The sequence below is a fragment of the Delphinus delphis genome, chromosome 9 (genome assembly GCF_949987515.2).
Source record: "Delphinus delphis chromosome 9, mDelDel1.2, whole genome shotgun sequence".
Classification (NCBI taxonomy): domain Eukaryota; kingdom Metazoa; phylum Chordata; class Mammalia; order Artiodactyla; family Delphinidae; genus Delphinus; species Delphinus delphis.
The window spans coordinates 88,922,707-89,066,885 of NC_082691.1; the positions used below are offsets into that span (position 1 = coordinate 88,922,707).

Here is a 144,179-nt window from a genome sequence, read left to right on the forward strand (position 1 = left end):
CCCTTGCCTGACAGACTTTCTCAGGGGATTGTCTACCATTTGGGCTGTCTTCCTCCTTGAGAAGAAAGCGTGTCTTTACCTGGATAAAGATGGAGTTTGCAGGCACAACGTGGTGAATGCACAGGGCGGAGCACCGTGTGGAGTATGTGGACTAAATGTGCATAACACAGCACTGTTTATATAAACTCCAAACACAGGCACACTTCATACCAATAAGCGTTATGAGAGCATTGACCAAATATGTTAGCATGATGTCCTGCATGAGCAATAGAAATAAACAGGATAAATATGTAAATCCAACACACAAAGAGGACTTTGTATGAAACAATGATGTTCATATTCCATGAGGTCAGTTCATGCACCTGACCCCCCAGAAACACACGAATGAGAAAACATAAACTGATATTTAGAAATGTGTATTTTTTATGGAAACAAAGACAAAAGCTCAGGAATCCAATACAGTTGGTTTCCTCCTACACTATTGGGAACCCCATGCCTGAGGACCCCTTCTCATGAGAACATGGTTTTCTGGGAAGCAGAAATGAAGAGAGCCTTCTCCTGTTCTGGCAATCTTTTCCCCAAATATGTTTTCTCTTATGCTCTCGATGACTCATTTTTCCTTAATTACAAAGTTGAATACGTGCTTGATCAGTTTGGACGTCTGGGTTGCTGGTCATGGATCATTGTAAGTCATCAACCCGCACAAACTATGAGAAAATAGATGTTTGTTGGTTTAAACCATTAGGTTTGGGGATAAGTTATCATGCAGCAGAGAATGCCCTTCTCGTCATCTGCCGTCTGCCAGGAACCACCACTCCGTCCAATGAGTGTGTAAAGCCTGCAGGCGTTGGCACCATTTCTGGGCGTGTCAGCCACCTCCACTAGTTATCAGTGTCCCCGAGAATTCCCAGTGCCATCCCCCACCAGATGCTACAGTCTCTCTCCTTCTTTGGTATTTGTTTACAGGGGTAGCAATAAGTGGAATACAGGGGTTGGGGTGTGAGGGTAGCAGAATAGCACAAGAGTTAGTAGTGGAGCCTCTGGACTCTGAAGGCCCGTTTGCATCTTGGCTTTTCCAGTTGACCTTGTACCTCTTTAATTCTGTTTTCTCCTCGGTATAAAATGGGATTAATAATCACATCTACATTATAGCACGGTGACAATTGAATTGGAGAATGTGTGTGGCACTTAGCACAGCGCCTAACTATAAACAAACAAATAAATGGCTCTAGAGCCCAATAATCTGTATTCAAATCCCAGCTCCACCATTCACCTTGAACAAATTACTTAACATCTCGATGTGTCAGTTCCTCATCTATGAAATGGAGATAAGAAACGTATCTACCTCATGAGGCTACTGGAAGAATAAATGAGCAAATACATGTAATATTATGTAGCACAGGCCTGTTAACAGTAATAACAATAATAGCAAACCATAATCAGAATCACCTCTCTCCTCACCTGACAATGAAGGCTTTTTTTTTGCTTGTTTGTTTTAAACTAGGTAAGACTTGTGCCTGGGTCATTCTTCCTGTGAGATCAATTCTGAAGCAGATATTCCTCGGTTCGTCACGGAACTAAAACTTACTTTTTCTTTATAAATGAGTTTGAAATTAATTTTTGAGGGCATGAGCTAAAAAATGGGCTGCAAGCAACTGCTTCTGGATGATTATATCCACGTCTGAAAATTTTCTGTGTCACACCTCCAGCTTACACTGGCTTTCTCCTTTAGGTCAAGGTCTTTACTTTGATTTCCTTGTATTTCAGGATTAAAATCTACTACATTTAGGATTCCTTCCCTGTAGGTATCAGCAGGGTTTAGGGGAGACTTGCAAAATCCCACAGAGTGGGAACGGTACCTGGTGTGGATCACCATCTATACACTGGCCTCCCCTGAGATGCGACTCATCTCTCTGGTGCTTAGGTGTGACCATCCATCCCTTTGTGCAGTCATCCAAGATGTCCTCATCTCCATCAAGCCCTAGCCATACAGCCCACTCTATAACCTCCATCCAGCTCCCCTGAATATAATGTGCGGGATGAACTTGTACACGTCACAACTTTCACAGTCTCAGCCTTGAGATGTTCAGGGGCTCACGCTCCTTCAGAAACCTTACCCTGTAACTTACACACCCAAGGCCTGTAAGGTAGCAACAAAATAATTAACAGAGACCCCCAAGCTTGTCTTGCAGAGTACCAGGGAAACCAGGTATGGAAACACTAACAGCCCCTGCCACTGAGCATCACACAGGCACACTGAGGGACTAGAATGATTGATCACGAACTTTGGACATCATATGCCGAAAATCTACCAAGCGTAACGTATGGAACCCTTCCGATATTGCACATGCCACTCATGAAGACACATGGAGGACATTCACACCTGCACAGAGGACTCCTGAAACTTCCTCTTAACTTTCCACCAATCGTTTCCGAGCCCCCTCCCTGTCTTACTCCCTACTTCCACGATAAATACCCCACTCAAAAGCCCACTGGGGAGACAGAGCTGAGCTATGCCTTCTGTCTCCTCACTGGGCTGCCCTGCAATAAAGCCTTTCTCCTTCTGCAAAAGACCTTTGCCTCTTTTGGTCTTGCTGTCACACAGGGCAACAGCCCCACTTGCTCGGTTACACTTCCTTTCAGCCAACTTTGCCAGTGGACGTCAGTAACCCGGCTGTTCTCCCAATGGGACACCCTGAGACTACCTCAGGCCCACTCACCTGGACACCTCCTGTGGTCGTGGCGATGCAACAGCTTTGGGAACCAGGAGATTCCATCCTAGGCTTGGTGTCTTCCCCACAGCCTCACCCCGGGAAACGAGGCACAGTTCTCCTCTGCTTTAGGATGTCCCAACTCAATAGGGTATCCACAGATGCCTGAAGATATTAACAATAATCACCTCTAAATGTGGGACTATGGATGGGTTTTATTTTCTTACTTAATCTATTCTTCATTCTCCACTGATTTTTCTTTTTATATTTTACAAAGAACATAATATTAAAAAATGAAAGTTGTAAATAATTACTGAAACATCACGAACAGTAAGGTGTGTTATTCTATAAATGGTAATACAAAAAAAAACCTCTCAATTTTGAACCACATTTCACATGATAAACTAAAACAAATTTCCCTTGACCACATAATCCTGCTTCTGGAGAACAAGCCTAAAATTAATCAAAATGTGTCCAATGCTTTACTCACAATGCTATTCCTTGAAATATTATTTATAATAGAAACAAACTAGAAATAAACTAAATGTCTAAGAATAGGGAGAATGATTGAGTACCTTATAACCATAAAACAGAATTTTTTACAACAACTAAAAATGGTTGATGTAAAAACAATTTTAAGAAGAGCATTTATGAATGTATAGAAAAGTGTATTTTGTGGTCCTAAGTTTAAAACTATATGTGTAACTGAGCAGGACTCTATGGGGCCTTCTTGGAACTGACCTCCCCACAAGTCCTCTGCCTGTCCCTTGTCAGTAGAAGAACTTAGGCAAAGAATAAATTTAATCAGAGAAGTGAGAAAATGCAGAAAGGAAAATAGTCAAGCAAGAAAAAGTAATAATAGTTTAACCATTTAACAAAGTCAAGGACCTTTAGTTCCTCCGCAAGGGCTATAGATAATGTTCTGAGCCATGTCCTTCAAGCTCTATTCCAGATATTGAAACCCCCATCAAGTATAAGAAGTTAACTGTATGCTGCTCACAAGCATGGAGACCCCAGACCAGTTGGAACCAATAAGGTTGATGATGTTGACTCCCAACTTCCTCACCACCAACCTATCAGAAGAATGTCCACGAGCTGACCACACATCCCACAAGCCTCAGCACGTAGCCCCTTCCCCTTTTCCCTGTATATATATGCACAGAAACAGCACTCTTGTAATGGTATCATGAGTGGTGAGAATATAGATGATTAATATTTCCTTGCTTATAATCTACATTTTCTAGTTTTACTATAATGAGCATATATCATTTTATTATCACAAAGCTTTTTTTCTTTAAGGAAGTGACAAGAATCACTAAATAAATACACGAAGAGTGTTAGCATCCTGTCCAGGTGGTTAACAGATAAACATATTCTTACACTTCTGTAACTTCCATGTTCTGAGGGAAAAAATTTGCAACTGTTGAGCAATTAGATAGGAACAGATTAAAATACATGCACCTTTTTTATTTTCCATTTATTAAACTAGCAAAAGAAAAGAAAAATGGATAAAATCTCTAAGTGTCACTCTCATAAAATAATCCATGCATTTTGAATCAGGGAGAACTGGACACAAGGTTGCAATATGTGAAGTTCATTCACATGAATCAATATTACAAAAGGCTGAAAGGGCTTTCCTGTTCTTTCCAGGGTTGGAAATGTCTGTCCACCCCCAGCCTCTAGCTCCTCCCTCTGCAGCCAGAGTCAGCACCATTAAGCGGGGCAGAAGACAACGAATCTGCTCACTCACGACCATTTTGCACTCACCGTGGCCACCCTTGTGGAGCTCAGTACTAAGGCCAACTTGGGCCTGGGCACCTGGAAGGTATGTATGCAAGGATTTGGACACCTACTTCCCTCGAGGGGCTTTGGACATTTTCTCCTGTCAGTAGGGAAAGCTCAGAGGCAAGGGTTTGGAGAGGTAAATGTTGGGCCCTGGAGGCAGGACCGAGGTTGCTTTGCTTTCTCAGGGCTGATTCAGGCTGCAAAGCTCCAAGACTGGCTTTTTCCAGCAGTGGTGAGAGCTTTGCTAGCAAGTATCAAGTTTTAAGCAGTTTGGGGACTCAAAAACACACTTGCTTTCCTGGGCACTTTCTCTCTCAGCAGCCGTTCCCTCTCAACTCCCCCTGGCTCTGGGACACTTAGAGGGCCCTGGGTTGGCTGCTGTGGCCTGGGGGGTTGGGAGGAGGGGCTGGGAGGGCTCAGGAGGCTGCCCAGGCAGCATCAGCAGTCCCTGGGAGAGTGTTGAGAATCAGAAGCTGAGACCCCACCCCAGCCTACTGAGTTGGAACCTGCTCTTTAACGATCTCCAGAGCATGGTAGAGTCTGAGAAGGCTGTGACCACAGGGAGGGTGGTCCCAGAGAGAGAGGCGCCTGGGCTGGGAGTCGGGGAGCTCGGGTTCCCCAGGTGTTGCTAGAGTGAGCTGGCAGAACCCAGAAAGGCACTCCGAGTGCTCAGGGAAGCAGACTGCGGAGCCTCTCTTAGGATAGGCTTAAAATGTCTTCCCATCACTTTCTAACTGCCTTCGCTCTCACTTCCGTCCTTGATGGCGCCATCCTAACTGGTTCCAGTTCTCTACTTACCTTCTTCCCTCTTGTCCCTCTGTTGAGTCTTTCTCCTCTGACTCCGTCCTTCTCTGCACCTGGTTTTCTCATCTTCTCTCCTGGGTTAGAAGGTAGGCTCCCTCCTCGTCCCAGGACTGCGTCATTCTCAGGAAGCTCTCTCGGATAATCTGGGCGAGCAAGATTAATTCCAGCTTGATTCATCCCAGCTTCTCTTGCTTGAACAGGGCTGCTTTTCTCCAAATCAGAGCTTTGACTTTGACACAGATGTGACAAATAATTACTTCCACATCTCCAGTGAATCTGCTCACCTCGTCTAAATTTACCCAAAAAGGGGACTTCCCTGGTGACGCAGTGGTTAAGAACCCGCCTGCCAATACAGGGGGCATGGGTTTGAGCCCTGGTCCCACATGCCACAGAGTAATTAAGCCCGTGCGCCACAACTACTGAGCCTGCGCTCTAGAGCCCGTGAGCCACAACTACGGAAGCCCGCGCGCCTAGAGCCCGTAAATCACCGCAGTGAGAAGCCCACGCACCGCAATCAAGAGTAGCTTCAGCTCGCGGCAACTAGAGAAAGCCAGCGCACAGCGAGGAAGACCCAACACGGCCAAAAATAGAAGAATAAATAAATAAATTTATTTAAAAACCCCCACTAATCTGAAAAAATATAAAGCTAGATAAACTGGGAGATTGGGATTGACATATATACACTAATATGTATAAAATGGATAACTAATAAGAAACTGCTGTATAAAAAAATAAAATTGGAAAAAAAAAGAATATAGCACTCAAAGCAGTATTGTATAAAGATATAATCAATGTGATGCCAAGTATTTGATACTAAGTATTCATCAAAGATACCATATACTTTTGGTCTTTATTTTTGTACAATAATTACTTTTTAAAAGACAAAAGTTGGATTACTAGGTTCAACTATGCTTCGTCAATATTGCTTCTTCTAGCCCTACAAAGCAATACTGGATCTACTCTAATAAATGATTTTTCATTGGAATAAATAAATAAAAAGTTTACCCAAAAAATTATGTTCAGAATTTCAGAATTAGATGTAAGGATTATGAAGTGAAACATTTTCAAGGTGTAGGGATGATGTAATTTTTAAGGCTTATGTGTTTACCAGTGAAGGTCAAGTAGGGTGTAGTGATTGGGAGGGGCATCCAGGGATGCTTCTTTCTTTTATTTTTATGTATTAATCTGGCTGCTTTGGGTCTTAGTTGGAGCGTGCAGGTCGTGGTGCGTGGGCTCTTGGTTCTGGAGCGTGGGCTCTAGAGTGCTTGGGCTTACCTGCCCCACAGCATGTGGGATCTTAATTCCCCAACCAGGGACGGAACTCACATCCCCTGCATTGGTAGGTGGATTCTTAACCACTGGACCACCAGGGAAGTGCCCAGGGATGCTTCTGAATGCGTTTATTATTTCATGATGAAAGAAGAGGTTTGAAAAAGATTTTGTGAAAGATCAGTATGAAGTGTTTTTCAGTTTGCCTTTGCTAGATTAGACAGAATGTGGTATTTTTAATGCCCTTCCTCCCTCCCTTCCTTCCTCCCCTCCCTCCTTTCTCTTTCTTTCTTTTCTTCCTTCCTTCCTTTCTTTCTTTTTCTTCCTTCCTTTCTTCCTTTCTCTCTTTCTTCCTCTCTTCCTCTCTTTCTTTCTTGCCTTGCGGGGGTCGGGGGGAGGAATAAACCCCATTCTTACAAGGATTTCTATTTCTCCTTTTTCTGAAACAACAGCTATATAATGCCTTGCATCCATTGACTCTTAGGTGTGTGCCCAGTGCTGTGCTGCAAACTTGACATTCATTGTGGCCCTTAACACAGTGACCTCATGAGGCAGGTGCTATTGTTATTATTCCCATTTTGTAGACTAGGTTTAGAGAAGTTAAGTAATCTGCTCAGGCCACACACCTAGTATGCGATGAGCCTGGATTTATGCAGTAATGACCATTTTCTCTCTCTGAAGATTCCTTTGAGTTACTTCAAAATCCAGTCTTCAGCCTGGTCATTAGAAAGAGGTTGCAGTCTCTTCCACACACCTGGAGACAGCTCCCGGCTGGAGGGTGAACCTGGATTAGAAGGGAGTGGGCTTGAGCTAGGATACGACATGAGGCTATAATCATAAAGTTAATTCACTTTCCTTCCTTCTCTTTTGAAAAGTTTTCCAAAGCACGTTTTCTTCCCAGGTGTCCCCTGGAAAAGGGGACCCCAGGTAAACCTTGGTTTGGAGAAGCTGGGCTGTATAGGAGAGCCTGTTGAAGGTGGTCTGGGGATAAGAGTCTATGATGGTCTTTTCTTTTTCCTTCCAGTCTACCCCAGGCAAAGTCAGAGAGGCTGTGAAAGTGGCCACTGACATAGGATGTCGCCACTTGGACTGTGCTTATGCCTACGAGAATGAGCATGAGGTGGGGGGAAGCCATCCAAGAGAAGATCTGAGAGAAGGTTGTGAAGCAGGAGGTGGGAGGACTGCACTTCAAGGCAGGCAGAGTATTGGATTTGGTCAGCACCCGGAACTCTGCCAGGCTTTGCTCTAAGTACTCTGGTCATTTCCCCCGCTGCCTTTATAACATCCCTGGATACAAACATCCACACTCTAGCTCAGTATTGGTGTGCAGAGACGCTCCTCCTACCTTACCCATCTCTACTGGGTTTTCCCTTTGTGGGGATGGCTCCATTGAGCCATGGCAGTGCCCTTAGCATCCCCGTTCCCCATCAGTGGGCTCCATCTGCCCCGTGGCAGTTAAAAGCTAAGGCTGCAGTCAGAAATGGATCCTGAAGCTCCACCTTTTTTTTTTTTTTTTTTTTTTTTGCGGTGCGCGGGCCTCTCACTGTTGTGGCCTCTGCCATTGCGGAGAACAGGCTCTGGACGTGCAGCCTCAGTGGCCATGGCTCACGGGCCCAGCCGCTCCGCGGTATGTGGGATCTTCCCAGACTGGGGCACGAACCCGTGTCCCCTGCATCGGCAGGTGGACTCTCTACCACTGTGCCACCAGGGAAGCCCTAAAGCTCCACCTTTCAGCACTGTGGTCTCAATGGTTGTGGCCCAGACGTTCTCAGCCAGCAGGTATTTTGGAAAATGGTGGGAGCGTTTTTTATTGTCATATATGAATTTCATTTTAGTTCAGTCTAGTAAAAGGCAAGTTACAAAATGTTATTGAAAAGGCTTTCCTCCTGCTTTCCTCTCTCTCCGTGGGCTGAATGGAAAATTCCTCTTCACGCTTTGGTTAATCCTTACGACAGTGGATCCTGTACCAGGTACTCCTGTCCCAGAGAGGACTAAGCCAAGCCAGGATCCCTGGGGTCCCTCTAGCACTGCCCAAAGGTGTCCCTTTCTATGACAGGCCATGGAGGAATTGGTGGACAAGGGGCTGGTGAAAAACATTGGGATCTCCAACTTCAACCACTTCCAGATCGAAAGGCTCTTGAACAAACCCAGACTGAAATACAAACCAGTGCTTACCAGGTAAATTCTGTTTAGTAAAGGGTAAGGGTCCTGCGCTATTACTTCTTAAACATTTGGAGGCAAGGTCAGTGCTTTGCACTGAGTCTCATTTGAAGGTCAGTCATCAGGTACTTCGCTGGTCATGTGAGACGGCTCTTGGAGTCTGGTTTAGCCAGGCTAGCAGTGGGCAGTGTTTGGCTTCTGCTTGACAGTCTTTTATTGTGTGTAGAACTCCCTATGAGCAGCTCAAAAAGCAGGTGCACTTTCCTAGTGATTGTTCCCCTTTACAGATTGAGTGTCACCTATACCTCAGGCAGGAGAAACTGATCCAGTACTGCCAGTCTAAGGGCATCACTGTCATGGCTTACAGCCCTCTGGGCTCTCCAGATAGACCTGGGCGAGGCATTTGATCTTTCTCTTGACATTCTTTAAGAAAAGCCATCAGATGGCTAGTGGGAAGCTGTTGCTTAGCACAGGGAGATCAGCTCAATGTTTTGTGATGACCTAGAGGGGTGGGATAGGGAGGGTGGGAGGGAGGCTCAAGAGGGAGGGGATATGGGGACATATGTATACATATAGCTGATTCACTTTGTTGTACAGCAGAAACTAACACAACACTATACACCAATAAAGAGTATAAAATTATACTCCAATAAAGATTATTGGAAAAAATAATACTCCAAAAAATTATACTCCAATAAAGATATATATATTTTTAAAAAGCCATCAGAAAGAAAAATACATGTAATGCAATGTGCCTGGCATACTCAAACAGTGGGGAAAATATGGTAACTTTACAAAAAACAGCAACATGCCTGACCCTCTGGAATTACTCCAGTTCAGCCACCCAGCACTGGATCAACCTTTGCAAAATTACTGACACTTCAAAGCCCATGGGTAAGACATGAAGCTTTCAAATCCTGCTGCCTTGTCTCCCACATGGAGAAGACTGATGATCAGCCTTGGGACCATCGCTGGAGTAATATTTATTTACATATGGTAGCCATGGTGATTATTCACACCAGCCATCTTTCTCCCTCTAGGGCCAAGGGTCCTTAATCTAGGACTCGTCCCTACTGGAGGATCCCAAGATTAAGGAGATTGCTGCAAAGCACAAAAAATCCACAGCCCAGGTACAAGGTATATAGTTTCTTTTCCGTCCAGCAGATCAGTCTTGTGTTTTATTCCTTGTGCTGTCTTCATTTAACTCCTTGAAGGCGAAAAAAACAGGAAAGGAAGCCCACTGAGGCCCTTCCTTGAAAGCCTGTTTGTTTGGAACTCCAGGAAATCCCATGGTTATCACTGAAACAAGGATGGCATCTAACGGCTTCTGTTGAGTCCTGTTGTCCAGGAAGAAGAGCATGGCTATACAGCCAAAAGATCTGGGTTCAGATCCCAGTTCCACTACTTATCAGCCTCATGACCCCAAACACTGTCCCAAGCCACTTTCCTTACTTTTAAAAAAGGAAGGTTATGAGGGCCTCCCTGGTGGTGCAGTGGTTGAGAGTCCACTTGCCGATGCAGGGGACACAGGTTTGTGCCCCGGTCTGGGAAGATCCCACATGCTGCAGAGCGGCTGGGCCCGTGAGCCATGGCCGCTGAGCCTGCGCGTCCGGAGCCTGTGCTCCGCAACGGGAGAGGCCACAACAGTGAGAGGCCCGCGTACCGCAAAATAATAATAATAATAATAAATAAATAAAATAAAAAAGGAAGGTTATGGAGTTGTTGTGAGGATTAAGGGAGATACTGGCAGAGGACTGACAAGCTTCTGATAGTTATATAAAGTGCTCAGTCAATACTAGCTGTTGTACTAAAGATACAGTGAGTGGCAGAGATGTTTTATTTTTCTGAAAAAAAGTAGAGGGAGCAGTCCTTGTAGATAAGTGGAAACACCACGTCCCCTTCTGCACGGGTTCTGGTCCGGTTCCATATCCGGAGGAACGTGGTCGTAATTCCCAAGTCTGTGATGCCAGCACGCATCGCTGAGAACTTTCAGGTAAGGTTCCAGCTGGTTGGCCCTGGTTTTCTCAGTGGAGGAGGCGACGGGAGAGATTCCCTCACCAGGCCTCTCATGCTGTCCCTGAGTTTTCTGTGGGCTTTTCCCCCTTCCCAGCACCTTGCAATCTCTCAGGCCAGGGAGCTGACCTCAGAGCTGAGATGAATGACTAAGGATGGGCTGGGGGAGCAGCCGGTGAGGTCCTGTCAGGTCTGAGCACAGCTGTACCTCTGATCTGATCACGGGGACTCTGCTATCTTGAGGATATGAAGATTTAAAAGGATAAAGAGGGCTTCCCTGGTGGCGCAGTGGTTGCGAGTCCACTTGCCGATGCAGGGGACACGGGTTCGTGCCCCGGTCCGGGAGGATCCCACATGCCGCGGGGCGGCTGGGCCCGTGAGCCATGGTCGCTGATCCTGTGCGTCCGGAGCCTGTGCTCCACAACGGGAGAGGCCTGCGTACCGCAAAAAAAAAAAAAAAAAAAAAAAAGGATAAAGAATAATAATAACCAACATGCATGGAGAATTTACCCCGTGCCAGCACTATTCGGAATGCTTTTTGTATGTGTTACTCACTGAATCCTGCAAGCACCCCTTGGAGGTAGATACTCTTACTCACATTTTACGGAAGATGAAATGCAGGAATGGGGAGGCCAAGGAACTTGCTCAAGGCCACCCAGGTTGTAAGTGGCTGAACCAAGTTTCAAAGGCTCTTGGGAGATCTTTGGTTTCGCTGGCAATCAAAACGTCATCTGCATACTGAAGTAAGGTTCCTTCGTATAACTGTAGGTCCATTAGCTCTTTGGCTAGGGCTTTCCTGAAAATGGTGGGGGCGTTCTTGAATCCCGGGGGGAAGCACGATCCAGCAAAACTGCTGTTTCAATTTGGTCTCTGGGTCATCCCATTCAAAAGCAAAAAATCCTGAGATTTGGGACTTAAGGGTGTGCAATAAAAGGTGCCTTGTAGGTCCCAAACCGTAGGGCCAGCAGAAATCCCAGGATAAAGTTGTAAGTAAGGTATAGGGGTTGGCTACCACCAGATGAATGTCCTCAGCTATCTGATTTATTGCTCTCAGGTCCTGTACAAAGTGGTATTCGTGGGTCCCCGGCTTCTGGACTGGTAGGATGGGAGTGTTGTATGGTGACTGGCAGAGGCAGATGAGGTTATGTTCAAGGAAGGCAGATATCACTGGCTGGATTCCCTTTCTGGCATGTTCCCTTGAGGGCTATTGTTTTAAGTTCGGGATCTTAGACCCTGGATGGAGTTTCACCTGTACAGGTGTTACCATCTTTGCTCTTCTTGGCCTCCTATCTGCCCAAACATCCTATCTTACCTTCTGCAGGATCTCTTCAGGAAATTCCAGGCACTCAGTCTTTCCTAGCTATAGTAATGTTGCTGGAAGCGAGCAAGTTTGTTCTGGTGGCACCTTAATGTCCATCCTTTCTTAGGAGAAAGCGACTCTTGCATTTAGTTTACTCAAGAGGTCTCGTCCCAGCAGAGGTATTGGATACTCAGGCATGTACAGGGAAACTGCTTCAAATAAGTCTCTCCTATCTGACACTCCAGTGGCTTCCAAAAGGGCTTTTGGGGAGGTTTTGGAGACAGTCACTATCTCTGAGGAGGCTTTGGCCAGTTTAGAGTTTAGCACAGAGAAAGTAGGTCCGGTATCAATCAAAAAATCAACAAGCTTATTTCCCACAGTCATTTTTACCCAGGGCTCCTTGTGGGAAATATCAGTGGAGCCAGTAGTTCCTAGGAGAGACCCTGGGCCCTGTCATTCTTGGTCACTATCAATCATCTGGGGCATCAGCAGAAGGGGCTGTGAGCAAATTATTTCCATATCTGCGGTTTCCCTGGCACTCTGAAAGGCAAGCTTGGGGGTCTCAGTTCATCATTTTGTTTCTACCTCATGGGCCTTGTAAATGACAGAGTATGGTGTCACACTTCCCATCCACATTTTTATATTTTTGCTATTTATTTATATACCCATAAATAATCTATGAGATTGTTTTGGGTGTTTTTTAAAATTAAAGAAAAATTTTCCTTCATGTGATTATGATTATGATTTCCTTAATTAAAAAGCTTAGGTATAGGATAAAAAGATTAGGTTCCTATTAATAAGTTATATGACGTTTTTTGTTTCACTTGAATTTAACCAAACAGAGGTGAATTAAAATGCTGATACAGAGAAATATTTTAAAAAACAACTTCCTAGTTTTTCCTGACTTCACTTTTCACGTTTACATCTCGAGTAATGAGAACTTTGCAGGCCTCAGACCCTTCAATCTCACAATTCTAACCAAGATAATGAATCCATCCTAAAATTTGTTCACTGATTTTGGATTGCTGGGAATAAAGCCACACTAGTCATCAGCTAAACCTGAATCCAGTCTAAGGTATACACTACAGGTGTGTGTCAAATTAACTCTTTCTATTCTATGATTACGTGATTATGTAGTGAACTTGCCTTTTCTTACGGGGAGAGAGGTTGGGGAGTGATGGGGAGGGGAGGATGGTGAGGCGGGGTGTGGAAAAGGAAGGCAGCTTGTCATGGGAAGTAGGGGACCAGGGAGTGGGTCCTCATGTGTTCCAGGTATGTCTCTCCCCCGGTATTTTTGGATTGAGCTGGAAAGATGGGTACCAGCTAACTGGAAATCTGAGAATCACTGCTGCTGTCCTACAAGTCCCAGGGAGTCTCAGGACTAGACTGGACCCATTAGTATTTAAGTCAGATCTGGTAAATGCCAGCCAGATGGTAGCAAACTCCAACTGGGACCTGGAGGGATTTGACTTTCTCAATAAGACCCCATAATGCCCAACCTCTCAGGCCTGCTTTAGTCATTCATTAACTTGCAATAATTGCATTTTACATGACTAGAATTTTGTACCCTACTTATTGCATTATCATGAGATTTTGCTATACATTATAGAGTTAAAAGGGGTACAGATTAGAGAGAGGCTCCTGTAGAAAATAATTTCCAGTAAAACTTGAAAGGACCCTCATCAGTGAACATTGTTGGAAATAAGCATTTTTTTTGCTTTAATATTGAGTACACATGAGTATAAGAGTGAAACATAAAACTGAACGTAAAAACCATGCAAAAATAATAGGCTGTAAAGAATCTTGGAAAAAACCATTTGCCATGAATGTGACAGAAAATAGATGAGTAATTTTCTTACAATCAAACAAGCTTATTCAAATCAGTAAGAAAAATCTAAGATGTCAAAAGAAAAGTTGGTGAATGAAAATTGGCCAATAAACAACATGAAAAGTTATTCATACTAGTAACCAAAAATGCAAATTATAACAAGCTATCTACATTATCAAATCAATAAAGCCTAAAATAAAAGAAAAATCTATATAGCAAAATAAACATGTAAGCAGGTTTTTTTTCTATGTGGTAACCAGTGAATTTCATGTTTGTTATTCTCTTACATAATTTTCGTATTTTCTAAAATAGGAAATTCATGTTTACAGTCAGAGATTTAAACATTAAACATTTTTTAAGCATTAAAAAAAAATAACAAGGATCCAACTCAATCAGTTATTTCACACACCTATGGGGAAAGTCAAATTAAAGAAACATTTTTACTTGAAGTCATTTTCATTCAGTTGGTCTTTCAACTTTAGAAAACAAACACCCTGAGTGTACTACAGGGTAGAATGTGATTACATTGTATTTAAAATTCTATCCAGTTTGTTTTTTTCTCATTTGTTGTCAGTAGGGTAAATGTTTTCCCAGCAACTCCAGGGAAGTGCTGCCTTTCAGCACTTTTGTTGGTTCAAAATGGTCAGGCCCCACGTCAGTTAGGGAGAGATGGAAAGACCAAGGAGAAGACTATGACCATTGTTTAAAAGTTATGCACTGATAGGTGGTTGGAGGTTACCACTGTGTTTGTGGCCTAGGGCCTTTGCCCGGGTTATTCTCAATGCTTGGGATGCTTTATCTACCCTCAGATAGTGTGAGTGATTCTCTGCCTCATAGTCTTCAGGTCTTTGCTCATTTATCATCTTCTCAGGAAGCCCTTCTTTCCCCACCCTATTTAAGATTAATCCATCTTCTCTGGGGCTCCCTCTTTCTCCTCTCTGTTTTCCTTTTTTCCATAGCATGTATTTACCTAACATATTATGTGTTTTATTTATTTGTTGTTTGCTTGCTTGCTTGTTCTGTTTCTACCTAATAGAATGTAAGCTCTATGAGAGCAGGAATTTTTGTCTGTTTATTTTTATTTTTATTCTGATGTTTCAGATGAGAAAACTGAAACCAGGTCTCTTAACTGTTACAACCCATGGTGCCTACCTACCTACCTATGCTGAAGTGATTCTATGAAGGACTCTACAACTAATCATAAATTATATTAATTACTGTTATGGATTAAATGTTTGTTACGGAATTCACAGGTTGAAATTCTAACTCCTAATGTGATGGTATTAGGAGGTACGATTTTGGGGAGGGGATTAGGTCATGAGGGTAGAACCCTCATGAATGGGATTAGTGCCCTTATAAGAAGACACAGGAGATCTCCCTCCCCCCGGCCTCTCTCTCTCTCTCTCTCTCTCTCTCTGCTCGCTGCCATATGAAGATACAATGAGAAGATGGCCATCTGCAAATCAGGAAGTACCAGATCTGCTGGCACCTTGATCTTGGCCTTTGCAGCCTCCAGAACTGTGAGAAATACATTCCTGTTGTTTAAGCTACCTCTAGCCCATGGTAACTTGTTATAGCAGCCCAAGCTGTCTAAAACAGTTACTAAGGGGAAAGAGTTTGTTTACGGTGGAGAAAGGTGGCAGATACCTCTGGTATTAGTTTTCTACTGCTGTGTAACAAATCATCACAAATGGCTTGAAACAACATCCACTTACGATTTCACAGCTCTGTAAGTCAGATCCAACTAGGTTCTGCACTCAGGGTCTCCCAAGACTGAAATCAAGGTGTTGGCCAGGCTGGAATTTCATCAGGAGGCTTTGGGGAAGAATTTTCCTTCAAACTCATTCAGGTTGTTGGCAGAGTTCTGTTCCTTGTTGCTGTAGGACTGAGGTCCCCATTTCCCTGTGGCTGTCAGCTGGGGGCTGCTCTCAGATCCTGGAGGCCAATCACAGTTATTTGCCACAGGTTTTCTCCAACTCAACAAGGTAGACCTCCCTGGAGTTGAATCCCAGTCACACCTTGCATTTCTCTGACTTCCCCTTTTGCTACCAGCCAGAGAAAACTCTGCTTTGTAAGGGCTGATGTGATTAGACTAGGCCCACAGATAATCTTCCTTTTGCCATATAACTAAGCAAAATCATGGCAGCAACACCATGGGCCAAGGTCATAGGGCCATCCTAAAATTCTGCCTACCACCCCACCTTAATCAAGTGATCAGTTTAACATTATCAGTAATAGGACAAATTGAAATTATGTATCACCTGCTAGGAGGCAATAAGAAGAAGCTAGCATCACATCTCTGATATCCCTGCCAAAGTTGTATAACTTGAATATAAACATGAGGAAACATCAAACCATCCCATCAGGAGAGCTGTTCGACAAAATCAGTGGTCATGTGTCAAAATGGCAAAGCTGAAGCTCAAAGGGATGGAAAAATAGAGTATTCCTTTCTACAGCATATTAAGAATGTAATTAATGTTTTTCAAAGTACACAGAAATGCCAAGGGTTTTGTCAAGGTCCCAGGCCACTCCTTTATATAGCAATATGCAGGGTTTTAAATAGTTTTTTTTTAATTTTAAAAGGAATTAATATTTACTGATTTTTTTTTTACATATTTCTCCTAGAATTCAGCACGCAATAAATACATAGGACTACTTTTTAGTTTCTGTTTTTTAAAAAAAATCAGCCTTTTCTTTTTTATTGTCTTGGTGACCTTAGTCTCTAGACATGACCAGAAACAAGGTCGTGAGGTTCCACTTTTTGAGCAGCCCCACTGCCTTCTATGTGTATTGTTTCTCTGCACTTTGCACTACCACGTCCAAACATCAATACAATCTTATCAATTGTTACATGGTTGGCCAAGTTCCCCACACCATGACTTTGCATATGCATCCTCCTCACCCTGTCTTTGGATCTGGGGCTTTGGCCTTCTGATCCAAGGCTGTCGCTCTCTCTCCCAGCAAGGCAAGGGCAGCGGAGTCAGAGGTGGCAGGCCTCTGAAAATCAAATTATCCACAAGCCCCAGCTCATTCTTTCTTTTCACAACCTCTTTTTCCTGATGTTAGTTATTGTAATAAAGCAACACACACATCACCCAAATATACTCTTCAGAGTAAATCAGATACCGAGTATTTTCTTATAAGTCCAGAAACAGGTTAGTAGATTGAAGTTAGAACCTACAACTCTTCCAAAAGTATTAATAATTGCACATGTGCCAAAATAAAGCTCCCTGTCTTCTGCCTGCCTCTCAGATGACGTAGCTCTTCTTGGACCCCACACTTCCCACTTCCTGGCAAAAATGTGAAACCAGCTAGTCCTAAGGGCCCTTGAACTCCTGAACTAATTCCTTAATTTCTGCTTGGGATTTCAGAGGAAAAAGAATGATCTCAGGAAAATACATCCCTCTGCTTCTTTCTTCTCTGATTTCAGAACTTCAGATGTGCAGCTTCTTTCAGATTTGCTTGGTTTATTTCTAAACCAACAGGTGATATTCAAAAGCAGAAAATACTGCTGTAACTGTTGTGTACTAATGTTCCGTAACTTATTTCATTTCTACCTGTAAGCTGGAAGCCAAGCACCCAGACAAGGATTTAAATATTTGCTTCATCCTAACTATCAACCGTGTAACATCATCCAGTATGAATCTGTGAACTGAAAAAAAACCCGCACAATGTGAGGGTTGTGAGTTAAGTTATATTCATGTTCTTACTGAGGACAATAGCCCAGGAGACTATGGCCTCTTGGTAGCTCTGAGAAAGTACTCCAAAGAGGTAGGGGGGAAGGCTAGCTCATATATGATTTTTTTTGGGGGGGGTGCTGGGGAATATGCGCAGTCAAGTATGCATCTTGGTAAAAGATTGCTGCTAGTCATGAAGAACAGGTAACTCAAGTCAATGATTTTAGTGCTTTACAATGTATGGGAAAATGCAAGAAGCTGGATTCATTAAAGTTCTTCCTGAGATATAATACATCTAACTATCTAAGGGGCCTGCTCGTCAGAAGCACAGAGCATCCTGTTATCATCTTCATTTCCTATGTCTGGAGCACAGAGTTCTTCACCCTGTTATCGCCTTAGTCTCTTCTGTCTGAAGTAAGGGATGCACTGTTGGTCAGCCACTGCAGGGGGTTCATATTCGTAGAACTGGATGGTGAGCAAAACACTCTTTGCTCTTCTTCTGCTTGCAAATCTACCAGTGGATAAGTGGCACATTCACAGCTGCATGCTCTACAAGCTCTGCTGAACAAATAGGTTTGTCTCCCTGGAGTTATGCCCTGCTTCTGTGTATGAGGTAGGCCAGAGCCAGCAGCTGAGGGAGCTCCAAGGCTAAAGGGCAGCTGTGCATTTTGGGCTGTGGCAGAAATGATAGGGCTGATTTAAGAGATTCACCTGGTACCAGCCAGGCTAGACTCACAGGCTATCAATGCTGGTGGGGCCTTAGAGGCACTGAAGGTCTTCCAGGTCTTCAAACATCACAGTCTGGCTAACGCCCAGCCTTCTCTAGTGGCCGGGAATTCACTTCTGCCAACTAGTATTCAGAAAAATCTTGTGTTGAGACAGGTCTTTCTTATGCTGAGGTAAAATGTGCCTTCCTATATCTTCCACCTATAGATCTCAATTCTGTATGCTGTGACCACACAGCATCCTGATCCTTGTGTAATAAGCAAGAACAAATCTGACTCCATATTGGATCTGTTTCTTTTACTTTAACCTTTGTATTCTATTGCTTTTGCTACAAGTTAATCACTAAAGGATGTTGCCTATAGCCTAAAATATGCATAATGGCCTATCTCTGGGAACCCTGCCTCCCATGCAATGAGCATTAAGTTAAAATACCTTCGTTTAGGGCTTCCCTGGTGGCGCAGTGGTTGGGAGTCCGCCTGCCGATGCAGGGGGCGCGGGTTCGTGACCCAGTCCGGGAAGATCCCACGTGCCACAGAGCGGCTGGGCCCGTGAGCCATGGCCGCTGGGCCTGCGCGTCCAGAGCCTGTGCTCCGGGGCGGGAGAGGCCACAACAGTGAGAGGTCTGCGTACCACAAAAACAAAAACCAAAAAAAACCCACCTTTGTTTAGCTCACAGGAAACATCCTGACCAGGCCCACCTGTGAATCGCTGCAGGAAAGAAGAAATTAACATAACCCCTCTGGAGTCTGGCCAGAACCAGGAAATATCTGCAACAACTTATTGCCTTTTTTACTTTACCTCTTCACCTCCCCCTCTTTGTTCTATAAAAGAAACTAGCATCCAAACCTGGGTAAGACAGTTCTTTGGGACATTAATCCACCATCTTCTCAGTCTACTGGCATTCCAAATAAAGTCGCTATTTCTTGCTCCAGAAATTTGTCTCTCAATTTATTGGCTCGTCATGCAGCGAGCAGTACGAGTTTGGACTTGGTAATGCTGTGAAAGCCCTCCAAATATTTGATATAGCTGTTATAGTCCTATGTTATACCCAGTTGTTTTGGGTAAATATCACCAATTAATTGATACAGATGAATTGATAAAGAAGATTGACAAAAAAACCCACACACACAAAAAACACACACACACACACACACAAAAAGAAGATTGACAGACGAATGGATAAAGAAGATGTGGTACATATATACAATGGAATATACTCAGCCATAAAAAGGAATGAAACTGGGTCATTTGTAGAGACATAGATGGATCTAGAGACTGTCATACAGAGTGAAGTAAGTCAGAAAGAGAAAAACAAATATCGTATATTAACGCATATATGTGGAACCTAGAAGAATGGTACAGATGAACTGGCTTGCAGCGCAGAAATTGAGACAGAGATGTAGAGAACAAACGTATGGACACCAAGGGGGGAAAGTGGCAGGGTGGTGGTGGTGGTGGGATGAACTGGGAGATTAGGATTGACATATATACACTAATATGTATAAAATGGATAACTAATAAGAACCTGCTGTATAAAAATAAATAAAATAAAATTCAAAAATTCAAAAAATAAATTAAACAAATGAATTAATTTTAATAATTTAATTTCTTAATACATTTATTATCTCATAAATTAATTTTTAATATTAAATCAAAAGAGTAAATTAATTAATTAAATTCAATTAATACAGTTTAAATTGGACGTGTCTTTAATTTAGTACTGATAGCTTTAAGAGACAAGAAGGATCAAGCTGAACCTTCGAGGATGCCAGCCAGCGCATTGGTGAGGTCATTTTGAAGCCAAGGTCTAGTCTACAGTGTTGCAAATTTAAAAGTTCATCTTTGTCAGTTTACTCAGGAGTGACCTGAGTTGGGATAATCCATAATAATCTAGTTCATAACAAACAGATAAATGGGGCAGGATTCTAAGTGACTGTTCTGAGAGAGGTACCCATCATGCAGTCTAGAACATACATATATATGCTAGTCACACATTATCTTTTCATTAAATAGAAAGCCTTTGAAAACTACTTGAATAGCGGGAGAGATTATAATAAAAACTTTATCCTGAGGCACTTAGCTCTTGACTGAGCACCCAGCTGAGCACACTGGCCTATGCCTGCGGGCCAGTGAGTGGATTCTCTTTCCACAGTGCTGAAGGGGGAGTCTGACAAATTCTGGATGAATGATTCTTCTTGTTAAATATTCTTTATCTGCCACAAATGTGCTTCATCATCACATGTCTGTATTTGGCAGTACGTAGTAGTTAGGAGTCTTGGCTCAAGTCAGTTAAGTATTTACTAATTGAATGACTGAATAAATGAATCAGAAATCATTGCACAGGAAGAACAAGGTCAATTAAAATTTGACAGAATAGATTTTATGTTAGTTTGTGAATTTTTCAATGAAAAGTTTGAAAGCACTATCTTTGCAGATGAGATTTTTAAGAGCTGTCACCCCAGTCCTAAGTTAGGAAACACTCCAGCCATCAACATTTGTAACTGTTCTGGACTAAATATTTGTGTACCCCAAATTCATATGCTGAGACCCTAATCCCCAGTGTGATGGTATTTGTAGATGAGGCCACAGGAGTTAGATTAGATCATGAAGGTGAAGCACTCATGATGGGATTGGTGGCCTTATAAGAAGAGAAGAGAGAGAGAGAGATCTCTTTCTCGCTCTGTATGCACCCAAGGAAAAACCACGTAAGAACGTAAGGAGAAGGTGGCTGTCTACAAACCAGGAAGATGTTCACCAGGAACCGAATTGTCTGGCATCTTGACCTTGGACTTCCCAGCCTCCAGAACTGTGAGGATAAATGTCTATTGATTAAGCCACCGAGGCTGTGTTATTTTGTCAGCCCGAGCTGACTAAGAGAGTAACATATCATTCAGAGTAGTAAGTTGATTCTGAGATGAGATGTAGGCTAGCTGTTTTCTTACTTTGCCTTGAAAAGGATGAAATTTCTGATGTCTTTCCCATTCAGCTCAAGAAATGTACCATGGAGGACTCTGTAGGTCCTGTGCTCTGTCTACAGTGGAGAGGGCCTGCAGAGGAGGACTGGATGGATGGTCCCAGTCCTCCAGACAAAGGAGGATGTGAGGTCATCTGCTGTGGTCGAGGAGCTGAAATGCAGAAAGGGACTTCAGCGAGTGGAGAAGGCTTAGAATTGCTTCTATGAGCAATGCCCCAAGGAATTAACTAAGGATGAAAAGAGGAAACTTCAGCAGCCTTGAGGTTACATATTATGGATTCAGAGTTGATCCAATGTGTAGACTTTTGTAACTTTCTGCAGGAGCACCTGGCCGCCTGGAAGGAGAGAGACAAGAGGGTCGACTCCATCTAGCACTGGGGATTGGCAAGGCAGTTAAGAGCAAAGGATTCCAGGAGGCTTGTTGACACTAAGTAACTAACCCTTAACTAGAAAGAGCTTCAGAGCAGTTGGGCAAGGGATGTTTCAAAGCAGGAGGAGACTACCCAGGTGTATAGGTATGAAATGGTTACAGACAATGAACCTGGGAGAACCCTGCCATCTCCCCCATTGCTTGGGTCTAGCCACTTCTCTGGTTTATACTTACATGAGGATCAAGATCTTCTTGTCCCACTGCTGCCTGATCTCCCTGTATGCTCTATCCTTTGTTTAATTCCACTTCCCCTTCAAACTTGAGGCTCCCATTATAAATAACAATGACCATACCTGACTTGGTGCCCAAGTTGGTGGACACTTTAGTTGAGACTCTGCTGCCACCTGGTGGTCCTTGGTCACTTCAGATGTCCATGGTATCCTAGCTAGGAAGAGGCAAGTGAAACCAAGACAGAGCTGAATACTCATACCTGAATACTCGGGTATGAGCATTCAAGGGGTCTGGAGTTCATGATGAGGGTAAAGAAAAACTTAGTAGGTATGAGAAAGACAGAAAAATAAGAGTTTGTGGCCTAACAGAATTTCAGAGTTTGAAATCTTGATGACAGAGGAGTATTAAGTATCAATACCAAAGGAGTAGCCGTGATTGTGTGCTTCTAAAAATGTCCTGAAGACAATAAAGTTGAAGGTCAAAGAATCCAGGGCCAGGCTCTTGCAAGCACCATTCACATTCTCCACTTGGAGATGAACGTCCCTGTGTTAGAGTCCATGTTTCAATAATATTTTTCATCTCCCACACTTCCCAACACATTATCTACAAAATGTTGGTTGAAGGTTGAAAAATCACTAATGGTGATTGCAGGGGGTGGAGTGGAGATGACAGCTGGGATCTGGCCGAGCTAGTTTCAAATACTTGGCTTTCTCAAGTTAAGTAGCTGCTTTCAACATTTCAGTGACTGCTCCAACACATGGCCATTGGGAAAAATCTCCCCTTAACGTGGTACTTTACAGTTTCACGTATATCCTCCTAGGGCAAGAAAGCTTCCATGATGCTGCTATGCGCTCATTGCCTGAAATGGGCAAACCACACTCAGAATTGCCCTTCTTACCTTCCCTGCCATTTATTTTCCACCGTGAACTTTCTGTAAGGAAGATTTTCATCCAGGAGTTCTTAACATAGTGCTCATGGATCCCAGGCTTTGGGGAGGCTCTGAAATCAAATGCAAAATTCTATGCTTGTGAATACTTGTATTTCTCTCATTAAAAAAATAATAATAATTCTTAAAGGAATGTGTGGCCTATGAAAGAAGAGCCCTGGCTTTAGGCAATTTGACTTCCTTTGATCTCAGGCAAGTTTCTGTACCCTTCAAACTCCATCACCTCTTTCTTCCTTTCTGAGTTTGTAAAAGTTTTTGGAAGTTAATTACTCTACTTTCCCATCCTTCTCCTGGGAAGTTTGGAATTCCTGTACCTCTGCTTCCTGGGTAGCTCTGCTCTTGACCACACTGTTCTCAGTTGGGTCGTTGGCCGAACCAGAAGGGTTCCCTTCTCTACTCCCTGAAGGGTAGAGGATTTCTAGAGAATTTTTCATTCCTTACGTAGTGGATTCTACATTTCTTTTCTTTTTTTTTTTTTTTTTTTTTGCGGTGCACAGGCCTCTCACTGCTGTGGCCTCTCCCGCTGTGGGGCACAGGCTCTGGACGTGCAGGCTCAGCGGCCATGGCTCAGGGCCCAGCCGCTCCACGGCATGTGGGATCCTCCCAGACCAGGGCTCGAACCCGTGTCCCCTGCATGAGGAGGCAGATTCTCAACCACTGCACCACCAGGGAAGCCCCTGATAAGAATTCTTAATACCACTTCCCACCTAAAAATTAGCAAAAAATTCCCAGAGTCATTCAGGGTTAAATAGCGGATGAGGGTAGTTTTTCTTGTTCAGAAAAATTTCAAGCTGAAAAAAAAAACAACATAGTCAAACTTTACCATTGCTAAGCTATCAAACTGCTGTTTAGTTGAGCAAGTCAGGATAGTCAGCCTCTATTGCTGACAAAAATTAATAGAACTGAAGTTGTGTAAGTATACAAGAGTGAATAAAGTTAATTTTTTTTACAGTATTGGTTCAATAACTCATGATAGATTCAAATATTGCCTTTGAAGTATCTGCTGATGAATCACACAAAGAATAATCACAGTCTTTAATATCCTGCTTTTCCACAAGCTTTGTAAATTTGTCCAACTAAGCCTTTTCCTGCTCCACACCAATTTTTATCACCAGGAGTTGTATACATCTTAGCAGATTCCACTTCAGGTTGTACTAAATTCGAAAATTTCTCAATTTCTTTGAAAATATTCTTGCTTGTAGCTCAACACAGACTATTCATAGAAGCCAGTTGTTCAGTCACTTCAAACTTGGCATTGACACATCCAAGTAAACAACAGCTGACCAGCATCAGTACCATCTTGTCAATTCATGAAGATACAAGGAAGAATACTCAGAACCATTAACATTTTTTTTTTTAAACTAACTATTGATGTTGCTACCAAGGTCCTCAACTCCGAACAACTGTTCATACCAAAAGGCTGATCATCTTAAACAGGTTTATTTTCTCTGGACACATTTATTCAGCTTCTATGATCAAACACAATTTAATTAACTTGCCATCGGTAAATGGCTTTCCTTGCTTGCTAACAAGTGAGCCACTCAGAAACTCACTTTCTTTGCAGCCTCATTTACATTTTTAATTCTTGTGAAGAAATTCTGCTATAATGAGGTATTCTATTTTAAATTTCCTAATTTTTCCGACTGTTGCTTTCCTGTGAGTTTGGGATATTGTGATGAGTGCTTAACCTGGAAATGTTGACATATCTTGTGTTATTTTAGCACAGTTATAGTGTCATTGCCTAATAAATATAATTCAATAACAAACAAACCACCCTTCACCAGTGATTTAAAAGTGCAACATTTGAAGTCCACTTTTCTTGTTTAGACATGAAAACATGTCTGGTAACGTAAAATAGAACAAAATAAAATAAAATGGTATAACAAAATGCTTAGCATTTGTAACACTGTTTTGAGTGAGTTATGACTCATTGAGTGATAAGCATGAAGTGATGAGAGTTCCACACATGGTCTCTGTTGCAACTTTTCAACTCTGCTGTTGAAACTCAAATGTATCCATAGATAATACATAAGTGAAAGAGTGTGACTGTGTTACAATAGAACTTCACTGACATATACTAACCCTTAATTTCAAATATTTTTCACATCACAAAATATTCTTCTTTTGATTTTTAAAAACCACTTAAAAATGTAAAACCATTCTTAGCTTGTGGACCATACAAAATAGACAGATTTGGCCCACAGGCCATAGTTTGCCAACCACTGGTCTAGACCATTGTACCTCTAAAAGTTCCACAGATCTGTCAGGTTCCTGAATCTTTGTAGGGTTTATTTCCTATCACCTGAGGTGCACATTTCTTAATTAGGCATTCAAAGCTCTTGCCACTTTTTGTTACCAGGCCCAACTGGCATGGTGTCATCAATATAGTGGACCAGTGACCAGAATGTCCAGGCAATCAAGGTCCATCATTATCATCCATGATCTATATACTTTAAGTGATGATCAAACTGGTGCACTGAATGGGGTACTATGGAGAGCATCACTCCTGCATCCTTGAAGTGGTTGAGGGTGACATGCATCACTGCAGGATGTCCTTTCAATTTACTATCTTTGCCCAGGGATGGGGATCAGGGAGGACTTTTAGGGGTTTCCACTTAGCCTTTCCTACTATAAAGATTCACTCCACGGAGAACTAATGTGAGGGTTCTTCCAGTTGCTAAATACACCACAGCCCCCTGACTTGGGGTAGGACTCCATATATCAATTGTTCTCTAATCATCCCCACTCTAATAAGGAGGCCGATGCTATTTTGGGTTGCTTGGTATTCATGTTGACTTATCCACAGCCTTCAAAATACCTGAATATTCACTTTCCCCAGTGTGTAGTTAATCTGGTAAATGTCTGCAGGCCCTTTTGAGGAAGGATTGCGCATAGCTATGATAACTACTTGCTATGGTGTTTCAGGGACTTTCTCCAAGGGGACATGGCTCTTCAATCAATGGATTCTGAGTCTGAAAACTGCCTCAACTCTTGAAACTAGACAAGAGACCATGATTTTCCATTGTGGTACTGACTGACTCAAGATCTTTCTTGGATATATAAATGAAGCAATTGCCTGCCTTTATAGCTGTTCCTAGGATACCATGGTTTGTTAGTCTTTGGCACAGATTCCTGTGGTTCAAGTCCCCTTGCTCATCACTCTGACCTTGTTATCCATTAGGATAATCGCACCAACCTGTCTTCCTTTAGACTTATTGTATCAATTAACACAGCAAATTAATTCCACCAATCCTACCTTCGCTCTGACAATTATATGCTCTCAACTTGCTTCTTCTACTCCAGAGTTCTATCAACCCCCCTGACACAAGGGAGCCCAGTTTTCCCAGCAGTATTTCCTACTTGGCCTACAACCATGGCCTACAGAGGACAGAAAACACTGAGTTTGTCAAGATTCTAGTGTCTCCCTCATGAAGCATCACTTCTTTAGTGAAGAGAGTGTTCACTCACCTTCCTGAGAAACATAGTCATCTGGTGATTCTCTGGTGTTGCACAAATAAGTCAGTTCTAATAGGCCCGCCTTTCTGTGCCTTTGACCCCTTCCTCTGCCAAGGAATTTCCATCATCTCCACCTCATTTACTGTAGGCATCCTTTTTTCCCAAACTTTGAGGAGATATTCCAGGAGTTTATTAGGAGTGGCTCCAGGTGCCCTTGCCAGGACAAGCTGGGAGAGGAGAAAGCAAAGAGCAAGGGGAGTGAAAGAACAGACCACATATCTTTTCCCACTGGTAAATCCTCAAACCCAGAATCAGTTCTAAGCTGAGGGAGGGGAAACACTTTGAAATGGATGACAATTTGAATTTTCTGGCTGGAGCGTACCTTTTAATACCTGAAAAATCAGACTATTTAATACCCAACAGTGAATAGAAAGTGAACGGGGAGCCATTGGATCTGCCCATGGTATCTCCAAGGAAGAGCGAAGGGAGAGCCAACAGTGTTTTTGAAGGCAAAGGTAAAAGAAAAATAGAGCGGTTCCCTCATTGTACATTATCAATTATAAATGGTTCAAACGACCAGTTGCAAAAGTGTTGAAGTGCAAAATTGTGTTGCTACCTTCTAGTTCTTTGAGTTGTTTTTTCCATTTAGGACATGGGCTACAATGAGCCATTATGCAAGTGAAACTGCTAAGCATTCTGTTTTTATAAACACAGGTAACAAAATATATTAAATCTGCATACCATAATATGTGAACCGGTCTTAGAAGTTGAGAAGTAGTGACATAAGGGCCATACAAAGGTATTAGCCATGAAGTCTGGAGCTCAATGAAGGGAAAACCTCACCCATGATATGGGGGGTGCTGGTCAAAGAAGCCTTCATGAAGCAGATGATATTTAAAAGGACTCGAAATGCTGAGTATGATTTTGAAAGATATATAAAAAGAAGTCTTTCCAAGTAGAAAGACAGGAAAAGGCACAGTAGTGTGCTACTAGGGATGAGAAATTCAATTTAGATGAAACAAGGACTGTAACGGCAAACAGTACATTACATCCACGTAGGGATGTCATGGAAAACTAAGCCTGAAAAATACATGTTTGACTTGTACCTGGAGAGTCCTGGACAGCATGGAGCAGGATTTATACTTCATATGGAGGCACAGGAGTGATTGATTGAAATTCAAATACTTTCCCTAGTATTTTTCAAAGAATTTCCTGAATATGATTTTCAAGTTGTTTTTAAACCGAGTCTCAAGACAGAGCAAGTGGGAGTAAGAATCTGCTAAGGAGCCAGTGGGCAGGTAATTGCCGAAGCAGAGCAGTGAAGGGGGGGTGGGGTGGGGGGTGACTGGCTGTACCATACCACTCGGATGGGAACGACCTGGCAAACAGAGAGAGCCCTAAAGATCGGTCTCTGTCCACCAGCCAGCAACAGCTGAGGTGGAAGGAGGCGGGTGCCTCTTACTCAGGCACTGCTTCTGGATTTGGCATTCTCCAATAAATCCCTCTTTCCTTGAAGTCCATCTCCAGCCCTGCCCCAGTCTGCTCCTGGTCTGAGTACAGCAAGTGAATGGTACACCACTGTGTCAGATCCTGGGAGCAAAGGGACTTCTTCTGAAGTTGATTGCTTAACCTTCATGTTGAATACTGGAGCCCAATATCAAAAGACTATGCTTATATTAGCAAGCATATACTTGATCTTCAAATGGAAGAGAGTTATTAGAATGCTGCTAAGGTGTTGAAAACATATCGATAATTGTCTTAGAGAGTTGGTGCAGGGAAGTAATGTGACAGCACATGTAAAGTGGTTATCACTTCCTGGCACAGAGTAGACACTCAATATTAAGTTCCCTTTCTATCATTTTTCTATAGAAGGGAGTGGCACAGAGTAAGTAATTTATCTCTTACACACTCCTTCCTTGAACCTCCCTGCCCAGCACAGATATACCCATCACTATATTCGGCATTCCTGCGGACACGCTTCAGGTGGATGGTCTGAGCCTTGTACCTTCCCATCCCCTTCTTCTGGACCCCTGTGGCTTGATGCTGTTCCTCTATGATGCAATGCCTGAAGCAGTACTCAGTTCCCCAGGTATGGGCTGATTAGTGAAGGAGAAACAGAAACGTTTCTTCACCTTGGCCTAGATACTACAATTCTGTTTTTCCAAGCTAAGATTTCTTTAGGGTTTTGTTTTGCTATGTTTTGTTAAGAAGCCACAACTTGCCATTGACTCATTTTCAGCTTCTAGCCAACAGAAACCCCTGAGCCTTTTTTTTTTCCATGTGATACTGTTAAATCATCTCTCCCCCACCCAGATCTTGGACAGCTGTTTGTTGTTCTAGATCTGAGTAAAGGATGTCTGTTAAATTCCATCTTGTTAGATTAATTTTCTCCATTCTAGCCTATCACAATATAAAAATTCTTGTTAAGTGAAAAATTAAATGCATACATTGCATATTGGCATACATAAATTGGCATACAGATGTCAGACTAAGGCCCAAAACATCAAATCATGGAAACCCCTCTAGCAGCAGAGTATAGCAACAACAAAACACCATAGAAAAGACATATGCTGTAGTTTTCTTAACAAAAATGACCCACGAGCCATATAACTCACCAGTGTTAGTCTCTGTTAACTTCCCAACATGCTAGACTCAAAACTTTTTTTCAGAATATATTAATTAAATCTCCAGAACATATGATTTCTTATTACAGTCCAGTATTTATATATTTGTATTTATTTACTTTTTTTGAATGAAAGATTTTTACAATTCTATAGTGCTTCATAATTTTCTTTTTAAAAATATTTATTTATTTATTTGGCTGCGTCGGGTCTTGTTACAGCACACGGGATCTTTAGTTGTGGCATGTGGGATCTAATTCCTGACCAGGGATCGAACGCGGGCCCCCTGCATTGCGAGTGTGGAGTCCCAGCCAGTGGACCACCAGGGAAGTCCCTACAGTGCTTCATACTTTTCAAAAGCTTCACACAGATGATTTCATATAATCCCATAATGACCCTTTTTTCTCCTACCCCATATTGTCCCCCCCTTCCCTCTTCCCACCTATGTAAATAGTCTCACCTATGTAAATAGTCCTTTTTATTAAACTCTCCTCAAATTACAAATTTCCTTTGGGGACTGAAACTGATACAAGCTGTCAATCAGGATTCAATGGATAAAATAGAAATAGTTCTGAGTATTTTAAAAGAGAGAAATTTAATACAAAGAATTGGTTACATGGATATTGGAAGACCTGAGAGGCCAAATAAGTAAGAGTAAAGGAACCCAGAAATCAGCAACAGATGGAAGCCACTACCATTCCTATGACGGAGGGACAAAAAATACTGTGCTATCAGATCCTGGAGGCTGGAGTGCCCTGGAAGAAGTTAGAAGCTAGTTCAAAGGGAACTGGAGTCATAGGAGAGACACGCTGCTGCCTGGAGATGCAGGCTGAGACAGGAGAAAATATCCCTCCCTCTTCCCTCCTCCAACTCTCCAAGCTTGTGAGTTGACTGAATCTGACCAGAAGCCAGCTAACATAGGAGTCTGAGAAAAGCAGCATGCAGGAGAAAACAGAGCTGAGCAAGGTCGTGATCAGAGAACATGCACCTCATACCACACAGAGAAGACCCTTCTAAATAAGGTGATATTTCAGTAGAGACTTTAAAGAAGTAAAGAAGCAAACCATGCAGATATTTGGAATAAAAATGTTCCAGGTTGCAGGAGAAAAAGTGCAAAGGCCCTAGGAAGAGCATGTTTAGGGGCACAGGCAACGAATGATCCTACAACAGAAACAGCACGGGAGTGGTAGGAGATGAGGTCAGAGGGAAAGACAGGCAGCTGACCATATAGGGCTTTATATGCCATACAATGGGCTTTGGCTTTTGCTCTGAGATGAAGTCATTGGCAAGTTTTGAGCAGAGGAGTGACATGATCTGACTGTGGTTTAAGAGGATCCTTGTGGCTGCTGTGAGGAAAAGAAACTTTAATGGGGCAAGAGACCAAGAGAAAAAACAGTTTAGAAATTATCTCAATAATTGAGGCAAGTGGCTGGAGGGAGATGTGGGGCTCAAAAGAGAGGGGTGTAAAAGAGAGAGAGAGAGAGAGAGAGAGAGAGAGAGAGAGAGAGAGTGTGTGTGTGTGTGTGTGTGTGTGCGCGCGCGTGTGTGTGTGTGTAAAATGGGAAATGTTGCAGCACATTTGCATGTTGATGGGACTGATCCAGTCAAGAGGGAAAAACTGATGAGGCAGGAAAAAGTGGGAAAAGTACAGATATCCTTAGTAAATGAGAGGGAACATGGGATCAGTGCACAACTGGAGGGGCTTCCTTAAGAGCACACGTTCATCAAGGGTAAAAGAGAGAAGGCAGAAGCTGTGGCCATGTAGAGAGTGGGGGAGTGTGTAGAAATTCTCTTCTGAATTGCAATATTTTTCACAGGAGTAAGGTAGTTAGCTGATATTTGAGAATTGAGGAGGAAGAGTTGTTGGAGGATTGAGAAGAGAGAAGTTATGGAACAGTCATTCAGGATTGGGAATAGATGAGAGAAATGGAGAGAGATGGCCAAGTAGCACCAAAGGCCCACTTGAGCTTAGTGATCATAATTTAAAGTGAGAGCAGTCAGCAAGGTTGGGTCTTTCTCCAGCCATGTTCAGCTGTTGAATGCAGGCATGGAGTAGGGGAAATTAGATTTGACCAAGGTTGAGCAGGCTTTATTTATGACCCCCAACCTGTAATTTTACTCCAGGAAGACATTATATAGTAATTAGTTAAGAAATAAAATTTTCTTGGCAAAGTCATCCTGAATTCCAAGATTCTTGGGAATATGCTATAAGCAAAGAGAGAAAAGTGATTTGTGGGAAAGTAAGGTAGAAGTAGCTTTACTCAATCCATTTTGAAAGTTTGAAATTTTGTTGCTCTACAAAAACTGATCTGGGATTTTTCAGGAAGCAATTGGCTAACGCTTCTACCCTCAGTAAATGTTGTGAACTAGTCCTCCTCGCTGAGCCTCTTGGCTCTGGTGGACCCTGCAGCTACCTATTAGCTAAGGGATCAGAACCCAACATTCCATGTAACTGTTAGTGTTGTAAATAATCTGTTCCCATTCACAAAAGGATGAACATATGACAACCACAGACTGTAAAAAGCAAAAAAGGTGTGTTTTAAGTAGCCCCACCTTTCTCTAGAAGAAATTTTTACTCTGGACCTTTTTGCAGGTAGAGCTCACATCTTTGATGTGCCTCTGGTCAAAGATTCTAGTAAGAAAATTCTGGATAATCTGGACCTTTGTTTTACTCCTCGCCAATGGGAGCTACGGTACTGTGTCTTTCCATCCCAGTATCCAGTTTCTGGACAAGGTCTAACGACCCAGCTACAAGCGCTCAGAAGCCACCGGATGTGGGCAACGAAAGGGGGGACACAGTGAGTTGAATACTGCTCCCCCAAAAGGTATGTCCAAGTTCTAATTCCTGGAACCTGTGAATATGACCTTGCTTGAAAATAGGATCTTTGCAGATGTAATTAAGAATCTTGGGATGAGATCATCCAGGATTTAGGATGGGCCCCAAAACTAATGACTAATATCCATATAAAGAGAGGGGAGAGGGAGCTTTAAGACACACAGAGACACAGGGAAGGAGGCATTTTGAAGATGGAGGCAGAGGCTGGAGTGCTGCATCTATAAGGGCCAAGGATTGCTGGTAAAATTACCAGAAGCTAGGGGAGAGGCATGGAACAGATTCTCCCTCAGTGTCTTCAGAAAGAACCAATCCTGCTGACACCTTGATTTTCAGACCTCTGGCGTCCTGAACTGTGAGAGAATAAATTTCTGTTGTTTTCAGCCACGCCTGTGGTAACTTGTTATGGTAGCCCTAGGAAAACAATACAGGGAGTGAACTCATAGCTTAGTAAAGTGAAGAATACATGGTCAGGAAAACCACAAGGAAGCATTCCTGGGACCATGGAAGGAGGCTGGGACCACCTGAGGTTCTTAAAACCTTGTGGCATTTCCCTTAGATTCCTTCTAGAAGAGTATGGCTCCTCCTCCAGAAAACATGTTTCTGGACAGTCTGGAAAACCTGCAGTAATTTTGAGTCCATTGTCCCATTTCCATGAAAGTGTTTGCAAATATTTTGCTCCCCAGGAAGTCCTACCCTTATGATTTAACCAGCCTGATTCTGCAGCCGTGAAATTTCTGCTTGCAGCAGGGCTGAGCTGAGAAGACCATCCTTGAGGAGGGCAGCCTCCCAGACACTTGTCTCTCCCTGGATTCCTGACTTGTGTCATCTGGAATGAAAAGAAATAACAGCCAGCACTGCAGTTTGATGTACTGGTGCTTTTATTCATTCTCTTCTCTGCCTGAAGTGCTCTTACTCCACTTAGGGAGGCCCTGCTCACCCTTTGAGACTTGCCCAAATGCCTTCTGCTCTGTGAAGGCCACCCTGGAACCACGGAATTGTTCTCTTCAGCATTCCCACAGAACTTGTGCACTTCTGTTGAAGGACTTACTAAATTTAATTATAGCTTATTATGTATTCATCTTACCTGAAACACTCCAGAGGAAGTGTTATTCATGTCTGAATCACCAGCACTTAGTCTAGAAGCTAGCTCAATAGATGTTTTTGGTATAAACTAAGGAAAGAAATATCTTAGAAAACGTCCAGTAACCAAACTCAAGAATTTCTTGAAAACATACAACTGCTCTTATTTAACTTCATCTATTTTGGATTTCAAGCCATTGGAATTTGGCAAGGAACAAAGTAACATAGAAATTAGTGTGTCCTCTATGAGTAAAGAGTTCAGTGAGTGTTTGCTGATTTGCTGTTATGGTCAGAGGAGAACTTCTCTCCAGGAGATGAAAAGGGCAATGTCACCCCCAGCACTGCAAGCTTCTTGAACACGAGGGAGGGAGAGTCTTCCTATTTTGGATTAAAATTTAGCAAAGGCTTTCCAGAATTAGCCACCGAAGAAGCACTCTGAGCCACCTTTCCTTTATCTGGTCACTGAAGAAAGCTAAAATGTTTACCACAGATGGTGTTCAAAGTGATGTTATCACTCCATGGTCTATCCAAATGCCTCCTCCCATCATATTTGGTTTGGAGTTTTACCTGGAGTTTTTTTTTTTTTTTTTTTTTTTTTGCGGTACGCGGGCCTCCCACTGCTGTGGCCTCTCCCGCCGCTCCGGACGCGCAGGCTCAGCGGCCATGGCTCACGGGCCCAGCCGCTCCGCAGCACGTGGGATCTTCCCGGACCGGGGCACGAACCCGCATCCCCCGCATCGGCAGGCGAACCCCCAACCACTGTGCCACCAGGGAAGCCCTACCTGGAGTTTTATACATTTGAAAATATTCAGAATGAATCCTCAGTTGCAAAAGAAAAATGGGCTGTGCTCTATGCTTATATGTGAATATGCTCCATAGAAAAGATGAAAACATCCAAGTGAACAGAAGCCGAAGGCATAAATAAGAGGAAGGTTTGGATAGGTAAGTATGTGTGTTCCCATGGGAACATACAGCTGCTGCCAACAAAAACCATGGGAAAAGGCTAGAGACTCTTCCTATGATTCAGGCTAAAACAAATTTGTAAAGAAGTTAAAATACATGTGAATCATTTCCTTTTTCATCCACCACAATCATTACTATCAAGTCAAAATCTGTCCTAGCATCATAAGGAAAACCAGCCTGTTGTGACAACTGGAGATGTTTGCACTAAATAATCTCCCCACCAAGAAATCCAACAGCTTCTGATATCCACCACATAACATCGAAATGCCTTCACCTATTAAGACCCTCACGATCTGGCAGTACAATCTCTAACCCACTTAATTCATGACTGCTTCCCCATTTTGATCAAGATGGTCTCCTCACTACCCCCTACAGACTACCCCATGTATCATGTTTATTCATAACTCCAAACTTTACTCATACTGTCTCCCAGTGCATTTTCCTTTTTCTTTATTCAAACCAGCTTATTCAAGTCCAGTCCCAGTATCATCTGATCTACATGGTTTGTCATGACTGCAAACTATATTGGTATCTCTCTACTCTGAATTTCTATACTGTCCTTCGACAGCTAGAATCCCAAGCTAATGTTTCTTTTGAAATTAACTTATCATTCATAAACACTCATTGGCTTCACACACTGTGCTGGGAGCATAATGGAGATTTCTTGAAGATCTTCTAGCTGTTTTCTTTGCTGGGCTCACCATTTTAAACAATTCTTTCCTTCCCTAAGATGACCAAGATAACTAAGGACTTTTTGCTCCTTTTCAATCCTATGCAAGGGAAGCACTTTTCCCCCTCTCCTTGGGCTAAGAAAGATTAGTAGATACTAAACTGGTGAGAGCTGTTAGAATCTTCAAATTTAACCCCTTCCAAATTGAATAAACCTCAGTTAAAGTGCAAATTAGTCACTAATTAAGGAAAGCCTGTGTAGATAAGAAAGTGTTCATTTTGGATCCTTTTACCTCTTTTTGGCTATCCAGATTGTGGAATCACAAACGGATATTCAGTGAGATGTGCTGATTCTCAGCCCAGGATTCAGAATGAGAGTAATTCTTTTGGGATCTGAACGTTGCAAGAAAAAAAAAAAGGACAAGGCTAGATTCAGGTCTCAAGTCTGGCAATCCCAGTTTAGTCATGAACAGATAATGAAACCTCCATAACAATAACATTTGCTTAATATCTGAAACCTCCAAATGCCTCTGTTTCTAGGGCAATATCATCTCTGTTAATAAGAAACTTTCTAGATGCCAAGAAATTTAGCCTATTTTAAAAAGTCACTCTAGTTCACCTGTGATGAATGAGAGGAAAACTGAAACCAAAATTCTCCTCCCTTTAACTGAACAAATTGTAGCCTGCCTTTGAGTGACTTTCCTGTAGTTTACCTGCTGTGGTAGATTATTGTCAAAAATATTTACACCTTCTCCCTTTCACCCCTTGACCTTGGGCTTGGCCATGTGACTTGCTTTGGCAGATGTGACATAAACAGGGACTTGAAATGTGCTTGAGTGGTTGGGCTTGCCTCTTGTACCTCTGTCTTCACCATAAGAAGAGCACGTCTTAATTAGTCATCCATCTAAGGAGGGTGAAGAGCCACTGCCCAGCTGACCTGCAGCTTTGTGAGATTAAATGATTATTATTCTAAGGTACTGAGCTTTGGGGTGGTTTGTCACACAGAATTTGGGGGGCCATAGCTAATTGATATATATACCAATAGCTACACAAATGACCAGATTTTCCCCAATTCTGTTTCAGTTCCCAGAAAATACCATTCTTGACCCTAAAAGATCCAAGTATATTTTTCTGTGAGCTTCTAGATCAAATGGCACAGTGTGCTTCAGACAAACATGTCTACTTTTCTTCTTTTTTTTTTCTAAATTTCTGACATCGTTTCCCTCTGAGCATTGGGAGTGCTCAGAGGGAAATGTGATGTCTCTGTTTGCACAGGTACTTACTTGATTCCAGGCTCAGAGAAATGATTGTGATCCCTAAATCTGTCACTGTGTCATGGACTGCTGAAAACTTGAAGGTCGGAGGCTATGTTAGCCAGGGGCTCAGCAAGAAATAGAGAGCATACCCAACTTTATTGTGTAGAGGCTTTTCAATAAAGGAACTATTTATAGAGATATAGGCAGAGTTAGAGGAGCCAGCGAGGGATGTTGAGACTCCCCCAGGAACTAGGGACAGAGGGGGCTGTTGTAATCCCCAGCCTGAACAGCAGGGGAAGTCAACCCTATTTCCAGAGCCTGGTTGACAGCTGGAGTCAAGAGGGGACTGCCCAACCCAACCACAGCTGTAGTTCTGGTGATGAGGCCACTGATAGAACCACACTGAGGCAGTGAGTGACTGGGAGGGAATAAACACCCTGGCATCTCTCTCCTCCCACAATCTGGTCTACTGCTGGTGCCTCCCACTGGTCAGAGGGTGACACAGTTCACAGAGGCCAACGTCCCAGTACAAAGAACAGAGCAGAGGAGAACAGAGAATGGATCTGGAGAGGATCAAAGAATAACCAGAATAGATGTTTATTAACGCCTGCCCCAGTTTCCTCTGGAAAGAAAACATGGGTGGGGAAGGGAGGATGAGAAAGGTGTTATGTTTACAAGGATACCGGTTACAGAAAGCGTACAAAGTCTTTCATTGTGAATTGATGAGCAAAGAGATGGGGAATTAGAAAATCTGGGACTGGACTAGTAGGTATCTTTGCACTGCACTATGTTGACTCAAGGATTTCTTTGAAAGTATCATGACACAAACCTGTGGCACTAGGAGTTTTTTTCTTCTTCTTCTTCATATAAACCATAGAGTATATTTAATTCAATTAAACATGAAATTAGAATAAGGTTCAGTCCTTATCAGGTAGCAATTACACTGTTAAAAAAAAAACCAGTGAAATTAATATTAAATTACCTGGAAGACAATTATTTGAAGCGGGCTACGGAACTAAGCTTCAGGCCTGAATCTCTGGATTTGGGATTGGGATTGAAGAAGAAATATTTTAATGGCTGGAAAGTAAAATTTATCTTGGTGCTAGCATCTTGGGCCATGGGACCCTGATGTTGTTTCAATTTTGTGATACTCTTACGATTCTTGACCTATAAAAATATTAAGTGGAGCTGTTTACCAAACTTAACTCATGGCACATCCATAAACCTAAACTTGCCAGAATATTTTAGCTGTCATTGTGTTCATGTTTTTGAAGGAAGAATGTGTGGAGGGCAAAGAATGATGAGGACTCCTGGGTCCACACATACACACATGCCTGTACATACACCAGCGTCAGCCATCTCTCTTCCTTCAGCAAAGCTATCCTCACTTTCCATTTTTGTTTCCAAAAATGGGCAAAGGTGAGTAAAACCAAAACATCAATACTTTAAGAATGTCTTTTATTATACACAGAAGTATCTTAATATGCTGAGTATCTTAATATGCTGAGAAATAATATACATTATACGAATTTGCTTTGAAAAAGCAAGTAGCTAACTATCCATCTGAACTCAAATATGTGGGACAGACTTCCTTAGTTTGGGGATTATTCTTTAAACTCGATCTTTACCTGAGAAGAATTCTCTAACAATAATACTTCAGGGATAACACCAGGTAAACTCGAAGCGAATTCTAGGTCTTTAGGATTGCTGGATGTGAAGTGAAGCATTTAAACTGTTAGAAGATTTATTAACAGTATGTTCATTATTTATTTATTTGGCTGTGTTGGGTCTTCGTTGCTGCGCGTGGGCTTTCGCTAGTTGCGGCAAGCGGGGGCTACTCTTTCATTGCGGTGCGTGGGCTTCTCATTGCGTTGGCTTCTCTTGCTGCAGAGCACGGGCTCTAGGGCACGTGGGCTTCAGTAGTTATGGCTCACGGGCTGTAGAGTGCAGGCTCAGTAGTTGTGGCGCACGGGCTTAGTTGCTACGTGGCATGTGGAGTCTTCCCAGGCCAGGGCTCGAATCCGTGTCTCCTGAATTGGCAGGCAGATTCCTTTTTTTTTTTTTTTTTTTTTGCGGTACGCGGGCCTCTCACTGCTGTGGCCTCTCCCGTTGCGGAGCACAGGCTCCAGACACGCAGGCTCAGCGGCCATGGCTCATGGGCCCAGCCGCTCCGTGGCATGTGGGATCTTCCTGGACCGGGGCACGAACCCGTGTCCCCTGCATCAGCAGGCGGACTCTCAACCACTGCGCCACCAGGGAAGCCCGGCAGGCAGATTTTAATCACTGCATCACCAGGGAAGTCCCAATATGTTCATTCTAATATTATTTTATTAGTTTGCTTGATATTAAACTAGCCTAGAATAGGTTTCTCCAGAACAGACCCTGAGACTAGGATTGAGGCTAGTTTATTTGGAAGATGATCTCCAGAAGCATTGGTAGGGGAGGGGACAGTGAGCCAGGGAAGGGAAGGTAGCCTGAGGAGGATGCATTCACAAGTATGTTACTACCATGGGGAACTGGGGCTCATTTCCATTGTGCAACCCTGGGAGGTGGTGGAGAGCACACCTGAGAATTGTCCCACCCCAAGGATAAGAAAGATGGAGAATTTAGCTACTAACTCCCATCTGTCATGGGAGCTGTTCCCAAGGATGTTAACTCCCTGGCACTTCCAGTCAGCCTGGCACCCAGCATGCTCCTGTGGTCAGAGAAGCTCTCAGGCTAAGGGATGCAGGTACTGGCAATAGAAAGCTATCAGTGTACAGGAATCAGTATCCTGTACAGTACAGGAATACTGAGTGCCACGGGGATACGAGTGGTGCCAAAAGTATCTACTTCAGAGGCATAACTGATTATAAACACATTATTTAAGCTTCCTGTTAATGGGAGGAAACCAGAAGGCCAGAGCAACCAAGGGTGGCAAGATAAGGAAAGCATAAACTGTAATCTTTGTGATAGCAGCCCTACTTTCTTCCCACACAGATCCTTGCATGCCTCTCCTCAACCCCCAGGCAGTCACTGAAGGTCAGGCTAAGAGAGGCTTGAGAAAATTTCTGCTTGTCTTCATAGAAGACATTGGAAACAGGTCAGAGGAGGAGCTTTACAGAGCACAGCCAGCAAGACAATGCAGTCCCTTTCTCGTCAATGGGAACTTGGTGCCTATATTCCAAGAAAATAATATTTCTTTCTCATGCTGTAAATTTTTTTATACATCTTTACTGGAGTATAATTGCTCTACTATGTTGTGTTAGTTTTTGCTGTACAACAAAGTGAATCAGCTATATGCATACATATATCCCCATATCCCCTCTCTCTTGAGCCTCCCTCCCACCCTCCCTATCCCAAAGGATATATTGGGGTATATATCCCACCCCTCTAGGTCATCACAAAGCACCAAGCTGGAGGAATCAGGCTCCCTGACTTCAGACGATACTACAAAGCTCCAGTAATCAAGACAGTATGGTACTGGCACAAAAACAGAAATATAGATGAATGGAACAGCATAGAAAGCCCAGAGATAAACTCATGCACATATGGTCACCTTATCTTTGATAAAGGAGGCAGGACTGTACAGGGGAGAAAGGACAGCCTCTTCAATAAGTGGTGCTGGGAAAACTGGACAGGTACATGCAAAGTATGAGATTAGAACACTCCCTAACACCATACACAAAAATAAGCTCAAAATGGATTAAAGACCTAAATGTAAGGCCAGAAACTATCAAACTCTTAGAGGAAAACATAGGGAGGACACTCTATGACGTAAATCACAGCAAAATCCTTTTTGACCCACCTCCTAGAGAAATGGAAATAAAAACAAAAATAAACAAATGGGACCCAATGAAACTTAAAAGCTTTTGCACAGCAAAAGAAAACATAAGAGGAAAAGACAACCATCAGAATGGGAGAAAATATATGCAAATGAAGCAACTGACATAGGATTAATCTCCAAATTTACAAGCAGCTCATGCAGCTCAATGTCAAAAAACCGAACAACCCAATCCAAAAATGGGCAGAAGACCTAAACAGACATTTCTCCAAAGAAGATACACAGATTGCCAACAAACACATGAAGGAATGCTCAACATCACTAACCGTTAGAGAAATGCAAATCAAAACTACAATGAGGTATCACCTCACACCAGTCAGAATGGCCATCATCAAAAAATCTACAAACTATAAATGCTGGAGAGGGTGTGGAGAAAAGGGAGCCCTCTTGCACTGTTGGTGGGAATGTAAATTGATACAGCCACTATGGAGAACAGTATGGAGCTTCCTTAAAAAACTAAAAATAGAACTACCATATGATCCAGCAATCCCACTTCTGGGCATATACCCTGAGTAAACCATTATTCAAAAAGAATCATGTACCACAATGTTCACTGCACCTCTATTTACAATAGCCAGGACGTGGAAGCAACCTAAGTGTCCATCGACAGATAAATGGATAAAGAAGATGTGGCACATATATACAATGGAATATTACTCAGCCATAAAAAGAAACGAAATTGAGTTATTTGTAGTGAGGTGGATGGACCTAGAGTCTGTCATACAGAGTGAAGCAAGTCAGAAAGAGAAAAACAAATACCGTATGCTAATGCATATATATGGAATCTAAAAAAAAAAATGGTTATGGAAGGGTAAGCTGTGACAAAGTGAGAGAGTGGCATGGATATATATACACTACCAAACATAAAATAGATAGCTAGTGGGAAGCAGCCGCATAGCACAGGGAGATCAGATCGGTGCTTTGTGACCACCTAGAGGGGTGGGATAGGGAGGGTGGGTGGGAGGGAGGGAGATGCAACAGGGAAGAGATATGGGAACATATGTATATATATAACTGATTCACTTTGTTATAAAGCAGAAACTAACCATTGTAAGGCAATTATACTCCAATAAAGATGTAAAAAAAAATGGTTATGAAGAACTTAGGGGCAGGACAGGAATAAAGATGCAGATGTAGAGAATGGACTTGAGGACACAGGGAGGGGGAAGGGTAAGCTGGGACGAAGTGAGAGAGTAGCATTGACATATATACACTACCAAATGTAAAATAGATAGCTAGTGGGAAGCAGCCGCATAGCACAGGGAGATCAGCTCGGTGCTTTGTGGCCACCTAGAGGGGTGGGATAGGGAGGGTGGGAGGAAGATGCAAGAGGGAGGAGATATGGGGATATGTGTATATGTATAGCTGATTCACTTTGTTATAAAGCAGAAACTAGCATACCATTGTAAAGCAATTATACTCCAATAAAGATGTTTAAAAAATATGCTTAATATATCATCATTTTCTATTTTAAAACAGATTACTGCCAATGCCATGGGTGGTTCCTAAGAGTTTACATTAAATTTCCTTCATCTCAATGCAATGCATTTGTGTGTATATGTGTAAGTGTGTGAAGTCAGGGGTTTCCGTAGACTTAGAGTGAGTTACAGATTTCTGTTTTAGGAAAAAGTTTACAGATAAGGGAGCTGAAACCAGGAGAAATGAAGTGACTTGTCCAAGGTAACAAGGTGTAAGACCACCACTCAGGGGCTTCCCTGGTGGCGCAGTGGTTGAGAATCTGCCTGCCAATGCAGGGGACACGGGTTCGAGCCTTGGTCTGGGAGGATCCCACATGCCGCGGAGCAACTGGGCCCGTGAGCCACAACTACTGAGCCTACGCGTCTGGAGCCTGTGCTCCGCAACAAGAGAGGCTGCGACAGTGAGAGGTCCACGCACCACGATGAAGAGTGGCCTCCGCTTGCCACAACTAGAGAAAGCCCTTGCACAGAAACGAAGACCCAACACAGCAAAAATTAATTAATTAATAAACTCCTACCCCCAACATCTTCTTAAAAAAAAAAAAAAAAAGGCCACCACTCAGACCTGATTTCCTCAAATTGAAGTAGACTATTTGGCAATGTGCATGGATATGAAATGCTTTCCATTAGCTACATCCATACTGAATAACTCAAGATAACTTTATCTTGGCAATTCACTGAATACTACACAAATACACAACTGTTCAAAAGGTTCCCAGTGCACTAGTAGAAATATTTTGCCCCATGGAGATTCCAATACTTTAACAGGGTGATATCTTCAAAAGATTTTGAAAAATACTGCCAATTCACCGCTTGCAGATGCTTGTGGATACAGTTATTAGAGTCCATATTGAACTGCTCAAGACCCTTTCTTATCTTTATTTTCTCTTCTTACCCATATCTTTACTTGGGTGTCACCACATGCTCTTTACACTAGTTTTTTCAAGTGGTGGGTTATAATCCGTTTAGTGGGTCATGAAATCAACTTAAATGGGACACAATCAGCATTTTAAAAAATGAAATTAATTAGATTAGAAAATATCAGCATATAACACAGCAAGCATTATTTTATGAAATTTTTGTTTCAGTCATATACGTATGTGTGTGCACTGGGTGGCAATTTTCTAACTGTGGATTACAGTCAAAAGCACTTGAAAGTCAATGGCTCTCAGAGGGTCTCATAAGGACTTTAAAATGCTTTAACTCTGATTACCCCTTTCTCAACTCACATGTTGTGTTGGGTACTATTTTTATAGTAACACAAATAATCATTTATCACAATATACAATGCCTGGATTTACCCACGTTTGCTAATTACATCTGTGAACTTTTTTTATTACAGTAAAACTCACATAAAATTCACAGTTTTAACCATTTCACAGTGTACAATTCAGTGGCATTTAGTACATTCACAATGATGTGCAACCATCATCACTATCTGGTTCCAGAACATTTTCACTACCCCAAAAGGAAAATCCACGCCAGTTAAGCAGTTACTCTCCATTCCTTCCTCTCCCCAGCCTCTGGCAACCAGTAACCTGCTGTCTATGATTTGCCTACTCTGGACATCTCAAATGGAATCATACAATATGTGACCTTTTGTGTCTGCCTTCTTTCACTTAGCATGTGTTTGATTCATCCATATTGCAGCAAGCATCAGTACTTAATTCATTTTTTGTGAATAATATTTTATTGTATGGATACACCAGATCTATTTATCCATCATCCATTGATGGACATTTGGGTTGTTTTTACCTTTTGACTATTATGAATAATGTTGCTATGAACATTTGTGTCCAATTATCTGTTTGAATAGCTGTCTTCAGTTTTGGGGGTTATATACCTAGGAGTGGAATTGCTGGGTCATATGGTAATTCTTCGTTTAACTTTTTGAAGAACTACCAAACATTTTTCCACAGTGGCTGCACCATTTAAAATTTCCACCAGTAATGTACAAGGGTTCCAATGTATCCACATCCTCACCAATACTTGTTTTTTTTTTAAATTTTTATTGGAGTCTAGTTGATTTACAACGTTGTGTTAGTTTCAGGTGTACAACAAAGTGAATCAGTTATATATATACATATATCCACCCTTTTTAAGATTCTTTTCCCATATAGGTCATTACAGAGTATTAAGTAGAGTTTCCTGTGATATACAGTAGGTCCTCATTAGTTATCTATTTTATATATAGTAGTGTGTGTATGTCAATCCCAATCTCCCAATTTAACCCTCCCCGCTTTCCCCCTGATAACCATAAGTTTGTTTTCTATATCTGTGATGTTTATTTATTTATTTTTGGCTGCTTTGGGTCTTTGTTGCTGCACGCGGGCTTCTTCTAGTTGCAGCTAGCAGGGGCTACTCTTCATTGTGGTGCACGGGCTTCTAATCGCGGTGCCTTCTCCTGTTGCAGAGCACAGACTCTAGGCGTGCAGACTTCAGCAGTTGCAGCACGCGGGCTCAGTAGTTGTGGCATGTGGGTCCTAGAGTGTGCGGGCTTCAGTAGTTGCAGTGCATGGGCTCAGTAGTTGCAGCACACGGGCTCACTAGTTGCAGCACACGGGCTCGAGGGCTCAGTAGCTGTGGCGCATGGGCTTAGTTGCTCCACAGCATGTAGGATCTTCCTGGACCAGGGATCACACCTGTGCCTCCTGCATTGGCAGGTGGATTCTTAACCACTGTGCCACCAGGGGAGTCCCTGTGATATTTATTTTTATTTAAAAAATAATCATAGCCATTCTACTGGGCATGAAGTGGTATCTCATTGCAGTTTTGATTTGCATTTCCCTAATGACCAATGATGCTGAATATCTTTTCATGTGCTTGTAGGCCATTTGTACATCCTCTTTAGAAAAATATCTATTCAACTCATTTGCTCACTTTTTGATTGTCTTTTTGTTGTTGAGTTGTACAAGTTCTTTATAAATTCTGGATACTAGACACATCATTTATATAATTTGCAAATAATAGCTCCCACTCTGTGGTTGCCTTTTCACTTTCTTGATAATGTCCTTTGATGCACAAAAATTTTTAATTTTGATGAAGTCCAGTATATTTTCTCTTTTGTTGGTTGTGCGCTTGGTGTCATATCTAAGAAACCATTGCCAACTCCAAGATTATGAAGATTTACCCCTATGTTTTCTTCCAAAGGTGTTATGGTTTTAACTCTCACATTTAGGTCTTTGATCCATTTTGAGTTAATTTTTGTATGTGGTGTAAGATAAGGGTCCAACTTCATTCTTTTGCATGTGGGTATCCTGAACTTGATTTTAGAATCATTTTTCTTCTTTCTAAAGTGCATTCTTTTAAAAGTTCCTTTAGGGAAGGTTTCTTGGAGGTAAATTCAATCTATGTCAGTCTATGTCTTTGTTTCCCTTGTCCTTGAAAAAAGGTTTTGCTAAGCCTACAAATCTAGGTTGATGGTTATTTTCTCTTCAGAACTTTGAAGCTATCATTCTCCTGTGTTGTGGATTCCATAGCTGCTATTGAGAAACCTGATATCTACTTGTTGTCCTTTGTAAATTATCTACCTTTCTCCTCTGCCTGTTTTTAAGATCTTCTCTGTCTTTGATATTCTTTGGTTTTACTAAAATATATCTGGGTATGACTTTCTTTTTATGTATCTATTCTATCTTGGACTCTATCTGTGGATTCATGTCCTTTCATCAGTTTTGGGAAATTCTCAGCCTTTGTGTCTACAAATATTGCCTTTTTTTTTTCTGTTTTCTCCTTCTGGAACTCCAATTAGATGTGTTATATTTTCTCATTATATCTTCCATGTAGCTGACCTCTCTTTCAAATTTACTGCCTTGTCTCTATGCATTATAGTCTGAGCATTTCCTTCAGACTTAATTCTCTCTTCACCTGCATATATTCTGCTGTTTACTTCATCCACTGAGTTATTAATTTCAATAATTATATTTTATTTATAAAGGTTCTAATTTATTTTTTTGAAATATGCCTTTTTTTGAATTTTATTTTATTTATTTTTTTATACAGCAGGTTATTAGTTATCCATTTTATACATATTAGTGTACGTGTGTCAATCCCAATCTCCCAATTCAACCCACCACCATCCCCCCCGCCCCCCGCCACTTTCCCCCATTGGTGTCCATACATTTGTTCTCTATATCTGTGTCTCTATTTCTCCACTTTGCAGAAATCCCAAGGCTTAATTTTCTAATCCCAGTGCTGGTATTGACATTTTTCCCTCAAGGCAATCCTAGCCTTTCCATTTGTTTAAACTGCTCATCATTCCAAATTTAGTTGTTTTCATTTTCCATTTTTGGCACATGGGGATACCACTTATTTCTTGTATGTCAGTGATGTATTAAAACTATGTTTGAAATTTATCCAGGTTCTAGTCATCTCGTAGTGGGAGAGTCATTCTGTCTAGTCCATCATAATCTTAGCTGTGAAAAGCATTAGAAAAATTTTAATCTATATCAGTTGAAGGTTGTAACTTTGGAAGAAAAAAGAAGTGAGAAACAAATAATAAGCCATGTAGATGTGCTGAATAACAGGATTTGGTTTCTTGGACCATGACTGTATCATGTGTCTTTTTCTAGAAAGAGAGACAGCAGAACAGATGAAGAAAAGTTAGTTATAAATGGGGCTAAAATGGCTTGAACCATATTCACCCTAAAGAGCAAAAAAGAAAAATGTCATCTTATAACTGACTACTTAAAATAAGTCACATTTTCATGAGATGATATGCTTCTTGAGAATAAAGACTATGTTTCTCCCATACTACTCAGGGCCCCAACATAGGATACGTACTTATGTACTCTGTGGGATCCAAGACTGCTATATTAAAAAGATCTTTAAAGGTTATGTAGTTTAACATCTTAAATTTACAGACAAATAACTTGGATAACAGTTTTAAGCAATTTATCCTGAGGTCACACAGCTAGTATAGCAGATCGTGGGAGTAGACCCCAAATCTCCTGACTCCAGGCCACGCGTGTGTATTACACCACACTATATCATTGAATTGAGTCAGTATGAATTGTTCAAGTGTGTGGCACTGCATACCAAAAAGAAGGGGGAAAATCCTCTCTTTGAACTAGTTGTTTTTCTTCTTTTCCTTTTACAGAACTGATGACTTCATACATAACCTTGTTTGCTGAAAGAAGCACATATTTTCTATGAATATAAACACTCTATTGTATATTTTTAAAAAACAGTTTGCACCGTAAGCGCAAATTTTTAAAAAATTTTTTTGGTAATAGTTCAACTCCTAATCTCAGTGGTTAAGGATACTGCCCAGGAGTAAGCAAGAAATAGAACTTCAGTTAGAGATCAGGAAAGAGCTGATTTGTGCATAAGAATCAAGGTGTCTCAGACAGAGACATAAATAGCAAAGAGGTGAAGAGGGAAAGAAAGAGCTGTACATGTGTGAGGCAGTCAGGCTGGGACCTAAAATTCTAAAAGATGGATATGCTTAGCAGATTTGGGGGAAGTTCTGAAGAGGTGAAGACTCAGTGTACACTGTCTTTGTCTATTTTCTACCTCCCTTCATGGTGAGGCTGAGTAGAACTGAACTGGAGTTTCCTTAGTGATTCTTTAGTAAAAGGCTGCCACATGGTCGAGGGTTTGCTTGTAGCACTATGAACTCTCATTTGACCATTAGGTACTCACTTGTTTTACACAATACTAGGAATCCAAGAGAACATGTACAGGGCATCTTAATTTCCTTCCCCAGTAACAGAAATGAGCTATGGAGGCAGGGTAGGGAGGATGTATAGGATAGATGCAGCTGGGCTGAGTAGAGCAAGGACCCATGAAGGACAGGTGTATGTATATATAGGTGAGGAGAGCTAGAGATGTAAGTAACATAATGACAACTCTGGAAGTCCAAGAATAGACATAAGACTTTCCCACAGCTCACAGCCAGGATTAGTAACAGATCATCTAGAAAGAAACTACCCCTGTTTTACTACTTAAATAGTCCCATTGGGCCACTGATGGACATAGCAGGGAATGATAAAAGATGGGGCAGATACACATAGAGAGGGTGTGGTCAGAGTGGATATGGGGGGACTAGTCAGGAGGTAACTGCAGCCAAAGTGAAATGATACCATCTTGAATAACAAAAGGGTTGTAAGTACAGTCAAAAGGATATCTGAATGTTCTAAGAGAACACTACATAAAATTTTGGTGCCGTAAACTTGAAAGAAATGTCTGATTACATAGGAAACACAAATTACAAAAACTGACTTAAGAAGAAAAAGGAAACCTTAGTAGACTGGGTTGCACCAGGGGTGAGAGGTGGGATTGAAAGGGTAAAAAGTATGTAAAAATGTCTACCCTCTAAAAAGTTCCAAGCTAGAATGATTAATCAAAAGAATGCTATCAAACACTCAGGGGACTTCCCTAGTGGTCCAGTGGCTAAGACTCTGCACTCCCAATGCAGGGGGCCCGGGTTCTATCCCTGGTCGGGGAACTAGATCCCACATGCCTTAACTAAAAGATCCCATATTCCGCAACTAAGACCCGACACAGCCAAATAAATTAATTTTTTTTAAAAAAAGAAAAAACATTCAGAGTGCAGGTAATATCTATGATATTCACATTATTCCAAAGCATCAGAAAAGAAGGCATTTTCCCAATTCATCTTACAAGGTTAGAATAACCTCAGGACCAAAATCTTCCCAAGAATCATTCAAAACTGTAGAACAGCCTCTTAAAAATTATAAACTAAAAATTATAAATAAAATATATAACAACTGATCCTAATGGCATATTTGTAAACCACAGTGCGCCCAAATATGTTTTACTTCAGAAATTAAAAGATAAATACTAGAATATCTATAAAGTGATCAACCAATGAATTTTATTAATAGAATAGAAGATTAAAAAGAGCAGAAGGTCAGGAGCCAGTCATTATAGCAGAAATCAGAGGCTGAAGAAGCAGCCAGGGGGTCCAGTCAAAACAGGTGAAAAGGGTTATTCCACGCAAACAACAGGGACAGTGAGAAAACTAAAGTATACGGGTTGAGTCGGTAAATTAGACATTTGGTGATCTTTCCTGTTGTTTTTTCTTTTTCCCTTAGGGGTCCTTCAACTACAACAGGAAGATCCTTCCTAGCACAAATAATTCAAGCTGTTTAGTATTCCCCATGAGGTTCCCATTGGTGTGCTACCAGTACAGCTGGAATTAAAAAAAAAATAGTAATATCTAATAAAATCACAGATTTCTTTGTGAAGTTGGCTGGTGATGAGAAGTCACATTAGCCCAGAGATTATACCCATGAGATGTTAAGATCTCTAAGGAGAACTCAGTAGATCAACAGACATTTGGGTTAGATGTCGAGAGTGGGCTTTGGCTACAGGTGGCCCCGAGGAGGAAATCTGCCCTCGTCACTCACTCGGTGACCTTGAGTCATTTACTTCAACTCTCGAGTCTATATTCCCATCTGTAAAATGGAGATAATGTGACATATCTCTCAGGGTTGTTATGAGAATTAAATGAGATAATGAAAATGAAGAAGTTAGAACAAAGTCTGGCCCGTAGTAAGGCATAGTAGCCCTTATCTTACATTGATTATTATTGTATTTGTTGAAACTGAGGCCAATCGCCAACCCCTTCATTACACATGCTTTCTCCTCTGACCACCGGAGAGCACATCAACATTGCCCTTCCCAAGTGAGAAATGCCCTTAAGTTCTGCAGCCTGAGACCTCAGGAATGCTCTGGTTAAGCCACTCTTCGTGAATTTTGTCAGAAGAGCAAACCAACCTTCTTGAAAGGCATAAGCAAAGTGCCTGCTTTCCTTCTGATATGTTAGTTCAGCAAGGAGTGGGCAGGATATAAGTTAGTGATTGAATATAAAATTATATATAAATATCGAGATACACTAGGTTTCTGGCATTAGGAAGCAAGGTAATTTGAGGTATTAACTTTCTTTTCCTTTTATATTTTAGAATAGTACTTCTTTGAAGTACTATTCTATACATATTTTCATTTTTTTCCTGAAAATAACACTGTGAAGTACACAGGACAAAGTACATTTTACCTGTTTAACTGGTGTGAAAATTGAGGCTCTGGAAAGTTTAGTGACTCATTCAAAGCCAAAGAGATATTTGGTGTCAGAATTTGAACTGCCACCCAGATCTTAAGACATCATGTACAGGAATGCTCTTTTGTTTCTTTCTTTCCCTCCCTCCATCCTTCCCTTTTTATTTCCTTCCCTCCCTTCTTTTCTTCCTTTCTTCTTTTCTCTTCTTTCCCTTCCCCCAGCTCCTCCCCCTTTTTCTTCATCATGCAATATTTCACATATATATATGTCTGATCTAAATAAAATGAATGCCCATTAACCCACCATTCAGCTTAAAAAATATACTACCAACACTTCTGAAGCCCCATGCATTCCACCCCCTACTGTAATCACTATCCTGGATTTTGTAGTTATCGTTACCTTTTCTTTCCAGTTTTATCATGTTATCACTTATGTTTCCCTACAAATATCGATATTGCTTTATTCTGCATATTGATGAACTTTCTGTAAATGGAATCATACTGTCTGTATTCTTTTTGGCTAATATGCATCTGAGATTCAATCCTGTTGATGTGTATAACTGTAGCTCGTTTTCACTGCTTTAGAATATTCCATTGTATGAATATACTGCACTTTATTCATCTGTTCTCCTACTGATGGGCGTTTGGGTTGTTTTCAGTTATGTGTTATTCTAAACAAAACTGCATACAACTCCAGTTGCACATGTGCAAGAGTTCTTCCAGTGAAATTACTGACTCATGGAATGTACCTACCTACGTTTTAGTGGCTAATGCCAAATTGTTTTCCAAACTGATTGTACCAATTCCCATAAGCATATGAATTCCAATTAGTCCCCATTTTCATCAACCTGGAATTGTGAGAAATCTTAGCCCATTTCACACCTTGTGCTCAGATCTTGGATTCTAAACACCACTCTCTAATAAAAGGAACCAGAGTTCCTTGGGGAAATAGTTGATTACAGGGCCAAGGCAGGTAATATATAAGATGAGACTAGAACATCTTTTGCCAGAAAGTAAGAACATGCTCCAAAAACAAAACAAAACACAGGGGCAAAGTAACTCCTAAGTGCCAGAGCTGGAACAATTTGAGCAGCAAAACATATAATTATAGTATTAGATTATAATCCATAAATAAATGAGTCCACACTGATAAAAATAATAAATGAAATAAATAAATGGTAGAGATGGGACAACTCTTCCTTACGGTAGAACTTGAATTAATAAATGTAAAAGGAAAGAGAAAAATATAAAATCACCATGAAATACCACAATAATAACTGTTGTAGCCAAATTGCATCAATAGATGATAAAACTAGTGGGTAAAAGTTTGAGGAGAAATAAAGTTTCATGACTTCAAAAGATCTCCCCCAACATACTTATTAATTACAAAGGGAAAGATGTAATTTTATGGTGGAGAAACTTGGCAGAAACCATGTTAACCAAGTGATCAGGGTTAATACCACCAATAATAAAATATATCAACATCATGAACCCTGTGATATGATGCAGTGAAGAGAACACAATATTTCATGGTATTCTCACCTAAACTGCAGAACTGAGTTCAATCATGAAAAAACATTAGGCAAACTCAAATTGAGAGACATTTGGCAAAATCATCTACACTCTTCAAGAATATCAAGGTCATGAAGGACAAGGAAAGACTGAGGAGCTATTGCAGACCTCAGGGCACCAAGGATAACTAACAACTAAATGCAATGTGAGATCCTAGATAAGATGCTGGAATAGAAAAGGGACATTAGTGGGAAATTAGTGGCAAAATTTGTATAAGGTCTTCAGTTTAGCTAGTAGTACTGTACCAATGTTAATTTCCTGATTCTGACGATTGTAGTATGCTTATGTCAGATGTTAACATTAGGGGAAGCTGGGTGAAGGATACATGAAACTCTGTACTATTCCAGCAACTTTTCTATCAGTCTAAATTTAGTTCGACATAAATTTTTCACCAGTCCAAAGTTGTAAAATTGGTAACTAAGTATGGAAAGAAATAGGTGTCATAAAGGTAGGAAGTAGAATATCAGCTGTATGCCTGATAAAGTTGTTGGATAATGTGGCTCAAGTATGAGGCAACAATAAGCTTCTTAATACCATCCCCAGACCTAGACAGACTATCCACCCAGACAGGCGGCACTAGACCCTGAGGTCTATCGGGCAAAGGCAGTGGCTTTACAAATAAGATCATTCATGCACTTTCTCTCTGAAACAAGCCAATTGCAGGAATCTGTCCACATGTGTCTGTTTCTAAAGCCAGTGTTCTTAAGAAAAAAAAAAAAACAGTTTGAGATATAATTTATATACCATAAAAGTTACCCATTTTTAGCACATAATCCAAATGAGTTTCAGCGAGTTTAATACAATTGTGCAACTATCACCACATCCAGTTTTGGATTCTTGCTGGAAGTCTACTCATTTCTTAACATTGCTCAGACTTTACCTCTTCCATTATGTATCTATAATTCTCACATCCCTGCCAACTCTTCTCACCCCCAGCCCCTCCCCACACACACTTAAGAACTCCCCCTCCCCCATCCAACCAAAACACCCTGTGAGTCCTCAATGATTGCACTTGCACATGTATTTGTTGGACCGTGATTCATAGTTCATGAGTTGGTTTTGCTCTTACTGGGCCATGCTCCTGGAGGATAAAGATCATGTTTCATGTATCTTAATATCTCTTGCTCCTGGCACAGCTTATGGTAGGCATTAATAATATTGTTAATTCTCTTCCTTCATTCAATGAATAATTGGTTACTTTTTGGATTGATTTGCTGGTTGGGACCAGACCTGTGCATTTCTGAAGGTTTTACTTATTTTCTCCTTCTTCCTTTTCCTTTTTTTGTCCTTCTTTGTCACCCATTTTAGAGAAGGTAGAGAAGCAACAAAGCATAAAGAAATATATGTGTTTAGGCAAAGAGGAATATATATATATATATAAAGCAACAGTTACCAGTTTTGGATAAAAAATGAAATATTTACCATAATATTTTGTTAAAAGTTGGTCCGTTATTAATATTTTGCCTAATATAACTGACTTTGAATCTGAGAACATAGGTTTTTTCCTAATGGTCCTAAAAATAATTTTCAACAGTAGGGAAGTTTTAGCAAGCTATAGCTGCTTGGCCTTTATATAATTGCTTAAAGTTTCGAAGGTGAAGAAATGTAGGTCATTTGGCATTGCAGTTCTCTGCTCCAGCTGTCACTGAATAATCATGGATCACAACAACCAGAGTTTCAGCCCATCATCTCTCCAAGAACCATCAAGTGTTAGAGCCTCTGCCATTACTCGTAAGTCTAATAACAGTCTACAGAACACCACGTATGAGAATAGCCTTTCTTGCTAATTTTTATATCCTGTGGCTACTGACAGGAGACTTACTTGTTCCTCTTATCTGACCTCACAGAGAGATGATGGCAGAGACTAGTTAGGAGACTCAACTGGCATAAAGAGACCAACACTCCAGTGGCCGGAAGTCACTGATGGTTATCAAACTGGTAACAAATTCTGTACTCTCATTATTCTTTACTTGAAAACTCACTAATAAGTGAAGGCAGTCAAACTATTTTCTAAATTTATTTAATAAGGATTCTGTACGGATTTAAATGGGGAATATAAAGAACTTTGTCTCATTCAAGCTGGAGTAACAGTCTACAGGTAAAGTAGCTTCTCTCTTCTAGGTACAAAATAGTACCTAGAAGTAGCTAGAAATGACAGATCTCAAAGCTACCATAGAACATTCTGGTAAAAAAATTCTGGGACCTCAGGTAGCCTCCAAAATGTTTATTATACATGGAAAAGATATTTTATATGACAGGGCTTAGTTTAGAAGCTGAAAATGATTTCATCTGTAAACAGATTATCTTTTGTCCGCTATTGTGATTTTTTTATACTATTTTAGATTTCTTTATTTTTCCTTGTGTATTTTTTAAATCCCTTAGGCTTCATGTTAGCTCACTAGCATTTGTGGCCTGGCACCTGTTTTGACTACGTAATCATGTGTCTTTCCCTACATAGTGCAGACCCTGAAGCCTTATCTGCTAGGACCAGCCTTCCGCTGCCCTAGGAGGGCCTCCCAGTTGCTTGCTATATCTGTTTTTCCCCAGAAGAAAACAAGAGAAAATTAACAAGGTTGATTTTACTCTCTACATAAGAAATTATATTGGGCCCTTAATCTATTGTTGAGACTATTGTTAAAGTTAAAATTTACTGAGCTCTTTCCATGTGTTAACTTATTTAAACAATATAGCTTTATGAGGTAGATAACCTTACCATGGCCCATTATACAACAGAAGAAATAAGGCAAGGGTGTTAAAAAAAAAAATTTGCCCAAGATCATATGGTTAGTACTGGACTGGAACCCAGGCGGACTGGCCCCAAAGCCCACACTCTTAACCCCTGCGCTACTGAATTTCCTTTGAACCTCCAAATCATGTTTTCCCCCTGCTGGACAACAACTAATCCCCAGGAACACACTTACATTAGAGATTCAGCCTGGGAATTAGGAAAATTGGGTTCTTATTCTGCGCTTTAACTACCTGGAAAGGAAGAGCATTCTAGGTAGGGAAAATGTTTGTGCCAAGGTCTAATGGCCATAGGGAAGAGGAAAGAAGGCCAATACCAGGGACAGTGGGAAGCTATTGCAGTGTTTCAAGCTGGGGGAAGGAGGGGGTTAGCTGTACCATGATCACAAAGATCACCCTGCCTGGCTAAAAGAGAGCAAAAGTGGATTCAGGAAGATTTGTGAGGAAGCTACTGAGAAAATCCATGCAAGAGGTGATAGTAGTTTGGGCTAGGGTACTGGTATAGTATGGGGGGTGGGGCAGGGAGGATGGAAAAAAGGTATCTTCTTGGGACTTCCCTGGTGGTCCAGTGGTTAAGAATCTGCCTTCCAGTGTAGGGGACACGGGTTCGATCCCTGGTTGGGGAACTAAGATCCCACATGCCTGGGACAACTAACTACTGAGACTTCACGCTCTGGAGCCCCCGTGCCACAACTAGAGAGAAGCCCGTGCGCCGCAACAAAGATCCCGTGTGCTGCAACTAAGACCCAGCACAGCCAAATAAATACTAAAAAAAAAAAAAAAGAGAGCGAGAAAAGGTATCTTCTTGATTGAAACTGATTCTGATTAGATTATATATAGAGCCTTTAACAAAACATTCCAGAAATTACACTTCCAAATATGTGTTACTGCCTTAAAAGTGTCATATTGGTAGGTTATACACCCATTTTAATGATGCTGCATGACTCTAAACAATTTTGTAAAGCCTCTTTTAGAAATTCCTTTAGAACCAGGTTATAACCAAACCAGAAAAACAGACTTATTGCTCTCTATATAGTCATACTTTATAAATCCCCAAAGCTAAGGAACTATGTGTAATATTGTTAACTTTATGCAGGCTTTATGAGAACTTCCTTTTATGAGTTTGACCTTCCAAGGCATACAGTGAGGACACTTTGGTAAGAAAACTAGCAAATGTTAGGCAGGGGTGAACAAAAGCTAAGTTGTCTGATTCTTTATCAAAGAATGAGGATATATTCTTTTGGCAAAGAGGGAGCCAACTTGGGAAATCCAGAGGCAGAAGAAATCCTTGGACAGTCAGGAGGGAATTTTTTTTTTAAGGGAGCAGATAACCAATAGATCTTAGGAGACTGACAACAAATTTCTCACAGAAAAAAAAAAGAAGAAGAATGAAGTTATAGCCATCCGTTTTTAGAAGTAGGAAGCATGGTGGGGAGAGTTCAAATTTCAGAACCAAGTCAAACTCGGACTCTCTAAGTAGCTGTGCAGGTTTGCACAGATTGTCTCTGTGCCTTACTTTCCTCATCTGTAAATTGGAGACACATATGCCAGCAGTTTTGTGAGGTTTTATTAATTGAGCCCTGATTTCCAACCCCTCCCTCAATTTCTTTCACCTCAATACCTTTTCTTCAGGTTGAAAAGCAGGAAACTCTGGGGGTAGCAGGGGTGAAGGGGCTACCCTACAGGAGCTTTCAGGCTTCCCTGGCTTTCTTAGCTCTGCAATTCCAGGCCACAGAGAAAAGAATGCCTGGCGACTTTATCAGCCTCTCTGCAGAGAAGGCCAGCAGCCAGTACCTTTGGTTCAACAGACATTCCCAGAGCACCCTGTCATTTAAGGAAAGCAGCAGCCCATTTACGTCCCTGAATCTTTCAAAGAAACTGAAACAACCTCAACGCCCAAGAGTAGGAAACTGGTTGAATTGTGAGACATAATACCCAAAGGCACAGTCACCTGATGGAATTTTAATCGAAGAAGAATATTAAATGACATGAGGAGATGTTCATAATGAATTAAGTAAATATTGCCATGAACCAGTATATATACTACAGATTCCTGTCTTTTTTTTTTTTTTTTTTCCTTTCTCTTTCTTCCCTTTGCGGTACGAGGGCCTCTCATTGTTGTGGCCTCTCCCATTGCGGAGCACAGGCTCCAGACGTGCAGGCTCAGCGGCCATGGCTCACAGGCCCAGCCACTCCACAGCATGTGGGATCCTCCCGGACCAGGGCACGAACCCGTGTGTCCCCTGCACCGGCAGGCAGACTCTCAACCACTGCGCCACCAGGGAAGCCCGGATTCCTGTCTTTTTAAAATAGTTGATTTATAGGGAAAAAATAGAAGGAAATAAAAATTAACAATAAATTCTAAGTGGTAGGAATGTAGGTGTTTAAAATTTTTTCTTTTCTAAGCCTTATGCAATAAACATAATATTTTTAATATAAAGTATAATACATAAATCTGATATAGCATTTGAAAAACAACTCCACAAGGAGAAATTATGACAACTTCATTCACCCCTTGATGCTCCACGTTGTACAGTAGGGAAATTTCATATAGTTCAGACTTCCCAATACCAGAGGCTCCCAGCCCCGCAGTGCATCTGTACTCTCTTTGGCATTCACATCTTGACAGTCACCTCTCTGGGTGGCAGCAAGATAACTAAGGAAATTCCTGTCCTGTGATCTCTGCAGGAGGCCAGGTCTCCATGTGAATAGAGAGCAGGGAAAGGGGAGGAAAGCACAAGGCCTAGACTTTCTTGAGTTCTTAAAACAAGAGTACGTGTAAGTAGTTAAAACACTTTACATTTATCATTACTGTAGTTAAGAATAACTACCATTTACTGAACACTTTCCTTGTGCCAGGTACATCCTGCATTATCTCATTTAATTTTCACAATGGCCACTTAGATATTATCCCTATTTCACAGATAAAGACACAGGCTGAGGTCAGACAACGTGCCAAAGTTCCCAGTGCAAGGAAGTAGCAGACGTAAGGTGTTTCAGAGATTGAAAAACTATTTCAACATGGCCTCAGTTATTCTTTGCACTACTCTGTGAGATGAGCATTCTGTTTTAACTTGTAAAATGAAGGGACAGATGGCTTCAAAGTCTCTTCTAAGGTTCTACATGGCTGATCCCAAAGGGCATTTCCAGTTTTTGGTTTCAGTAGAGGGGTCGTGTACTGAATAGGTCAATAGGTGGGAGCCAAACACTTTGGGCCTGTTACACTAGATTACGGGGAGCATATTTTAATCTGACCCTGAAAGACGGTAGCGTGTGGTGGGAGGCTAGATACTAGCAGCAAACAACCAGATCATGACGATAAGATTGTCAAGGAGACAATCTGTAAAGGGGATATAGGATCAACTACTTTCTGGAGTTTGCTGGAGGGAAGGAGAGAGCCAAGGCAGAATAGCCTAGGTCTCTGGATGATGTTTTCATGCAAGGTGGACCAGCTCAACCCTACCTGCAAAGGCCCTGTGTAAATAGCTGTGAAATTTAGGCCTAGTATGTAGGCTTTCATAAAATTGTATTTTATTCAGGTCCTGAATAAGACAATCTGCTACTAATCCTTAAAGTACTATATGTGTTAACATTGACTTTTTGATACACTCACATAACAGAAAGAAAGACAACATGGCTATAATACTTTACTGCATTTTCATTTTTTATTTGGATGAAAGTGGGACTATACCAAAAGTTGTCTGAAGTAGTGAACTGAGACCCTGAGTTATTTTCATACTATCTATACTGTTTGCTACATCAGAAGTAAATTTTCATGACTGGTCTCAATGGAAATAAGTTTTCAAATTAGTAATCTTGATCTAAAAAAATATTGCTTTTGTGTGTGTGTGTTAGGGGGGAGCAAGAGGCAGCAGGAGAGGAAGCATTTTCCCCAGAATTATGAATTAGCAACCTTGGATCCTTGCCCAGGCTCTGCCCCCAACCAGCTAAGTAATTCTGAATAAACTTCTTAAATTTCAGATTCCTCACCTGTACAAGGAGATTCTAAAAGGCAGGTGATGTTTGATGTTGTTAATGTTCTATGTGACAAACCAGCATTCCACAGGTATACATAACAGTAAAACAAAATCCAGTGAGCCCTTAAGTCCAGAAAAGTATCGCTAAATGCTATAAGACTGACACTTGTCTTTATCCTGTCTTTATCCTCCAGAGTATGGATGGTGGGCACTCTAAGTAGGAAGCTTTGATGTTACACTAGCAGAAAAGGTTTCCCTTCACTTTGTCCTCACCTGGTACAGAGAAAAGGAAGAGGAAGTGGGTAAGAGTATAGGATTTGGAAGCTGCATTCTTGGGAGTCAAGACCGGAAGCTGCCTCCTCCAGTTGCTCTGACCTGACCTCTAGTTAATCCCACACAAGTTTAATTTGACTGTCCCTAGATGGTACCTATCACCTGCTGGGATCTGTCAGGCCTTGGATTTGTGCTCTCCCAGAAGTAAGGGTCTGTTCTTTGACATCCTAGGAGGAATTGTTATGCTCTAAGAAGGATAAAGGAAATACAGAACTAACTACCAATGCTTACATCTTAACGAATTCAATACATAATGTGTCACAGGGTTAAAAATGTGGAAATTAGCTTTTCAAATTTATGTTTAATTATTCTGAGGACCTGCTTGGCCATCACGTATCTACTGGACTTGTTATGAGGATGAAATAGGAAAAACTCAAAAGAGGATACTAAACACTAGGTAGGACAGCTTTTAGAAATCAAGAAGCAGAATTTCCCATGTGGTCAGGCAAACAAACCAATCCTTATTATTTTCACACCCACCCAAAGGTTCTGACACTTTATGCTTCAAAGGCTTGTGTGGTAGTTCAATCCTACTTGAAGAAGCTTACGAGGCCCTGTGCCCAGCTTCGAGTATTTTCATAGATTTCCCTTGTTCAGTAACTGTGGCCCCCCAATTTATCATTCTCATATCACTCCATCCTCTCTTCGTCTGTTCTATAAGGTTTTAGTGCCTTCCATGTTCACTGTTCTTCCCCCAACCAAAATAATCTTGGGGGATTGCCTAAGGGGAAATCCCTATAAAATTATCAACACTAGGAGAGAGTGAGGACGAGTTACTGCCCATAAATCGGGCACTTTAAAGGCTTTTGCTTTAATCACCGTTTAGGACTTAAAACCATGAGGAAAGCAGGCGCTTTCCTCCGCGAGGAGTGCCCACCTTCATCCGCCGGCTGCAGTTTCCCAAGAGTAAAGGAAGGCATCACCTCATCACTTCCAAGATTCCGTCGACCCTTCTCTACGTTGGCAGGTATTTCCTTCACGACGCCAAACACTTTCTAACACCTAGACCGCTTAAGAGCTCCTGAAGTTTTCCAATTGCCGTGGCGACGCTCCCGGCTTTGTTTTTCTACTTCCCTAGGCAGAAGCCCGCCCACTAGCGTCAAAGCTAGCTCCTCACTGGTCCGAAAGTGTGCTCGTCTCCTCAGCAAGCCATTCAGAGCCTTACTTTCTACGCCGGGGATTTGAAAAACGGAAAAGACCTAGACCTGTTCCTGGGAGTAGGGTGGGGCTGTGAATGAGTGACAGCTTGACCCTCCAATAGTCAGAGCCATAGGACCTGCCCCTTGTGGCTCCGGGGCTAGAAAAGAGAGTTGATGCCGGCAGCAGTGATGAGTCTTGGGAGGTATTGGCGGCTTGGCGGTTCCGAGGAGCGGCTGCTGCTGGTGGCCTTTTTGCAGGTGAGTGGTTTTAATATTGCTGTTGCGAACGTTTCCATTTCTCAATGATGTGGTGGTTTATTTTGGCGTGCGGGAGGGCCAGTTCCTTTCCTCCCCGGGTTCAGTCCACCCCTCAAGCTCCGACCCTCACTTATCCCCCAGGTCCCGCTCAGCTGTCCCTTTGTCAGAATAAGACTCTCTGGTCTGACAGCCGAAAGGAGGATTCCGCTTGGTAGAGGTACCTTGACGGCAAGAATAAACAGGAATTGAAGGGAGTGATGAACTCAACTCCCCTGGACGTCTGAGGCACGGGGTGACAGAGCCCCGTAAATAGTAGGGCTCCCACTGGGAGGGAGCTCGGTGTGTTTTCAGGGCTGTGCCACTATATTGAGGGCCATGGCAGACCTGGCCCTAAAAGTCTCAGTAGACAGAAAAAACTTGAACGTCATGAAAGGAGAAAGGTGAATATCTGCAATGGTTTATGGAGGGTTCTAGTCTGGAGCTAAATCACAGGTTCTTCGAACCACTACAAATGAAAAAATAAGTGTATTTCTTCTCCTTTCGAAGGGATGGGGGCCGTATTACTGGAGAAGGACAACAGAAATGTGTAATGGAAGTGAAGTTCACAGTTAACGTTTTAAGGATAATTGGTTGTTAGTTAACTTATTGTAACTCTCATTCCCCTACCACCTCCCTTCCAAATTATGGAGGCTTTATAGCTTGTGAGTGGTACCAGAATGTTAACTGACTGAATGCACACTTTTGGGGAAAAAAATCAAATGCTATCTTTCACCAGTAGCTATTAGGGTTTTCTATAATGAAAGCAGAACACATGTCATTTTGTCTTTTATTTTAAAACTGTCTTCCCTGAGGCCAGGGGACTAGGTTTGATCCATCTTTGTGTTCCTGTAGCACCTCACACACCACAGATGCTACTCAATTGTGGTGGGGTTGAGAGAAGCATAATTCAAACAAATGGTGTCGTGGAAGGAGCTCTGAGTTGGCAGTCAAGACACCTGGGTTTTAGTCTTGAAGCTATTTGTGTGATCTTAAATCATTCAGTTCTCTGTCTCTTAATTTTCGCATCTTTAAAAAGTGGATGTCGCATTGGATTATTTCCAAGGTCCATGCCTGTGTTCAAAGTCTGTTTTAAACTAAAGATCCTTAGACGTTTTCTAACACAAGTACATCAGCAAAATCTCATTGCAGTAAATTCCTAACCAGTCTGTTAGCAAATAAAAGTTCCCAGCTACAACAGTAGTACCTGTTCTTTTGTGTCCATATTTAAACCAAACCAAGTGGATCATTGTAGAAAATTTGGCTGCTGTCCAGAATGAACATTGTACAGAAGTATAATGTGGCAGAAAATGTCATCCTTTATTCCATCACTCAGAGGCAACCACTGTTGGTGTCCGGGTAGATCTTTCAGTCTCTCTTCCTCTTTTGCCTCCTATGGTTGGTTGAAATTAAGTGGCATGTTTCATTTTAAGTAATGACATCTAAGTTCAGCCATGCCCTCATCTTTGTGTGTCTGGTGCCTAGAGCACAGAGGACACGCCAGTGTCTGAACTGTTAGGTCACTTGAACATCCTTGGAATGAAATCTGGTGTGAAGGGATATTTATATGGGGAAATAGGACTAAAAGTATCACTTAATAACAAAACTCTTTAACTGAAACTTGTCCACAAATATGGATAAAATATAGTTTATAAAATGTAAAATAAATGTTAGCCACTTCACTAAAGCATTTGGATTGTAGAATATTGCTTAGTATTTGGTATGCTTCTAGGACTGTATCTTACTGGCAACGCCTCTTTCCGGAAACACAACATTTGATTGCATTCCTACTTCACTGTCTAATTTAACCTTTTCTCCTTACTGCCACCCTCATTTTGCTTTTTTCCCAGCTTTTACTTCTGCTCATACCATCAGCAAGTCAGGATCACTCTCAAGGGCCTGAGGTCTGTGTCAGTGTTCATGTGTTAGTCAAAGTCTGCTCCATTCAACCCAGAATACCTCACACTCTTTGGTAGACCACTCCACCATAATCTCATTTAGTCTTCTTCATAGCCCCTTGAGAATAGTAATTAGATAGGAAGGAGGTGTCATGAGTGGGTGTTGTGCACATGGGTGATGCCACGCAGGCTGGAACAGGCCACATGCCCCAGGCACACACATATGTCATTACACATGTGTGTCCCTTTCCTGTGAAGAGGGGTCTACCTGCTATGGTTTGTTACCTTTGTAACAAGTGGTTAATAGGTATAAAGTTGGAGAATGACAGGGTAATAGTGTCTGGAAAACACCTGTAAGTAATAGCGTTTGCTCCTGGTAAAGAGTTGTTCTTATAATGCAAACACAAATGGAACAGTTCCCATAAAGCTTTAGGAAAAGTAATAGATTATGGAACAATAGGTACTTTGGGATATAGTCATGTTTGAACTTTTCGTAATGAGCTGGGCTTGGGTAAGGCATATTTTAAGACCCTAAGGAAATGAGCTCCAGATTTCATTTCCACTGTTCCTTTTTAATCTATCAGAGACACGGTTAACCTCTCTTTTTCCTATCCTCACATCTAGCCAGCCTATCTTTATAGAGTTAGATCCCTAATGCAGCGGAGGTTAAGAGCTGTATGTAGTGAGGATTTGGACCAGGGAAAACATCCAAGTGGTCTAGGGTAGGATTTGAATATTTAATATTTAAGGGTAAGCTTTGGCTCAAAGCAACTCTGGCTCTGCATGCCTTATTTTATATTACTTCAACATTATATCATTGATCACATTTCTTACTCAATTTTGGAAACAGTAAACAAACTAAGTGTTTAGACTGGACTTTATCCTATAATTTTCCCCACCTGTTCATGAGTTGCCATACTAGAGTATTAGACATTATTATTTTTCAAACACCTGAGGAAAGGAGGAAGCACTGTCCTAGGAGCATTGGTTTGGGAGAGAGGACGAGACTCAGTTATGGTGGGTGAGGGAGAGGTACGTAAAATTATATGGTTTAATGAGGAGCAGGTGTAGGAGGCAGCAGCAAGATTTTTAGCTACATTTGTTGATACTACCTAGAGATTCTGGAAGTATTGTAGAAGTAACCTCAGTAAACGCAATGGCCTGATATGTACCAGTCTCCTACCTACCTACCCACCCTCTCCATCCCTACCTTGCTAAAAGGATGCTAATCTTGAAACATAACTTGACTTTACGGTGACATTTATGGAAAGGATATTTTTTACCCTGTCGCCAATTTAGGTGGGAACAAATGCATATACGTGTATATATTTCAAAAGGTCTTTGAAAATATGAGTCACCTGCAAATTGTGTTTTCTTCAAATCGCCTATTTGTTTCTTTTTTGCCAAGGCAATTCCATAGCACCCATTCCTGAGCAGGTATACATTCACCTGAAGTGTGAAGCATTTATAAAGATGTCTAATAAAAGTAATGCATGTCAAAATGACAGATTATATTTTTGAAGTTGGTTAACAAGATGAATAATTTTTTCCCTCTTCTATCTTGAACCCATTATTAAATTCGATGAAGCAAAATAAACTACTCAGACTGATTTAAATGTGCTCAGTACTATCTTCTGTGAGGGATAAAAACAGTTATGAATGGGATTCCATTATTCAAGGCACTTGCAGTTCTGGCTAAGAATGAAAGCAGGTGATTTAATAATGTTGGGATTATCCCATGACAGGATACTTAAAGGTTCAAAATGCTGATGTGATTAGTAGATCTGAATAATCCCAGCTAGGCCAGGGTTTGGCAAACTAAGGCCTTCTGACCCACTACCTGTTTTTGTACAGTCCACAAACTATGAATGGTTTTTAATGGTTGAAATAAATCAAAGTATAACAATATTTCATGTGCATGAAAATTATATGAGATTCTAATTTCTTTGTCCATATGTAAAAGACAAAATGTTCCAATATGTTTATTGGAACACAGCCTTATTTATTCATACATGCATCGTTTATGGCTGCTTTCAGCAGAATTGAGTAATTGTAACAGAGACCACATAGCCCACAAAGCCTAAAAAATTTACTCTTTGGCCTTTTACAGAGAAAGTTGCCCCCACCTGAGCTAAGCTGGAGTGTCTTTCACATCATCGCCTTTACCCCTTTTCAAGAGCCATTATGCTTGTCCAGGTCTTCATTAAATGTTACCAGAATGGTTGCAAAAGCCTCACAAGTATTCACATCCCTGGTTTTCCCATCTCTCTTACTTGTAGGTGCTGCCTGATCCTCCTAAAATACACATTATTAACCCTTTAACGATGTCCCAATACTTACAGAAGAACCTGCGTTCTTTGGCACAAGGCCCTTTTTGGGGCCACTATTCAGTCTTATCTTTCTAGACTAGTCTCCTCCTACTTCCTTGTTATACCCTATACTTAGTTTAAGATGCTCATATAATTTTCCAGATGGGACCTTCAAGTGTGAAAGGGGCCCTATAATAAGTATGTTGGGAAAACAGGCCTAAAGCAAGACTGTTCTAGGCAAACCAGTTTGAATGGCTCACCATTTCTCCATAAACACCTATTCCCTTGCCCTCTACTCACTGTTCCCTTAGGCTGGAATTCCTTTTCTTTTTTCTATAAATCTGAATCTTAAACATCCTGGAATTCTTTTTCTTTTTTCTATAAATCTGAATCTTAAACATCTTTTCAAATTCAGCTTAAATAGTGCCATGTCCGTGAAGCATTATTCAAGTAAAAAATCTCTCCTTGGGGCTTCCCTGGTGACGCAGTGGTTGAAAGTCTGCCTGCTGATGCAGGGGACACAGGTTCGTGCCCTGGTCCGGGAAGATCCCACATGCCGCGGAGCGTCCGGAGCCTGTGCTCCGCAACGGGAGAGGCCACAACAGTGAGAGGCCCGCGTACAGCAAAAAAAAAAAAAAAAAACCTCTCCTTTTCCATCTCCCATATACATGAACTGCTTTCTCATGATGTGGGTTAATTTCTGCTTTAGTGATACACACACATATCCTTTCCCCCATTAGTCACTTGGAGACATCATTCATGTTGGATTCTGTATTCCTCACAGGCCTAGCATTATGCCATGTTCAAATGGAGTTTGTAACACGTTTGAAGAATGAGTTAATTGACCAAACTTGGTAGACTGATGAGTATTTGGGAATGTCAATGTATAAATCATCCATTTTAACGTAATTTAAGTAGTGAGAAAAGTTGGGTTTCCAAGGGCTGAGGACAGAGCCTTGGGTGCCAATATGGCGGTGGAGCAGAGCGGGTCAAGGCATATGTATAGGCTTTGGGGTCCAGCCTGCCTGAGATTGAAATCCAGCTCTGCCAGTTACAGTCTTTGTCATCTTGGGCAAGTTAACCTCACCTCTTAGGTTTCTGCATCTGTAAAACAGGAGTAATCATAGTAACTTCTCTGCAGAATGGTGGTTGAGGATTTAAATAGTCCCAAGCACACGGTGAGCACTCTGAGAAAGGTAGCGGCTGTGGTGTCATATGCTGTCTTCATCGTCATAATACTGTTGCTGAGGGGCAGAAAATACAGATTCAGTAAGAAAGAGAAAAAAAAACATCGTATATTAACGCATATATGTGGAATCTAGAAAAAGGTACAGATGAACTGGTTTGCAAGGCAGAAATAGAGACACAGATGTAGAGAACAAACATATGGACACCAACTGGGGAAAGTGGTAGGGCGGGGGTGTAGTTGTTGTTGGTGGTGGGATGAACTGGGAGATTGGGATTGACATATATACACTAATATGTATAAAATAGACAACTAATAAGAGCCTGCTGGGGCTTCCCTGATGGCGCAGTGGTTGGGAATCCACCTGCCAATGCAGGAGACATGGGTTTGAGCCCTGGTCTGGGAAGATCCCACATGCCGCGGAGCAACCTAGGCCTGTGCACCACCACTACTGAGCCTGCGCCCTGGAGCCCGTGAGCCACAACTACTGAGGCCCGTGCACCTAGAGCCCGTGTTCCACAACAGGAGAAGCCATCGCAATGAGAAGCCTGTGCACCACAACAAAGAGTAGCCCCAGCTCGCCCCAACTAGAGAAAAGCCCATGTGCAGCAACGAAGACCCAATGCAGCCAAAAATAAATAAATAAATTTATTGGAAAAAAGAAAGACCTGCTGTATAAAAAATAAATAAATTAAAAAAAAAGAAAATATAGATTCAACACTGGGACATAACAATTGAAGAGCTGGGAGAAATGCAGCACCAAAATCTTGGAAGATTTTTTCTTCCCTTGATAGAAATAGTCAGCTTCAGAGGGGTCAAAGCCCTGTAAGTCCTGAGTGAAGATGGTCTTCACTTAGTAAGAAGTAACCAATCAGCAGTCTTTTGAGAGAGCATTTCAGTAGAGTGGGCAAGTTATAAGTTAGGTGTCAGAGGACTAAAAAAGTAATGGCCAGAGGAAGGGAAAAACAGCCAAGAGGAAGCGGCAGGAAGATGAGATGCAGCGTCATGTAAAAGATACGTTTGTTTACTAAATTTTTCTCTTTGAGCCACACCATACTTTAAAAAGGAAGGAACCCTGGGGTATGGTAATTCAGTGACCCGTGTGGCCCTTTGGGGGTATGAGGTAAATCATTGACTAAAATTAGTGCTTAATTCAAGTGCCAGTAACCCGTGCCAACGGATAAATGAGGACCCTTAAGAACCAACTCCAGCGTGGTGAGCTTTACCAAAAGCAACACAAAAAAACAAAGCTTGATTTTTAGAAAGGATAGTTTTTAATTCTTAGCCTGGCACCTTATTATAAGTTGGGGGTGACTATTGCCTGACTTGACCTTGTGATTTGAGGTTCTTCAGGCAGTCATACGCTGAGCCCTCCTTTATACTCACCTTGTTTGTGTGCATTTCATGAAATGTCTGCCTGGGTTGGGGAGACAAGCTGTGACTGGAGATTCTCCTGTGAAGGGAAGCCTAGTGAGCCTAGATGCTCACACCCAGACTCACAAATCTTCCGTGGTGAGGCAGAAAGAGTGCGGGTGTCAGAGGCACAGACCTGGATCGCAGTTCCAATTCCATTTAGTGGCTCTGTGTTTTTGGACAAGTCAACCAGTGTCTCTCTTTTCTCTGTGGAGATTATTATGGCCTTTCATGTTTAGTTGTCTAGTTGTTATACTAAACTGTAACAAAAGAAAAATATAATGGATGATTATTCTTGGCGCTGCCTTTGCCATCAAATACATTGGAATTCTTGAGTTAAAGCTTCCTAAAGTCTCGGGCCAGACTATTTTTGGTTTGGTAGTTACCACTAAAAATGTCAGGCCTTAGCCTTATTGGCACAAGCTAATCCTTTTTGCCTACCTTTGATTCAGTCAACACACCTACTAAGTACCTAGTATGTGTCAGGTGTCATGCTGGGTTCTAGAGACGGGACAGTGAGTCAGACCAACCCTGATGCGGCTTACAGTCTAACAGGGCACACAGATGTGGAACAAGTGATCTGTCACAAGTGACCCATCACAACGGTACCTAGTGTCCTAAAGCAGGGGGCTGTGGAGGCACCTCACCACTTCCCAGTGGGTGGGAAAGAAGGGCAGAGAAGTCTGCAGAGGCTTTAAAAACATTGTCCTCAGACCAGCCGCCTCAGCATCACCTGGAAGCTTGTTAGAAATACAGATTCTCAGGCCTGCCCCAGACCTACTCATTCAGGCTCTGGAAGTGGGGCCCAGCAGCCTGTTTGAACCAGTCCTCTTGGTGATTCTGATGCACATTAAAGTTTGAGGACGACTAGCCTAGAGGAAATAACATTTAAGCTAAGCACTAAAGCTACACCAGTCAATACAGTAGCCACTGGTCACGTGTGGCTATGGAGCCCTTGAAATGTGGTCAGTCCAAATGGAGATGTGCTTTAAGTATAAAATACACATCAGGTTTCAAAGACTTACTAAGAAAAAAGAAAGTAAAATACCTCATTGAGAATTTTATATAGGTCATATGTTAGAATGATAATCTTTTGAACCTAAAGGGTTAAATAAAATGTATTATTAAAATTTCACCTATTTTTGCTGCTTAGTACGGCTTTTAGAAAATTTTAAATTACAAATTTAAAAAAGCCAATTATATGTGGCTTGCGTTACATTTTGATTGGACACAGCTGATCGAAAGGCTAACTAGCAGGCCCCCAAAGCAGGGAGGGACTGAAGTGGGGGTAGAGGGGAGGGGGTGTTGGGTGAGGGTTCTGTGTAGGAGACAGTGTGTGCAGAGGTCCCGAGGCCAGAAAGAACATGGCATGTTCAAGGAAATAAAAGAAAACCAAAGTCTTGCAGGTCACATTAAGGATTTTGAGCTTTGTCCTAAGATCAACAGGAAGTAATCTGAGGGTTTTAAATAGGGTACTCAGTTTTCAGGAAGTTTGTAGCTAATACATGAGGGCAAGAGAGCTACAGCTGAATATTGCAAGGCTCAGAATCAAAGCTCCCCCCACCTGCCCAAAAGATGGTGGGGATGGAGGCATTTGGACAGGAAGTACTATTGAGAGGAAGGGAGCGGGACCCTGCTCGTCAGCAGCCCCTGCCCCAGGATACGAGGCACGAACACCCCTGCTGAAGAGAGAAGCAGACACCTGGGAATAGTTTGGTGTTCAGTTCATTTTCAGCTTGGTTAAAGTTGAGAGCTAGAGGAAACAAACATTCCAGAAGAGTCCAAAGTTGAGTAGGAGTTTGATTACAGAGCTGGGACTCTGCAGGGCACTGGCGAAGTTTTGGTGAAGAGAGGGTCAGGGACAAGGAAGCCTGGCACACGTGGGGATTAGAGGGTCTGTCCTTTGAAAGAGTGTGCTGGACAACCACAGAGGAAGGCTGGGGTTAGAGCCTGGAGGCTTGGGGTCTGACCAGCTCCAGGGGGCAGGAAGGCGGGGCTGGGGGGGGTGGTCCTCATTCACCTGTGGCCTGGAGGAGGTTTCTCTTTAAGTCACAGTCACACACTAGCAGACTCAATCTACCCTCAGAAATGTCTTGTTTAGCTCACATTTTTTAAATGTATTCAAATTAGTTGCTAGTATTTGTATTAGATATCACATAAAATTCACATTTCCAGTTCTTTTGAGAATTGGAAGATTGAGGACCCCAGTTCCTCAGTCTCACAGAGAAATGGGCTGGAGCTAAGTAGCAGCTACTCCCTTCATTTTTCATTTGAGCTTCTAAGAACTGAAATGATCACATTAAAAAAAAAGACATTTACCCTAAAAACAAAACAGAATCCACAGGTTCTGTCTGGTCTGAGTCTTGCATTCTCTCCAGTCTTTGTTTTCAGCAGCCCTGGCTTCTCCTTGTTCTCCAGAAAAGTTCTAGAATGGTACCCTTAGCTCAGCGAGACCAGATTATACAAATGCTTTGTCCATGCACACGAGTTGCTTCCATCAGAAAAGCGCGTGTTCCCTGCAGTTCAGCACTTTTCCTACCACCTTGCAGCCCCACAGCACTGCTCCTCACAGATCAGCCTGAAACTTTAAATGAAACTGACTACAGTGTTATGTTTGTTGACACTTGACATCCAGCTCCCACAATGATTAAATTGTAAAGAATGCAAACTATAAACCTCAACAGCTCCTTTGTGAATATTCAGTAGTTAATTAAATGGCAAAGATCAGTTGATAGCAAGGAGGAGAGAGGGAAGGGACTTTCTGTTGACCTGAGGTAGATGTTCCAGTTTGGTACCTTATCCTTTATTCGCCGTCTGTCCACCGGAGTAAAGCGCAGGTGTGTATTTATTTGTAGAGTCCTTGTGGCTGTAGCACTATTTCTCTGCTCCAATATATATATTTTGAGGGGAAGAAACAGAAATTGTTTTATTTCTTTAAGTAAGCAAATAGAGCAGATTAAAATACTGCAGAGCTTGGTGATAGTTGCCTCAGTGTTCATGATATTATTGCTACATTTTTTTTGTTGCCTCCATATAGTTTTTAATCAAAAGATGATGGAGAAGTGCCTCTGCCTATAATATTTGTCTATCACACCTTCTTCATTTGAAGGGAAAGTAGCTTCATCAGCCTAAGGAGCTTCTTGTTTGACAAGACACAGTAAGGGCTGAGGTAGAGAACAATTGATAACTTCTCTTTTCTCCATCCCCCTTCTCACCACCACCGAAAACAAAACAGTAAATGTTGCGTGGGCATGGATCCAGTTTTTGATGGGCCTGAAACTTCTAGTACTTAGTGGATTGGGGTGGGCCCTTTAAAAAAAAAAAGCAATACAGAAGTATCTTGCTGATTAAACACACACACACACATACACACACTCTCTCTCTCTCTCTCTCTCTCTCTCTCTCTCTCTCTCTCTCTCTCTCTCTCTCTCAACGATGTGAATTCATTATTTGGTCTCTCCCAGTGCCTTAGAAGGAGTTTGTTCAAGTGAGGGGCCCTGAAACTTGAGCTTCATTAGTTTCATGATTATTCCTCTTCCGGGCACTGGTAATCCCCTAGACAAACACTGCCCAGTTCTTTCATCCCATTCTCTGTTCTGCCACCCGATGCCCATCTGGGCTGAGAATAGAGACATTGCTTTCCCTCTGGAAAGTCTTAGCTCTGCAAGGTACCTTCACCTGAGTCCTTAGCCCAGCTTCTTCCAGTGACCTGATGCTTCCCCACTTCACATGCACTAAATAAAGCGTCAAATTTTATTGATACCTGATGAGAAAGGGAAGTCATAAACCTAACCATTGTAGCCTTTCAGCCACTTGCAAATCACCTCAATCTGCTTCCTCCCTTGGGTCCTCTGTTGGCCCTCCACTGAAATTGGAAGCTTTGTTTTAAAGACATTTTTCCCCCTTGAGAATCTCTAGGAATTACTAAAGGAAGGAAGAAATTAGATCTAGATTCCAATTAACTTTGTCATTGACTGTTATATAACTGTGGGTGAATCACAGTTTAAGTGGGACAGAAAATCTCCAGTTAATGGAAGTTGCCAAGAATGGCAGAAGCCCAGGCCCTGATGTTCATATAATCTGTACTCTCCAGTGTGGAAAGTGCTGGGCTGGAGGTGGAAAGCGCTGGGCAAGTAAACTGAGCAGGGTTTGTCAGTGTAGATCTGTCCACTGCAAGGAGAGCGAGGCAGGCTGATGCAGCCAGCCCGAAGATTCTCCAGGGGACAGAGTGGGCCCAGCAGATCTTTGGGCCGGCAGCTTCACTTAGGAAGTTCAGAAACACTTTAGGGTTGCCTGTCCCTCTTTACTAGAGTCTTCGCCTGCTGAGATGTGGCTGGCATGTGTAGGACAGCTGAAGGGTTGGGAGAAGGAGAGGGGGGCCTCCTTATCAGTGTGCTTCCTCTCACTCCTACAGACCTGCTTCTGGTAATCTGTTTCTACAGGCAGCATCTCTCAGCTGCTTAATTTGATAGCTTGTTTTGCATCCAATTTATTCCTGCCAAAAACTCTATCTTGAGGCAGGTGAAAGATTATTTAGGTGAGTACCATATTGGGTGTTAATGTTGATTTAAATCATTTTAATGTTTAAATGTTGAACCTTAGATTTTCTTGTATGTGATGTAGCCTGTGGCATTGAAGAGCTAGTTGCCACCAATCAATGATTTACATACCAGATGAATGTGGTGGTTTATTGAATTAACATGTTTAATAACTTCAATAATAAGAGGAGACTGGTAAATTATTTCTCCACCAGAGGGGGAAACAAAATGAGAAGGGTGCCTTCAGTCTCGAGTCAGCTTCTCAGACCTGGGAGTTCCCAACTACGAGTCATCCTTTTAGACACCTAAAACTCATTCTATTAAATCCTGTCTTCTGTAAGCAGAAACTGCCTTTTTATCTGGTGGAAATGTAGCATGCCAATAGAATGAAGTGTTCTGTTGTTTTATGTCATACAATTAACTTACTACCCAGCCATCAGAAAATTTGTCAACTAACTAGGTTCCCTGTAATTATCTGTAGACTCTGCCTGTATGTGCCACAGTATGTATGAGTTGCCGAATGTCTGATGTCAAAACTGTTCAAGGAATCATTCCAGTGTGTTTTAGAAACTGGCTGTTGAAAAGTTGTGCTTCCACCCCCAGGTAGTTAGTTGAATGAAGAATATAACTTATACTTTTTGTGTCTTCTCTTTCTAGATGTATTGCTGTCACTGAACACTGGCCCATTGGAAAGCACTAGAGAAGCTCAGCCATCAGTATGTCCAAGTACAAACTGATTATGTTAAGACATGGAGAGGGTGCTTGGAATAAAGAGAACCGTTTTTGTAGCTGGGTGGATCAGAAACTTAACAGTGAAGGAATGGAAGAAGCTCGGAACTGTGGGAAGCAACTCAAAGCGCTAAACTTTGAGTTTGATCTTGTGTTCACATCCGTCCTGAACCGGTCCATCCACACAGCCTGGCTGATCCTGGAAGAGCTGGGGCAGGAGTGGGTTCCCGTGGAAAGCTCCTGGCGTCTCAATGAGCGTCACTATGGAGCCTTGATCGGTCTCAACAGGGAGCAAATGGCTTTGAATCACGGCGAGGAACAAGTGAGGCTGTGGAGAAGGAGCTACAGTGTGACCCCACCACCCATAGAGGAGTCCCATCCTTACTACCACGAAATCTACAACGACCGGAGATATAAAGTGTGCGACACTCCTTTGGATCAGCTGCCACGATCCGAGAGCTTAAAGGATGTTCTGGAGAGACTCCTTCCTTATTGGAATGAAAGGATTGCTCCTGAAGTATTAAGTGGTAAAACCATTCTGATATCTGCTCATGGAAATAGCAGCCGGGCACTCCTGAAACATCTGGAAGGTACCATCTTTATGCTACTACTTACTGAAGGTTGCTACTGGGCCTTAATCTAGAAAGGAACTGGTTTCTAAGCTAATAATGCACAGTTTACGTAATAGACTTTCCTTCCCTATTACCTTTTGTCCTTTCAGTCTTTTCAGGATCCTTTTGTTCTATCAGTCAAAAATCCTGGGCCTTTTACATTCGTGTTATCTGAAGCAGTGATTCTCTAACGTCAGCAAGCATCAGAATCACCTGGTGGGAGGGAGCGCTGGGACTACCACTGGTTTCTGGCCGCACCCTTGGAGTTTCTCAGTCTGTAGGCCTGGGGTGTGGCCCAGTAATTTGCGTTTCTAAGGAATTTTCAGGTGGTGCTGATAATGATGCTTGGGCTTCTGCAAGTGCTTGAGAACCACTGATCTAAAAGATTCTGTGGCTTTTGTTGTAACAGGGTAAGAGGAGGCTAGGGAGGGAAGAAATTTTTGTAGAAATGGTATGCAAGGTAAGTTTTTTTTTCTTTTGAGTCTTTCAAGTTAAGTAAAATCATATAGACTTCAGTTTTGCTCCCGTTCTTCCAACTTTAAACAATCATTGCTGTGTTTTCAGACCTAGGTTTCCTGAATAATTGTTTTGTTCCAGTCTTCTCTTTGTTCCAGACCAGGCTTAGTCATCGACTGGGAGAAAGTTCAGGAGAAGGAAAATAAAAAGATGGCTTATTGGAGATAATTAGTAGCCTTAATTTTATTTTAACTCCTTGATGTTATGTTCTAGAAAGTACTGTGTTGTTACCTTCCTCTTAAGTAACATGAACTAAATGAACTCCTCTGAGGACTTGAGCTCACCAGTTTTGGGCACCAGTGATTGCACAGTGACACCTTCAGGGGGTTTCTCCCTCCCCTCTCTCTCTTCACTAAATAATCCCGGACGGTTGTGCATTTTGAGTGATCCGCTCTGTCTGGTGTTTTCCTGTCTATCGTCACTGTCAGCAGTCAGCCCACTGGCATTAGAATGCATTTCTCCAACATTCCCTTTTCATTCTGCTTTACTTTTCTATATGTGGCTGTGAAAAATGAAAAAGTTGACCTTGCACATGAAATAAGTGAAAATAGGTTATTGTTAACAAAATGAACTGATCTTTATAAGATTTTAATGTAAACCTTTTAGCATGTGTTTTTTTCCCCCTAGTTTTTATAACATGGCCAAGAGCCAAGTCATTACTCATATACCTGACCTCCATTCATTGTGCAGAGATCTAAAATCTACAGGCTTTATCGGCTATTTAAAACATCATTGGCCAGACATGGCACTTGATCTGTTTGTGTATGTGTATATACCTTATTTACTCAACTATATAAATGGTATTATTCTTCCTTGTTCAGAATAGTCATGTATTTGATTAAATATCTATATATAACTTCATCATTACTGGATTTATTATAGTACTTTATTGTTTGAAGAAGAGTTGAAGCTCCTCTTAGGACAACAACAAACTGAAATTCAGAATTTCAAAGTTTCTGCCAGAAGATGTATTCTCTGTCTCCATGCCAATTCCTTTTTTCCAGAGATGGGACTTAGATCTCTTTGTGGCCAGATTCCCTTCCCTCAAGAAAAGGCCATCATCTCCTTCAGGATCCTCTTTTCTTCCCCATCTCAGCTAGGAAATCCTCCTTTTAAAGACAGTTTCCTGCTGGTTAGTACCATTTACCCATCTTCAGGTTTAGAGCACTAAGATTATTCTGCAGCCCCGACCATAGCATATTCTAGATATCCCCTTCCATTAGTGTGTTGGTAACTTAACCACTTGTTACTGTTATTTTTGAAAGAAATAGGAAGGTTTAACAAATGGTGGTGAAGAAGACTGCCACCATTGTAGGGATGCAGGGAAAACTACCTGTCGAGGGCAAGGTAACACATAGAAAAGCTGACTGTCTATATTTGAGGGAGGTTTTGAAACCATTAATAGTTTATTGAAAAACAATCAAATGGTATAGCTGCTTGGGAAAACAACCTGGCAGTTCCTTGACGGTGACACATAGAGGTACCATATGATCCAGCAGGTCCACTCCTAGGTACATACCTGTATTCATTTCCTAGTGCCATCGTAACAAAGTACCCAAAACTGGGTGGCTTAGAAAAACAGATAATTGTCTCACAGTTCTGGGAGCTGGAAGTCCTAAATCAAAGTATTGACAGGGTCCTGCTCTCTCTAATGACACTAGGAGAGAATCCTTTCTTGCCTCTTGTAGTTTCTGGTGTTTGCTAGAAATCTTTTTTTTTTTTTTTTTATGGCCACGCTGTGCAGCATGTGGGATCTTAATTCCCTGACTGGTGATTGAACCTGTGCCCCCTGCAGTAGAACCACTGGACCGTCCTTAACCACTGGACTGCGAGGGAAGTCCAGAAATCTGTAACGTTTCTTGGTTTGTAGATGCATCAGTGCAACCCTCCATCTTCACTTGGTGTTCTCCCTGTGTGTCTCTCCTTCTTGTCCAAACTTTCCTATTTATAAGGACACCAATAATATTGGACTAGGGCCTACCCCAAGGACCTCATTTTAACTTGATTACCTCTCTAAAGACCTGTTTCCAAGAAAGGTCACGTTCTGGGGTACTGGAGGTTAACTTCAGCATATCTTTTTGGGGGGAATGCAGTTCAACTCATAACAATACCTAAGAGAAGTGAAAACATATGTCCACACAAAAACTTGTACACAAACCTTCAAAGCAGTATTACTCATAACAGCCACAGCCACAGTGTGGAAGCAACCCAAATGCCCATCAACAAGTGATTAGATAAGTTAAATGCAGTATGTCCATACAATTAAATATTATTCTGCATTAAAAAAAAATGAAGTACTGACACGTGCTATAACATGGATGAACCTTGAAATCATGATTACATGAAAGAAGCCAGGACTTCCCTGGTGGCGCAGTGGTTAAGAATCTGCCTGCCAGTGCAGGGGACACAGGTTCGATCCCTGGTCCAGAAAGATCCCACATGCTGTGGAGCACCTAAGCCCGTGTGCCACAACTGCTGAGCCTGTGCTCTAGAGCCTGCGAGCCACAACTACTGAGCCCGTGAGCCACAACTGTTGAAGCCCGCATGCCCAGAGCCTGTGCTCCATAACAAGAGAAACCACCACAATGAGAAGCCCGCATACCGTAACAAAGAGTAGCCCCCGCTCGCCACGACTAGAGGAAGCCCTGCGTACAGCAAAGAGGATGCAACGCAGCCAAAAATAAATAAGTAAATTAATTTATTAAAAAAAGAAAAGAAAAGTCTGCCCTGTTTAAAAAAAAGAAAGAAAGAAAGAAAGAAGCCAGTCACAAAGGATCACGTATTGTAGGATTATATTTGTATAAAATCTCCAGAATAGGCAAATCTATATAGACAGAAAATAGATGATTTGTTTCCTAGGACTGGTGTGGAGGGGAAGAGGGTGGATTGAAGAGTGACTGCTAATATGTGCAGGGTTTCTTACTGGGGTGGCGAAAATGTTCTAAAGTTGACTGTGGCGATGGTTGTACAACTCTGAACATGCTAAAAGCCATTGTATACGTTAAATGGGTGAATTGTATGGTATGTGAATTATCTCATTAAAGCTGCAAAACAATTTAACCAATGAGATTTAAAGATGAAGGGATTTGACATTGGCCTAGAAAGCAATAGTTTAGGGCAAATACGTGGAAGTGACAGATAACAAAGGAGATATGCATGGATGTGGAGTATAGAATAAAGAAAAGAATTAAAACACAGCTTTGACCAGAAATGTGTTTACAGGGATTACTGAGAAATAAGCAGGCATTTATCCTCAGGCTTCATTTAACTTTTCTTCTGAAGGTCTTTTTTTTTTTTTAATTTGGATGTACAGAACTAAATTAACTTTCAGAGATTAATGAAATAGAAGTGACCTTAAATTATAACTCCTATCCCTATCACTATAAATAGGCTATATAGAAAATGTTTTTTGGGGGTTTTTTTTTGCGGTACGCGGGCCTCTCACTGTTGTGGCCTCTCCCATTGTGGAACACAGGCTCTGGACGTGCAGGCTCAGTGGCCATGGCTCACGGGCCCAGCCGCTCCGTGGCATGTGGGATCCTCCCGGACCAGGGCACGAACCCATGTCCCCTGCATTGGCAGGTGGACTCTCAACCACTGCGCCACCACGGAAGCCCCTAGAAAATGTTTTTACTTGGGGGATAATTGATTTAAAGCAGTGGTGTTTATGCTGGAAGAGGTAAATTGTACAAAGAGTAGGAAGTATGTGTAGAGAAAGGTGTGAGGCTGGCAGATGCCTGAAGGAGAGGAGAAGGGAGGTGAATGGGAGGGAGACAGGCAATAGAAATGGTAGGGCTGGTGGCCAGGGAGGATGGCAGACATTCAGGGAAAAAAACTGGCAGAAAAGTCAGAATATACCACTAGGCACAAGCGAATAGCTGGGGAAGCAAATGAAGTGGAGTGAGGATTGCGGTTTGTTCATAGGAAGACATAAGAGTGGTTTGTAGTCTCAGCTCAGCCATCCTGGGGAGGAGAACAACTTTGTTCCCTTTTGGCCTATAGTACCCCCTGGTGGTACTGTTGTTAAGATTCATCAAATTCTTTGATGTTGCTAAGATTCCCTGTACTAACTTCCATGCCTCACATGGAAGAATTACTTCATGTGCCTGAAATAGACTGAACTAGATTATAGGATCACATCATACATTAGTTGTCATCTTTTGTTTTAGGGGTCCTCTAAAGGCCAATCTCCACTAATAGAATTCTCTTGCAGTGTGTACTGAAGAATTAGATCCAACTATTCTATGTCACAGCTCTAAGAATTAAGCATAAGTCACTTTCCCAAAGATCAGAAGAAATAGTGTATGTTATTTCTCCCATCATGTCTGTTAATTTAGTGAGATTTCAGCCCTTTTAAAATTTATTGTAGATGTATATGCTCACTGGAATAAGAATACTAGCATCTGTCCTCTTTTCTTGCATGTCTAACTTTTTTTAATGTTTATTTTTTATTTATTTATTTTTCTTATTAGTCATCAATTGTATACACATTAGTGTATACATGTCAATCCCAATCTCCCAATTCAGCTGACTACCACCACCACCGCTTTCCCCCCTTGGTGTCCATACGTTTGTTCTCTACATCTGTGTCTCTATTTCTGCCCTGCAAACCGGTTCATCTGTACCATTTTTCTAGGTTCCACCTATATGCGTTAATATACGATATTTGTTTTTCTCTTTCTGACTTACTTCACTCTGTATGACACTCTCTAGATCCATCCACGTCTCTACAAATGACCCAGTTTCATTCCTTTTTATGGCTGAGTAATATTCCATTGTATATATGTACCACATCCTCTTTATCCATTTGTCTGTCGATGGGCATTTAAGTTGCTTCCATGACTTGGCTATTGTAAACAGTGCTGCAATGAACATTGGGGTGAATGTGTCTTTTTGAATTATGGTTTTCTCTGGGTATAAGCCCAGTAGGTGGATTGCTGGGTCATATGGTAATTCTATTTTTAGTTCTTTAAGGAACTGCCATACTGTTCTCCATAGTGGCTGTATCAAATTACATTCCCACCAACAGTGCAAGAGGGTTCCCTTTTCTCCACACCCTCTCCAGCATTTGTTGTTTGTAGATTTTCTGATGATGCCCATTCTAACTGGTGTGAGATGATACCTCATTGGAGTTTTGATTTGCATTTCTCTAATACTTAGTGATGTTGAGCAGCTTTTCATGTGTTTCTTGGCCATCTGTATGTCTTCTTTGGAGAAATGTCTATTTAGGTCTTCTGCCCATTTTTGGATTGGGTTGTTTGTTTTTTTAATATTGAGCTGCATGAGCTGTTTATATATTTTGGAGATTAATCCTTAGTCCGATGATTCATTTGCAAATATATTCTCCCATTCTGAGGGTTGTCTTTTCGTCTTGTTTATGGTTTCCTTTGCTGTACAAAAGCTTTTAAGTTTCATTAGGTCCCATTTGTTTATTTTTGTTTTTATTTCCGTTACTCTAGGAGGTGGATCAAAAAAGATCTTGCTGTGATTTATGTCAAAGAGTGTTCTTCCTATATTTTCCTCTAAGAGTTTTCTAGTGTCCGGTCTTACATTTATTTGAGATATTTCTTGTTTCTTGAGGTAGGCTTGTATAGCTGTAAACTTCCTTCTTAGAACTGCTTTTGCTACATCCCATAGGTTTTGGATCGTCGTGTTTTCATTGTCATTTGTCTCTAGGTATTTTTTGATTTCCTCTTTGATTTCAGTGATCTCTTGGTTACTTAGTAATGTATTGTTTAGCCTCCATGTGTTTGTGTATTTTACGTTTTTTTCCCTGTAATTGATTTCTAATCTCATAGCATTGTGGTCAGAAAAGATGCTTGATATGATTTCAATTTTCTTAAATTTACTGAGGCTTGATTTGTGACCCAAGATGTGATCCATCCTGGAGAATGTTCCGTGCACACTTGAGAAGAAAGTGTAATCTGCTGTTTTTGGATGGAATGTCCTATAAATATCAGTTAAATATATCTGGTCTATTGTGTCATTTAAAGCTTCTGTTTCCTTATTTATTTTCATTTTGGATGATCTGTCCCTTGGTGTAAGTGAGGTGTTAAAGTCCCCCACTATTATTGTGTTACTGTCAATTTCCTCTTTTACAGCTGTTAGCAGTTGCCTTATGTATTGAGGTGCACCTATGTTGGGTGCATATATATTTATAATTGTTATATCTTCTTGGATTGATCCCTTGATCATTATGTAGTGTCCTTCCTTGTCTCTTGTAACATTCTTTATTTTAAAATCTATTTTATCTGATATGAGTATTGCTACTCCAGCTTTCTTTTTGTTGTTGTTGTTCTTGTTGTTGTTGTTGTTGTTGTTTTGCTTTTTTGCAGTACGCGGGCCTCTCACTGTTCTGGCTTCTCCCGTTGCGGAGCACAGGCTCCGGACGCGCAGGCTCAGCGGCCATGGCTCATGGGCCCAGCCTCTCCGCGGCATGTGGGATCTTCCCGGACCGGGGCACGAAGCCGTGTCCCCTGCATCGGCAGGCGGACTCTCAACCACTACGCCACCAGGGAAGCCCTCCAGCTTTCTTTTGATTTCCTTTTGCATGGAATATTTTTTTCCATCCCCTCACTTTCAGTCTGTATGTGTCCCTAGGTCTGAAGTGGGTCTCTTGTAGACAGCATATATATGGGTCTTGTTTTTGCATCCATTCAGCAAGCCTGTGTCTTTTGGTTGGAGGATTTAATCCATTCATATTTAAGGTAATCATCGATATGTATGTTCCTATGACCATTTTCTTAATTGTTTTGGGTTTGTTTTTGTAGGTCCTTTTCTTCTCTTGTGTTTCCTACTTAGAGAAGTTCCTTTAGCATTTGTTGTAGAGCTGGTTTGGTGGTGCCGAATTCTCTTAGCTTTGCTTGTCTGTAAAGCTTTTGATTTCTCCATCGAATCTGAATGAGATCCTTGCCGGTAGAGTAATCTTGGTTGTAGGTTCGTCCCTTTCATCACTTTAAGTGTATCATGCCACTCCCTTCTGGCTTGTAGAGTTTCTGCTGAGAAATCAGCTGTTAACCTTATGGGAGTTCTGTTGTATGTTATTTGTTGTTTTTCCCTTGCTGCTTTCAGTAATTTTTCTTTGTCTTTAATTTTTGCCAATTCGATTACTATGTGTCTCAGCGTGTTTCTCCTTGGGTTTATCCTGTATGGGACTCGCTGCGCTTCCTCGACTTAGGTTGCTATTTCCTTTCCCATGTTAGGGAATTTTTCTAGTATAATCTCTTCAAATATTTTCTTGGGTCCTTTCTCTCTCTCTTCTCCTTCTGGGACCCCTATAATGCGAACGTTGTTGCATTTAATGTTGTCCCAGAGGTCTCTTAGGCTCTCTTCATTTCTTTTCATTCTTTGTTCTTTAGTCTGTTCCGCAGCAGTGAATTCCACTGTTCTGTCTTCCAGGTCACTTATCCATTCTTCTGCCTCAGTTATTCTACTATTGATTCCTTCTAGTGTTTTTTCATTTCAGTTATTGTATTGTTCATCTCTGTTTGTTCTTTAATTCTTCTAGATCTTTGTTAAACATTCCTTGCATCTTCTCGATCTTTGCCTCCATTCTTTTTCCAAGGTCCTGGATCATCTTCACTATCGTTATTCTGAATTCTTTTTCTGGAAGATTGCCTATCTCCATTTCATTTAGTTGTTTCTCTGGGGTTTTATATTGTTCCTTCATCTGGAATATAGCCCTCTGCCTTTTCATCTTGTTTATCTCTCTGTGAATGTGGTTTTTGTTCCACAGGCTGCAGGATTTTAGTTCTTCTTGCTTCTGCTCGCATGTCTAACTTTCAAGAGTTCATGTATGAAGGCTTCCTGTGGTACTTGACAAATTCTTAACCTAAAAGAAAACATCCTATTGAATTTGGATACTGACTTTCCAAGACTCCAAATATTAAGTGAATCTCCCTTACTTTAAGGGGAAAATATAGATTTTTGTTTTATAGGAAAGATTACTGGCTAATTTATTTGTGTGTATGTGTTTATGGTGTTAAAAAATGTCATAAAATGTAACATTTTAATTGTCAATTTATTTTTATAGTGAATTTATATGACTACACACCCCCCTATTTTCTGGTTAATACCTGTTATCCGTTGCAATTATTAACAGCATCTCCTTTCACTTTCAAAAGTGCCCAGCTTGGAGGATTATATGGTCACGTTATAAGAAAGTTAGCTTTCATCTGTATTAAGAATGAATCTTTGAAATGGGTGTGACCAGATTGCATATTCCCTATAAATATGAAAGTTGCTAAATTCTTTGCATTGATTACAAAAGTAAAAATGCATGTCGTTGTAGACTGATCTGATTCCTACTCATGTTTTCTAGATATGTTTATGTAAGATTCTCCCATATAAACAGGATCTTTCAAGGAAGTGGGAATTTTTCCCCATATTGTCCTTAAAATGCTTGATAGACTTCAAGCATCTTACCTTCTGCTAGGGAGGAGTGTGGTAACTGATAGAATCAATGACAGCATACTGTCGTATCATAAAAATACTTTATTGTAACTTTGAAGGAAGAATGATGACCCAGTCACATAGCTAATTAAGAAATTGGTCTACCCTGAAGTCTCCAAGTGCCTTAAGATCTTTGACTAAGAGTATACTAGTGTTACTAATTTACTCTAGATTGTATGTACCTCAGCAGTGGAGAGTGTTGTTAGTTCCTTAGATGTTATTTTGTTTCTCAAATATTTGGTGCTATGATTTTACCCTATAGTCAGTCAAGTCCTGCCTGACACTTCTTCCATTTGTGGGAAAGAAGACAGATGCTGTTGAAGGAAAATGAAACCCAGACAGACCTCAGATGGCTTAGCCATGATCACAATAAGTATTTGGAGTCATGAATTCCGCCTAAACCCAGTTCACTGAGTCTCCACACACAATTACCGCCTGGGCTGTTTTGTTTTAAATTTTTTCTAAAAAGTAGCCTTTCTGTTGATCTATTCCGTTCGGAATAGTACGTTGTGAGAAGCTGAGTCAAGAGTATCTTTGGCAAGTAAACCATAAAAAGGTAGTTTCATGCAACTAATTGAGTCTTACATTATTATTGCTTTTACCTTAACATTGTGGTCTGTGAATGACACTTCCTAGTATAGCTATACCAGGTGGCCCTTTTTTGAGTGCACACTGTGTGCTAAATGCAGTTCTAGGCATTTTGCATATGTATCTTGTTTCTTGTAGGAACTAGAACAAGTCTCTGAACTCACTGGAAAGCTATGGTTCAATATTTTGACTTTGTTCAATACTTTGTTTTACTCTGCTATTTAATGTAGCTAAGTCATGCTTTTTAAATTTCATTTGAGCAATTGTTGACTGTTTGCATTTTATTTTGTTTGTTTTGTTTTTTAGATTCCACATATAAGTGAGATCGTACGGTATTTGCCTTTCTCTGATTTCACTTAGCATAATGCCCTCTAGATCCATCCATGTTGTCACAAATGGCAAGCTTTCTTTTTTTTAATGGCTGAGTAATATTGTATATATGCACCACATCTTCTTTATCCATTCATCAATGAACACTTAGGTTGCTTCCATATCTTGGCTATTATAAATAATGCTACAGTGAACATCGGTGTGTGTGTATCTTTTTGAAAAAAATTTTTCTTTTCTTGGCCGCAACCATATGGCTTGTGGGACCTTAGTTCCCTGACCAGGGACCGAACCCGGGCCCTTGACAGTGAAAGTGCAGAGTCCTAACCAGTGGACCACCAGGGAATTACATGTATCTTTTTGAATTAGTGTTTTTGTTTTCTTTGGATAAATATCCAGAAGTGAAATTGCTAGACAATATGGTAGTTCTATTTTTAATTTTTTGAAGAACCTCCATACTGCTTTCTATAATGGCTACACCAATTTACAATCCTACCAGCATTGCACAGGGTTCCCTTTTCTGCACATTCTTGCCAACAGTTGTTATTTGTTGTCTTTTTGATGATAGCCATTCTGACAGGTGTGGGGTGATATATCACTGTGGTTTTAATTTGCATTTCCCTGATGATTAGTACTGTTGAGCATCTTTTTTATGTGTCTATTGGCCATCTGTATTTCCTCTTTGGAAAATGTCTATTCAGGTCCTCTGCACGTTTTTTAATCAGGTTGTTTGGTTTTTTGATGTTGAGGTATATTAGTTCCTTGTATATTTTGGATATGAACCCCTTATCGGATATATCATTTGCAAATATGTTCTCCTATCCAGAATGCTGCCTTTTGGTTTGTTGATAGCTTCCTTGTCTGTGCCAAAGCTTTTTAGTTTGGTGTAGTCCCATGGAATGCTTTACTTTTAACTTGATAGTAGTTCTTAATCCCTTCAGAATAAAGAAGACTTAAAACAGACATAAGAAATATTATATAGTGAGAAAATTCCTGCTTAAGGGACTGCTTTACTGATTTGTGGCAGCATAAACAATTGCCTAACAAGTCCGGATTACAGCAGGGCCCACCTCTTGCCAAGCACCACCACGAACACTCCTAACCCAGGCGTAGTGTCTAACAACACCCTGTTCCTTAGCACTCCAGACAGGTGTGTGTTTCTTTCTCTGCGGTTGGCGTAGTCACTTCGTGTTTGTTTCCTGCCGGCCCACATTGAAGGAGAAGCCAGGTACTGAACTGAAGCACTGGATGTAGTCTGCATCTTGCCAGCAGAAGTGGATTGTTTAGTCTGGGTTCAAGAAAGGACTAGGCAGGGCTTCCCTGGTGGCGCAGTGGTTGAGAGTCCACCTGCCAATGCAGGGGACACGGGTTTGTGCCCCGGTCCAGGAGGATCCCACATGCCGCGGAGAGGCTGGGCCCGTGAGCCATGGCCCCTGAGCCTGCGCGTCTGGAGCCTGTGCTCCGCAATGGGAGAGGCCACAACAGTGAGAGGCCCGCATACTGCAAAAAAAAAGAAAGGACTAGGCAGTTTCAAGTTTGGAGTAAGAGTGGCATGCAAGACAGACTTGACCCCTGAAGAACTGTGTGCAGCTGCACATGTAACAAGGCAAAGAAGTGACAAGGTGAAATTAGAGACTGGAGGAAAGGTCAGCTGGGACTTGCTGTGGGGATGGGGACTGACCAGTCAGTCACCTTTGGTATTCTGTAGTGGGATATTTTCAGAAGTAGCAGTCAGGCCTGTCTTCTGTGAAGCAAATGCTTATCTAGTGGTGTGGCTAAGCTTTCTCTTATTATAAGTATAATTGATTTATAGAAACCTTCATTTTTAAAAGTTGTAGGCCACTTAACTATAAAATTAGATGTAGAATGGATTCTTCTCTCTACCTTATTCTAAATTAGAGGCCGTTATACTGTCATCATGTTACATGATTCAAATAACCCATTTCCAGTTGTTCCCCAGCCAATCTTTAAGTTGTACATGGATACCATTCAAACCTAAAAGAATTATAATTAAAAATAGGTAAGCCATATATGAAATTCAGAATCTCTTCTGTCAGCTCTTATTTTGGCAATAGAAGAATACAGTACTCTTATCACAGATCACCCATCAGTGGGGTTTGGATTGAGACTAACTCAATTGGGAAAGGGAAGCGGGGCATGGGTGAAACCTCACAGCTGAATGATTTGATCGGAGCTGTTTTCCTCTCTCTCTGTCATCCTCAAAAATAAGCATTATGGAATTGGGGTTTCCTCTTGTCCTGTAACAGATGTCTCCCTGAACATCTTTCCTCCTGTTTCCTGATATTCAAAGATTTTGAGCACACAGTTTGGAGAACACCAAAGAAAATATATAGAAGACAAATTTAATTTGACTTTTTTTCTTAATAAGGTAATAAAGGAAACACAATCTTTAACCAAAGCTTCAACAGTAAAGGACTAGATTTAATTTGAAAGCTCAGAGAGTTCAGATTCATTCATTTCAGCTATGTGCCAAGGGTCCATTAAATCAGGTACTGTACTATTCTTGGTACAGGGATACAGCACCTAGAATTGGACATACAAAGTCCTTACTTTTGAGGAGCATACATCTCCCTTTTGATTTCCTTCTGAAACTTAGCTGGTACTGTACCTCCGAGAAAGTCCTCAGAGTGCTTTCACATATAGGCTTTAGGCATTAGCGTTTCTAGTTAACATTTTATTCCTAATAGCCTTTATTTGTAAGAAGTAGATTCATATAATACATATAGTTGTGATATTGGATCATAAAGCTAAATCATTTCTGGATCCTAGCAGCAACACATGATAGAATTCCTTACAGTAGAACAAACATTTACTAAAGTCTTGCAGCATATAAGGCACTGTTTTGAGAGCATGGGTGACACAAGGATGTATAAAACATGGTCCCTTATAATCCCGGTGGGAGAAGTGAGCATTTGCTCAGCCACTTCTAACAGAAGGCGAGTGGGAGTGCTGTATATATGTGCAGTGATCTTAATTACTGTCTGTGGTTCCTGTTCCTGCTACAGTGACTCAGGGGAGTCGTCGAAGGTACAGATTTGACTTTCTGAAGTTAGTCCTGTATGCAGAAAATGAAGTTGTTTGAATTTCTTCCTATTTTGGCTTTGAGCTACTCCTTTGACTTACCACCAAATTTTCATTATTTCTTATTTAAAATATCCCAATCATTTAAATGGATAGCAGTTAACTCCCAGACGCTCCTACATGAAGATTCAAGAATTAAAGACAATGGTTGGGGGTTGGAGAAGGGGCAGTGATAGAGATGGGTCGATGCAGGATTAGATGTTTCCCTTCAGAACGTTCTTGGATGCTGTATCAAACAATCTAAGCCATTATCAGAGGATGTGATATCTGGCCATGCGTTTTAACTTTCAAATGATGTTCCAGTTAATGAATTTGTAATACGATATTACATAATATAGTATCGATTCAGGTTGGTTTAATCCAATGCAGATGCATTTTTCTAGCCTTAGGAGTTCTGCTTGCTTAACTCTCTTAGGACAAAGAATGTGGCTTATGCCAAAACTGAGTAATGAGTAATGGCTTCATTGTGGTTTTTCCTCATTTGCTATTTTAAAAAGCCAGTCGCTTAAGTCTCATTGACTGATTATTAACCAGTCTAAGTATTTTAAATATTTGGAAGTAATTAGTCTGCTGTGTGAATGGCTTGAGTAGTCATTAAAGTGGAATGTCAACTTTATTTATTGGAAACATTTCTATTTTTGTTGAGCCCTCCTTTCTTTATAAGTGAAACATTATAGTTCTCGTGGCCTTTGTTAGTTGGCTCTTCCATTTGGTCCCACACAAAAGTGGGTTTTTATCTAAGCCATAGGCATGAGCTTGAGAGTGGTGCCCTTAAAGAAAGGGCTTGTTAGATCTGGTTGGATCTGAGGCCATGGTCAGATGAGTTCCATGTGTGCCCCTCTCCCCCTGCCAAAGACCCAGAACTTTTTTCTGAGGTCACAGACTGCAAACCCTCAACCTGGCCCATCATGATCCCAGTGTGTTAGGTATTTCAAGGGGATCAGACAAATCTGTTGATCCCTTTACTAGTCTTGAAAACATGAGAACACTTGGTGCTGGTGTCCAGTTAGCACCCAGCCCTTCACAAGTGCAGAGCATGAACACAAACATTCTCCTCTCTCCTTACGCTGTGGTGGACATAGCCATAGACAAGTCAGACGACCAGAGTTGAAGTCCTGGAATTTGGGAATTTAAAAAAAAGGTCTGATTTTACTACCTTAACAGTCTGGTGACTCGAAGAGTTTTATTTAACTTCTCTGGATCTGTTTAGTAGTTTTTTAAACAGCTTTCTTGAGGTATAATTCACATGACATACAGTTCACCCATTTAAAGTGTTCAGTTCAGTGGCTTTTCACAGAGCTGTGTTTTCACAGAGTTGTATATTCACAGAGTTACCCATCTATCACCACAGTCAATTTCAGAACATTTTCATTACCCTCAAAAGAAACTCCATACCTAGCTATTACTGCCCAGTCCTCCCATTCCCTCTGGCCCTAAGCAACCCCAGATCTATTTATGTCACTATAGATTTGCCTATTCTGGACATTTCATAGAAATGGACTCATACAATATGTACTCTGTGACTGGCTGCTTTCACTTAGCATAATGTTTTCAAGGGTTGTCAATGTTTAGCATGCATCAGCACTTCTTTCCTTTTTATTGCCAAATAATATTCCATTGCATGGATCTGCCACATTTAATTTACCCACTCATCAGTTGATGGACATTTAGACTGTTTCCATCTTCTATTATGAATAATGCTGCTGTGAGGGTTCGTGTACAGGTTTTTGTGTGGACATGTGTTTTCATTTCTCTTGGGTATATATATATATACCTAGGAGTGAAATTGCAGGGTCCCATGGTAATTCTGTGCTTACCTGTTTGAGGAATTGCCAGACTTGTTATCCAAAGATTCCACAGGATTTTATACTCTTAATTTTACAGTGTATTAGGATTTCAGTTTCTCTATATCCTTAGCGGTCACCTGGCTCTAAACCATGTGCTGTTGCATTCCTCTCTGGCTATCTCCAGGGGATGTGGGTGGCAGCTACTATGCGGCCAGCTGACAGATCTGACCTGAGAGGGTCCGAGGGCTTTTAGAATCCCAGGCAGTCATCTCCCAGCTAAACAGCTGGCTGTCTGGTCTGAATTTATCTGTTCTTGCCAGCTTTAGTTTGGGATGGTAATCTTGTGTAGGGTTGCAGTGTGGGGATGGGGGCTTGGCAGGGCAAAGGAGTGTTTTAGTAGCCTACCCTTTAAATCTTCTACCTAGAAGAGAATTCGTAGTACAGAAAGAAGAAACACTTGTTGGGCTATACTTTCTCATGTATGTTCTCTTTTAAGTCCATTCCTCCTGCCCCACAGGGTTTGTAATAGTGGTAGAGAAGAGTGTGTGTTTCTCTTTTTAATTAGACAGAGGCAGTGGAGGCCCAGAGAGGTTACTTACCTAAAGTTATGTATTATACTTGTTAGTATTTGGAAGGGGACTAGCAAAGGAGGAGATGGGATGTGTACTTAGAATAGACCCTGACTTCCAAGTTATGATCCTTTCCATTGTTTCATAGCTGTTTGAGTATACAGCTTGTGCATAAGAGTTCTTAGGCAGCTCTTCTGAACCTAGAAATGAGATTCTAATAAAGAACCACCCCAGCGGCTGAGATCCAGTGCTATGATTCTGTGACTGGTGCTCATAGTTATGACCAAAGTTAAAATGACACAGGGCATTGATAACTAACTGCTACTAACTTATTCTGCCATTCTCACCTTCCAAGATGGACCCTTGCACTCCCCTCAGAACTTGCTCTACCCTGGGTCCTTTCTATTAATAAAGAACAGAAGTATATGGTTAGAATTTAGAAGTCTATATAATAAAAGTGTGTTTTTAAAGTAGATAATTTGAATACTTTCAGTCACCTTTTAATTGGCTTAACTCCATCTTTTTAGGTCTCCTCTCTTCTCTTTGCCCATTTTGAACTCAGAGGAACTTGAAAGACATTGTGCACTAGTTACATACACCTGGGTTTCAATCTAGGCTTTGCTATTTACTGCCTGTGTGACCTTGAGTTGTTTGCTTAACCTCTGTGTGTCAGAAATTGTTACATGGAAAAATAATGGTGCATATCTTCCTAGGATTGCAACGGTGATTAAATAAGTTAATACACATAAAGTGCTTAGAAGAGTACCTGGCATGCGGAATGTACTCAGTACATGTTAGCTGTTTATTGTTTTTTAAAAACACTCATAATAATAGAAACCTTATCACGACCACTGCTGCTACCATCCTTGCTACAACTCTAGCTCTTCTGGTCAAATTGAACAACCTATGATTCAGGTTATCTATTTATTAAAAAAAATTTTGTGGGAGCGCACTGTACGGCATGTGGGATCTTAGCTCCCCGACCAGGGATCGAACCTGGGCCCTTGGCAGTGAGAGCGCGGAGTCCTAACCCCTGGACCACCAGGGAATTCCCTGATTCAGGCTATTTAAAAAAGAACTGAGGGAATTGCCTGGTGGTCCAGGGGTTAGGACTCCACGCTTTCACTGCCTCGGGCGTGGGTTCAATCCCTGGTCAGGGAACTAAGATCCCGCAGGATGCACAGCATGCCGAAAATAAGTAAGTAAGTAAATAAATAAATAAATAAGTAAGTAAAATTTTTAAAAAATAAAAAAAGAATTGAAGGTGATTTGTCCATTACACATACCTTTCTCTCCTAGCAGTTGGGCTGTTAAGGGACAGCAGGAGAACGAGACCTGTTTACAAGGCATGTCGATCAACCTTCTTTTGATTCCTCCTGATTGTATTTCCTGAGCACCTAGGGGAGAGTTCCTCCTTGACTGGGTCTAGCCCAGGGCATCCCATGCTCACTCAGTGTTGGAAAACCAGCCACTTTCTAATCAATTGAACTAGATTTTGAGGTTAATTTTAGCCAGCCTGGGGACAACATATAAAAGGAAAAAAACCGGAAAACCCCCCTAGTTCACTTTCAGATTTTTCAAGATTGATTTCTGCGGAAAACCAGTAACACACATATGAGCATGGAGAGAATAATTTTCATTTCTTTAAGATTTAGATAGGAAACAACCAGGAACAGTTTGCCCCAAAAGGTATTTACTGTCCCAAGATTTAATGTAATTTGAATTTCTGTCTTAGCTTTTTTTAAAAAAAAAAAAAAACTTCTGAGGGACTTCCTTGGTGGTGCAGCGTATAAGACTCTGCGCTCCCAATGCAGGGGGCCCAGGGTTTGATCCCTGTTCAGGGGACTAGATCCCACATACTGCAACTAAGAGTTCGCATGCCGCAACTAAGGAGCCCGCCTGCCGCAACTAAGACCTGGCACAACCAAATAAATAAGTAAGTAAATAAATAAAACTTCTGGGACGCCCTTGACTTCCAGCAACTGTAGCTGGAATCCCTCACAGTACCTGGTGTGGTTCCAAACATGCAGTTAATATGGGACTAAGTGAATGTGTAGTTAATTAAGTAAACACAGTTTCCTCCTGGGTTGTCTTTAACGCCTTGCTCCTCCCTGTCTTAATCTCCAGGTATCTCAGATGAAGACATTATCAACATTACTCTTCCTACTGGAGTCCCCATTCTCCTGGAACTGGATGAGAACCTGCATGCCGTTGGACCTCACCAGTTCCTGGGCAACCAAGAGGCTATCCAAGCAGCCATTAAGAAAGTAGAGGATCAAGGAAAAGTGAAACGCGCTGACAAATAAAATCTTTCCCACGTGCTGGCTAGGGATAGCTGCAGAAGGAGTGGTATGCGGTGTGTTATGGGTGCTGAGCTCACTTTTTTTTTTTTTTTCCTCCCCCGCTGATTTTTCCTGATTTTTCCAGATCTAGGCTGTGGGGTAGAGTTTGTATAAGTAACTAGGTAACTTATGTTGGCCCAGATAAAGGCTTTAGGATGCCTGAGTGCTAATGTCATAAGCCTTATGCGTTAGCCCCTGCCGGCCCCGTTTGAATTAGTCACTAAGTTAGTCACCAGTGGGGCTTAATCAATGTCATAAGTTTCCAAGATGGGGGAGCAACAAGTGGAGGTCAAGTTCAAGGTATTCCTCATTCAGTAAATCAGTATAGAGTGACCACTGACAGGCACTACTTACTCCAATAAGTAGTTCACAGTTATATTTACTGAGACTTTCTAGGATGATAATAAAGGGCATTAGATAACACACTATACTTAAGTATTTATTACTAGTCTTTTCCTCTAGAGAGAGGGATGCTTTGATAGGTTAAGACCAGAGGCCCATTAAATGGGAGAGTCATGGATGGATTCCTCCAAGACAGCCAACAACAAACACCAAGGCCCTTTGCCTCATGACATTTGGTGGAATTCCTCTCTGGCTGCTAGAATTAGCAGCATATAGACAGCTATAGCTGTTCGTGTTCTCTTTTTGTTTTATTTTTGTTTTTTAAACTTTAATTTTGGGGTCTTTAAAATTAATTTAAAAATAAGTTCTGTGACTGAAAATGGTACCATCCCAAGAATTTCCATATGATTCATAAATATTAAGTATAGGCTGCTGAATTATTCTCTGCTCTTATCTTCCTATAACACAAAGAGTTGTACTTGTTTCAACACATAGACATGCCTAATTCTCTAAAAATTGAAGGTCAGGTCGGGGGAAGGTAGAATATAGTGGGTGTAATTTTATTCACTTGAACAGGGGAAATGGTATATTCGCACTTGTCATGTACATTTGTTCTTTATCTGCTGAGGGCAAAACATTATGGTACGTAGTCTGTAGTATTCAGGGTAGGCCACAGACAGAATTGACTGCTTATCAATCTTAATGATATAGGATGTTTTTAGACGCTGGAGATAGGTAAGTGATCATTTCTTTAAGCTACTGCCTTATTTCAGAGCAAGTGACATATATTTCAGTGATAAAGTCATGTAAACAATTTACAACTATAAAAGCTGTTACAGATATCACCAGTTTTTCATGGTTTTCCATTGGTGGATTGGTTTATTTGTATCCATTTTATAGTAATACTGTCATTAGAAGGAAACTAATTCTAAAACCCTTGCTACTGCTTGCTTGGTCTCTACTGATCCTTAAATCAAGACTTAGAGCATCAGCTGAAAAGAAGAAATGAACCTAGTTTGCTCACAGCTGGCTGTATCTGTGATGCATAAGGACATGGAACGTGGATGCTTGACGTTCCTGACCAACTACTGGCTTTTCTGCCGTAGTCCTTCTTTTCACAGTTCTGTTGCCTAACCAAATAACACTGTTTGTAATTCAGAGATCAGGGCCAAGAATACAACTACCAGATCTTCCTAGAATTCCAAACCTATGGCTAAGCTTCAACTCAGACCATTTTTGAACAGCTTCATCTCTGGAATTGGCATCTGAATTTTCCAGCCCAAGAAGTGACCATGTCTTAACACAGCTTAAGAGCCTAGAGTTGGATTCTTCCCTCGTCCTGCATCTAGATATCCACCTCCAGTGGACACCTGGCAGCATGATGTGCTCCTGCACACAGAGCTGTGCTCACACCCAGTCACTTTGGAATCTTACAGACTTCCTAAGAGAGGGATAATTTTTGCTGACACTTTCTGGTACAATTTGGTTTTTGAGATCTTGGCTGAAATAAATGAAGAGATATTTATGAAAACTTGCTGTAAAATTATTTTTAACGACTCCAGCACTTCAACCTTGAGACCACCTAGTGAATCTGTTTTCTTTGCATGGCTTACAAGGGATCCAGAATTTTTTTTTTTTTTTTTTTTTTTTGCGGTACGCGGGCCTCTCACTGTTGTGGCCTCTCCCGTTGCGGAGCACAGGCTCTGGACGCGCAGGCTCAGCGGCCATGGCTCACGGGCCCAGCCGCTCTGCGGCACGTGGGATCTTCCCGGACCGGGGCACAAACCCGTGTCCGCTGCATCGGCAGCATCGGCAGGCGGACTCTCAACCACTGCGCCACCAGGGAAGCCTGGATCCAGAATTTTTGATGTAGGTATCTTGAATCTGCCTAACCTGCATCCTCATCTTGGCATCCTTCTGTACCACGTCAAGCTGGGACCAAAAAAATGGGGATTTTTTTAAATTTAAAAAATGATAGACAGCTTATCCAGAAATTTGGTCCTTGGAGAGAGCAGCCCATCCTGCTGCCAGGTTGGGCTTGCCCTGGAGCCAGTTAGACACGTCTCTTTTGCCCAGGCTGTAATGATTGTTTCATGTAGGTGCAGAGTGGTAAGATAAGAGCCATAGCAAGATGCTACTCCTAGAGTTTTAATTTTTAAATGTCTCAGATGAGTAGTGCATCCCAGTACACTCAGACTTTGTTTTTCTGAAAGAACAGAAATTCTGCCTCAGAAAATGGAAGTTCTTGCATCATCCAGTACTAATTTGAGCACTGAATTAACAAAGCATCCTCGGTTAGAGTACATAATGTCGTGTATGTTTCCTTGATAAGATGTATGAGGCAAATTTCTTAACATGATCTGGCTATTTCCAAGCTCAACCAGATTCTTTTGCTCCAGATTTGCAGACTATTTCTCATCTTGGGTCATGACCACTTTTATTAAAATGCAGTCCCTCCATGTGCACATTAATGGCAGTGGTTATTTGTCTTCTGGCCTGGGAAGCCTGCCCAGGCTCTATAGTTTTTGTGAAAATGCTTTTTTTTGGTCAGTGTGTGAGCTGGTTAACCCAACTGCCCCATCGGACAGCAGTTGGGCAACTTGGTGGCCAGAAGCAGAAGTCCTCCTGATCACGATGACAGTCTCAGGGAAGAGAAGCCAGAGGTCATGTACATTTCCCCCCATTCCTACTATGTAGTTATAGTTTTTTATTTTTCTAGCTCCTTTGTGTTTATGACAGAATGAGGTAGGGGAACCAGCTTTACTAGACAGAAGATTCATCATCTCCAGCGTCATTTTTAATTTATTTTTATGCTTTTACATAAAGTGGCAAGCCTCTTTTCAAAGTTCAGCTTTCCTCTGACCTGGAAAGTCTTTCATATGTTCAGATTACCTCAACATTGCAGACCCTGATCGTTTCTCCTGTTTTTGTCTTCTGCATGGTTGGATTTTGCAAGTTTGGGGCTCACTTATGTAACACTGTTCGTTGTATTAAATCATGCCTGGCCTCTCAGAAGATCTGGCTGTGACAGATGCCATGTTATGCTGTAGCCTGATGGTTTCCACATCGGTCTGTGAGGGGACTTTGATCCCAAGGGGAATATGAAGCATCCGTTCTATAAGAATATTTTAATCATACAATCTCCCTCTAGTGACAAAGCTATTTGGCAAACTGTTAGGCAGAATTTAAGTCAATCTTTTTCCACAATTGGTGAAGTTTTATTTATTGGAGGATAATCTAGCTATATAGACTAACCTTTAAAACATGGAACTTAAGTCCAAAAAAATGAAAGTTCCTTAGACAAGTTTTTAAAGATAAGCTAGATTGTCATCAATACTTCCTATTTTCACATAATAGAGCCACATCTTATTTGCCATTTATTTGAGTTGGGGCTAGCCATTTAAGCTTATGCTTACTCTGATTTGACAGGAATATATATGTTTAAATCTTTTTATTATAAAAAAATTTAAACATCCCCAAAAGCTGAGAGTATAAATAACACAAAGAACACTCACCCATCAGCCACTATCACCTCATTAACCATTATGTGTATCTTCTCACACTGTCCACTGGATTGCTTTGAAACAAATGCCAAACATCAAACAGGATAAATTTTGAAAAAGAAAACACCTCAAATATTCTCAACCAGTTAAAGCAGAAGCCACCGTAATCTGTTCTAAATTTGTCCTCTTTGGTCCTCTCAAGAAACAACCATTGCTAAGTTGTCCAATTCGAGTCCTATATATAGGTGCATTATCTCTTGTTGCTATTTAAAGAGCTGTTAGTCTGTTCTGTGCGACTTCTGTGGGATAATTTGGGATGATATGGTGCCGCTGTTGTTAAATTCAAGTGTTTAAAGGTGAAAATGTTCCTGAGACTGTTTTTAGGATGTAATTCTGAATCTCATAGATTTAAAAAATTGAGCAAATTTGTTGATGTCATTGTAAATTAGGTGACTCCCAATGGGAGAAGGGAGATAGAAAGTGGAGGAAGATAAAGAAGACCCCCGTGTTACTAGTTTTGAGCTGGAGATACCTGTAGGAATGTGTGTGCATTTTCCTCTCTCTTTCTTCGCAACGTCACCCCACCTTTCCCCCACCCCCCAGCCCCAGCTCTGGCTCTGTGCTCTGAAAGGGCCTAGAAGCCATAACCTAGTAATAGGACACGTAGTTCCCTTGATCTTGTTTTCTAAATACTGTTCCACAGACCCAGGCATGTTTGGGAAAATCGGTGATTCCAGGTTGGAGGCAGATAAAGTATAAGGTGAGTTTAGAACATCTTGAGTCAGAAAAGAAAAAAATGCCCAAAGACTGGTGGGACACAAAAATTGCCTTCAAATGCCAAATCTGGGGCCGTTTGAGATGAAAGAAAAGAATAACAAGAATGAATTATAGAACATTTGTCTCAGTCTGTTCAGGCTGTTGTGACAAAACACCACAGACTGGGTGGCTTAAATAACAAACACTTCTCACAGTTCTGGAGGCTGGGAAGTCCAAGATCCAGGCATTGGCAGATTTAGTGTCTGATAAGAACCCTCTTTCTGGTGCTCAGAAAGACGCTTTCTCGCTGTGTCCTCATATGGTAGAGAGGGAGGGGGCTCTGGTCTCTTCCTCTTAGAAGGACACTGTTCTCATTGTGAAGGATCCACCCTCACGACCTCATCTAAATCTGCTCACCTCCCAAAGGCCCCACCTCCAAATACCATCACACCGGGGATTAGAGTTTTAACATTTGAACCTTAATTCGATATTTTAATTAAAAGTTATAAAGGATATTTTGGGGGCCTGGAAAATTTAAGGGTGAGGTGTCATTATGTCTGCAGCTCACATTAAAATGTTTGAGCCAACACAATTGCTCCTATATATTTAAAGAGACGCAGAAAGCAAATATAGTAAATGTTATAATTGATGAGGAAAGAGTTAATAATGTACTATTCTTCCAGCTTTTCTGTAGGTTTGACATTTTCCAAAATAAACCCCCCCCCCAAATAAATAAAGTGACAGGAGAAAAAAAAATTGGCAAGGAAGCAACTAAAACAACCTTGTATTAAGTACAGTCACTAAAACATGTTTCGCTATATGCAGTGACTGGATAAAGGTGCCTGGTTTCTATACTTTTTATTCTTGAAATCTCAGTTTTTGTTAGTAAAGGAAAAACTTCTTTGTATTGTCAAGAAACAAGTTGTACACTCATTTTTTTCTACTAGGTCTAGTGCTACAGTTATGTATCAGACAATTAGCTTCTCTGCTAATACAAGTCAAAAATAGGATTATGATTGCCATCACCTTGTAGCTGAACAAATAGAATTTCTCCTGATACAAAACCTTCTACTTTAATCTTTTAGACCTTAGGATGGCATCCCTTCTTAATGCCACCGTTTGGCTCCTAAACTCTACTTAATCTCTGGGCCTCCGTTTCCTTCGATTTTAGCTCCTTGCAGTGGCCACCTCCCGTGTCCCTTGTGTCACTCAGCTCAGTGTCATCGCCCAGCTTGAATCCATGTGACCTCAAAGCAGCCATGATTTCTACTGCTGCTCCATGCTTCCTTCTACTAAGACTGCTGAGGGTCAATAGCCTGTAATGAATGCTTCTCATTGCCCAAAGCAGAAGTCAAATAGGTTCTGTTGGCACTAAAGATTGGCCTTTTATTTATGTTGTGGTTGACCACTTAAGCCTGAAGTCTATTCTTACTTTAAAAACAGCATTCACGAAAACGATCCTGTTTTCATGAAGGAAACTCTACCTTTTCAAGACGGCTTCATTTAATTCTCTGCAAAGCCAAGTTCTTAAAAACGTCAGCATAGACCAGAATGTGACATAAGCTTGTCTCCAAACAGCCAGTGCCTCATTTCCAGTTGCAAAAAACAGATGCCATTTGACAACAACTGCAGCTGAAGGAGCTATTTTTTTCTTCTTTTTATAAATTTATTTATTTATTTTGGCTGTGTTGGGTCTTCGTTGCTGTGCGCAGGCTTTCTCTAGCTGCGGCGAGCGGGGGCTACACTTCTTTGCGGTATGCAGGCTTCTCATTGCGGTGGCTTTTCTTGTTGCAGAGCACGGTCTCTAGGCGTGCGGGCTTCAGTAGTTGTGGGCCATGGGCTCTAGAGCGCAGGCTCAGTAGTTGTGGCGCACGGGCTTAGTTGCTCCGCAGCATGTGGCATCTTCCTGGACCAGGGCTCAAACCCATGTCCCCTGCATTGGCAGACGGATTCTTAACCACTGCACCACCAGGGAAGTCCAGAAGGAGCTATTTTGCTGCAGAGAGTTTACTCAAGAATTTCTCATGAATTCACTCTAGCCACACAGATACTGAAAAGGGCACATCCACCAACCACACTGTCCTGCATCCACTTGAGAGGAATCTTCATTTGATGTAATGCTGACCTAGGTGGGGATTAAGACAGAGCTGGAGTTTGTATCAGTCAAAATAATTGCATAAAAATCTACTCTTAGTGAGAAGACGCTTTGGAGTAGTTAAACCTGGACGTTGGAGCAGAAAGGGCCAAGACCATCACATAGTTACACACCCATGATTGAGACCAAATCCATTCTGACATTTATTCTATAGAACATTCACTAGAGTTCTCCTGGCAGCCACTAGCCATCGGTATAGTAAAATACTAGTCAGTATTTCTGTTTCTGAAGCGCCCCAGGATTCTGAATTGGATTGCAGGGAACATTATTTGTAGCTGGAATTCCAGGTACTCTCCTAAGAGTCTTGGTGTTTTATCTTTATTTTTAATCTTTATTTCTGCACTTAGACACTGGGGGTCAGTATTTATTCATAAATGCCTCTGGGTTTGACTGCAAACCTAGCTCTTGCTATTTACAAAAGGTAATGTCTAAAGGGTCCTGGAATTGATTGTGGGATTTCCTTCTCTGATTATGTAACTACAGAGCTCAGCCTAGGTAAACATAAAATGTAAATATAAACATCGTGGATCCCCATGGGATTGTAACCTGGGAAAGATGCAGACAGTTTTCAATCTAAAATACAAACTAATACCAAGTCCTTGTTGGTTTCTGGAGACTTGTCTGGCAACGTTGTTCCTATGAATGCACTCAGATGTTTGGCAGGATTTGGCCGTCATCCTTGACCTTCCTTCTTCTGATTACTTATTGAGTCCTGCTGGTTCTCCTCATACCTTTCAAATTCATCTCCTCTCTGTCCCCATTGCTCAGGCCTTGAGTCACATCCTCATCTTTTCTCTCTTTAAACATTTCAACAGTCTTCTAGACGATCTTCCTGCCTCCGCTTTTGCTCTTCTTCAATCCTCTCCAAGATTTGTCAGGGTGACTTTTCACGAGATCTACCACACAGAACTTCACGCAGACTTTCAGAGACATGATCATTTTTTAAGGCTCTGCTTTGGCATTCATCTCCCCTCCATTGCCTGCCCCACTTTGCCTTCTTTTTATTTCCTGCCTAACATCTGCTTATCCCTCAGAGCTGTTAGCCTCCCATGGATGCCTGTGATTTACCTGTGCTGGATCTCACCTGTTCCTTTGTCTTTTCACTGGCAGAAGAATTGAATGAATTCAAGTTCTCTGCCTCATGAAGCTGGGTACCAGACAAGGTCATGCAAACTTACTCTTCAGAATCCCCCAGGGACTTCCCTGGTGGTCCAGTGGTGAAGAATCTGCCTTCCAATGCAGGGGATGTGGGTTTGATCCCTGGTAGAGGAACTAATATCCCACATGCCGCAGGGCAACTAAGCCTGCGTGCCGCAACTACTGAGCCTGTGCGCTCTGGAGCCCATGCACTACAACTAGAAAGAAGCCTGCCAGCGCGCTCTGGAGCCTGCACGCCACAATGAAGATCCCACGTGCCGCAACTAAGACCCAGCACAACTAAATAAATAAATAAATACTTTAAAAAAATTTCAAAAAAGAATCCCCCAAATTTATCTCACTTGAGCATTAAACTGTCCATTTATTGTAGACTTATTTTAAAATATTTCTTGTCTAGAGATATTTGGTCTTAATCTGTACTGTGCTTTGTGGCTGTCTTCCCACTGTGAATCCATGGAAGCAAAGATGGAAACCCTGCTGCTAGTGGATAGGAAGGCAAGTGAGGCTGAGTAGTCCTTCATCTCAGAGCATTTCTCCATAGGCAGCTGCTATAATGGTGTGGAAACAGGTTATTTAATGAGTTGTGTTCTTGCCTTTTATTCAAATTATAGAGTTAAATGTAGCAATATAAATATTTTGAAAATAACTACAGAAAACTCCTTAATCCTACAATCCTGAAAACTATTTCATTTTTTTCTTATATGCATTTTCATATAGATATATTCTTAATTTATATTTGATTTTGTATGCTTTTCTTCATCATAAGCATTTCTCCATGCTTCATGGGCTTCAAACAGTCTTACTATATGGATAAATACCATTCCATTATTTGGATAGAATTTAAATGTCCCAAAGGGAAACAATGAGATGCTTTCAATGTTCTCCTATAATAACTAATTCTGTTCATATAACTTCTCTCCAGGCCCTTCCTGAGTGTTTATGAGGCCCGATACTATTTGTCCAAATATTTTAAAATATCAATCAAGCTAACATTTTATGTACCTTTACAAATATATCTTCATAACAAAAATCTTGAATGAGGTGTGTATGTGTGTGTGTGTGCACATGCATGCATGTGTGGGTGCTGAGGCAGAAAAAGGTGTTTAAGAAACAGATAACAGATAATATCAGGATAGCTCGAGAATAGTTATGAGCAATGAAGCATCATGATATAGGATTGGAGAAGTAGATAGAAGCCAGACAGGGCCATGGTGGGATGTATGGAAGATATAGAAGGTCTTCTAAACAGAAGAGTGGTCCAGTGGCCCAAGCCCTCGCTGCCACTGAAGAGCTTCAGCTACATGAACACACTTTCTCCCCAAGGCAACATTTACATTCCACTATTGAGAAATATGATCCCTATAAGAATCATAAATCCTATATTATTTAAAGAGAGATTAAGGCTCCCAAATGTATGAATCATTGACATAACTGAAGGGAGAAAGGGACAGCAACATAATAATAATAGGAGACTTTAATCCCTCCTTTCAGCTATGGATAGAACAGCCAGACAGAAGATCAATAAGGAGACAGAGGGCTTGAACAACACAGTCAGACCAATTAGACTTAACAGACACATACAGAACACTCCACCCCAAACAGCAGAATACGTTCTCAAGTGCACATGAAACATTCTCCATGATAGACCACACGTTAATCCACAAAACAAGTCTTAACAAATTTAAGAAGTTGAAATCATGTAAAATATCTTCTTTGACCATATGGAATGGAACTAGAAATCAATAGCAGGAAGAAAACAGGAAAATCCACTAAAACGTGGAAATAAATAATTGATTCAAACAACCAGCAAGTCAAAGAAGAAATCACAAGGGAATTTAGAAGCTATCTGGAGATAAAATGAGAACACAACATACCAAAATGTATGGAATACAGTGAAAGCAGTAATAAGAGGAAAGTTTTAGTGGCAAATGCTTACATTAAAAAGAAGAAGTCTCAAATCAACAACCTAATTTTACACCTCAAGGAACTAGAAAAGAACGAACTAAACCAAAAGTTAGTAGAAAGAAGGGAATAAAAAAGATCAGAGCAGAGATAAATTGAGAATAGAAAACAAAAGAAAAAATTAAAATCAAGAGCTTTTTGAAAAATTTTTATTGGAGTATAGTTGATTTAAAATGTTGTGTTAGTTTCTGCCATACAGCAAAGTGAATCAGTTATACATACACATATATCCACTCTTTTTACAATTCTTTTCCCATATAGGTCACTGAAGAGTATTGAGAAGAGTTCCCTGTGCTATACAGTAAGTCCTTATTAGTTATCTACTTTATATATATATGGTAGAATGTATATGTCAATCCCAGCCTCCCAATTTATCCCTCCCCCACTTGCCCCACAGTAATCATAAGTTTGTTTTCTACATCTGTGACTCTATTTCTGTTTTGTAAATAAGTTCATTTGTACCATTTTTAGATTCCACTTATAAGCACTATCATATGATATTTGTCTTTCTCTGTCTGACTTCACTCAGTATGACAATCTCTAGGTCCATCCATGTTGGTGTAAATGACATTATTTTGTTCGTTTTTTATGGCTGAGTAATATTCCATTATATATATGTACCACATCTTCTTTATCCACTCATCTGTTGATGGACATTTAGGTTGCTTCCATGTCCTGGCTATTGTAAATAGTGCTGCAATGAATATTAGGGTGCATGTATCCTTTCAAATTAGGTGGAATAACTAAGAAAAAAATGAGACTCAAATAACTAAAATTGGAAATGAAATGGGGGACATTGCAACTCAGAATGTCTCAGAAATAAAAAGGATTATAACAGAGTGCTATGAAGAATTATTTGCCAACAAATTGAATAACCTGGAAGAAAAAGATATATTCCTAGAAACATACAACTTACCAACACAGAATCATAAGAAATTTAAAAATCTGAAGAGATATATAACTAGTAAGGAGATTAAATCAATAATCAAAAGCCTCCCAACAAAGAAAAGTCCAGGACCAGATGCCTTCACTGGAGAACTCTACCAGACATTTAAAGAAGAATTAATACCAATTCTTCTTAAACTCTTCCAAAGAATTTCAAATGAGGGAACACTCCAAATTCATTCTATGAGGGCAGCATTACTCTGATATCAAAAAAGAAATAAAAGCCACCCAAATTGGAAAGGAAGAAGTAAAATTATCTCTGTTCACAGATGACATGATCTTATATGTGGAAAACCCTAAAGATTCCACAAAAAAATGGTTAAAATTAAGAAATTATTTCAACAAAGTTGCACGATACAAAATCAACACATAAAAATCACTTGTGTTTCTATACACTAATAATGACCAATCTGAAAAAGAAATTAAAACAATCTCTGTTTACTATAACATCAAAAACAGTAAAATACTTGGGAATAAATGTAACTAAAGAGAAGAAAGACTTGTGTACTGAATACTACAAAATATTGCTAAAAGAAATTAAAGAAGATACAAATAAATGGAAAGTTATCAGTGCTCATGGATGGGAAGACTTAATGTTGTGAAAATGTTCATACTACCAAAAGAGATCTATAGGTTCAGTGCAATCGCTATCAAAATCCCAATGGCACTCTTTGCAGAAGTAGGGGAAAAAAATCTTAAAGCTGAATCTCATAGGACCCTCAATAGCTAAAACAATCTTGAAAAAGAAGAGCAAATTTGGAGGCCTCGCACTTTCTGATTTCAAAACATACTACAAAGCAACAGTAATCAAGACCATTGGGACTGGCAAAGAGACAGATGTTGAGACCAATGGAACAGAATAGAGAGTCAAGAAATAAGCCTTTACACATATGGCCAAATGATTTTTGATAGTGGTGCCAAGACTACACAGTGGGGAAAAACAGTCTCTTCTCAAATGGCACTGGGAAAACTGGATATCCACATGCAAAATAATGAAGTCGGACACTTACACCATTTATAAAAATTCACTCAAAAATGGATTAAATGCCTAACCATAAGACGTAAATCTATAAAGCTGGCCAAAGAATAAGGTTGTCCAACGAAGCTATTTTCATCCTTTTACAAACAAATATGGTGCCACATAAGTTCATCGGGACACTGAGTGGAGCTAGTGAGCTTAGATTTTTCAAACAAAATTGAAGTGTTTGCTTTTCTAAATGGGAGAAAATGGAGTTTGCTTTCCTTCTTTTCTCAAACCATCTTCGATTTTTGGGGAGTCCAGAGCTGGTGTATGAACGCCTAATTGTATTATATGAATGCATACCTAGGAGTAGGTAAACTAAACATTTTATTTGCAAAAAAATAAAATATTGTGCCTTCTTCAGCATAGGGTATTTAAAGCCATAGAGCCCCAGCCTTAGAAAACTATCAGTGTCAGGATCCTTAGTTAGTTAGAAACAGTAGAAACCACTCCAGCTAGTCTAAACAAAAAAGGAATTTATTAAAAGAGATCAGATGCCTCACAGACTCTTTGGGAAGGCCAGAGAGTTAAGCTTGGAAGGCCACTCAGCTGAGAATAATACACAAAGCACAGTGTGGGATGGCTCCAGCAAGGACTCCAATGCCCCTGCCACTTGGATTCAAATACTGCAGCTCCCACCAATGATGTTGGAATAGTATAGAGATTCCTTAAAAATTTAAAAATAAAATTACCATCAATTCTGCTGTTGTAGTGTGAGAGCAGCCATATACTATATGAAAATGAATGGGTGTGGCCGTGTTCCAGTAAAACTTTATTTACAATAAAAGGCAGTGGGCCTCATTTGATTCACAAACCAGAGTTTGCCAATCTCCACTCTAGAGCAACGTCATTGGTGGTCTTATTAGGGTGTGAATGTTCATAGATATTAACACCATTTTTAAAAGGTGAGAAACTTGCATGTCTTCACTGGGTGCTGGAAATTCTGCTGCTGTTATCCCAATTGGCAGTGGTCTGGTAGATGGCAAAAATGGCCATACATTCTTCTCCTCCCTTATCCACCCATCCATGCTTCCTTACCATGGAACTTTGAATGCCCTCTCACATAATTCTGGGCTCAGCCAATGGGATGTCAGGAAATGTGACATAAGCAGAGACTTGAAAAACATGTGCACAATGGAGCTTGTCTTCTCTTAAAACCCTGAGGCTGCCCATGAAGAAGTCCAAACTGACCTCCTGGATGATGAGATACACATGGCCCAGTCACTCCTGTTACCCAGACCTACAGCTTGACAAACAGCAACCCTGTGATTGAGCCCATCCTAGATTGCCCATCCACTAGCCAATTTGCCAGCTCAGCATGAACACATGAGTGAGCCCAGCAATGATCAACTAAGCTGACCCAGACTACACAGTCCGGCTAATCCACAAAGTCATAAGCTAAATAAATGGTTATTATTGTAAGCCACTGTGTTTTAGGGTATCAGCAGCAAAAGCTATGTGCTATGCATTTTTTTCACTTACCTTATCTCACTTTACTCTGCTCACAGTAACCCAGTAAGGCAGGAGGGGCAGGTATGTAATCCCCATACTGCAAGGGGAGGAAATTGAGCTCCACAGAAGCTTAATGACCTGCCAAATATCAAACTGCTAATAAATAAAAATCTGGGTCTAGAATGGAAGTTACCTTGACCCCCTAGTCAGAATGTACATATTGACTATATTGTTTTGTTTGGAGTAAAGCAAAAGAGAAATTATGGCTTCAGCTCAGCCAGTAGTTCTGCTAATATAGTCTTATCTCCTCCAAATACCATCTAAATTCTTAAAATTCAAAGGATGGTCCCTCTGTCAAAATCTGTTCTATCATTTACAAACAATTATCAAAGTATCCAGACTTGGGTAGAGATACTTTCAGGTGATTGTAGGGAATAAGCAGACAAACATCTCCTATGAAAAGCATAATTTGGAGGAAATCAGTATCTCAATCTCTACAGGTCTCTGCTATGGTTTCTCACTTGCTGTTAACTCTTACAGATGTCAGTGTAGGTAAACGTGCTCAGCACATTATAAGCAAAGATCCTAGGATGGAATCTTGGCTCAGTGCTAATACCAAGGCAAGTTCTTGGTCCTCAAGAAGCCTACTCTCTGTTAAGGAGCTTAACTCAAGTTTGTCATTAGCTATGGTTCTAGGTGGAATACACATAATGTCATTAGCTATGGTTCTAGGAGGAATATGCATAATGTCGTGTTAGCTATGGTTCTAGGAGGAATATGCATAATGTCATATTAGCTATGGTTCTAGGAAGAATATGCATAATGTCGTGTTAGCTATGGTTCTAGGAGGAATATGCATAATGTTGTGTTAGCTATGGTTCTAGGAGGAATATGCATAATGTCGTGTTAGCTATGGTTCTAGGAGGAATATGCATAATGTCATGTTAGCTATGGTTCTGGGAAGAATATGCATAATGTCATGTTAGCTATGGTTCTGGGAGGAATATGCATAATGTCATGTTAGCTATGGTTCTGGGAGGAATATGCACAATGTCATTAGCTATGGTTCTAGGAGGAATATACATAATGTCATGTTAGCTATGGTTCTAGGAGGAATATGCATAATGTCATTAGCTATGGTTCTAGGAGGAATATGCATAATGTCATGTTAGCTGTGGTTCTAGGAGGAATATGCATAATGTCGTGTTAGCTGTGGTTCTAGGAGGAATATGCATAAAGTCATGAAGCAGCAACAATAAAATGCTGTTGGTGCTCATTTGCAGGTTCACAAAATGTTCATGAGGGTGATATCATTGACACTGAGCTTTAAGGATCACAACAGAAGGACGGGAAGCCAGAGGGGTGAATAAATTTCACAGGACTTGGAGACTGATTAGAAGGGATCTGAGTAAATGGGAAGACCAGACACACTAAGGTAGGTTTTAAACAGGAGTGACCAGAAAAACCTTAATTAATAAGGAACTGATTCATAAGTGCACCAGTCTAGGATTTGCTAATGATAAGAAGTCAATGAAATAGGTGTTAGTTTACAGTCCAAAGAAGAAGCAAAGGACTGGTTTAGGGAAACAGACAATCAGTTATTTTGAATACGTTGGGCTTAAGGTGTCAACAGATTATCTACATAGGCATGTCCTGTGACCAGTTAAAAACACAGCCCTGGACCACAAGAGAGAAGCCAAGGGGCTCAGCTTGGCTCAGCTGTGGTTCCTACGTTATGGAGTTTTGTGAGAGTTAGATAGGATAACATATCTAAATGTCTAGCATAGTGCTTAGCTGCAGAAGAAAGTTTAAATTATCATTCAGTCCCTAGAATAAACAGCTTCCTTACCTGAATTCCCTCTTCTCCCTTGATGACGGGGGAGCCTAACTTTGGGTGTCTCCTTGGATCTGCCAAGACTACCTGAAAGGCCTTTACTAAGCACCCACCACCAAGAATGGTTTGTGAACTTCACAACTAAGCGTGCTTGTGAAGGTCTTGGCAAACGTTTCCTGTGAAGGGCTAGCTGGTAAATGCGGCCATCCTTGCAGGTCGTACGAACTCCCTCAAAACTACTAAATTCTGCTGTCGTAGTGTAAGAGCAGCCATGGACTATTTGAAAATGAAAGGGTGTGGCCGTGTTCCAATAACTTCTTTTTACAAAAACAGGCAGTGGGCCTGATTTGGTTCACTGGTCAGAGCTGGCCAATCCCCACTTTGGAGCAATGTCTTTGGTGGCCTTATTAGGATGTGAATGTCCATAGATATTAATACCGTTTTTTAAAGATGAGAGACTTGCATATTTAGTGCACTCTAGTTTGAGGGGACTATCCCATACTCAGGCCCTGTTATTTAATGATTGCACCAGGAGGGAACACCTTATTAGACCGCTTTTGAGTGCGTGGACTGTCTTGTTGAAGAGCAAGCATCATCTCCTCCCACTAGCACCATGCCTAGCACATGACACGAGTGGCAGAGGCCACTAGGTACCCACCTAAGACACAATCTCTCCTTGTATAATAAAACACTGCAGGTAGGGTCATAGCCAGCCAGCCAGAAACTACTTTTCCCAGCCTCCCTTGCAGCTCGAGTGGCCATGTTTCTAAGTTCTCACCAATGGAGTGTGAGCTAAAATGAAGAGTTCAGCTTCCCACCCTCACATCCTTAAAAGGAAATTGCTGCCCTGGACTTACTTTCTCTCCTCCCTTCCTTCAAGCTGGCACAAAAACATTCAGAGTCCTGGCTCTGACCATGTAAGTGAGGACAGTGCTAGAGACCAGGGCTTCTCAAACCAAAGTGCATAAGCGTCATCTGGATAGCTACCCACCAGCAGAAGAATGAAGTTAGACCTTTACCTAATACTGTGTATAAAAATTCAAAATGGGGACTTCACTGGTGGCACAGTGGTTGAGAGTCTGCCTGCTGATGCAGGGGACGTGGGTTCGTGCCCTGGTCCGGGAAGATCCCACATGCTGCGGAGTGGCTAGGCCCGTGAGCCATGGCCCCTGGGCCTGCGCGTCTGGAGCCTGTGCTCCGCAATGGGAGAGGCCACAACAGTGAGAGGCCGGCGTACCGCAAAAAAAAAATAAAATTAATTCAAAATGGATCAAAGACCTAAACATAAGACCTAAAACTATGAAACTCTTAGAAGAAAGCTTCATGACATTGAATTTGGCAATGATTTCTTCACATGACACCAAAGGCACAGTCAACAACAGAAAAAATAGACAAATTAGACAATGAAAATTAAAAATTTTTGTGTATCAAAACACAGTATCAGCAGAGTAAAAAGACAACCCACAGAGTGTGAAATAGTATTTACAAATCACCTATCTGATAAGGGATTAATATCCAGAATATATAGAGAACTCCTAAAACTCAACATAAAAAAACAACTCAATTCAAAAATAGACAAAGGACTTGAACAGACATTTCTCCAAAGATATACAAATGGCCAATAAGCACATGAAAAGATTCTCAACATCACTAATCATTAGGGAAATGCAAATCAAAGCTACAATGATATGCCACCTCACCCCCTTTAGGATGGCTACCATCAAAAACAAAAGCAAAACAGAAAACTACAAGTGTTAGTGAGGATGTAGGGAAACTGGAACTCTTGTACACTGTTGATGGGAATTTTACATTCAGCAGCTGTAGAAAATGTTTAGGGATACAGCAGCTGTGGAAAACAGTATGGTGGTTTCTAAAAATTAAAAATAGGATTACAATTTGACAGCAATTCTACTTCTAAGTATATATCCCAAATAACTGAAAGTAAGCTCTTGAGATATTCATTCATATTCATGTTCACAGAAGAATTATTTAAAATAGCTAAAACATGGAAGCAACCCAAGTGTTCAGAAGAATGGATAAGCAAAATATGATATATACATGCAATGCAGTATTCAGCCTTAAAGAGGAAGGAAATTCTGACATATGCTACAACATTGATAAACTTTGAAGATATTATGCTAAGTGACATAAGCTAATCACAAAAAGACAAGTGCTGTATGATTCCACTTATGTAAGATATTTAGAGTAGTCAATATCATAGAGACAGAACGTAGAATGGTGCTTGCCAGGGGCTGGGGAAATGGGAAGTTATTGTTTAATGAGTACAGTTTCAATTTTGCAAGATAAAAAGAATTCTGGAGGTGGCTGATGGTAATGGTAGTACCACATTATGAATGTATTTAATACCACTGAGTTATACACTTAAAAATGGCTAGAATCGTAAATCTATGTGTAATTTACCACAATAAAAAAAATTGAAAGGAAAAAAGAAGAATTACCTAGAGAGTTTGGTAAAGCACAGATTCCTGGGTGCAGCCACCAGAAATACTGGTTCAATAGCTCTGAATTGCGGCCTAAGAACTGAACTTTCTAACAAGCTCTCAGGTGATGCTGATGCTGCCCATCCCTGGACCGTAGTTTTTTTTTTAATATAAATTTATTTACTTTTATTTTTGGCTGCGTTGGATCTTTGTTGCTGAGCGAAGGCTTTCTCTAGTTGCGGTGAGCGGGGGCTACTCTTTGTTGCAGTGTGCAGGCTTCTCATTGCAGTGACTTGTCTTGTTGTGGAGCACGGGCTCTAGGCACACGGGCTCCGGTAGTTGTGTCACGCGGGCTTCAGTAGTTGTGGTGCACGGGCTTAGCTGCGCCGCGGCATGTGGGATCTTCCCGGACCATGTGCCTGAATTGGCAGGCAGATTCTTAACCACTGCGCCACCAGGGGAGCTCTGGACCATACTTTGAATAGCACTGCGCTAGGGGAAAAGAGGTTAGCAATAGTTAAGGATTTATGTAACAGGGACGAGAGAGAGAGAGAGAGAGAGAGAGAGGGAGAGAGAGAGAGAGAGAGAGAGAGAGAGAGAGGGGGAGAGAGAGAGAGAGAGAGAGAGAGAGAGAGAGAGAGAGAGGGAGAGAGAGAGAGAGAGAGAGAGAGAGAGAGACTTAAGCCAGTGTCAGTGTAGTGTGTGCCTCTCTGTCATAATAGCTTAGCTTCTTTCCTCATTCAGTTGGTACTCAATTGTTTGTTGGATGATTGAATAAGTGAACCATTGTGTTTATGGGAGCAAAACACACAGATTGGTCTGGAGTGCTTGGTTCTTCTGCGTCTACTTTCCTCTATTCCTATGTGTTAGTCCGAGGCGGATCCTAGTTACTGAAAGGACTAAAGTCAATAGCTGGGCTGTGGGCAAGGGCAGCGGTGCTGCTCTGCACGGAGCAACTCCCGCTGCTCCCCAACGCCAGCGCTCAGCTCCCAGAGCTGCTGATACTGCTGCACACACAGGTCCTCTGTGCAGGGCCAGACGGCTGAGCTCCCCTACACCTCCAGCCGCAGTTCACTCTTTACCAACCGTTCCCATATAGAGTTAAAGGACGAATTATCTCGCAGGGAATGCTGGGCGCACAAGCTTGCTGAGAGAGCTGGATTCCAAGTTCAGGAGACAAGAGACTGATGAGCAACATTAGACCAGGGAGGTGCTGCCTTGGTGGGAAAGAATGCTGGTCGTGACCACTTCCTTCTTTTTATTCTGCATTGAAGTTAAATGCTGGCCTTGCCTAAATCTCACACTGAGACCTGGACCTCAGTAACTCCAAAACACACACCCTTTTCAGAAATTTGTAATTTCATCATTTCTTGACCAAATGACTCCAACCACAGAAAGGCACACATTTTCCATTGGGATTTATTCTGCTGCTCCCTTTTGGTGGGTATATTCTTTCCTGCTTGCTTTTAAAACCCCATTCATTATATGAAGTATAGGTTTTTTGAAACTGATTTTAAAGTAAACTGGTTATTAAATATCTATATCTTGTCTTTCTGTCTTTCTCACTCCACTTTATGGATTTGAGAACCAAGACACAGAACAGTCTATGCTTTAGAAAAGCTAAGTTCACTTTTTATTTGGCCCATGGACCACGATCTGAGCTTTGAAGTCTAAAGATCTAGGATTACCCACCCTCAGTATAGCCAGACCCTGATACAAAAAGCCAGGAACCTCATTCCGCAAGTACGGGCAATCCAAGACTTCCAGTTTCTGGTTGCAATTGAAGGCCAGTAAATTCAGAGAACAGGATGGAACTGTTTCTTGTACAGGCAAAACAATTTGTAATCATTAAGAAGTATGAAACTAATGAAAAGCAATTAATCCAATGGCAAACATTGCCATAAATTTTATTCCCAAAGCAATACATGATACAGGCATGATTCTTGATTTCAGATAAAGAAAAAAAAGGTGGAGCTATTATTAAATACAAAGTAAAACAACATGAAAAAAATGCCAGAAGATAGAAAGAATGCAAACAGGAGCCCTGGGGCTGAGGGAGGGGAAAGCTCAGTAAAGGCGGGATGTGTGAGGAAGACGAGAGGGGAAAGAGGACACTGCTGTGGGGCTGTACCAAGGGGAGTCAGTCTCCAGGCTGGTGATGCTGAGCTGCAAGGGACAGAGCCTGTCCTCCCCGAGGACGCCTGAGCAGGGGCTGCTGTGGGCTCTCGAGGAGCCACTCAGCCTCCCCACCCCACCGTCCCCTTCCACAGGGAGTCACGTGGGCCCTCCCCTTATGGAGCAAGAAATAAAGAATGACTCCTCATTTCCTGGAACAGGGGAATTGTCAGAGGCAGGGGAAGGTTCAGATTTTTGGTGGAGTTGGACGAGGGGAGGGGGAATAGGGCACCCCAGCTACCTATGTCTCTCTCCCCACCAGGCAGAATTCTGGCAAATATGCATGTGAGGGCTTCTGAGGTAGCCTGTGGTTGAAAAAATCAGCAAGGGATGCTCCAAGTTCTACGCAGATCCAGAGGACTAGGTAGGGATTTCTGCCTTTGAAAGATCAAAATAGCATTTGCTCTTCTAAGTCACCTTAAGGGTACCTTGAATGAGTACCTAATATGATCACAAGATCTTCCCAACCACTAAGAAAAAGTATCTTTCCTTTTTCCATCACATATGCCTGAAATTCCTTTAATAAGGGACCAAAAATCTTTATGAAATCATTAGAGATAAAATTTTTAAAGCAATTACCACTAAGGAACAGAGCATACTGAAGACAGCCATTCATAAGGAAAAAAGTAGTCAGTAAACTGAACCACAGGTAAAATTATTGGTGGTAGATTTCTCTCTGCTTTAACAGAGGAAAAGGATGCTAAAGCAGAGGAAAGCATTACGTTGAAGAAAGACCTGGAAAACAAAGTTACTGACTAGCTGATTACAGTAAGCGTTGGCCTTGTTTATCTTCAGTTGGGATGGAGGAGAGAAAACAGTACACTTTCAAGCTGGATGTGAAGATATCTTTGTCTCGGGCGGTTGGCAATAGATAGTGTTGTGTACGCTTTATGGAGATTTTGGTGCTTTCTTTCCTAGTGCTTTTTAAAAAGCAGTATTTGAGCATTCCACAGAATGCTTGAGATACCTTATGTATGAGACAGTTGGTGGTACAGCATGGAGAGATGCAAAGGACCCCAAGACTTGGGTTTGACGCCAGGCTCTGCCACTAACTAGCTGAATGACCTGTGGTCACTTGCTTCATCTCTGAAACTTAATTGCCTTGGGCAGTGCTCTAGATTATGGTTTCCTTCTTTCTAAACCAGGACACTATGAAAGCAGAGCTGTCCCATTGGAAGTAGAGCCAGGGCCCCAGAACTCTCCCTACTCACTCCCCGCCTTCCTCGCTTGGCCTGTGTGGTACCTCATCCGAACTTTGGGACAGTTTGAACTGCATTGGCCTAGATGATGGATAAAGTCTCCTTGAGTTCATCAAAAAGTAGCTTTTCCTGTAAGAACATTGCAGACAGGCTTTGAGAATCTGGCAGTCCTGTTTTAGAGCAAGGCACATACTCCATGAACCTTGTTCTGCTCAGGGATTGTGCATGGGAGCCAGAGGATCTCTATCTCTGTCTCTTTCTCTGTCTCTATCTCTATCTCTGTCTCTGTATTTATATCTCAGGGCCCCAATGTCCTATTTTTTGGCAATAAGCATTTATTGAACACTTACCCCTTGGGAAAGCAAATTATTAAGCACTGGAGAGAAAAAGAAGTCACATAAAAAATGAGAAGCAATGAAACTGGTTTTTTATGTCTCCATGAAAATCAGCGGCACGTCACATACAGGAGAGAAGACCTGCAGATCCTTAGATGTTGGAGTTCAGTGAGAAAAAATTGTATTTGAGCAAAACTATTCTGGCAAAAAGATGTAAAGGGGATCAGAGCAGGGAAAACTCAAACAGGGACACTCACTACCCGAGGCCTGGGTGTGATGAGGACCTGGGTGGGGCATGACAGCTCTCCGCTCTGAGAGCAGCTCCAGGCAATGGGAAAAACTTGGTCTGGGGAAAGAAAACATGGAGACCTAGAGACTGGCACTAGGTTTGCTCTCAACTTGTCAACACGAGGCTCTAGGATGAGGAGTAGGGCCTGACAGTCTGTGAGTCCCACCCTGATCCATAAAGTCTAAGATGCTCTCCTTCAGCAGCCTTTGTGACCCTGAGGGGCCATAAGTCATGAGGCTTGCTTTCCTGTATTCCCTGCATACATTTTAACTGGTCCCCAGATCTTTCTAGACATTTTCCATGTTGATGGTTGACTCATTAGAGCCGTGCCCGATGGCTGAATTTACTACCTAGAAAAATTGTGCAATAGCAACTAGCACTTGTGTGGAAGTTATTCTGCGCAGGCCCTGCTTAACTGCTTTATATACATTAGTGAATAAAGAAGGTACTATCATCATTCTCATTTTATGGATAAGGAAACCTGGGCACAGAGTGGTTAAGCAAGTTGCTTAAGGTCACACAGCTGTAAGTGGTAGAGCTAGACTTCAAACCTAGGTGGTTTGGCTCTGGAGCCCATGTGTTAAACCAGCACACTTCACTCTCTGTCATAAAACAAATAATAATAGCAGTGGCACAGTAATACCATATATGGGAACTTCTGGTCATTCTGAACAAGGAGAGTTTTGAGCCCTTAGGAGAGGGGCGATTAAACAAGGAGGCAGGTGGTGGGGGGTTGTCAGAGCATCTTAGGATACTAAGGGGCCGTGGAGGATGTCACAGCTACTGTATACATGTATTGCTGCCACTGTATCTATTTCTCTCTAAAAATTAACAGCAACAAAGAAACAGATCATTTGCAACTTTAAAAAGAAGCTAGCAGCTATAGGAATCTGGAAATAATATCCCCTTAACTCAAAGGACTGATGCATTGGTTTAAAAGGGGTTGACTTTAAAGCTGGTATGTGAGTTTACTGGGGCCATTGGCAGGGATGTTAACAATTTATGGAATGCATTTTTGGAAAGGATTAGGGGAAAAACATGTTGTGTCTTACAAACCCAGAGTTAGGAATACAGCTCTAAGGGGTGAGCCTTAAATATCAAGCTTTCAGTATGCATAGTTTTTAAGGGAATCGGTTTGCCTTCCCTCTTCTCTTTCTTTTCTTTTTCGGATCTTACCCAAAGGATCAAATTCAGGCCATACCGGATGTGCCCAAATCATTTCCATCTGACGCCCAGGACAGCCCAGGAGGCCTGGCCTTGAGGAGCAACCCCCAGTGAGCACTATTTGTGAAGGGACCAAGATAGAACCACGTCAGTCTTTTCTGGTCAGGCTGGTCCCGGGCCCCGCCAGCATCGGCTCATGGCTATTCCTCTGTCGGCTGAGTTTTAGAAATAGGCTGCTGTTTACATTCTGGCCATGGACTGAAATAAGAAAAAAGAAGCTTTTCATTTCTATTCTACTTCCCTCCCTCCTTCTCCCTCCCCACTGTACAAATGACATGCTTCCCACCAAGTAGAGGTGATTTATAACAGATGGGTAAACTGAGGCACAGAGCGGTTGACTGACGTGTCCTGGCTCTGCTTGACTGTTGTATAACAAAGAAAGGCACACAGATTTCTCTGTCCAGAGCAAAATGCCTGGTCGCTAAGAGAGTGTTCAATCAAAAGGAAAACACCAGGCTTTTAAAAGAATCCCTTTGTTGCTATTTCTGGGAATGGTGCTTGGAGCCCACCTGCCTGGCCCCAGATTTTCACAGCTCCCTGAAACACAGAGAGCCTTTTAGTTCTGTTTTCACCTCCACAGTGACCAACATTATCAGACAAAATACACCTGGCAGGAAGGATTTCCAGCTGCTCTTGAAGGCAGCAGTGATTGCATCAAGGGCGGAGGTTGGGCACGCTAGTATTTACCATTGAGGCAGTGTCCAAACTGAATGAGACGGAAGACGGGACTGGCAGCCCGCGGCAATGGGCCGGGTGTGCACAGAACCTCTGCTTCTGCTGCAAGAGAATCTGATGGGGGAGGCTTGTTCTATTGCAGACAGTGGTCCTACCCCAGGAAGGACCCTTAGACAACCCTACATCCAGCCATCTAAGTTGTTTTCTTTTTTAAAGACTGTATTTTTTTTTACAGCAGTTTTAGTTTCACAAAAAAATTGAAAGGAAGGTACAGAGCTTTTCCATATATACACCCCTCCCCCTACACATGTATAGCCTCCCCCAAGATCAGCATCACTCACCAGAGTGGCACATTTGTTACCAAGGATGAACCTACAGTGACACCTCCTAATCATCCAAAGTCCATAGTTTACCTCAGGGTTCATTCTTGGTGTTGTATAGTCTATGGATTTGGACAAACATATAATGATATACATCCATCAGTATAATGCCATACAGAGTATCTTTATTGCCCTAAAAATCCTCTAGACTCTGCCTACTCATCTCCTGCCCCTCCCTGACCCCTGGCAACCACTGATCTTTTTACTATCTCCATAGTTTTGTCTTTTCCAGAATTTCATAGAGTTGGAATCATACTGTATGTAGCTCTTTTCACTTAGTAACATGCATTTCAGTTTTCTCCATGTCCTCTCACGGCTTGATGGCTCATTTCTTTTTAGTGCCAGATAATATTAAATTGTCTGGATGTGTCACAGTTTATTTATCCATTTACCTACTAAAGGACATCTTTGTTGCTTCCAAGCTTTGGCAGTTATGAACAAAGCTGCTATAAACATCTAGGTGCAGGTTTTCGTGCGGACATAAGTTTTCAGCTATTTTATTTTTATTTATTTATTTATATATATATATATATTTTTTTTTAATTTATTTATTTAATTTATTTATTTTTGGCTGCATTGGGTCTTCATTGCTGCGTGTGGGCTTTCTCTACTTGTGGCAAGCAGAGGCTACTCTTTGTTGTCGTGTGCAGGCTTCTCATTGCGGTGGCTTCTCTTGTTGCGGAGCATGGGCTCTAGGCGCATGGGCTTCAGTAGTTGTGGCACACAGGCTCAGTAGCTATGGCTCACGAGCTCTAGAGCACAGGCTCAGTAGTTGTGGCGCACGGGCTTAGCTGCTCTGCGGCATGTGGGATCTTCCCGGAGCAGGGCTTGAACCTGTGTCCCCTGCATTGGCAGGTGGATTCTTAACCACTGTGCCACCAGGGAAGCCCTCAGCTATTTTAAGTAAATACCAAGGAGTGCAACTGCTGGATCATAAGGTAAGAGTATATTTGGTTTTGTAAGAAACCACTAAACTGTCTTGCAAAGTGGCTGTACCCCACTGGTGCATTCCCACTAGCAATGTATGAGAGTTCCTGTATATGATGTGGAACATATTTTCACGTGCTTATTTTCCATCTATGTATCTTTGGTTAGGTGTCTGTTAAGATCTTTGGCCCATTTTTAAATTGTTTCCTTGTTGATTTTTAAGAGTTCTATGTATTTTTGGGTAAGAGTCCTTTATCAGTTGTGTCCTTTGTGAATATTTTCTCCCAATCTGTGGCTTGCCTTCTAAGTCTCTTGACATTGGATCCCCCAGAGCAGAACTTTTTAATTTTAATGAAGTCCAGCTTATCAATTATTTCTTTCATGAATTGTGCCTTTGATGTTGTGTCTAAAAAGATATCACCGTGCCTGAGATCATATAGGTGTTCTCCCGTGTTATTTTCCAGGAGTTTTACAGTTTTGTGTTTTAAATTTAGATCTATGATCCATTTTGAATTAATTTTTGTGAAGGGGTATAAAGTATGTGTCTGGATGCATTTATTTTGCATGTAGATGTCCAATTGTTCCAGAACCATTTGTTGAAGAGACTACCTTTGCTCCATTGTATTGCCTTTGCTTCTTTGTCAATGATCAGTTGATTATATTTAAAAGGATATCGTTCTGGGCTTTCTATTCTATTCCATTGATCTATCTGTCTATTCTTCCACCAATACCACACTATCTTGATTATTGTAGCTTTAAGTTGTCTTAAAGTCAGGTAGCATCAGTCCTACCACTTTGCTCTTCTATTCAATATTGTGTTGGCTATTCTGGATCATTTGCCTCTCCATGTAAACTTCAAAATTAGTTTGTTGATATCTGTAAAATAATTGCTGGAATTTTGACTGGGAATGCATTGAATCTGTAGATCAAGTTGGGAAGAACTGACATCTTGACAATATTGAGTCTCTCTATCGATGAACATGGAGTCCATTTCCTTCATTTTTTAGGATGTTTGAAAAGGACTGGTGAAAGAGGACATCTTTGCCTTGTACCTGATTTTAGTGGGAAAGCTTCAAGTTTCTCACCATTAAGTATAATGTTAGCTCTAAGAGTTTTGCAGTTAGTTTTTAGCAAGTTAAGAAAGTTCCACTCTATTCCCAGTTTACTGAGAGGTGTTTTTATTGAAGTGTATATAAAAATGTTTAATGACTATATACAAAAACATGCAAATATAAATGATGAACTGGAAAAAATGTTTATAATACATAAGACAGTCCAAGAGTTAAAATACTCACTAACAAGATAGCTAAAGGAGGAGTTTTTGGAGATTTTTTTTCATTGAAATATAGTTGATTTACAGTATCATATAAGTTTCAGGTGTACAACGTAGTGATTCACAATTTTAAAAGATTATACTCCATTTATAGTTATTATAAAAGATTGGCTATATTCTGTGTGCTGTACATTTACTGAGAGTTTTTGTCATGTGTGAGTGTTAGGTTTTGCCAAATTCTTTTTCTGCATCTATTGATATGATCACGTGATTTTTCTTTTTTAGTTTGTTGATGTGATGGATTTTTTTTAATATAAAATTCTAAATGCATGAAAAATGTTATTTTAAAGAATAAGATGTTTTCATCATCTAAATTACTTGTTCTTGCCACTTAAATCAAGACTTTACAGAGAGACCTCTGTATTTTGTATCACACAGAGCAATCTGCTCAGTACTGGTCACATTTCATTTTCTAGAAATCAAATAAATCACATCAGTAAGGATTTGTGAGCACCATTTGTGTGCAAAACACAGTGCCTGACATGAAGAAAAATGCCAAGTAGCATATCCCTACAGTAGTGTTTAAAATTTCTACTTTGAAATCATTTTAGAAGTTCCAAAGGAGTTGCAAAGTTAGTGCATAAGGTTGCTGTGCTTCACCGTGCTTTCCCTAATGACAACAGTATACATAACCTTAATAAATTATCCAAACTGGGAAACAACCCTCTAACCTTACAGATGAAAATACGGAAGCTTGGGAAGGCTGGGTGACTTGCCCAGAGGCACACAGTGTGTGAGCAGCTCTGGGGTCTCCCACAGGCACAACCCTCACTCCACTGGGGCAGGCAAAGAGTGACTGGCAATGTCAAGGTTTACTTGAGTCCAACTTCTGACACTGATGAGATGGGTGACTTTGGACAAGTTTCTTAAACTCTCTAAGCATCAGTTTTCTCATCTGTAAAATGGAGATAATAATAGTACCTACCTTGAGGGCTTATTCTGGAGACAGAGAAAGTGTATGCAAAATATTTGATACAATGTCTGACATATAACAAAAATTCAGTTTTATTGGAGGCTTCCTCTGTTCCTGGCACTGTTCCAGGTGCTTTGCATGTTAAAGTATTTGATCCTTATAACAAATCTAGAACGCATCATCATCAGTTTACAAATGAGGAAAGTGAGGCACAAAGATGTCACAGACCTAGTGAGGGACAGCGCTGGGACTCAAAGTTAGGCAGTCTGGGTTGAGGGGTGTTGCTTCAACAACCCATGGTCAAGATTTAAGGAGCAGAACCACCGCAGCTGCTATTCTAGCACCTTGCCTCTCAGCTGGACCCATTGCCCGACTGGACCAGCTTCTCTAAGCCATCTTACTTGTTCCACCTGCATGTGAACTTGAGGGCAGGCACTTATCATTTGCCCACCATAAGCCTAGTGGCTAATAAGCTACTGAGATGACTTCACTAAGCTCTGGGGCCTTGAAGGAGCTCAGCAATCATCCAGTCTGAGGATTCCTACCTTTCCATCACCAGAAACTCCTTTCATTATCTCCCCACTTTTCTCCACCTCTTGGGTCCCCTTTGTCTGAAGAGATTTTGCTATCAAAATCTTATATTTGTTAATTAGTTGAGCTATGTTTCCATTTTAAAAAATTAATCAAAGATATATACAATTAACAAATAGAGATATTGAGCAGCAAAGGATAACCAATGTCATCACACTGGTTTAAGAGAATTCTAGCCGAAAGCAAACAAAATTTGACATTTTAATGAGCCTATGCAGTCTTAGCAGGCAGGGGTAGGACTCCAATGTGACTTCTAAAAATGCTGAAAATAGCTTGAGGACTCCTAAGGGTTTAGGAATCCCAGGGAATTAATCCAGTCCCAAAAGACTCTAAAGATTCCAGAAAATCCCCTACAAAATATGAATACGCTTTGTTATATGTGCTTTATGTTGGCCTAAATCCCCTTTTCCATATCTTAATCCCATTCTACCTTAAAGTTTGATATTTACATGGGAACCTCTAAAATTTAAGGATATCCAATTGCATTAAAATATTTCTGTGCACATATGGTACCCAGGTGCATAATAAATGTAGAAATCATTATTTCAAAAATAGTGGCATGTTGTTTACTTTCTGGTCATTCAATCTGTCTACGTAGCCACATATTTTCAGCCATTTTCCCTCTCCTATTCAGCCTTTAGTCCCATTTGCCATATTCCTTTCTTTGCTATTAAGTCTGAGGGCCAGTAAACAGGCATTATGTTAGTTAGGGTTCCCCACAGAAACAGAAGCAATAGTGTATATATATATATATATATATATATATATATATAGAGAGAGAGAGAGAGAGAGAGAGAGAGAGAGAGAGAGAGAGACAGAGACAGACAGACAGAGACAGACAGAGACAGAGACACAGAGAGGGATAGAGACAGAGAAATGGAGACAGAGAGAGGCAGAGAGTTTACTTTAAGGAATGAACTTACATGATTGTGGGGACTGGCAAGTCCAGAATTTGCAGAACAGGCTGGCAGCCTAGAAATTCCAAGAGTTTGATGTAGTGACTCAAGTCTGAAGGGAGTTTGGAGGCTAAATTCCTTCCTCTTACAGGGACTTAAGTCTTTTCTCTAACAGCCTTCAACTGAGTGGATGAAGCCCACCCACACGTGGAGAGTAATCTGTTCTACTCTAAGTTTACTGATTTAGATGTTAATCACATCTTAAAAATATCTTTACAGCAATATCTAGATTGGTTTTGACCAAACAACTGTGCACCATAGCTAGCCATGGTGACACAGAAATGTAACTATCATATGTAAAGGTACTGTATTTAGCCCTGGGGCTGAAAGATGTATATAACCTTGTCCCTGACCTTAAGGAGTTGATAGTCAAGTAGAGAAGTGAAAGAAGTGAAGAAATTATTTTGGCAAACATCATATTCAGAAGTGAATACAAAGCTAAGACCAAGAAGGGTAGACTTCAGGCCAGTATGAGAAGGTTATGCTTTAACAGGTACAATTTGAGGTGAATTTTAAAGGCTGAGAAGAGGCTCCCCCAGAGGAAAGGCATCCCAATGATGGAGAAGTGAAAGGATGTGAACAACTGTGAATGGCTTGATATGACGGAGGTGGGGTGTGTGGGTGTGAGGGTGGAGCCGCTGGGATGAGGATAGAAGGATGCTGAGGCACAGACTGTGAAGTGAGGGGTGTAGAGAGTTCTATAGAGGAAGCAGAAGCTCCCTGCCCACCTCTGGCTGTTTCTATCAGGGAATGGTATCAAGGCCTCCACACAGCAGGCAGTGAGGCTTCCTGGAATTATTCCTGGAAGTGATCACTGACGATTTTGACCCAAGGAGGTGCCTCTGGCACCACTGTGTGGGGTAAGGGATGTGCGGGACTCTGGAGGCTCCCCACTCCCTTTTCGAGTTAAGCACTCCAACGCTGTACATATTTCATGAGGCTTTTTGACTTCCGGTCAGTGGCTTTTTCTCATGATGGCCCCCTTTTCTGGGCAGCCTTCATGCTTGCCTCAGTCCAGGAGCTGTGGGAGGCACTGGACTGTCAGAACATTCCAACCTCACTGCCTGTTTACACTTCCCCACTCTTCCTTCAGACAGTCCTCCTCTAGGTGAGACAAAATAAAAATAGTGCTGGAGAGGTTCACACCTTAATGTGATCAGAGAGCACCTTAATTGGGACCATTTGTTATCCAGCTGGTTCTGCCTGGTGAGCCAAATTCCCTGGCCAGAGCCCCAGGCTTGGGGGGTGGGAGGCAACTGCAGCTGGGTGGAGGGGTCTGAGCAGGGGCTGGGGGCATAGGTAGAGTTCTCGTATAGGGCATGACTTACGTGCCTCAGTGAGAATCTGGGGAGGAAGGACGAGTGAGGGATGATGTGCCCAAGACCCTTCATGCATCTGAACATAGGTGTGAGGACCCTCTTCCCTCTGATGGGTCCTGGTGCAGTTAGTATAGGAGGAGTTCTTCTGGAGGAAAAACTAAAATAAAAGCAAGACAAACACGAAATCTTCTTTCCCTCATTCTTCTCCCAAAGTTTTGGAAACAGTCGTTCCTTCCGTATGAGCTAAAGTTAGCTCTTTCACATTAACGTGGAGTGGAAAGAAATAACATCAAATGAATGGTCGACTACATCAATGAACGTTTTCAGTTCTGGATAGGGAAATTGACATTTTAGGTAAAATAATGTATATGGCAAGTTGGGAAGTTTAATATTTTTCGCAAAATAACTTTTACTCTCTTAAAATATCAGAAAAGTGGGACTTCCCTGGTGGTCCAGTGGTTAAGAATCCGCCTTCCAAAGCAGGGGATGCAGGTTTGATCCCTGGTCAGGGAACTAAAATCCCACAGGCTGTGGGGCAACTAAGCCCACGCACTCTAGAGACCACGCGTTTCAACTAGGGAGAAGCCCGAACACTGCAAGGAAGAGCCTGTGTGCAGCAACTAAGACCCGATGCAGCCAAATAAATAAATTAAATATTTTTAAAAATTAGAAAAGCAGAACAAAGATGTCCTATGCAAAAAGGTAAGCTTTATAAATAAGCAGGGAAATAAAGGTACAGGATCAGTGAACTGGGAAGCCTTGAGAGATCATCCAGCTCACAGAGGAAGGTCTCTGCTCAGAGAGGCTGTTTGCTTTACTAAGTTCACACAGCTAACAAGTAAAATTAAGGGAGAAACACATTAGTCTGTTGATAGCATTTGTTCCTCTACCTAATGTTGCCAACTAGATTTTTGACCATTGCTTTTCCATTTTGGAAGCCTACTTGACAATGTGATGGAACTTTCAGGAATCCATACAGCAAAAAATGAGGCAATTTCACTCTATTTTTCGCTGACTCGTTTTGGTGGACTGTGTACACAATTCACCACCAGACACCATTGTATAGTCTGAAAAGAGTAAGGAGTGAAAGAGATTTTATGCTCAATCTCTCAGTAGAGGAAAGCACTGTGATATGCATCCCCAAGGGTATGATTGAATTTTGGGGGGCTTTAGGTGTGTTAGTGGGATTTGTGGCATGAAAAGAGATAAAAGAGGAGTTAAAAGGAATTGCTGCTTTCTGGAAATCAAGAATGCCCTGAAGTCAGACATAACTACACTGAACTCTGGTCTACTCTTCTTATAAGGTAGGTGCCATCAATTGGTTACTTTTGTGAGGAAAGGATGTGTTCTATCTAAAAGAGAGACATAATTAGTTTGTTGAACTAAATGACTCTTGCTATAGACTGAATGTTTGTGTCCCCTGTCCCCAAATTCATATGTTAAATGCTAATGCCCAATGTGATGGTATTTAGAGGTAGGGCTTTGGGATGATAGGGTCATGAGGGTGGAGCCCTCGTGAATGGGATTAGTGCCCTAGAAAAAGAGGCCCTAGAAAGATCCTTACTCCTTCTACCATGTGAGAACGCAGCAAAAAACTGTCCATCTATGAACCATGAAGAAGGCTCTCACCAGACACCAGATCTGCTGGCATGTTAATCTTGGACTTCTAAGAACTAAAAGAAATAAATTTCTGTTGTTTATTAGCTGCCCAGTATATGGAATTTTTTTTTTTTAATGGCAACGTGAATGGACTCAGACAACTCTTTGTGAAGGGATGTTGTAACAAGTCACCAAAGAAATATGAAAACAGCTGGGCTATGCAAAAAACTTGCATATTTACCATGATATTTGTTGAAGTGGAATTTTACCTGGCAATAGCATAATGAAAACACAGAAGTTCTTTCCTTTTCAGCAAATAATTTGTTGGGTTTTATACAGTCTTAGGCTTTGACACAGATCTTCATAACCCTTCCATCATGAAACCAGGATGGAACCCATCTCCCTACCCCAGGGATATGGGAGATATGGATATGGGAGAAGAGATGAAACTGACTAATTATTGGTGATGACGGGGCTGTAGGTCAAAGGTAGGGACAGGGGGATACTTTAAAGATTTTGAACACTTTCTGTTTTGTCAAAGAGACCCTGAGGCACCCCAGATAACCCAAGCAAGAAGCAAAATGAGGGCTCCTTTGCCTCCAGTCAGATATCTGTGCAGGTCAGGGGAGCAGCCTCACAAGAGTCAGAGAGATAGGCTGTCTTCCTGCCCAGTCACCATGAGATGACAGAGTCAGAGGGTCACTCAGATCTGTTTGTTGATACTTGAGCCCCCTAAACTCCAGAGTGACTTCTTGAAGAGGAGGAGAGCAGGAGGATTCTATAGAGGGCAGCCTTATGAAGACTCTGGGGGTCCCCAGCTGGCTCTGGCCCTGTACACAGCCACTCAGCAGTATTATTCAATACTGTTCACTGGCAGAATATTGAGGGAGTTAGAAGGGCTGTGAAGGTTCTCCCCATTCCTAAGGGTATGTATTGACACAGAACCAGTCAATAGAAATGCAAGTGACCAAGACATTTACCCTCAACCTCAGCTGCCCAGAGACAACACAAACACCCCTGCCAACTCTTTGGTGAGACACGCATCCAATCATAGAACTGGACGCAGCTCAGCAATCACCTTGAATGAATCCTCTTTCCAATTTACAGATGAAGGAATAGTGCCCAGAGAAGAGAAGTTCTGTACCATCAGAATTAGGAAGAGGCAGAGTTGAGAGTTGGAGTAGAACCCCAGGCTTCTGGAGTCGACCAGCACTCCCTGTCCTGTCCATGCTACCTGCCTCTTCTTCTGAGTTATGGGAAAGAATGAAGTGACAGAGGCCAAATAACCCTACATTCTGGGTTTTAATCTCCTCTCTGATGTAATTAGAGCTTCGAAATAGTCAAGACAGTGTTCAGCTTTGCCTATTTTTCTACCCACACACTGACAGAAGAACAAAATCACAAGAATAGCATAAGGATAGCCTTGCCCTTGAACTATACATGTGTTTTCCCAACATGGTTATGCCAGCCTGTCTTCCACTCTTAGTGCAGCTTTCTCACTAAATCTATGCACCATAGAGCATGGAGGTTAAAGCAGAAGTGCTGGAGCCAGACTGTCTGGGTTTGAACACCACCATTGCCCCTGTTGGCTGTGTGACCTTGGGTAAGTCCCTTAACCCCTCTCTCCTTTAGTTTACTTTCCGGGAAAGTAAGGAGGTAGGACCAGGTCCTTTCAAAGGTGCTGCTTAGCTCTGATGTGACTGTGATTTTATTTACTAAAAAAATGTGAGAAATGACCAATATGCCAGTTGGAGGAGGGGATGGGTCAGGGGAGCAAGCATTGGGAGAGAAAGATGGACCAAAGAGCCTTTTCACTCCACTGAAAAACAGCTTCTCTTGTTTCCCTTTGCCTTGCATGGGGTTGTCCCTGACAACAGAGGAAGAGGAACACAGGAACTTTGAACTGTTGTTTTATAGGAGGACTGTGTGGTCATGTACTTGAACAGGAAGCAGAGTTACAACAAAGAGCAGTGAATCAGTGACTGGCTAAGAGTTCAATGATGACTGGATATTTGGCCCCAGGCTGGGGATCAATGAAATCTAAAACCTTGGGATGTATCAACTGGGATGGATTAAGTAATTGCCAGGGTTACCCTGGTAACTAGTCTAGAAGCCATCATCAGGGGGCTTGGAACTAATGAACCAGATTTGCTGGAAATAGGGCCCAGGAATATGCATTTTAACCAGCACCTCAGATTGACTTTTTAGGGTTAAATTAATTTTTTTTAATTAAAGACAAAGAAAAATTATTGAAAGCAACAAGGGAAAAACGACAAATAACATACAAGGGAACTCCCATAAGGTTAACAACTGATTTCTCAGCAGAAACTCTACAAGCCAGAAGGGAGTGGCATGATATACTTAAAGTGATGAAAGGGAAGAAACTTACAACCAAGATTACTCTACCCAGCAAGGATCTCATTCAGATTCGATGGAGAAATCAAAAGGTTTACAGACAAGCAAAAGCTAAGAGAATTCGACACCACCAAACCAGCTCTACAACAAATGCTAAAGGAATTTCTCTAAGTGGGAAACACAAGAGAAGAAAAGGACCTACAAAAACAAACCCAAAACAATTAAGAAAATGGTCATAGGAACATACATATCGATAATTACCTTAAACGTGAATAGATTAAATGCTCCAACCAAAAGACACAGGCTTGCTGAATGGATGCAAAAACAAGACCCATATATATACTGTCTACGAGAGGCCCACTTCAGACCTAGGGACACATATAGACTGAAAGTGAGGGGATGGAAAAAGATATTCCATGCAAATGGAAATCAAAAGAAAACTGGAGTAGCAATATTCATATCAGATAAAATAGATTTTAAAATATAGAGTGTTACAAGAGACAAGGAAGGACACTACATAATGATCAAGGGATCAATCCAAGAAGGAGATATAACAATTATAAATATATATGCACCCAACACAGGAGCACCTCAATACATAAGGCAACTGCTAACAGCTATAAAAGAGGAAATCAACAGTAACACAATAATAGTGGGGGACTTTAACACCTCACTTACACCAATTGACAGATCATCCAAACAGAAAATAAATAAGGAAACAGAAGCTTTAAATGACACAATAGGTCAGATAGATTTAATTGATATTTATAGGACATTCCATCCAAAAACAGCAGATTACACTTTCTTCTCAAGTGTGCACGGAACATTCTCCAGGATGGATCACATCTTGGGTCACAAATCAAGCCTCAGTAAATTTAAGAAAATTGAAATCATATCAAATATCTTTTCTGACCACAACACTATGAGATTAGAAATGAATTACAGGGAAAAAAATGTAGGAAACACAAACACATGGAGGCTGAATAATACATTACTAACTAACCAAGAGATCACTGAAGAAATCAAAGAGTGGGATCAAGTGGAATTTATCCCAGAGATGCAAGGATTCTTCAGTATATGCAAATCAATCAATGTGATACACCATATTAAAAAATTGAAGAATAAAAACCATATGATCATATCAATAGATGCAGAGAAAGCTTTTGACAAAATTCAACACCCATTTATGATAAAAACTCTCCAGAAAGTGGGCATAGAGGGAACCTACTTCAACATAATAAAGGCCATATATGACAAACCCACAGCAAACATCATTCTCAATGGTGAGAAACTGAAAGCATTTCCTCTAAGATCAGGAACGACACAAGGATGTCCACTCTCACCACTATTATTCAACACAGTTTTGGAAGTCCTAGCCACAGCAACCACAGAAGAAAAAGAAATAAAAGGAATACAAATTGGAAAAGAAGTAGTAAAACTATCACTGTTTGCAGATGACATGATACTATACATAGAGGATCCTAAAAATGCCACCAGAAAACTACTAGAGCTAATCAATGAATTTGGTAACGTTGCAGGACACAAAATTAATGCACAGAAATCTCTTGCATTCCTATACACTAATGATGAAAAATCTGAAAGTGAAATTATGGAAACACTCCCATTTACCATTGCAACATAATAAAGGCCATATACAACAAACCCACAGCAAACATCATTCTCAATGAAGGAAAACTGAAAGCGTTTCCTCTAAGATCAGGAACAAGACAAGAATGTCCACTCTCACCACTATTATTCAACATAGTTTTGGAAGTCCTAGCCATGGCAATCAGAGAAGAAAAAGAAACAAAAGGAATACAAATTGGAAAAGAAGAAATAAAACTGTCACTGTTTGCAGATGACATGATACTATACACAGAGAATCCTAAAGATGCCACCAGAAAACTACTAGAGCTAACCAATGAATTTGGTAAAGTTGCAGGATACAAAATTAATGCACAGAAATCTCTTGCATTCCTATACACTAATGATGAAAAATCTGAAATAGAAATTAAGGAAACACTCCCATTTACCACTGCAACAAAGAGAATAAAATACCTAGGAATAAACCTACCTAAGGAGACAAAAGACCTGTATGCAGAAAACTATAAGACACTCATGAAAGAAATTAAAGATGATACCAACAGATGGAGAGATATACCATGTTCTTGGATCAGAAGAATCAATATTGTGAAAATGACTGTACTACCCAAAACAATCTACAGATTCAATGCAATCCCTATCAAATTACCAGTGACATTTTTTATGGAACTAGAACAAAAAACCTTAAAATTTGTATGGAGATACAAAAGACCCCTAATAGCCAAAGCAGTCTTGAGGGAAAAAAATGGAGCTGGAGGAATCAGACTCTCTGACTTCAGACTATATTACAAAGCTACAGTAATCAAGACAATATGGTACTGGCACAAAAACAGAAACATAGATCAATGGAACAAGATAGAAAGCCCAGAGATAAACCCACACACCTATGGTCAACTAATCTATGACAAAGGAGGCAAGGATATACAATGGAGAAAAGACAGTCTCTTCAATAAGTGGTGCTGGGAAAACTGGACAGCTACATGTAAAAGAATGAAATTAGAACACTCCCTAACACCATACACAAAAATAAACTCAAAATGGATTCGAGACCTAAATGTAAGACCGGACACTATAAAACTCTTAGAGGAAAACATAGGAAGAACACTCTTTGACATAAATCACAGCAAGAGATTTTTTGATCCACCTCCTAGAGTCATGAAAATAAAAACAAAAATAAACAAATGGGACCTAATGAAACTTCAAAGCTTTTGCACAGCAAAGGAAACCATAAACAAGACAAAAAGACAACCCTCAGAATGGGAGAAAATATTTGCAAATGAATCAACGGACAAAGGATTAATCTCCAATATAAACAGCTCATGCAGCTCAATACTAAAAAACAAACAACCCAATCCAAAAATGGTCAGAAGACCTAAATAGACATTTCTCCAAAGAAGACATACAGATGGCCAAGAAGCACATGAAAAGCTACTCAACATCACTAATTATTAGAGAAATGCAAATCAAAACTACAATGAGGTACCACCTCGCACCAGTTAGAATGGCCATCATCAAAAAATCTACAAACAAGAAATGCTGGAGAGGGTGTGGAGAAAAGGGAACCTTCTTGCACTGTTGGTGGGAATGTAATTTGAAACAGCCACTATGGAGAACAGTATGGCAGTTCCTTAAAAAACTAAAAATAGAATTACCATATGTTCCAGCAATCCCACTACTGGGCATATACCCAGAGAAAACCATAATTCAAAAAGACACATTCACCCCAATGTTCATTGCAGCACTATTTACAATAGCCAGGTCATGGAAACAACCTAAATGCCCATCGACAGGCAAATGGATAAAGAAGATGTGGTACATATATACAATGGAATATTACTCAGCCATATAAAGGAACGAAATTGGGTTATTTGTTGAGACGTGGATGGATCTAGAGACTGTCATACAGAGTGAAGTATGTCAGAAAGAGAAAAACAAATATCATATATTAACACATGTATGTGGAACCTAGAAAAATGGTACAGATGAACCGGTTTGCAGGGCAGAAGTTGAGACACAGATGTAGAGAACAAACGTATGGACAGCAAGGGGGGAAAGCGGTGGTGGGGGTGGGGATGGTGGTGTGATGAATTGGGAGATTGAGATCGACATGTATACACTAATGTGTTTAAAATTGATGACTAATAAGAACCTGTTGTATAAAAAAATAAATTAAATAAAATTCAAAATAAAAAAATAAAGATTTCTTTCTTTTTTTTTTGGCTGCATCGCAACACATGGGATCTTAGTTCCCCGACCAGGTATCAAACCGGTGCCCCCTGCAGTGGACTCGTGGAGTACTAATCACTGGACCGCCAGGGAATTCCCTTTAGGCTTAAATTTCAGAATGACTGATGTGGTCCTTCGCCTCACTTTTAAACAGCAATCAGCTAGTTCTTTTTTCTCTGCTTCCTTCTACACAGGGAGCTAGAAAGTAGGCATAAGGAATACTTATGGGTGGGTAAGAAAGGGCCAGGAAATTCTCAAGTCCTCAGGCAAAGATAGATTTGATTCCCTTCTGCCTGTTGCCCCACAAAATGTGTTAACGCTGGTGTACACATGGTCTCTGGTGTTGCCAAGCTGAGGAGAAAGGCTTCTTGAGAAAGGAGACCCTTGCTCTTCACAGGCCTCATGGAGCAGGTCAGAAGGGGCCTTGGATGGTCTTGTTCCAGAAGAAGCTGCTCCCTCACCACTGTCACCCCCACCCCTGCTCCCACCATAGCAGAGTCCTAACCTCTCATGAAAGCAGTTTCTCTGAGGTCAAGGACTGAGAACAAACTGCAAATAAAAACATCAGTCTTCTTAGCAGCTGGCTCACTTGAGGCTACTCCAGGGAGAAGACAAACCACTGTATAAGGAGGAACAGCTTGATTTGGGGCATGTATAAATTAGGAATGTGTAGTACTAAATGGAAAAATAATAGGTGGTTTTATTTGCAGAGCTGATAGACAAATTTGGCATTCTGTGTGCTCAGACTTTTTTTTTAAATTGGAATATAGTTGCTTTACAATGGTGTGTTAGTTTCTGCTGTACAACGAAGTGAATCAGCTATACGTATACATATATCCCCTCCTTCTTGGACCTCCCTCCCCACCCCCATTCCCCTCATCTAGGTCATCATATAACACCGAGCTGAGCTCCCTGTGCTATACCGCAGGTTCCCACTAGCTATCTGTTTTACACATGGTACTGTATTTATGTCAAACCTAACCTCCCAGTTCATCCCACCCTCCCCAGATGCAGACGTAGAGAACGGACACTTGGACTCAGACTTTTAAATATTTATAACCGAGAACCTACAGGAGTAATGTTCTTGCAGAGACCTTTCTGACGGAATACTGCAAACTCCAAAGTGCCCTTTGCTAAGTCCTTCTGCAAATCCATTCAACACCTTTTTAAAAATAACGGCTAAATATTCCTGGGTCACCTTAGTAACTACTGTATGGTAATACTTTGAATGCTGCCAGAGATCCAGGGGCCTGGGATACACCCAAAATACAGGGGAAACTACCCAGCAAAGAGGTCCCTTTGCTAATAAGCAAGTGGACATGCTAAACCTATTGCAGATTAACATGGAGGAACCAAAGAACCTCCTCCCCGATGCATTTTGCGTGAGGTGGGCCCTGGAGACCCATTCTGGAAGTATTTCAGGGAGCATGAGAGACTCATATTTTCTTATGACTCAGGCAGCTCTTAGGGAGTCCTGACCAAACCCTAACTCCCAAGAAGAGGTTTCTTCGGGGTGTTGAGACTTTGGCACTTGTCCTTCCCAGAGTGTCCTAGAGAGGGGAGGAGCTGACCCAGAACTAGACACTGCATTATAGTGCCTCCCTAATGCCCACAGTACTCGCTAGTGGGAGTTCCTGGTCCCCACTGGCCCACACTGCATCCTGGGAAACAGTCCTAGGGGAATGTAAGCAACTTGCCTAAAGTCCCAGTAAAGCAAGTGGCAAGGCGAAGATTCAAACTCACATCTTTCAAACCCCATAGTTGCACTGCAGCATAGGAAAAGTGCCAGGGGACATTTTCAAGCAATTATGAAAGTAATAATATGCTTTTTGATATTGAGGAGTGCTTCGCCAAATTTCAGACTTAATTACAAATAGATTTACTTGTTTATAAATTAAGGCTGATAACATCCACTCACAGAGTTACGCTGAGTACTTAATGAACTAACATGTAAGTCAAGCACCCTACATTTTTTTCTGGAACATAGAAAACTCATAAAATGTGAGAGCTATTAGTTCTATTGTGTTTGCGGAGTGGAAACAAATGAATGGGTAGGTGAAGTATGCACATCATTTTCTATGACCCAATACAGAGACAAATCAATGATTTGGGGGAATTAAATGTGGTACAATTGTCTCCCTATCCGATTTGGACTTGACAAATCTTTAAACCAGCCGACCAACAAAGAAAAAAAGATTTTTTAGGGATGATTTTAAGAGATTGGATGGGGGTATACTCAAGACTGTTTTGAATTGTGAAGCAAATACAAACAATAAAAGGGCTGCAAAAAAGAACATAATAGCCAACCTGCCAAGACCAGAAAGAGAAAAAATATCCATCCTTCATTCTGCAAGAAATGAGCACCCACCACATGGTGAGAATTATGCAGCCCTGATCTGTGCACCTCTCAGGAGGGCATTTCTGGTGCTAGAGACTAGATTGGACGCTCCATGGGCACAGACAAGTCACAGCACATTTCTTTAACAACAAGGAAAAACCATCCCAGAGGAACCAGTTTAGGAGATGATAGTAACATAGCCCCAAAATTTTCAGCAGTAACAGCTGCTTCTACTGTCAACATTTCTTCCGAAGTCGTTGTATTTATTAGGCAAGATTTTATAAATACAATTTTATTGAAATTGTGACATTTGGTGTTTTGAATAGAGAATGTGAGACAGATGTGATTATTCCTGCTAATCAAAATATGAAAAAAATGAGGGGTTTATTTGGGGGGGTGGGGTCCTCTTTTTTTTTTTTTTTTTTTTTTTTTTTTTGCGGTACGCGGGCCTCTCACTGTTGTGGTCTCTCCCATTGCGGAGCACAGGCTCCGGAAGCGCAGGCTCAGCGGCCATGGCTCACGGGCCCAGCCGCTCCGCGGCATGTGGGATCTTCCCAGACCGGGGCACGAACCCGTGTCCCCTGCATCGGCAGGCGGACTCTCCACCACTGCGCCACCAGGGAAGCCCGGGAGGGGTCCTCTTTACTTATGTAGCTGTTGGAGTTTGTAGAAAGGAATATCAGAAAAATGTTTGCAATTTCAAAGAGTACCTGTGGCCAACCTTTACCTAACAATGCAGATTAAATTTAACCCCAAATGGATTAAAAACCTAAATGTAAGACCTAAAACTATAAAACTCTTAGAAGAAAACACAGGGTAAAGCTTTAGGACATTGGATTTGGTGATAATTTCTTGGATATGACACCAAAGGCACAGGCAAGAAAAGAAAAAATAAATAGACTGGGCTTTAAGAAAAGTTTAAAATGTGTGCCACAGAAGACACAATCAACAGAGTAAAAAGACAACCCACAGGATGGAAGAAAATCTGTGCAAATCATATATCTGACAAGAGATTAATATCCAGAATATATGGAGAACTCATAAAACTCAACAACAAAAACACCCAGCTTGATTCAAAAATGGACAAAGGACTCAAAAAGACATTTCTCCAGGGAAGATTACAAAAGGCCAATAAGCACATGAAAGATGCTCAACATCACTAATTATCAGGGAAACACAAATCAAAACTACAAAGATATACTACCTCACACCCTTTAGGATGGCTATTATAAAAAAAAAACAAAACACGGAAAATAACAAGTGTTAGGATGTGAAGAAACTGGAACTTCTGTGTACTGTTGAGGATGTAAAATGGTCCAGCAGCGATGGAAAACAGTATGGTGGTTTTCAAAAAATTAAATATGGAACTGCCATGTGATCTAGCATTCCACTTCTGGCTATAAACCCAAAATAATTGAAAGCAGTGTCTTTTAAAAACAATTTTATTGAGGTATAGTTGATTTACAATGTCATGTTAATTTCTGCTATACAGTCAGTTCTACATACATATATATTCATTTTCATGTTCTTTTCCTTTATGGTTTATCACAGGATATTGAATATAGTTCCTTGTGCTACACATTAGGACCTTGTTGTTTATCCATATTATATATAATAGTTTGCATGAAAGCAGGGTCTTGAAGAGATATTTGCACACCTATGTTCATAGCATCATACTGTGCCTAACATCTAAAAAGTCCCTGGTACTTTCAGGGAGATGGATACTAATGGAGACCTCAGAGCCGATCTAATACACACACACACACACACACACACACACCATCAGTCTTGTTACATCATAGTGACACCTCATTTTTTGACCAAAAACTACGATTACTCAGTTTGATGGCAGCTGGGACCACTAGTTATTCATCTAATAGTCTCCTCAGAGTGAACATACAGGGACTGTTCCATGAACAGTGTCCAATGAGTATTTCCTCATTGACTTAGTCATTGATGGAGGATCCCCTTGAGTCACAGGACTTTGGTCTGAATAACTTATAGCTGTTTCCAAAAACTCAAGCCACTTTCATTTGCCAGCTCTGTGTTCTTGGCAAATAAGTTTACAGCTCAGGGCCTTCTCCATGCCATGGAAGTAATACAAAGTTTGGGGGATGTTTTGAGGATAAATGGAATAATGTATAAATACGTGGTATGATTATTTATTATTATCATTTAGATGGCTACCCGTAGGCTGTGAAAGTAATTTCACCCCAAGATTTCCCAGAATGTTTGGATTCATGAAAGTTAACTGGAATAAGTTTTTGTCTTCATAAAGTAGACATTTCTCATTTGTTGCATTAGTCCTAGAATGTTGATTAAAAATTCAGTTACACACTAGGACAACTTGAGGGATTAATAAAAAGGGTGACAATTTGACAGAGACTTTTACAATTCCCAGCTTTTTCGTTAATTTGCAAAGCAAAGGAATGCTATTGAGACTGAAACGAGAGGGAGGTAGAGATTTTAAACGGAAGGTACCATGACGGGTATCTGAAGTTTCTTTTGGATTAGGCTCTGATTAAAGAATGGAAGATATTTTTGCAATGAAAATTCTTGTCATTAAGCCAAACACCTTTGTTGGATTAGGTTCCTCTTGGGAGAGCTGAAGCTCCCTCCTGGGCAAGGCACCTCATCTCTTTAAGGGCTGACATCCCATCTGTAACCAATAATCTCAATATGGATCTGTCTGAGCCTCGTAGTTGTAGGATTTAATTTTTTAAAATAGATTGGTGTAGGATTAAATTGCTAAGAAAGAGTTAAATATTTGTGTCTTCATATTGGCCATTCTTTAATCACAAAAGTATATATTTTGTACACTTCTACAAAATATATTTAAATGTTTAGTTACAAAGTATGTTTACATGTTTCATTGTAAAAGTATGGTATTTTGTACATTTCTACAAAATATATTTACTTGTGAAAATTTAGAAAATGCAGAAAAGCATAAAATAGAATAAAAAATCCCCCATAATCATATTTCATTTTTGAGCCTATCTTTTTAATCTTCTTTCTATGTATATGCATACATATATATATACACACACATTTATATGTTAGATTTGTATAATATATGGAATACACACTTTTAATGAGCTCATATTTACAAACTGCTAGGAACTGGTTTTTTAATTTAGTGTCTCATGAACATTTGCCCGTGTCATTAAACATTCTCCTACTGAATGATTGTAGGTGGCTGTAGAATAACCCATTGCTGTGGGTTTTGGTGTGGTCTGGCCTCAAGGTTCCAGGAGCCCTTCGCTGGGCCAGGCTGGTTAGCACTTCCCTGACCTTCTGTGCTCTAGAGGAACATGTGTTCTGGTGAGAACATCCCATGGTGGGATGCTTGCTGGCATCCTCTGCTGGGCCCACTGTCACTCTCTGTGCTGTCCCCTGGGGTTCAACAGAATCGGCAGCACCAGCCTCTCACGCCCGAGGACTTCGACAACCTGGAACCGCTCCTTGGAGGGTGGGAGGATGCCTTTGGTCATGGCCATCCCACATACTGAGGGAGGCAGCCTGACCAGGAGTTAATACCACATGCTCTGGTGTCTGGCTGACTGGCCTTGAATCCCTACCCCACTATGCACCAGCTGTAGGACCTCAGGTAAGGTGCCTAACCTCTCTGGGTGAGAGAAGATAATAATAACAGTGCCTACTTCATAGAGTTGTTGTGAGAATTAAATAAGAAATTCATGCAAAGCTTAGCACAGTGCCTGGCAGATTATAAGAGCTCAGTAGATGTTAGCCATTATCATTGTCGCCTCGGTGTCCCTGTGAAGGTGGGGGAAGTTTGATGGGAAAACAAGAGGGGGTAAGGTACAGAGATGACTCAGAGGAAGGAAGAATGTAGGAAGGATTCTGGCAATGGTGGTGGGAGGGGCAATGTGATGGTTAATTTTATGTGTCAGCTAGGTCATAGTACCCAGATATTTGGTCAAACGCCTGTCTAAATGTCACTGTGATATGTTTTTTTTTTTTTTTTTAAAGATGTGATTAACATTTAAATCAGTAGACTTTGAGTAAAGCAAATTACCCTCCATAATGTGGGTGGGCCTCATCCAATCAGTTGAAGGCTTAAGAGAAAAAAGACTGACTTCCCTCCAGGAAGAGGGATTTCTACTTCCAGACTGCCTTGAACTTGAACCGCAACATCAACTCTTCTCTGATCTCCAGCCTGCCAGAGATTTTGGCCTTACCAGCCCTCATAATCATGTGAGCCAATTCCTAAAAATCTCTTTCAAAAAAAAATGTATTTTTAATATAAAATATATATTATATTTTATATTTTAATATAAAAATATTTTATGTATATATATATATATATATATATATATATATATATACCCTTGAACATCACAGGTTTAAACTGTGCAGGTCCACTTATATGTGTATGTTTTTCAACAGTAAATAATACGGTATTACAAAAAACCAAGATTGGTTGAATCCGTGGATGCAGAACCATGGATACAGAGGAACCTCATGCATGGAGGGCTGACTATATGTAATACATGGATTTTCGACTGTAGAGAGGATCGGTGTCCCTAACCCCTGCCTTGTTCAAAGGTCAACTATATATATATATACATACATATGCAGATATATATATCCTATTGATTCTTTTTCTCTGGAGAACCATAACTAATATAGGTTGTTATCTAAAGTGTAAGGAAAAATAGAGAAAGGTAAACAGAGGTGAATGCTCAGATAAGATCAGTTGAAGAGTAAAGGGGGGTGGTTATTTGATATATTCAGAGCAGAAGCCATATCCTATTTATCTCTGTAGCCTTTACACAGTTCCTTGTATATAAGTACCAATAAAAGAAAGGAGAAAGAAGGGAAGGAAGAAGGGGAAGAGGGAGGGAGGAAGGAAGGAAGGAAAGGAGGAAGGAAGGGAGGGAGGGAGGAAGGAAGGAAGGAAGGAAAGGAAGGAAGGAAGGAAGGAAGGAAGGAAATGAAGGAAGGAAGGAAGGGAGGGAGGAAGGGAGGGAGGGAGGAAGGAAGGAAGGAAAGGAAGGAAGGAAGGAAGGAAGGAAGGAAGGAAGGAAGGAAGGAAGGAAATGAAGGAAGGAAGGGAGGGAGGGAGGAAGGGAGGGAGGGAGGGAGGAAGGGAGGGAGGGAGGGAGGAAGGAAGGAAGGAAGGGAGCAGAGAAGTGAGGGGAGACAGGAGAGAGGGATAGAGGGAGAAAATGAAGTCCCAAGGGAGGCTTGAGGCAAGACTGCTCTAGCTGCCCTTTTCTCTTTTTAATCCTTGAAATAATGCCTGAAGTATTCCTCTTCTGCATACTTTAGAATCAAGCAACAAGCACAAATCTCTTACCATGTCCCCACCAAAACTTCTGCTTCATCAGGCACCACTGTCATTTATATCACTTGAAGGTCTGGCCAACAATATCCCCTTTTTAACTTAAAGTATTTCGTCTGAAATCTGTCGTGGCACAGCCATAACTCTTTGCTTTGACTGGATTGGCTGGAGAGATGGCACAGGGAAGATGAATGCTCAGATTGCTGGGCAATCACACCCTGACCACCAGAATTCCCCCCTGTGGTTTCCGTTGGATACATGCATTGCTTTCTGTCCCTGGCATGCTCTGGAGTCACCCACGAAGCAGCCACATTCCTGTCCGGGGCACAGGGGCTGTGTCCTCTGAAAAACATCCCACCAGGCACAATACCTGGAGTATATTCTGGAATGGAAGTAGAAACAAAAGGTGATGGGTTATCATTTTATTATCTTCATTTTGTGGATCCTCAGGACTCCATTAAGAGTGGGTTTTCTCTTTTGTGGTGGTATTGCAAAGGTCTGGGGAGACTCTGATGCTCAGAGATCCGCCCCACCATAGCATCAGAGTCCTTTAGTTAAGGTTTGATTTGTATCAAGATAGAAACCTACCCCTGAAAAAAGAGCACTTTAAGGTGGAATCAGGCATGTCTTAGTGTAGTTTTCATAATAGAGGGAGAGAAGGCATTGAAACCCAAGACACAAGAAAACACACCTGAGAATAAACTTTGTTTTTTTTCTAATTTGGCCTAGGATCATTCTCACTCACTCACTCACTCATGCAATTTGTTCAAGGTTTTATCAAGAGTCTGTCATGTGCAAGGCACTCAGGTATACAAAATGTGAGAGGAACTTTAAGCCCACCTTTTACATTGACACATCAAGTTCTGGAGATTTCCCCAAATTACTTCCAAGCAAGTCAACGCAGGGAAGTAAGTGACATTTGTGTTCATTTTCCGCTCTCCCACCTTTTAGCCCTCATTCCCTGGGCGCCCTGTAGACACACCTCTTTGGGAGTTCTATTGAATGCTTGCCTAGAGTCCACGCTGATTTGTGAATTTCCACTCCAATCCAAACTCACCTGACCTGGGTCCTGTTTCTTCTCACCTGGAAAATAACCATAGCACAGTTTCCTTTTAAGGGGTTTAGTTGACAATGTGGTTGGCTCCCCAACATCCAGTTGCCCCAGATGTGGAGAGGATGGTGAATGACAGACCGTGTATGTGACTGAGAGCAGGGACCTCCAGGAGATGCAGTATTTCTCGGACTGTGTTCTGTGGAACATGAGTTTGGGGAGATATTTACAAGTACTCAATAAAGAATTTGTTTCTCAATTGAATGAGCATGAGAAATATGACATATGATATCCTCCCTTAGAAATTCCCAAGAAACATTAGTATAAGTAAATGCTTGCTATTCTGCAGTAAAGAAACTCATTTAATTTAGTTTAACTTAATAATAATCCCAGGTGGAAAAATTACTTTTTTCCTATGGAATGATGAGCCACAGAACACTAGTTTGGAAAAGGCACACACCCAAGCTAATGAAGTGAAAAAAAGAAGTGGAGATGGAGGGATTTCAGATGACTCCAAACAGCAGAGAGAACTGCGAGGGCTTGTTCGGAGGAGAGGAAGAAGTTCCAGCTCCATGACACGGTTCTGCACAACCACAGAGATGGCGAGTCGCCGTCTTCCTACATCTCCTGCACGACTTGCTCCTCCTCTGGCAGGGTCTGTCCAGCCCTTTGGGTCCCTCCTCTGCCAGTCTCTGTCTGCTTCTCACTCAGAGAAGTTCTATGGAGAAGATCTTGCTGTGTTCAGGCTCCTCCTTCTCTCAGGCCATTTCTTCCTCTGCATCTCTGCGTGCTGGCACCAGCTGTGCTTTCATGTTTGCCTAAGGAGGGGAGGGGGCTTCATTTTCCTGATTGTTTGGCTCCGTTCCATTCCTGCATTGTCAGATGTTATCCATGGAGCAAGCATATGCCTGCTTGCAAAGATTCCGTAAATGTAGAACTCAGGCTTCTTTTTAAAATATATACACTTCAACTATTTAAAAAAGAAACTATGACAATAAACACACACTCTAATTTGACATGCACCAGATTTTAGCATATTAGGGACCACCACTATTTGTACTGCTGGGTGAGCTTGGTTTAATTCAGACCTGGAAATAGCATTTCTCTTGGTGTCTCTGTGTATATATTGGAATGTTTTATGGATAGATGTTCCTCTGAACGGAGCTTGTAGCTCTGCTCCGCTCTGTTCCTGAATCCAGGCCTGTGCGTGTCCCCTTGGGTAAATTATTACAAGTGCATACCCTCCATTAACATGGGAGTGACCACGCTCCATTAAATGCTGGGCAAGCCTTGGGTGCATGTGTTTAGCACGTGTTCTCCTCATGGAGTGGAAATCAGTTGTACAATATCAAGTGGACATGCAATGCATTGCATTATGGTAGTATCATGTTATTGTAGTTTTAATGAATGAATTTTTCTGTCTTTTCAATCTTCCTATTTACAGATATAATACATATATATGTATCTATCTCTGTGACAGAGTTTATGTTTATATTTATCCCCCCATAGTAAGATGAAATAATTATGTTTATAACAAGAAAAGGATCAAGCTGATCATGACAAGTCTGACCAGAATGAAGCATCTTTCCAGAAAACGAAGGCCACGTGTGGAGAAGTATCTCATAAAGTCATGCAAAGATAAGAAGAACAGTAATTATTGTTTGTCACTGGGGTTCACCTTTTATGGTGCTAAGAGTTACTGGATGTACTTCATGCAGTAAAAATTTGCAAAATAGTTCTACAATGCCTGCCAAGTTACAGTGGTATTCTGAAACAGAATATAGTGAGAATAAAAAGAAGGCTATTGACATCTTACATCTTACAGTCTTGAGATTACTGTTCCTAGAAAACTGAATACGAACTAAAATTGAATCTGACAATGAAACTTCACACGCAGCATCATTCAAAGTAGATGGGCTCTGGGAGACAGGATGGAATGTTCCATCAGGGAAAATCTCGTTAAATGTTCCATTACTAACTAGGCAACTGGCTACTATAAAAATTCAACCACTACCATTGTCTGATGAGTATAGTGAAAAATTCAAGCATTATTACCCCATGTGCTTGGTGAAGTAATTCAAAGGCTAAGATTTTCAAAATCTTCATGGATCCGGTGGCCAACACTCCGCTTTGCTTGCTTTTGTGTTGTAAGTTCATGGAGACAAATATGAGAAAGATTTGTTACTTTTGAAAACTTTTGACATGTGCACAAAGAAGAAGAAATTTTAAGGTGTTTAGATCAGTTTTTAACAAGCCATCAAAGAAACTGGCAAAAATATAAGCTAGCTGTACAAACAGTACGAAAACAATGGCAGGGAAAAAACTCAGAAGGAACAGTTCAAAACCATGAACAGAATTCATTTCAGTGTTCACCGTGCGTTGAGCAGACGTGCACCAGCTATCGGTAAGATGGCAGTTTCAAAACCACATTGAATGGTGCCATACAAATTGTCAATTTTATTAAGAAACAATATTTACCTTGTATCTTTCCACGTTGGATGTAAACAATATGATTACTGAGTTCTAGAATTTACTATTTCATACCAAAGGCAGAGGCCAAATGAGATAAGACATTACTGGTGTTTGTTTGTTTGTGGCCATTTTTATTGGTCAAGAAACTCCATTACCACACTATCTCTCAAACAGAACAAGGTTGGACCACTGTAGGTTTTTTTAAAAATAGATATAATAGATTTTATTTTATTTTATTTTATTTTATTTTTGGCCGTGCGGCTTGTGGGATCTTAGTTCCCCAACCATGGATTGAACCCACGCCCTCGGCAGTGAAAGCACGGAGTCCTAACCACTGGACCACCAGGCAGTTCCCAGGCTTTATTTTTTTAGACCAGTTTTAGGTTTACAGAAAAACTGAGGAGTGAGTACAGAGTTCCCTGATACCTCTCTATTCCCCAACAGTTTCCCCTAGTATTAGCATGTTGCATGACTGTGGTAGACTTATTGGAAGTGATGACCCAATATTGATACGGTATTGTTAATTGAAGTCTACAGTTTACAGTCGGGTTCACTCCTTGTGTTGTACATTCTATGGATTTTGACAAGTGTGTCATATCCTGTGTCTGCCATCACAGTGTCAAACCGGATAGTGTCACCACCCTGAGGACCACCGTAGTTTTAATAAGTTGGAAGATCCCAACTGGGAAATCAGGGTAACCTTGTTACCCTGCTCACAACTGGAGAATAAAGCACCAGCAACTAAAATGAAACACATTTCGTTTCCATTCAGTACATCTCATTCAACACATTTCATGCAATACGAACTAAATTTACCTGCTTTGATGCTGAGAATGAAGGAAGCATAAGGGGATAGAGTGGTGAGGCAGAAGGAGAGGTAAGATGCAGAGCATCAGACAGCACTGGAACCCAGCTCACAGCTTTGCCACTCCCTGACTAGGAACCATCTGCCTCAGCTGGCTGGGTTCCTGGTCCACAAAGCAAAGGGTTTGAAGCCATGATTGCAAAGGCCCTTCCAGCTGCAACTGAAAGAGGGCACAGATAATTATAACTAGGGTAGTATGTGTTTAGTGGATTGGAAAACATTTTCCTTGAGCCCCAGGATTTCTTGTGCTGATTGCCTTTGGAGAATTCAAGAATGAAAAAGACTAAGAAAACATAAATAGACAGATTCCTACTTAGGATTTTACCAATTTAGTCGTAAATAGAATGTTTGGGCTACAGCTAAAACAGAAAGACAATAATACTAACTCAGATTATTTCCAGATAAGAATCCATAAATGTTATTCTCTTCATCTCCCTTAACTACATGAATAAAGTTTATTAAAGAACATTCTTCTTGGAATGGAAATAAAGCTTGAAACTAACTGTATGAATGCTCAGGGAGGGTGGACCTTTTATTTGGTACCGATTTGTCTTTCTTCTTATTTACATAGAACCCTACTTAAGTAGGTTGGTGGTGAGGAGCAGAAAACAGGGAGAGCAGTTTTGGTTATAAGTGCTTGTGGATATATTCTGAAATCCTAGGCTCTAGATTGAATATGTTTTTTAAAGTCTGGCACTTGAGGAAGAACACTATACCCAAAGGATTGTGTGAATATTCACTGTTAAAAATAGCTAACATTTATTTAAGCATGTTCTAAGCATGTTACATGGATTATAACATTTTATCTGCTCATCAATCTTACAAAGAAAACACTTTATCTCCATTTTACAGAAGCAGAAATAAAGCGGTGAAGTTAAATAACTCTCCAGGTCCCTCTATGGTGGTTAAGCTGAATTTTGAGCCTGGGCAGGCTGACTCCTGAACTTGAGTTCTTACTACTGCTATAAATTACATAGTTATATCTGTTTATTTAATGGGAAAGTAAGGAAAGCTTAATATAAGGATGTTATCTCAGATGGGAACTGAGATAAGTGGCCAAATAAAGATGGTCTGTAAGACTTTTTCTATATTTAGAAATGCATGAATCCTGGCCTTAGCTGTTTTTAAGTTGTAGTAAATTACTGTTCAGATTTATGTCACAGTTAGCAGTCTTCCATTGTTTAATATAGATTCTGTTGTAGTGCAGATAGACCTAGAAGACTTGAACTTACATTCAAATTTCAAATATTCTGTCCATTTGTCACTAGGATTAGGCAAATGCTTGGCAAACAGTTTGCTTTTGTTTGGAGACGATTCTCCATGGGTCTCTTGCATTTCTGGATGTTCTATAAGCAGAGGCACTGACTTTCTTCTAGATGATCTTTTCAATGATATTTGTGTAGTAAACAGCTTTGGAAGGTAGAGACGGTGTCACCTCCAGGAGCAAAGAGCAGGCATGATTTATGGACCTCTGTTATGGGTTCAGGTTCCCTTAGCTCAGGGTTCCTCTCCTGGAAAACAACCCATTGTGTGTGCAGGTGTCACCTGGCCTTCTTCATGTTGCCCAATGGAGATCGTGTTTCAGGAATCTGGCACAAGAAAAATGCCAAAACACAACTACTGTTACTGTTGTGAATAACAAAGTCCTTTGTCTCTGAGCCAGTAGTCTTGTGTCTTCTGCCAGCACTTAAACAACGGCACCAGGTTAACTTGCTAGCTTATAAGAAGGGTAAAATCTCAGACTCTTCATAGTTCTTGACAACTGTATCTGGATTTTTTTTTTTTTTTTTTTTTTTTGCGGTACGCAGGCCTCTCACTGCTGTGGCCTCTCCCGTTGCGGAGCACAGACTTTGGATGCACAGGCTCAGCGGCCATGGCTCACGGGCCCAGCCGCTCCGCGGCATGTGGGATCCTCCCGGACCGGGGCACGAACCCGTGTCCCCTGCATCGGCAGGTGGACTCTCAACCAGTGTGCCACCAGGGAAGCCTTGGATTTTTTTACTTTCTGAAAATATCATCACCATTACCTAGATGTCATACCTAGATGAATAATACTTGCCAAATGAATCTTTGAGTTCAGTTGAATGAATGAATCACCTTTTAGTGAGACTCTACCAGGGGTTTTCTTCCATGCTAGCTTCACAGTTCTGTTTAGTGTAGACTATTATTCTCATTTTTCAAATGAGGAAACCTAGGTTTAGGAACATTAAGTACGTTCCCAATATCCTACAGCTAGTAAATGTGAGAACTAAAGCCTTAAACTAGTCCAATGTTCTTTCTGCCACTATTGCCTCTTTTAATGTTTTAGCTATAGATGTGTTAATTTTCATACCAAATTGCAAAAGCTACCGGGAAAGGAAAAATGATTGTTTAAAGAGAAAATGTGAGCTTCAAACAAGAAGGAAAGGGAGAGGTGGAGAAGGAGTGAGGGTGAAAGAAAAAAAGAAAGAGGAGAGATAGAAAGGACGAAAAAATATGTCCAAATATTTTTAGAGGGTAGGTGTTGAACTGGGGTCCCTAAGCCAAGGGTTGGAAGCAGGAGGAGGTTATGGGGCGGGTTAAGGGGACTTGGTGCAAATCAGTGGAAAATCCCAAGCACAGTGCCCAGGTAAAGCCTGCAGGGAGCCAAAAAGTCAAGTAGCAAGAGTCCAAGAAAATGGGGCAGTCATCAGAGTCCCATAGAAAGAGTGAGAGAAGCGGATCAAGGGAGAGGTCTTGGTAGTTGGAGAGGGCAACTAGGAGTGATTGCTTGACGCCCTGGAATATTATAAAGTGGGGACAGTCTTTTGCCATTATTGTGTTTATCTCCTTTGTTTTCTTTAGACATAAGTGGTCTTTCCTGTGTGCAGAAGGGAACTGTTAAGGACCCCGATCTGGTTTGGACAGAGAGACGATAACCGCCATTTACGTCGGGTGGCCCTTAGGAGAATGAACACTATAAGGTACTTGTTTAAAAGCTAAAATGTTTGGGCTCAGTCTCCAAAGATCTCACCTGCAGTGAGTTTTTGTGTCCTTATTTTTATCTTTAGCTCAATTCAGTTGTACTCTGAGCTCCGCAGAGCCTTGAAAATAATAAAGTTTGCTGTTACTACCCCCACTCTGGGTAGTAACTAAACAGTGTGGCTTTAGCATGTAGCCTTGTAAGTATTGCCCACCATAGTTTATTTTGTTCAGACTCACACTTTGTTCACTGATATTCTGCAAACATCCATCAGTGATGATGGCAGCATCCTGGTGAGCCCCCCGGTTCTTTGTTTCCTGGCAGAGCATGGTTGAAATAAATTGGGACAGTTTCTCTTCTTGGGGGGCTGGGAAAGAATGATGAATGGGTCCCTTGTTCTGATGCATCATACTGTTTCCTACAAGGGAAAAAACAGACAGCTGCTCATCTCTGTATTGTCAAGAACCACACCTTGCACTCTAAGAAGATCACTCCCTGTTGTGCGGTGGAGGTGAAGGAGAGTTTCGGATTATTCATTACGCTTGAGTCCTCATTAGTAACTTCTTTACAAAATAAACACTTGGCTCTGCAGAAACAGGGAACAAGAGCCCACTTCATCCAAAGTACAGTGATAAATGTCTCCTGTGGCCCTAGATTCCAACTCTGAACATCTGTGATCTCCCCATCTCCATGGCAACATAAAGTAAATAATAAAAATAGTCCAAATCCAGGAAAAGCACAGCGGGGAATGTCTGTCCTGAAAGAAAACAAGCGCTTAACATGCATTCACATACCAGCAAGAGGACCCAGGCGAAACTTAAGAGTTGATCGATAGGAAAACAACAGTGAGTGGATAATGCAGAATGTGAAAGCAAAGAGGCAAAAAATGTCAGATTGTTTGAAGAAGTATTGTCGGCTTTCAATAGGAGGCCCGAAGGGAACATTGCTTCTTGTATTCATGGGCTTGTAGAGTACGTCTTTTACATTTTGTACAAATGTGTTTTGAATTATAAGCCTGTTATGTTACACGATATTTAAAGGGAACCATAGATTATAAAAGTAATAGTATCAAGCAGGGAGCTGGGAACTGCTGATTTTGTTTTTGCCGCATAGCTTCTGAGCAAAGCTGTGGTCTGCCAAGAGACCTCGGGGCTCCTCCCAACCTGCACAGCAGCAACCCCGGGGACTGCTCCTACTGTAGCCCCACCCACCCTGCAGGGACGCAAGATGGTGCATCTGGGAGGCTCCAGAGCGCCCACAGTAGGTGTGAGAGCAGCAAAGCAGCCCTCTGGGAGAGAAGAATGTGCCCTCAGGGGCACAAGAAAACTCTCAGGAATAGGATATTTTTAAAGAATGGGGAATTCGACTTAATTTTCTAGTTAGCTGTAGTGCCTCTGGACCTTTCAATTCACTGAGCCTGGTTTGGCTCATCTGCAAAAAAAGAGAGGGGGACTTCATGACCTGGTGTCCCTGCCAGCCCTGGAATTCTACAATTCTATGAATTGAGCACAAAGCATGATTTTGTTTCAGCCTTTGTGGATAAAAATTTCTGAGTTTAGTGGTCTACTCTAGCAAAAACTGTGCATTGACTCTAACCAGATGGCAGTGTTGCGGGGAGGGCAAGTTGGAAGGGGGAGGGGTAGACCCAGCTTAGGGGAAAGACTGAGGGGTCTAGAGCCAACCCCAGTGACTAGCTGTGTGACCTTGTGCAAGTTACTCAGCCTTTCTTGGCCATTATGTCTTCGTCCCTGTCAATGGGGATGATGGCCCTCACCCTACAGCATTGCTGTAGGAATAACTGTAAGTGATCAATAAATGGTAACTATTATATATTTATGGATTTTGAGTCAGTGGTTTGAAGATTAGTTTGATCATGGAAGTAGGATTTTATAGTAGTGGGACCACTCGTCTGGTGTGGTTTATGGAAAGCAACCTCAATACTTTGTGATGGGGGTTCCATTTGGCACTACCTATGGGTGAATCTATACTGAGGATCCACCAGGGCATTTTTCTTTGAATCCCTAACAGTAGCTTTTTACTCTGTGTGCATCTTTCTCCTAAAATGAGAGTATAGCTAAACCATTCTGGCTAATTTAATAATCTAGAAAGGTCGGGTTCT

The 144,179-nt window shown here is 41.3% G+C and overlaps 2 protein-coding genes and 1 long non-coding RNA gene across 4 annotated transcripts in view; 2 read left to right on the forward strand and 1 right to left on the reverse strand.

Annotated features, from left to right (window-relative positions):
• The window catches only part of LOC132430539 (aldo-keto reductase family 1 member B10-like), a 16,607-nt gene extending 5,668 nt beyond the window's left edge, over positions 1-10,939 (forward strand). The window contains 8 exon segments of the mRNA XM_060019797.1: positions 4,438-4,536; positions 7,594-7,692; positions 7,694-7,741; positions 8,626-8,747; positions 8,998-9,128; positions 9,565-9,623; positions 9,791-9,858; positions 10,638-10,939. Of these exon segments, the coding sequence (XP_059875780.1) occupies positions 4,438-4,536; positions 7,594-7,692; positions 7,694-7,741; positions 8,626-8,747; positions 8,998-9,128; positions 9,565-9,623; positions 9,791-9,858; positions 10,638-10,887 (876 nt within the window). The 3' untranslated portion in view covers positions 10,888-10,939.
• Positions 10,940-22,027: 11,088 nt separating this feature from the next.
• Positions 22,028-58,638, reverse strand: LOC132430773 (uncharacterized). Of its 2 annotated transcripts, XR_009520562.1 has the most exons (4): positions 58,500-58,638; positions 26,263-26,477; positions 22,747-22,847; positions 22,028-22,062 (listed from the first exon to the last, which is right to left on the reverse strand). It is a non-coding gene; the product is annotated as an uncharacterized lncRNA (long non-coding RNA). The 2 variants fall into 2 exon arrangements; XR_009520561.1 differs by lacking the exon at positions 22,028-22,062 and having other exon boundaries at positions 22,565-22,847.
• Positions 58,639-58,921: 283 nt separating this feature from the next.
• On the forward strand, positions 58,922-91,359 carry BPGM (bisphosphoglycerate mutase). Its single transcript, XM_060020923.1, has 3 exons — positions 58,922-59,019; positions 71,057-71,718; positions 89,207-91,359. The coding sequence occupies exons 2-3, from the start codon at positions 71,118-71,120 to the stop codon at positions 89,383-89,385; spliced, it is 780 nt and encodes a 259-aa protein (XP_059876906.1). The 5' UTR covers positions 58,922-59,019; positions 71,057-71,117; the 3' UTR covers positions 89,386-91,359.
• The last annotated feature ends 52,820 nt before the right edge of the window (positions 91,360-144,179 follow it).

Excerpts from the sequence above, each read along its gene's own strand:
- BPGM (XM_060020923.1), top strand. The coding sequence starts at position 71,118 with ATGTCCAAGTACAAACTGATTATGTTAAGACATGGAGAGGGTGCTTGG. Across the intron at positions 71,719-89,206 it reads ACTCCTGAAACATCTGGAAG|GTATCTCAGATGAAGACATT; the intron begins GTACCATCTTTA and ends CTTAATCTCCAG.